Below are 144,179 nucleotides of genomic sequence, written 5' to 3' on the forward strand. Positions count from 1 at the left end.
ATTAATAATCACAGCACAGTTTCTCTGTCCCCTTGTCCAAACTTTGCATTGACTTATCTATGTATCTGTTGTCTCTATTTCATGATCCCAAGCATCACATCTACAAACAGCAACATCCATAACAGGATGGAAAGAACTGATCCTGTTCAAAAACTGACCCTTTTAGCCTCTCTAATGGGTGATAGGGTCCAACAATTGTGATCAACTGTTTGAAGAACAAGCAATAAAAGTTCTCAGAATAGTCAATATGGAAGCAGAGAAGGAAAGAAAAAACTAAATTACAGCTTAGACATCTGGCTTAGACCATTGGCCAGATGGTATTGGCATTCACTGAACTAAATGATGAAAGAGGAATGAATTTGGGGTAAACAGTTATTAGATCTCTTTGAATACATTTAAATTTCCAGCTGTGAAACGCAGGACTCAGTTTCATAGAGATTTAGCGCTCAAGGTTGAGAACTAAGCTAAAGTTATAAGTTCATCACAATATAAGTGAAATCAAAGAGTAGAATTAGTTGTACAGAGGCAATGAATAAAGTGACAGAAAAGAATCAAAGAGGAAATTTTGGAAGGAGAATCTCATTTGAGAGATTAAAATTTTGTGAAGGTAAGAAGGAAAGCAGGAGAGAATAATATTTTAAAGTGGAAAGAGAGATCCATGGCATTAAATGCTTCCTAGAGATCAAATGAGAGGAGGGAAAGTGCCCATCAATCTTAGAAACAAATGTGATGACCATTGCCAATGAAGAAAAATACCTAGGAAGGTAGTTGTGGAGGAATTTCTTAATTGTTATTTTGTTGTTCTGATGTTAGTTTTAAAAGGAAGACAATATTGATGTAGAAGAAAAGAGAATAAGATTGTGCTAAGAGCCATAGCCAAGTAGTAATGATGCATGGCATTTTTGGTTGAAAGGTGACACCGCAAGCCATTGAGATGATATGATTATGTTAAGATCTGCATTCAAATGGATATTAGACCCCTGCTGTCCACCTCGGCCTGCTATGGGACTCCTGGAGAGTTCCCATTGGTTGGGGAAGTGCAATAGGAGGGAATTCCAGAGGAGGGATTTCCGGTTGGTGTGTGTGTCTGGGAGAATGCCGCGTGTGTGGGTCGGCATATTTCCCTGGATCATAGAGGCCATTGGTGGGAGTTTCAAAAATAAAGTTTGTTCCTGTTTGAGTGGCTCGTGATTTTGTGCCCAGCCAGACTGCGGAAAGATTGGTCTATAATAGCTACACAATCCTAATTTACAATGGTCAGGAAGAAGTCATGCCTTGTGTCTTTGCAGAACCAATGCAGCCACCCACCAAGAGTATAGAATGGGGCTGGGGATGTGGCTCAAGCGGTAGCGCGCTCGCCTGGCATGTGTGCGGCCCGGGTTCGATCCTCAGCACCACATACAAACAAAGATGTTGTGTCCACCAAAAACTAAAAAACAAATATTAAAAAATTCTCTCTCTCTCTCTCTCTCTCTCTTAAAAAAAAAAAGAGTTTAGAATGGTCTGCAAAGCTCTCACTTTTTCTCCAACTGTAAAATATTAAAGGCCACTTCTCCAATTCTACCGGTTGTTTGTTAATTCTATGTTATTCTCTGAAGAATATATCTTCTTATCAAAGTTAAACATTTTTTGACACTGAATTTGCCCACTACTCATAAAAGTGGAGGAAAATATAATTTAAGGAATGCACAATCCAATGAAGAAAAAAAATTTATGTCCCAATGACCTGATACTGAGTCTCAGTTCATGTGCTGCTATTAAAGGGAAAAAAATCCTGAAATTTTCACCACTCTATTTTGTGTTTTTCTTTACAAATCCTTTAGCAAATGTAACAGATACTAAACTTTATATTGTACTAATGCTTCAGTTTAATATACTTTATACTCTTTTTTGTCAGTTACTGCTATTTTATAGATCATCCAGAATCCTGTTATCCATAAACATGGATAGAGAAAAAAAAAAAAAAACAAAACAGTTTCTAAGAAAATGCAGTACCAGATGCAGGGGCTATCCTCTGTCTCAGTCATGCCCTCTTGTGTCAATGTGCAGCATAGCAGCTCTCAATTTAAATTGAGATGCTCTGAACGCTGAGCACACTACACACCAGGCTCAATTCAAGGTGCTAAAGTCACAGCTGAAGATGAAACCTACATGATTCCTGTCTTTTGAAGATTGCTGAGAGCTTTTCCTTTTATTCTGAAAGTTTAAATGTCATTTCAAGACTTCTCTATATGAAGATTAAGCATTTCATTATATGGTACCAATAGGTTTTATCAGTTGAAAAAGAATTATTGTCAACAGTTTCTTTAGAATACAATCATAAATTATTGATTTAGTTTGCCTCCAGCTTCTCCTTAGCCTCTAGTGGTAAAAATTTTAGAATACACTGACTTATTTTTATAGCTATTATTTACAGAAATGTATCTACAGTACAACACATTATGATGTTTAATTCTAAAACTCTTATTTAATCTTAGTGTTAGCTGTCATTGAGAAGCCTCTGAGGCTATACTTTTATATTTTATGATCCAAGTAAAACTTTCTTTATTAAATTACAGGCAAGAGACAGTGCTTTCTTTATTCTGTTATTAAAATTGAAATTTCCTGAATCTTATTATACATTCTTTCCATCTGCAGTTTTATGATTGTTATCTAAAGAAATTTTCTGGAAGTCTCTGTGATGATATAAATTTCTTAAACTTTGCTATCTGGGTTTTGTGAGTTTCTAACAAAAGTTCTTGTTTTAATTTAAAAGAACAGTAACTTGATAGTGATGGCTACAAATAGGTAATTTATTACATGGTCCAGAATACACTTCCCCATAATAAATAAAAATATGATGATGTAAACCATAGTAGGCAGATTTTGCAGAATTAGATTTTAATGAAACACTTAATTTAATAATCATCTATTCTACTTTTGATTACATGAATTCTATTGCTTTCCTTTTAAAAGAGAAGTCATCACATCTTTGATTTTGGGAGATTGTTCCTTCATTTCTAAGTGTGAAAACAATCTTCCATCGTTTGTTTAATCAATTGTCCACTTCCTCTGATTCTTACTGTTTATAAGCTTTTATTCTACTTCAGTGTTTGCAGTGGGGGAGGTATATTAACCTGTTTCCACAGCTATAAATATTTACTTGAGGCTGGATAATATATAAAGAAAAGAGGCTTATTTATCTCAGTGTGAAAAACTGAAAGTCCAAGATTGGGTGGCCCCAATTGTTATGTCTCTGGTAAGGGCCTCAAGGCAAGAACACTCAAGGATCATTGGAAGGAGTAAACGTGCTGACTCTTTTGTATCAGCTTGCTCTTATAAGAACTGATGTATAAGATCTCAGCATTATTTTTTTCTAAAGGAAAGGCTTCCAATGACCTCTACACCTCACTCTAGATTCCACTCTTGAAGGTGGTTTCACCACCTCTTAATACAACCAGATTGAGGACTATGCTTCCAAGGTTTCCAACCCCTGGGAGACACATTCAAACTAAGTACAAATTATAGCAGGGGTTTGCTGGTTGAGGTTAATCCTATGAATAGTAACTTAGGTCCTTCCCCAATTTTGTCAAATGCCAAATGACCCCAAACAAACCTAACATTTAATTAAAAACAATGATTCTTCTACGTAAATGTATCTTCAAATCAAGTTTCCCAGTTTCTCCTTAAAACCAGATGGCTGACTTGAAACCCAACTTACATTAAAAGTCTAAATATCCCGATTTCTCCCCATTTGTCCTTATGGATTGTATATTTCTTTAAGAAATGAATGATATGAACATTTCCTGAAGGAAGGCTTTTGCCCTATCTACATATTTGAATCTCTGGTTAAAATTATGAGTAAAAGCTAAGCAAACTCTTAGATAGCCTGTATTGCCAGTCTTCACTGTATAGGCCTGTCATGAGCCATGGAACTGGATCTGCAAACATTGCTTCTCCAATGATATGAATGGTAAGGTATCTATCTGCTCAGGAGCTTAAAACCCATCTCAGCTGATACATCCAACATCTCTGAGAACGTTTTTCATCATGTTTGAGGATAGGGGTGTGGGAGCTACACATGATCATTCTTTCTCCAGTGCATTACAATAGATGTATACTAGTTAGCAATTGCTACAACAGTGATGCAAAATAAATTATCAGAAAGCTCAGTCACATTCGAAAGGGTGTGGATATGAGGAGAGGTGGAGTATATTTGAGGCCATTTTCACAATCAGTTTGCCACACAATGTCTAGTAATGATGTGTACAAAATCATTTCTTTTCTGAAACAAATCTGACCTTACTTTTGCTTGTATTGCATGCTCTAAAGAAAGAAAACTAAAACACAAATCCATGGACACACAAATATTCTGAGTGTCTCTTACCAATAGGCATGAGCTCACTCAGGCCAATTCATTTATCCACAGTTGCTGCAAAGATTTACACTTCTCATCTGAAGATTTACAAATATTTTGATATGATAGGACACAGAAAATGATCATATATGCACAGTATTTGTAGAGTGTATAAATACATATATATAGAGAGAGAAGTTTTGGGGTCATCTATGTCAGGCTATTCAAAAAATACATTTCTCCATATTTCAAAATTCAAATGAAATGAAATTTAAAATATTTTAAAAGCCATTAAATTGTAATTTATATGACTCTTTCAAATAACATTTTCTATTTATATTTCCTAAAATATTTGAACTTATTTCCTAAGATATTTGAACTAGGTTTGATTAATATAGATATTTAAAATTGGGTCTTATTTTTGAAATAGCTATAATCAATTCCTGATAATGACTGTTTAATGGGTACTCTGAAAAATTCATAATCATCTTTTTCAGAGAGAAAATAAATTACAACAGTGGGTAGAAAAAAAAGTATTGATTTTTCACCAATCATAGTGACATTCTTTTTTTTTTATTAGTTGCTCAAGACAATACAATGATCTTGACATATCATACATTTGATTCAAATAGGGTATGAATTCTCATTTTTCCACATGTATAGATTGCAGGATCACATTGGTTATACATCCATGGGTATACATACAGCAATCCTAGTGTCAGTTGTATTCTGCTTCACTCCCTATGCCCCCTCCCCACCCCTCCCATCCCATCACCTCTCTCTACCCATTCTACTGTGACACTTATCTCTCTCTCTCTCTCTCTTTTTCTTCCCTTCCCCCTCACACCATTGTATATGTATTTTGTGTAACCATGAGGGTCTCCTTAAAATTCAGCTGAGATGGGTTCATATTTACCCTTCTAAGACAACTAAAAAACTGGAAAAAATTTATGAAACATATTACCAAAAGAAGAAAGTTAAAAGGGAGAAGATTCTGGAAATCTGAAGGATAGTCCCCTGGAGCATTCAGCTGAGCTCTGATCATCAAAAGCATATGAGACTAATATAGAAATACCTGAAGGGGTTAGAGGGAACAGAGTCTGAGCATACATGGAATCTAACATATGGCCTCTTCCCACAAGCAGAATAGAAAACATCATAATTCATGAGGTGGAGTTTAGAGTATGGTAATATAAAATTTCTTGTTTCATTAGTGGGGAAAATTAACCCTGGAAAAAAATCCCTATGTGAAAAAGCATAAAAGCAGACCCAAAGGAACCAAACATGGCTAACTAATATTAATTTCATGGAACAAACTCAAAAATGTTTTTAGGGGCTGGACTTAGTAGTAAAGTGCTTGCCTAGCATGTATGAAGCCCTGGGTTTGATCCTCAGCACCACATAAAGATAAACAAATAAAATAAAGGTATCTATCTACAACTACACATAAATATCTCAAAAAATATTTTTAGGAAAACAATAATGTTCATTACCCAACATATAAAATTCATAATGTGAATATCAAATAAAAATTAACAGGCATGCAAATAAGTAGAATAATGAGGAGAAAATTGACTAGTTGGAAGAGAAGCAGAAATATTATAAATGATAAAATTAGTAGACAGGAACATTAAGACAGTTATTATTACTGTATTCCATATGATCATGAAGCTAACAGAGGCTGAGAATGTGGCTCAATGGTAGAGTGCTTGCCGAGCACATGTGAAGCCCTGAGTTCAATTCCTGGCACCACAAAAATAATAAAAATAAATAACTAAATAGAGAAGTAAAGAAGAAGAAACTAATGGAAAGAGACTGAAGATGCTAAGTAGAAAGAGAAATATAAAAACCTAAACTCAAATTTCTAGAAATGAAAACTATAATGTTTGAGATGGGAAATACCCTGTTATTGGATTAACAGCATATTAGACATGGCAGGATAAAACATTAGTGAACTTAATGTACAATACTAGAAACTAAAAAAATGAATGGAGGATAATATAAATGAGTGGAGAAAAATGAACAGAAAATCAGTGAATGGTGAAGGCATTCCTGCACCCGCTGTCCGACAGGGTCACAGTGTGGGGGATCCTGCAGCAGGGCCACACCATCTGGAAATCAAAACCATGGAGAATGTTAAGTGTTTTGTTCATGATATGGATAACGGGGCATACATCAATCAATAATAATAAAAAAAAAAGTACATATTGCCTGAGATTGCAGGAAAATTCCCAGAATGAGACTAAGGCTACAATTAAGACATGCCCTGAAGTGTGTTTCAATATCTCTCAAGATACAAACAATAGTGTTATTTCTCAAGCCTAAGTAACAAGAAATATTTATCTCACAATTTACACTAAGTTAACAATTTACACTAAGACCCCCGTTCTAAAGCCAAAACCTGTGCAACAGCCTAGTTACAGAAAAACAATTGCTGTGTCAACAGTACAAGGACCACTGTATGTAGCTTACTTAATTAAAGGAAGATTATGGTATCCCCCTTGAGGACAAGAGGCTAATAAAAATACATTCCCCCCACCAACAGACGGTCCTTTGTCTTACAGAGGAATTTATGATAAAAATGGGAAACACATAGTTAATATTAATGGCAAATAGGTTGAGGCAGAGAGCCTGCCCTTTAATTAAAGAATACAAAGACATAAGACTTGGTGTACTTTGACCAAGGATCAAAGAAACTCTGTAAGAAAGCAGCAAATCGGTCATATGAAAAAAAGGAAATTACCTTGGAGATTAAAAATAAAATAATGTAAAATTAACATAGATATATTTTAGAGGTACTTCAGAGTAGTAAGCTTTTAAGTAATAGGCTTTCACTATTTTAAGTGTGTCTTGCGGGAATTTTAGATTAGAAGTAAGAAAGCTTACCAATAATCACAGATATGCTTTAAAGTTAAAGTTTAATGAAATAATTATAGATATGCTTTAAAGTTAAAAGTCAATAATAGGTCAGAAGACATGTAGTCTAGTTGCGTAGCGTAGCATCTAGTGATTGAGGTAAACATGTGAAAGCTTAGTCATGATTGGCAAAGGTTACAGGAAAATATTTTAAACAATGTACTTAATGTCTTAGGTAATCAATATATGTCAGAAAAGATTGTAACTCTTGAAAATTATGTAAATCAAAGAAGTTTTGGGCTTTGAGGCTATCTATTAACCACCTGAAAAAACACCTGCAAAAAAGGTAGTTCAAACACAAAACTATACCAAGGTATGTCATAATTACTTAAGACTATTAATCAAAAAAAATTTTTTTAAACCAACCAAAAAGGGATTCAAATGCACATTTTTTACAGAGAAACAAAGGCAAGGATCATTATAGAAGATCTCTCTTCTGAATCAATAAAAGATGGAAAGCAGTGAAAAAAAATTTTAAATGCTGAAAGAAAAAAATTATGAGCTTAGAATTCTTTGCCTGAGAAACAATTTCAGCTTTTATGTGTAAAGCACGTGTTTCATTTTCATTTTTGAAACAGAATATTACCAGAAGATATACAATACTTGAAATCTTCAAGAAAATCCTTTAAGTAGAAAAAAAATGTAAAAAGAAAAACTGACTATACAAAAAGAAATAAAGATCATCAGAAATATTTACATGGGAAATGCAAATATTTTTTTCTTGTTTCTTTCAAAAATAATTGACCATGTAAAGAAAAAATATCATGAAATTAAAAGCACATATAAAAATAAAATTTGATAACAGCACAGAAGTGGAAATATAGGATTGTAAGGTATTTAGGATGCATTAGAAGTCATGTGATATCAGTGAAGGTAGATATAAGATAAATATATGTATTATAAATCCTATAACAACCAACAAAAATGACATGACAAAGATGGTAAGACCGACTTGTAAAATACATTCAATCTATGAGAAGGTAGAAAAAAAGGAAACATAAAGTCAAATAAAACCAAATAGTAAGATGATAGATTTAACTCAGCCATATAATAATCACATTTAATATAAATTATTTAAAAATTAGACTTATAAAAAGCAATAACCCTCTGCTATAGATTGAATATGGCTTGTACTTACCCAAACTCAGGTTGAGGATTAGTCTCTAATGAGAGGTGTTGGGACCTTCAGGAAGATTAATGTTTTTCTCATAGGTATGAGTTTTCTCTTATGGCACTGGATTGATCATAATAACAGAGGGCTGTTATAAAGCAAGCCTGATACCTCCTCTTATGTCTCTTTCCTACATGCGTTCCCTCTGTTCATGTCTGCTTCCCCATTTGGATTCATTGTCATGATGTGACCCAGCACAAGGCCCTCACCATGGAAATGACCAGGTGCTAGTATCATGCTCTTGTACTTACAGAACCCAAATTGTAAGCTAAATCAACCTCTTTCTCTTTTAAAACACCAATCCTCATGTATATTGTTATAGTGACAGAATATGGACCAAGACAATGATTATAAGCTGCTTACAAGAAATCAACTTTAATGCAAATACATTAATAGGATTAAAGTAAAATAACAAAAAAAAATACCATGTGAACAGTAGTTGAAAGAAAATTGGAATGGTGATATTAACATAAGATGAAGAAGATTTCAAAGGAAAAAATTATTACTTTGGATACAAACAAGATTCTTTCATAATGATAAAGTAGTCAACTCATAAACCAAAATATTTATATACCTAGTAATAAAGTTTAGAAGGTTTGGAAGACATAAAACAAACACTGATAATACAGCATGAATAAACAGACAATTTCATTTTACCTCTTTAAAATGCCAAGCCACTCATAAATTGATAGAACAAGTAGATATAAAGTCAGTAAGGATGCAGAAGACTTAAATATTGTAAAATCCAATACATATAAAATAAATAAAAAGATTGAATTAGACACCAAAAAACTTACACACAAAAAAGCCAAATAATAGTTCGCTGGCAAATTCTAAGAATAATTTACATAAATTCTTCTCAAGATTTGACTTAGAAGAGGAGAGCATTCTTCCTAATTCATTCTAAGAAGCCAGTATTACCCTGGTTCAAAGCTAAGCGAGATATTCCAAGAAAACTATAGATTAGTAACAATTAGAAGTATAGCTGCAAAAATCCCCAACAAAACGTTAGCAAACCAAATACAACTGCCTATGAAAAGGATTATACATTGCCAAATGGAATTTCTCCCAGGCATGTAATGTTGTTTCAAACTATGAAAATCAACATGAACACTATTTTATAGAATAAAACCAAATAGTTATCTAAAAAAAAAAGCCAAATAGTTATCTCCGTAGACATATTAAAAAATCCAATACCCTTTCATAACAAAAGCACTCAACAAACTTAGAAGAAGAATTCCTCAACCCAACAAAAAGTGCCCATAAGAATACAGTTAACAGTACACTTAATAGCAAAAGACTGAGAGATTTTCAGGACAAAATGAAGATGCCCATTCTTGTCACTTCTATCTTACATTTCTGTGGAAGAATATAATAAATAATAAATAAGCAAGAAAATGAAATAATAGTCATTCAGATTGGAAGGTAGTAAAATTGTTTCCATCTGAAGAAGCATAATAATTTATATGGAAAACACTAAAGAATTAATATGCATGAGTGCATGTGCACACAGGTATACACACATGATTAGCACTAATAAGTTAATTCAGCAAAGTTACAGGACATGAGATCTATATTTAAAAATCGGTTGTATTTTTTTACACTATGAAATAAAAACACAAATGTTAAGAGGGATCCAAGATGGCAGGCCAGAGGAAGGCAGCATTCTGTGTCACTTTGTGACCTGGGACTTAAGTAGTGAGAATACCGCTTCTCCGTGAGCGATATTCCTGCTCCCACACAGGTGAGATAAAGAGAAAGACCAGGCCCTCAGATCACATGAGTAAGTCCAAAAAGAGATCCTTGAGGTGTAGTCAGCCTTCGGGGATCAGAGGGTCCCATACTCCACTTCCAGGTGCCCTCCAACCAGGACCAACCCTCCCACCCTTGTTACCTTCACAATCCTGAGGACGGAGATACCAGCTAATAACAGACAACAGCACCTAACAACAGACAACACCACCTATTGGATGAGAAGGGAAGCAAGAAGGATACTGATCTCCAACCAAAACAATCCCTCTTTCTTCATTCAAGATTTTTTTCTTCTTCTCTCTATTCTCTCGCCCTTACATCCCCAACATATGTGAAACCAAGTACTATGCTTGAATTAGGATTTTGAGGACTGGGACATCTGAATTGTATTTTACAGTTGTGTTGTACATTCCTTTTTCTTTTTTTTCCATCATTTTTTACTATTTTAACTTTTTTTTATTTTTCTTGATATATGTGTGTGTTTGTTTTACGTAATCTATGGTCTTCCAACATACTTGTCTACCCCAAATTACTTCCTCTCTATTCTCCTGCTATTAACCTCTTCTTTAGATTTCTCTTTCACACTTCCTAAGATATAATAACTCTATATCTTCACCTCCTACCTCCTCAGCATATCATCCTACACCTCCCCCCTGTTTTTTTCTCCACCATCAGAAATTGTAAACCCTTTTACAAACCTAATGATTATATTGTAGATAATAAATGAATTCACATTTTGTACATTGTAAACAAACTGTAAATATCTTAATAGCAAATATTTGTTTTTAGGATGTATATTGTTTATATTGGGATCTGATAACATTCCCTTCACCTCAAAGGAGAGGTATTGGAACCCTACAGGGGCACTATAATGCCTCAAATCCACAGTGCCTGAAGGGAAGACACACAAGCAACATGAAAAGAGAAGGGAAGAAAGTGCCTCAAACCAATCAAGACACCACATTATTCAAATCCATGGACAGCACAGCAGACGGAATTACAGAGAAGGAGTTCAGGTTGTACATAATTAAAATGTTCTGTGAATTAAAGGATGATATAAGAGAGCAAATATGTGCAGCAAAAGATCATTTTGACAAAGATCTACATAAACAAATACAGGAAGCAAAAGATTATTTCAATAGGGAGATAGAGGTTCTAAGAAAAAAAACAAACAGAAATCCTTGAAATGAAAGAAGCAATAAACAAAATTAAAAGTTCAATTGAAAGCATCACCAACAGGTTAGAGCACTTGGAAGACAGGACCTCAAACAATGAAGACAAAATATATACTCTTAAAAGAATGTGGACAACACAGTGAAAATGGTAAAAAAAAAAAAAAAAAAAAAATGAGCAGAACATTTGAGAAATATGGGATAGCATAAAGTCCAAATTTAAGAGTTATTGGGATAGAGAAAGGTATAAAGTTCCAAACCAAAGGAATGAATGTTCTATTCAATGGAATAATATCAGAAAATTTTCCAAACATGAAGAATGAATTGGAAAACCAAATTCAAGAGGCTTACAGGATGCCAAATGTACAAAATCACAACAGATCCACACCAAGGCACATTACAATGGAAAGGCCTAACATACAGAATAAGGAGAGAATATTAAAAACCATGAATGAAAGAAATCAGATTACATATAGGGCAAAACCGATTATATTATGTGCAGGTTTTTTTCAACCCAGACCCTGAAAGCTAGAAGATCCTAGAACAACATATATCAAGCTCTAAAAAGATGCAAACCAAGAATCTTATATCCAGCAAAATTAAGCTTTAGATTTGATGATGAAATAAAAACCTTCCATGATAAACAAAAACTAAAAGAATTTACAACTCAAAAGCCTGCACTACAAAATATTCTCAGCAAAATATTCTATGAAGAGGAATTGAAAAACAACAATAAAAGTTAGCAAAGGGAGGTATTACACTAAAGAAAAAAACTAATAAAATGGGGAAACCAACTCAAGTTAAATATGAAAACTAAATAAAAATGGCTGGTAATACAAATCATGTCTCAATAATAACCCTGAATGTTAATGGCCTGAACTCACTAATAAAAAGACATAGACTGGCAGATTGTATTAAAAAAAAAAAAGACCAACAATATGCTGCCTCCAAGAGACTCATCTCATAGAAAAAGACATCCACAGACTAAAGGTGAAAGCTTGGTAAAAATCATACCACTCACATGCACTTCAGAAGCAAGCAAGGGTTTCCATCTCATATCAAAAAAGTAGACTTCAAGCCAAAGTTAATAAAAAGGGATAGAGAAGGATATTTCATACTGCTTAAGGGAAACATTCATCAACAAGACAATAACAATAATAAACTTATATGCCTCAAACAATGGAACATCCACATTCATCAAACACACTCTTTGTCAAGTTCAAGAGTCAAGTTGACCACAACACAATAATTCTGGGTGACTTTAACACATCTCTTTCACCACTGGATAGACCTGCCAATCAAAATCTGAACAAAGAAACTATAGAACTCAATAATGCAATCAATAACTTAGACTTAACTAACATATATAGAGTATTTCATCCTTCAATGAACAAATAAACTTTCTTCTCAGCAGCACATGGATTCTTTCTTTAGAATAGACCATATATTATGCCACAAAGCAACTCTTAGCAAATATAAAAAAGTACAGATACTACCCTGCATTCTATCAGATCATAATGGAATTAAATTAGAAATCAATGATAAAATAAAAAATAAAAGCTACTCCAACACCTGGAGTCTAAATTATATGCTACTAAATGAACAATGGATTGCAAAAGACATCAAGGAGGAGATTTAAAAATTCTAAGAGGTGAATGAGAACACAGATACAATGTATCAAAATCTCTAGGACACTATGAAGGCAAATTCAAAAGGAAAATTTGTTGCATGGAGTTCATTCCACAAAAGAAAAAAAAAGTCAACAAATGAATGATTTAACATTACATCTCAAAGCCCTAGAAAAAGAAAAACAAATCAACACCGAAAGCAGTAGAAGACAGAAAGTAATTAAAATCAGAGCTGAAATCAGTGAAATTGAAACAATTGAAAAAACTGACAAAACAAAAAGTTGGTTATTTGAAAAAATAAATGAAATAGATAAACACCTGGCTGTGCTAACAAAGAGAAAAAGAAAGAAAACTCAAATTACTACAGTACAATATGAAGAAGAAAATATCACAACAGACACATCTGAAATACAGAAGATAATTAGAAACTATTTTGAAAACTTGTCCTCCAATAAAATAGAAAATATTGAAGGCATTGACAAATTTCTAGAGTCATATGATTTGCCCAAATTGAATCAGGATGATATACACAATTTAAACAGATCAATTTCAAGTCATGAAATACAAGATGCCATCAGAAGCCTAAAAACCAAGAAAAGCCCAGGACAGGATGTATACACAGTCAAGTTCTATAAGACCTTTAACGAAGAACTAATACAAATATTCTTCAATTTATTTCAGGAAATAGAAAAAGAGGGAGAATTTCCAAACTCATTCTATGAGGCCAATATCACTCTGATTCCAAAATCAGGCAAAGACACATCAAAGAAAGAAAACTTCAGATCAATATCTCTAATGAACATAGATGCAAAAATTCTCAATAAAATTCTGACTAATCAAAAACATATCACAAAGATAGTGCAACATGATCAAGTGTGGTTCATCCCAGGGATGCAAGGTTGATTCAACATTTGGAAATCAATAAATGTAATTCATCACATCAATAGAATTAAAGATAAGAACCATATGATCATCTCAATAGATGCAGAAAAAGCATTCAACAAAATATAGCACTCCTTCATGTTCAAAACCCTAGAATAACTAGGAATAACAAGAACATATCTGATCATTGTAGAAGCTGTCAATGCCAAGCCCCAGGTCAACATCATTCTGAATAGAGAAAAATTGAAAGCATTCCTGCTGAGAGCCATAGCTAAGTAAGCATGACGCATGGCATGACCCAGGTCATTTGCAGTGACATTGCATGAAAGGTGACCTTGCTCAAGGACCAGGGCGGATCTGGGTTTAGGGCGGATCAGGGTTTAGGGCGCTCCTAGGGTTTAGGGCGGTTCCAGGTTTAAGGTGGGCCCTGCTGGGAATAGGGCGTATCCTGCTGCCTCAGGCGCCCAACCCGCTCCTTGAGTTCCCGTTGAGTTCTCGCGGGATTCACAGAGTATTTTGGGATGCAGAGCCCAGTGGAAGCAGGGATTTCCCCAGAACGTGCGCATAGGGTGCCGGTGACAGTTCGGGAATAAAGAGTTGCTGTTTGAATCTACAAGGTGTGAGTGGCTCGTGATTTTGTGCCCAGCCAGACTGCGGCACATTCCCTCTAAAAACTGGAACAAGACAGGGATGCCCTCTTTCACCACTTATATTTAATATAGTTCTTGAAACACTGGCCAAAGCAATTTAAACAGATGAAAGAAATTAAACAGCTATAGGTAGAAAAAAAAGAACTCAAATTAGCACTATTTGCTGACGATATGATTCTATACCTCGAAGACCCCAAAAATTCCACCAGAAAACTTGTAGAACTAGTAAATGAATTCAGCAAAGTATCAAGATATAAGATCAACACCCATAAATCAAAGGCATTCCTATATATCAGTGACAAATGCTCTGAAAAAGAAACTAGGAAAACTATCTCATTGACAATAGCCTCAAAAAAAAAAAAAAAAACTTGAGAATCAAGCTAACAAAAGAGGTAAAAGACCTCTACAATGAAAGCTGCAGAACACTAAAGAAAGAAATTAAAGAAGACCTTAGAAGATGGAAAGATCTCCCCTGTTCTTGGATAGGCAGAATTAATATTGTCAAACTGACAGTACTACTAAACACTGTTATACAGATTTATCTGTTATACATATTTAATGTAATTCCAATAAAAATCCCAATGACATTCCTCACAGAAATAAGCAAGAGACCCAGAATAGCTAAAGCAATCCTTAGCAGAAAGAGAGAAGCAGGCGGCATCGCTATACCAGAACTTAAACTATACTACAGAGCAATAGAACCAAAAACAGCATGATATTTGTACCAAAATAGACTGGTAGTCCAATGGTACAGAATAGAGAATACAGAGACTAACCCATATAATTATAGTTATCTTATATTAGACAAAGGTGCCAAAAAACATGCATTGGAGAAAAGATAGCCTCTTCGATAAATTGTGCTGGGAAAACTGGAAATCCATATGCAACAAAATGAAATTAAATCCCTATCTCTCACCATGCACAAAACTCAACTTAAAATAGATCAGGGAATTAAAATAGACCTAGAATTAAAGCAGAGACCCTGCATCTAATAGAAAAAAAAAGTAGGCTCAAATTTCATCATATTTGATTAGGCCCCTGTTTCCTTAATAAGATTCCTGTAGTGCAAGAATTAAAATCAAGAATTAATAAATTGGATGGATTAAAACTAAAAAACTTCTCAGCAAAAGAAACAATAAGTGAGGTGAATAGAGAGCATACAGCTTGGGAGCAAATTTTTATCACTTGCATATCAGATAGAGCACTAATCTCTAGAGTATATAAAAAAGTCCAAAATCTAAACACCAAAAAAACAAATAACTCAATCAATAAATGGGCCAAGGAACTGAACAGACACTTAACAGAAGGTGATATAGCATCAATCCACAAATATATGAAATAATGTTCAACATCTCTAGCAATTAGAGAAATGTAAATCAAAACTACTCTAACATTTCATCTCACTCCAGTCAGAATGGCAGCTATTAAGAATAAAAATGACGATAATTGTTGGCAAGGATGTGGGGGGGAAAGGCACACTCATGCTTTGTTGTGTGGGACTGCAAAAAGGTGCAGATAATATAGAAATCAGTATGGAGATTCCTTGAACAACTGGGAATGGAACCACCATTTGACCCAGCTATCCCACTCCTCTGTCTATACCCAAAGGACTTAAACACAGCATAATAGAGGGACACACCACACCAATGTTTATTGCAGCACAATTCACAATAGCTAAACTGGGAACCAACTGCCACAGTCTAGCTGGGCACAAAATAACTGAGCCACCACAAAAGCCTTGTAGATTCCAACAGCAACTCTTTATTTCCGAACTCTCACCGGCACTCTACATGCACGTTCTGGGAAAATAACACACACTCCACTGGGCTCTGCGTCCCAAATACCCTCTGAATCCCACAATAACTCAACAAGAACTCAAGGAGTGGGCGCCTGAGGCAGCAGGATACACCCTATTCCCAGCAGGATCCACCCTAAACCTGGATCCACCCTAATTGAGCAGGATCCACCCTAAACCCTGAGCTGCCCTAATCCCTGAGCAAGGTCACCTTTCATGCAATGTCACTGCAAATGACTTGGGTCCAAGGCAAGCCCATTTCCACAATGGAGAGTCCTCCCTCTAAGCAACATTGGGTAGGCTGACAAGGAAATTGCCATGCGTCATTCCTACTTGGCTATGGTTCTCAGCAACCAACCTAGATGTCCTTCAGTAGATGAATGGATAAAGAAAATGTGGTATATATACACAATGGAATATTACTCAGCAATGAAAGAGAATAAATCATGGCATTTGCAGGTAAATGGATGTTTGGAGTTGGAGAATGTAATGCTAAGTGAAGTTAGCCAATCCCCCAAACCAACTGCCCAATATTTTCTCTGATACAAGGAGGCTGATTCATAGTGGGGTTAGGAGGGGGAGCATGGGAGGATTAGAAAAACTCTAAATAGGGAAAAGGGGTGGGAGAAAAAGGGAGGGGCTATCAGGGTAGACAAGACAGTGGAATAAGATGAACGACATTACCCTAAATACATGTATGAAGACATGAATGGTGTGACTATACTTTATATACAATCAGAGATATGAAAAATTGTGCTTTATATGTGTAATATGAATTATAATGCATTCTGCTATCATAACAAACTAGAATAATTTTTTTTAAAAAATGCAAATGTGAAGTTAATGCAACAATTCCATTTGTAACAGCAAATGTGCATGACTTTTAAACTAAAAACTGCAAAACACTGCTAAAACATTAAAGAGAAGTAAGATAAAAGCCACCTGGTATTCTTGGTTTGGTAAACTTAGTAGAATTAAGACACCAATACTTTGTAAATTGATATGTATACTCAGTGCAATTACTACAGAATTCCAATGACTTTATTTTTTTCAGAAATTATGAACATTGATCCTAAAACTCATATGAAAATGCAAGTGAATTCAAAATAAGCAAATAATCTTTGGAAAGAAGAAAAGACATTGAAAATTCCTATTTCCAGATCGTAAGCCCTACTACAAAGCTAACATAATCAAGATGGTGTAGTATTGACATAAAGAAAGACATACAACTCAATGGAATAGAATTGAGAGTTTATGTGTTTATGGTCAACTGATTTTCAAGAAGAGTGTCAATACCATTTAATGAGGAACAATCATCTTTTTAATGCATGGTGCCATGACAACCAACATCCACATGTAAAAACAAGAGCTAGCTGGACCCCTACTATACTTTAAACAACTCAAAGTTCTAAATTTAAAGAGAAAAAGTTCTAAAAATTTTAGAATGGAACATAGGTGTAAATCTTCTTGTCCTCCTATTGGACAGTAATTTCTTAGACATCACAACAAAAAACAAAAAGTAGATAAATTGTACTTCACCAAATTAAAGAAAGTGGAAAGACAAACCACAGGTTGGGAGATAATGTGTATAAACTATATATCTGATAAAAGTCTATTACCAAAGATACATAAAGAACTCTTTCAACCCAACAATAAAAAAGATTAATTTAAAAATTGACAAAGGATTTGTATATATTCTCCAAAGAAGATGCAGAAACAGCAATAATCATAGAAAAATATATTTAATATCATCAGTCTTCAGGGAAATGCATACCAAAACCACCTCAGCCCTGTTCCCTGAGCCCCATTTTTATTTATTAATTAATTTATTTATTAATGCAGAAAACAACAATTTTGTTTTGGTTAATTTGTTTTTCTGTTTCTTTAGTCACTTCAGTTGCACATTCTGACAATTCTGAGCATCTCCCTTCAGTTAAGGTAAGAAGGCTCCTGCAAGTCTACGTGATCGGAGGCATCTTTCCCGGAGTTCTCTCTCTGACATCTACCACAGTGTATCTCACTTGTGTGTCCTTGGTCATCAGCATTTATTCCCACTGGTATCTGATGACCATGTTTTGTCTACTGGCCTTCATTAGCATAAGGCATACAGACTGAAACATCACTTTAGGCTCCTCCTCAGATAACTTCAAGTTCTTTGTCTGATAACTTCAAGTTCTTTGTCAGATAACTGCTGGTCCTATCTCATCTACCAAGGATATAAGGTATTACTGCTCTCTGATATTTCTCTCATGTCACCTATATAGCTGTCTATATTCTACTATTCCTATGCTGTTCTAATTCTGCCACTCTCCTGAATTACAGCCTGTTAAAGCTTTTCTAGCAAACTCTTGAAACTAAACCTTGGTTCAGGGAATATTTCTGTTAAACTTTCCATTTCTTGGGATTTTATCTGAAAGACAAGATATGGGTCTTTTTTTTATGGATGTTATCTCCACACATAAAGACCTGTCTTAAATAAAGACTCATGACTGAGACTACTTTGCATTATTTGGAGTTACTGAGTGATGAGGCAGTAATGATTTATATCTGCATTCCCATCATTCTTTTAGTTCCCAAATGGCAGGGCCTATACTTCTGTTTTACTCCTGATGGCATCTGGCATAATAGTCATTCAATATTTACCAAGCAAATATTTACTAATATTTACCTAAGTATTGGATAGACAAATGATGACTCAACTTACATGTCCCTGCCGTTGTCCAAAACAAATTTATTGCCTACTATTAAAGATTTTGCTTTTGACTGCAGTGACTTCTTGGAACATACAGCATGGCAGATGGGTTGCAAGAGATGAGAAACACAAGCCTAAGAAAAGAGTCTATGGGACATGATACAGTGTGATCAAGAAGAAATTAACCAGTCAGTACTTACAGCATAGGCAAATTTATTTTTCTAAATTAAAGAAGTAAAACAATGAAGAAAGAAAATATTTCAGAAATGTCTTTCTATGCATAAGTAATATTTCCCACTTTTTTTTTTCTTGTGTTTCTGGATATTGAACCCAAATAGGGCCTGCTCATGTTATGCAAGAGCTCTACACTGAGCTAAATCCCTAGCCCTTTTAAATACTTTTCTATTTGAGACAAGATCTTACTAAGTTGGCCAGGCTGGGCTATAACTTGTGATCCTCCTATCTCAACTCTGGAGGAGCTGGTATTACATGTATGCTATCATGCTGTGCCAAAGTGCTTTTATTACTTGCAGGTCTTTCTGACCAAAATAGATGCAAATAAATATTTGTTAGATGACAAATGATAGCACTGGGAAGATGTTAAAAGTTGCTATGGTAAATGAGCTCAAAGCTATAGTGAAAAGAAACCTTGTCCTGTAACAATAATGAAAAACTCGGGTATTTGAAGTCATATCGGTAGGAATGGAACATCCCACTCTGCTTGAGGACATAAGCAAAGATTGGTATATGACCCAGAGAAACAGCCTGGACTTATAACTTAAGATCATAAGTTAGAGGACATAACATTTCACATTTACCTTAATTTTGTAGTTTTTATAGGATCTTGAGTCTGTCATTCACAGACAGTAGTCAGTGTATTGTTTTTGACAGAACCATAAATGGTTTTTAGTGAGACATGGTGAGGACAAGAGATTTTTGTCCTTTTGAGTAATTGTTACTTGCTTAACAATAACTTTCTTCTCCTGTACAAAGATTAGTGACATCTACTCAAAGTTGATTTCTGTTTCCTTTATGCTTTGTTCAGAATCATTCAGCACAAGCCATATACACCACTCTAATATCCTCTGTTTCCTATTTTTTAAGACACTCCTGGGTTTCCCATGGTTTATGGTTTGCCTTTCTTGAAACTTAACTTTGATGAGCTTTTACGATACAAAAGACAGTGACAGTATGTTTGCAATGGCTTGGGGTGGCGAGATGAATTCATACTGCCCATTATTTTAAAAATTAATCTATGAGCATTATTGTCCTGCATGGGAAATATCATAAATATTATAAATTTAAGGAATCTAATGCAGTTCAATCTCTGAGAGGCAAGAGAAACAAAAGAAGAAAGAGAGGGAAAAAAATGAAACCAGTGTCTACAGAATACCCCAGGAACCCAAGACCGCCAGGTAGGAAGTGGTTAGTCCGCACTAAACTTGCTTTTCCAACCAGAAGCTTGGAGGCAGTGCGCATGCGCAGGACTCCGCTCCCTTAGCTGGGTCTCATCTGCATCCGGGTCCTCGGGCTTCGCCCTCCCAGTGCCGGCTGGGGTCGCTCGCGGGTTGCTGAGTGCTGCTGTTTCCCGCTGTTCCAGCCTCGGAAAAGCCAGAGAGTCCGCTGGTGAGTTGGGGGATCCGTCCTAGGAGGGAACTTGGGCGGGGACCTGGCTAGCGGTTAGCCTGTGGAGCTTTGTGCCTTGATAGACCAGGGCCGGGTTGGGGTCCCTGGAGGCTCGGGGCGGGGGACCTGTGGTTCCCCGGCCTAGACCCTTTCGAACCTGGCTGGTCGTCCTCTCCGGAATTGGGACACCAATTCCTTGTCCCCTTCTCTCGCGCGCCTTTCTCAGGACTCTTCTCCCGACATTTTTAGAAATTCGTAACAGCCATCTTCATTTGCATTCGCTGTAGTTTGCGGAATGACTGGGCCCAGCCAGTCACGCATTTGAGGTGGGCTGCGGACCTCACGGTCCGGAGAAGCCACAGGCTTCTCCGCTGCTTCTCCCAGCTCTTCAGGATCCTGCGCCTGCCGGTATGGCCAGGCCGCCCATGCTGCTTTTCTGGTCCAAGCTTCAGAAACCTTTTCAGATCAGGTACAGGGTGCAGTAGGGAGAAGCTTAGAACAGAGATGTCTAGATTCTTGTTCTGGCCATTCCACTAACTAGCAGTGTAACTTAAGTGTTATAGAAGTTCCCATCCAGCTCTCAAGTTCACAGGTTTGTGTTCAGCTGCCAGTTCCCTAACTGATGCACATCAGAAATGAATCAGCACCTGCTGGAAGGGTTGGTGCTGTATTGTTTTTTTTAAATGCCTTCTGGTCACAATGCTGGAGAATTCCATGAAGCCCAGCAGTTTGGATCTCTGAAGACTGGCAAAAAACGAAAAGGGCACATCTTAAAATTTTGAAGACTTTCTTTCCTCCGGGTGAGGTGATTTGTTTAGGACTTTTGGAGGTGAAGTCTATGCCCTGTAGAGAGTTACAAGTAAACAAACAAGCCAGGTGTGGTGGTCCACACCTGTAATCCCAGTGACTTGGGAAGCTGAAGCAGGAGGATTGCAAATTCAAGACCAGCGTGAGCAATGTAGACCCATCTCAAATTTAAAAAAAGGACTGTCAATGCGGTTTAGTGTTAAGATGCTCAAGGGTTCAGTCCCCAGTGCTCCCCCAAAACGGGAGGGGGGAGGGGGGGACAAACAAACACTTGCTTATACCTTGCTTTGAGAGACTTGCTTGAATCTTTTTGCAATTAAATATATTGTGTTCTTTTTTCAAATTTAACCCAATTCTAAGAATCACCTATGATATATCTGCAGCTTTCTTAGGCTCCCATTTCACATATGTTGAAATACTGCCTAGAAAGAGGGGCCTAAGTATCTGTATTTTTAACAAACATCTTAAGTGATTCTCAACCAATATGGCATATTTGGAGAACCAGTCTTTGAGTCACATACACCTCCACCTCTGTCTAAAACTATTTAATAGCTTTAAGAACTTTAGCAATAAATCTCTTAGAGTTGCAGTTTTCTTCATTTGAAAAGAAAGGATGATAATTTCAACCTCAGGAATTATTGTTTCTATGGCCTTTGTGTCTATTGAACCAAGCATAGTGCTTAGCATATAGTAGATTTTCATAACTTGGATAAGGTAAGAAAATAGTATGCCCAGGACGTAGAAGAAACTTGAAAAGATCTAATGTCCTTCCTGCTCCTTACAGCTTTTTTTTTTTCTTTTTATTAAAAGCTTGCAGACTATTCTTCTTAGAAGTAAATATATATCTTTGATGATCATATCAGCCAGCAATTATTTTTCCTTTTTTGGTGTGATTATAAAATTATTTTTGATATTAGGTTATTGATAAAAGGAAGATGAGTCCATTTGTTTGGCTGAATTTGACAGTATAAATGCTATTTACATCTTGTTATGCTAGAATTCTAGATTATGGTGGTCATAATTTTTATTGTTTTGTCAGAATTCTAACTATATTCATTGAAATAAGATCTTTTTTGACTTATTAATTTAAAACATTTGACTTAATACTCTGAAAAGTGTGTGGGTGCAGAACTCAGTAATGCTGAAGCCATGTCAAAAGGATTGGTGTTAATGAATGACCCATTTAAATATAAAACTAAGAATTAAAATCTAAGAATTAATATAGAATATTGTGTACATGTTATAAATCTTTGCTATATAAAAATCGCATTTCTGCATAAATCAAGAGATGTGAATTAGTGTTAAAAATGCTAAAATCCACATTTTCATGATAGATCAATCCATAACTCATTTCAGTATCCATATAATAATTTTTCTTTAATCTTTTAAAACCTAAAATTGGTTTTTGTGAAGCATCCCCCCCCAGTTCAGCAGTTTCTTTAGTTTACTTTGTTTTCTTCTGTTTATTTGCTTTTTATTAAAAGTAGCATGTCTAATATTATCTCATTCTTAAAAATTATTTATTTGCATTGGTATCTGCAATGATATATACCTAGCGATGAGAATTATTTCTGAGTAGTGAGTGGGATTTAAACATTGTTTAACAGAAAAGAGATTTGGTTATTCTGTTATGCCCTGAGTTTTAGCAAGTAACCTAAAATTTGCTTAGTAATGATTGTTACTATTAACTTGTAATCAACAAATGACTACTGCTTTGTTTCTCTTTAGGATTATTTTATATTGCTTTAGTAGGAGTATGTGTTATACCTATATACAGTGTATGTGGTGCTTTTTATATTAAGAATGCCTTAATTTGAATTCTGGCTTTGTTACAACCTATGTGAGTTCAAATCCTGGGAGTCCATTTTCTTATCTAAAACTGGGAATTTTATTTATTCTTTCCAAGATTATTATAAGCATTAATATGTTTATTTAAATGACCTGACCCATTGTTTAAAACCTAGAATTATTAATTACTGTTTTTAAAGCATAGATTATATTTTATTATGTGCATGTTCTTCTTAATAATTCCCTTTTTAAAATCATCAATATATTACACTTCTATTTGAGTGTCTGTAAAATACTTAAAGTGCTCTACAATGGATTTTTCTCAGGTTGGAACTTCTTGTGTTGGAAGCTGTGTATCACTATAATGAGGCTTGTGATTCTTGATAATTATGACTTGGCTAGTGAATGGGCAGCCAAATACATCTGTAATCGCATCATTCAGTTCAAACCTGGACAGGACAGATACTTTACACTGGGCTTACCAACAGGTAATAAACCACTTTTTAAAATTTTAGATACTCAGCTTATCTAAGATTGTGAAATTGTAAAGTTTCTCTTAGTAAAATATTTTTTCTATTCATTTCTTGCCATAACACTGATTGAACCTAATGGCTTTATGTCAGAAGTTTATATATAATCTAGTATTTTATATATATATATATATAATCTAGTATCTAGTATAGTCTATTATCTAGTCTAATCTAGTATCTAGTATATATATTATGTATAATCTAGTATTACATTTTATTACTATTTTTTAAAAATTCTGTTTTACCTACTGTTCGGAAATGCAGTAGGGAATTTCCTAACAAATTTTGATCATTATATTTTTGTGTTCATTTTTATAAGTTATTTGTTTTTAGGAGCATTATTTTCACTATTATTACAATTTCTTAATACCTTACCTTTCTTATTAATCACAGGAGGTACCTAAGTATGTATTGTTGCTTCTTAATTTTACATCACCTGTCATCATCTCTTATTAGCCTTTTATTATTTATTTTCCTTCAAATATAGAATGTTATAATTGAAAAATTATAAGACTGCTATTTCTTTATCACAGAATAAACAAAACATTAATTATAATTATTGAATTCAGTTTTCTGTTAAGTCTTGTCTTAAAAAATGACCAGGAAGTGTGCCATTTGATCTTATGGCTCTTCATTTGGTATTTTTAACCTTTGACTTTGCAAAGGGTGTTATACCTAGAGTCAGAACCACTTCTTGGTTATTTCAAGGCAGTTATTTTATATAACTACACTTGTTTCCTTATCTATAAGAAGGGTAGGAATAATAATAACTTAAAATGCTGTTTGGAGGCTCAACTAAGTTAGTATGCCCACAAGTCCCCTGCATACTGAATACTCTATAAATTCAAGGCTCTCTTAATGTTTTAATCAAATAGACAATTTTCTCCTGTTCCTCCTCCTATACATTCCAACTACATAAAAGTTAATCACACATGTTTTCTGCTTTGGTGATTTGCATGACTAATATTTCTCAAGTTGATTTTGTTTATTGTTTTGCTTTTTCCTTTTTGGTCTGGGGCAGTAGATCTTGGTGAGAACAGCAGAGGGGGATTTTTTTTTAAATTATGCACAACAGTACTGTACACTTACAGCAGCACCCTCAGTTCTGTAATGTGAGGTGGTCATTGAATGTGACTTCACAGTATCAGTTTGTCTACTGTTATCCTGGGTTACTTTAAGCCTAACTGTGCCCATCACATTGTCTTAATTATCATGCAGAAGTAAATACTTATTTGAATTTGGAAACAGAAAAACTTCAGAATTTTAAATGCTAGCAGTGCGAAACATGTTTTTATGTATATAGATCTACAACTTTAGCTTTAATTTTGGTAGTATAACTGCTTAGTAATGCTCCTACAAGGGGAGTATCTCTGGATAACTCTTATTGATGTTTTCCCCTATTCATTTTCATTGACTATTGACATGATAATTATGTTCTCCTTCCTGATGCTTTTAAAATTTGAACATAAATATATATGATTGCAGCTAACGTGCTATAGAATAATTATTCTCCCACCCAGCACAATTGCTGGGGAATAGCTCTTCAATATATATTTACTGAAGTGACATTAATGGGCTTGACATTTCAAGGTCTGCATGCAGAGAACTTGACCTGCCTCCCAACCTTATTCCCACCATTTCCAAACACTGAATTGACTGGGTGAATTGAACTGCCTGTAGTTTAAAGAATAGGCCTAAACTTGCTGACTTCTTTGCTTCATTTCCATTCATGTTGCTAGCATGGTATATAGTGGAACCCACGAGATTTGAAACTAGACAGATCTAGATTTGAATCTCTGACTTCACAGCCATTTGATATTTGGCAAATTCTTCTCTTTTTTACTCATTTCTTTCATCCTCAGAATGAGAAAGATAGTGTCAGTTTCCCAAGGTTGTGAGATTTACATAAGGTGATGTGTGAAAACAAAAGATAATGTCTTTGGGCCTCCTCCCCTGTCTCTGGTCTGTTTTCAGTCACAACTGTGCTGTTCCCTTTGTCAGAATTTCAGACTTTTTTAAAGAGTTAATTAAAATGCCATCTGTTTTTTTTTTTTTTTTAAATCATTTTCCCAACTAGCAACACTATAATCTTTTTGATTAGACTTCTTTTAGGTTATTTAAGATTTTCCTTGTGTCATGGTTATTTTGTTCTTAGTTATCCCTATATTACCAGTTCTTATCATACAGAAAAAAATCCTGGTAATCTTTATTTGATCTGAATTATAATGAGGACTTGCTAAATGTTACTAAATAACAATAGCAAACAAAATATTAAAATTCCCTTAACCATTTCCCTCTGTACCATATCTTTCATTCGTTTATCTAGATTAAAAAGTAGAAAATGAATGTGTTTTTTTGTCCTTATCATTGTGACAGTTTCTCACTTTTTTATTCATATATTCTTAAGGAACTCTTCTAATTCTCTTAACAATGAAAAAACAAGATTCATTAATCCTTCTAGAGAGGAAAAAGAGAAGCATATTTATCCATCTTTGAGATTTCGTGTCAATGAACAATAGTTCTTTGCAAAAGAATTATTATAAAGTTTAACCACATAATTTTTACATTATTAATTGCAGTTGAAAATAATATGCTTAGTTTTCAGAAAATCTATTACTTTTCTGGTTTTTTTTTAAACTTTGTGGTGTTTATTATTTATAGCCATTTCTATAACTGGCAGCTTTTTGTTTTTTGAGGTTTTTAAATTTATTTTTTAGTTTTAAGTGGACACAGTATCTTTATTTTATTTTTATGTGGTGCTGAAGATGGAACCCAGTGCCTCAGGCATGCTAGGAGAGGTCCCCCCGCCCCTTGCAGTTTTTTACACCCAAATTTCCTCTTTTTATTTGATTTTTGTTGTTGTTGTTCAGAGACTGTTAATTTCTTTTTTTTTTTTTTTTTAAAGAGAGAGTGAGAGAGGAGAGAGGGAGAGAGAGAGAGAGAGAGAGAGAGAATTTTTTTTTTTAATATTTATTTTTTAGTTCTCGGCGGACACAACATCTTTGTTGGTATGTGGTGCTGAGGATCGAACCCGGGCCGCACGCATGCCAGGCGAGCACGCTACCGCTTGAGCCACATCCCCAGCCCGAGACTGTTAATTTCTAACAAACTTTTACATGATACTTGGGTATATATTTTATATGTAGGTTTTGTATTTTCTTTCTGGTGATGGTTGTACTAGGAACCAATACTCCAATCAGAATTGGGAAGGTCAGATTAGTTGTTTTAGATTGCTGTCAATCTAACATGAAAAAAATAGAGCAAATTTAGAAAACAATGAAAGAGACCATTTGCAATTGGCTAAATCTATTTCTTCATTGTGTCATATCATGAATCACCAACAAACAAATCTCTTTCCAAATATCAATTAATTTTATAAAACATATAAAAGAATCACATTATAAAAACTAAAATCAGGGGCTGGGATTGTGGCTCAGTGATAGAGTGCTTGCCTAGCATGGGTGAGGCACTGGGTTTGATACTCAGCACCACATAAAAATCAAATAAAGTTATTGTGTCTATCTACAGCTAAAAAATAAATAGTTAAAAAAAAAAAGCTAAAATCAAGCACTCATTGCCAAGATTCCGTTTCCTAGAAGTTCTCTCTGTTTTAAATACTTAACACTTCTGATTCTCATTTACACATTTTAGTTGATATGTGCTAAAGATAACAGGAAATGAAAAACAGGAACTCGAGTTAAAAAGCTGTAGGGCTAAAGTTCCTCACTCTCAATTTCAAAATTCACTGTAGGGGCAGTACTTAAATTTAGCACTAGTTCTCTTTTTTGTTAAGTGGTCAACACTTATCCTATTTATGTATCAATTTATACTAGAACTTGAGTTTATTTTATTTCATTTTTCAAAAACTGGGATGTTTAGTTTTCTTTTAATTCAAATATGCTCTTTACAAGGTAGCTTGTAAAGAAGCTAATGTATATTTGTTAATTGGGTATGTATTTAGATTAATAATTCCCTAATAAATTAAAAATACAGAATACAGTTAAGAATTGAAGTAAGCATATAGAAATGTTTTTTAAGATGAATTTTCAAGTTATGTTAGAAAATGGAATCTTTATCTATTTTAGGGAGTACACCTTTAGGATGTTATAAAAAACTAATAGAATATCACAAGAGTGGAGACCTTTCTTTTAAATATGTGAAGACTTTTAACATGGATGAATATGTAGGTAAGCTCTTCTTGAATTACATATTATGTTTTTAATTAAATGAATATATTTTTAGAAAGTATATATATTTAATTTATGTCTTGAATATAATAGGAATATACCGCTTCATGTTGAGATTGGGAATTCACATAAAAATTTGTATTTTTTATGTGGATAACACAGTATAGTAGCAAGAATACAAGAGGAGAATACATGACTGGCCACTTACCAGTCATGCAACTTTGAGCCAATCCATTCACATTTTATGGTCTCTTTTTCTCTCTCTTTTTTCCCTTAAGGCACAGTTAAAACTAGTGATGTGAGGATAAATTAATGTATGTAAAAGTAATTAGTAAAATATATGTTTCAGATTAAAAACCATATGTAACTGTGAAGCTTTTTTTTTAAATAATGTATTGAGTGTTATCTTGCTTAACTGGGAAGATCTCTGATTCATAGAAATTCTGTTAAAATATAAATATAGGAATACACTTTTAACAGAAACATAAGTGATGGTCCCACAAATTATTATGATTCAATATACTTTTCATAGATACGGGAGGAATAGAGCAGTAACATGGCCAACATTTCAGTTGAACAGTTAATTTAACAAATTTAGTTAATTTAATAAATTTAATTTAGTAAATTAGCTTCACTGCTGAAAACTTCATGTGTTCAAGAAATGTATAGTGATTAAGTGCACATGGCCTACACTGCCTGTGTTTGTATTCCACCCCCTCTGTGAGCTACTACCCCTCTATTTTACTTGCTCATCTATAAAATGAGGATAATAATATTTCCATGGGTGTATTATAAATTTATTGTGTTACTACATACCTGGGGTATGTTATAATACTGGGCTATAACAAGCAGGCATTCCACATTAAAAATATTTTTAAATTAAATACAATGTGAAAAAGCTTTACTTCTGGAAATAGTTACTTTTGTTTATTAAATTCATTTAGGACTTCCAAGAAATCATCCTGAAAGCTACCATTCTTATATGTGGAATAACTTTTTTAAGCATATTGATATAGATCCTAACAATGCTCATATCCTTGATGGAAACGCTGCAGATTTACAAGCAGAATGTGATGCATTTGAAAAGAAAATAAAAGAAGCTGGAGGAATTGATCTCTTTGTTGGAGGTATGTAAACAATTTTGCCACTAATTATTTGTTTTTTAATTCTTGAATTAGTATTTTAAAATTTAAAAAAATCTTAACTTTGTATAATACTCAGAAATAGCCTGACTTCCATTTTTTAATTTTCATCAAACATAATCTTAAAATTCTAATAGTTAATGCTCAGAATTGCTTAAATTATATTTTGAGAGGTAGGTTCCAATCCCTGTTATAGTTTTCTAATTATCTCTTTAAGTTTGATAGTTTACCACATCATAAAAAATGAATGACCTGTTTACTTCCTAAATGATAGCTTTATCTTTAATATTTAATACTCCAATGCAGCCTATTTATCAAATTAGAGTTGAATCTAAAAGTTTGCATAAGAAATGGGTAGATTGTAGCAGGTCACTTAAATTGTTTCATCTCACTAAGAAAAATCAGATTACAATGATCTAAGTCTTTTTATTTATCATCAACCTTTAGATAGTATGAGTTAAACTATGTAATTATTTTAATAAATTCCAGTGTATGAATATTAAACTGACCAAATTTCACTTATAATTTATGTGTGTATATAAATATATATATATATTTATATGTGTGTGTGTATGTGTGTATGCATAATGTACTAAAAATAGGAATGTCTTCCTTTGTAATAACATGATTTTCTGTTATCAGTACAAAGCATCTGAGACATCTAGCCAGTTGCCATCTGAATAGTGTATCAACTAAGCTAAAGCCAAAATTATTTTCACTAGAGTTTTTAGTATTCAACTAAAATACTAATGCCTTAAATTAACATATATTACCTATCTGAATATGTATATTTTATAACTTACTTATTAGAAAAACACTCATAATTACATGAATTAGAAATATGTTAGTTTATGATTGCAATAATTGAGTATGTTTGATGTAGGGTTGCAAAATTGGGTTTTGCTGTGAGATATAAATTTACATCCTATTTTGGCCACTTGCTCTTTGCATGTCCATGGTAAGTTTATTGAAGTTCACTGTTTTATAAATAAGATTAATATTAACTGTTCCAAAATCTGTTAAAATTAATCACACCATAACATATTTGAAACAGTGCTTAATATATATTGATACTCTATAGTTATTTCTTCAGTCTTGTTCTTTTTTCTAAACTACAGCTGCTGACGTAGTTCTCTCTCCTGAGGAGGTTTTTATTAAATTAGTGACAGGTTACTGAATAAGATCAAAAAATCTTTGAGGAAATATATCATTTATTTTCTTGTGTAGATAGAATGTTTATTTATATGAGCAAGAATCCAAGTTAAACTATTTTGTTTTTCAAAATAGAAAGTTATATATGTTTTAAATAAAATTTCCTAGTATTACTTAAGCAAACCTTAAAGGAGTGCTTACATGTTCCAGTTTTATACATATGGATCATTTTGATATAATTACCATTTGCACCAGAGACAATAAATGTTTGAGAATGTTTAGGGAGTATACTAACCATCCACGCTTTAGATTATCTAAATTCCACACCAAACTGAAGTAGAATCACTGACCTAACCTGTTTATCTTACTTTTATTGAGAATTGTTTTCACTTATTTCTTTGGTCAAAGAAAGCAGTTATAGTTGTTAGAGGTTGTTAGTTGTTAGAGGTTGCTTATTAAACATGGAAAAAAAATGTCTTCATTGTGGAATTTTATTTTCCCTGTTAATTTATTGACCTTATATAAGAATCTAGTGCCAGGAAGTAGAGTTTAAAAATGTGATAAGATCTTCCTATTTTGTTCTTTGCCTTCTTTCCAGAAAGCATTCGTAGCTTAGTGTAATTTTAAAAACCGTAGCTCACTTATCCCAGATTTTGATAGAACACTTTTCATTCCCTATAGCTGTAAGTCATTTCTCATATGTTTTTTTAGATAAATGTTTTGGGAAGGTTTCCTCACTACAGCACCTCAGTTTTCCTTTCAAAGTAGATTGAGCATGAATTATAATTTTTTATAGTTATCACTGACTACTTAAAAAAATAGATTTTTTAAAACCAGTTTGTCTTAAGCTTTCTATAGTCATCTCCCCCACTCCAAAAAAGAAGAAAAAAGAGAAAGAGGGAAAAAAACAAAAAAACTTTTTCAGAGAGTTCCCTTGTCTCCTCCATTAACATCCTCACTATAGTCTGATAAGCCCAGGTCTGACATTGTCCATATACCATCTAAAGTCTATAATTACTCTGCATGAAAAGAGAAAGGTTAGCTTACTAAATTTTCTTCTTCTACTTGGGATAACCTGTTTATTAGATATGTATTCATGAAAGAATCTCATTTGATTCTTTTCCTTTGTTGATCTAGGTTTGTTATCATTGGACTTTTCAAGATGAGGCTTGATATCAGGGTCTTACCACTTACCCTTCTTTTGTTCCAGGGTTTGGTTAATAAAAACACTAAGAACTGTGCCAAATGGGATCAAAATATCAGCTTTATTAAAGGTAAAGTTGGACTAGAGATTGCAGGTTGGCTTGAAGCCAGAATGGGGTTTTCTCCTCCTCCCCTCTGAATTGGAAACAGAACTTAGAAGAGCTGAAGAATGTTAGTCTACTTTTACTTATTCCAGGGAATTAGAGCAGGAGTTTTCTTATCTTGGTAAAAAAGAGAAACGAGGAAGTACATCTTCTTAAAAGTTCTCATTCTTCCTCTAATGGCAAAAGTGTTCAAAGAGAGGGTAAAGTATAACATGACTTCTTAACGTACCCAAGTAACAAGATACACAAACGTGGCATTTTCTAAATAAAATATATTAACATAAGAAATATCTCAAAGTATTTTTTTTTAAGTGAAAACAGTAGGAAAAACTTCCAACCTTTTGTTTTTTGGTTATATGAGTGAATTATTTGGTTGTCAGTGATATGGACAGACTAATGGGACCAGAAGTGAATTAGTTGGAATGATTCTGAGGCAACTCAAAACCGAAGGAAGAGTTGAAACAATAAGTTTTTGGAAAAAATAAGTCTTTGGAAAAATAAGAATCAGAGAACTTAAGATCTCAAAAGTAAGAACTCATCAATCTTTTCTCTGTAGTGCTCTCATCCTGTGCCTCAATTCTAGATGTCTTCTGATTTTTTTTTTTTTTTTTTGTATTCCAGGTCAAGATTCTAATATGGAGAGCAGTTATAGATTTGTTTATCTTGGGGCAAGTGCTTATATCTAGACAATAATCTCTATCTAAAAGGGACATAGGAAATGATAATTGTTTAAGCCCTTGTGGTGAGGGAAGTAGAGCAACAAGTGGGAGGAACTACTGAGTCTGCCAAAAAATAAAAATCATCCATTCATTTATTCAGCCATTATCTATTTAGTACCTCCTATATGTAATATATTATTCTCCTGAATTTTACATACTACCCACAGAACTATAATAACACAGGAAAAACATATAATCCACACAGTGAGTTTTTGAGATGTTTCATATAGATGCTGATATCTCACTTTAGACCTAAAGACCAAAGAGTAATTAGCCAAATTATATACGCGTGTATATGTATATTTTATATGTACATATATAATATATGTAATCAGAGACCTCAGTTTTTGAGTTACCCATGTCCAGTAAACAAATGTGTCAAGGCTTTTCTGTTAACTATGCTCATAGCTTCAGCTTAGCTGCACACTTTTGTATGGCCCAAATCACCATTGAGAGCTCCAGTGTTGATCTTAGTACACTTAACCATTTTTTTTTTTCTTTTGAAGCTTTTATTCTCCTGGTTCCATCCTTTCCTCTTTACACATGTAAATATAGATGTAAATATAAATATTTGTGTATATGTATATCTAAGAAATAATTTTATTAGGAACCTAGAAATTTACAATTATAATTAAAACATATTTAGATGCAAATATTTACTTAATAGTTGAAAAAATATGCATATTTATCACATGTGTGTCCTCACATTAAAAAGGTATGTCCCCACATTAAAATTTCCTGGATTTTTTGTGCTTTGGTGGTCTATATTTGCTTAACAGCTTATTTATTTCTTCATCATTCTTTAAAACTAGGTTATTCTATGTCATATTTTACCTTGATTTGGGCTGGGAAATTCTCCCACTAAGACTGAGAATAGTTCTGTGTGATTTTTTTATTGTTGTTTTAATTATATTTTAGATAGATATGTGTGTGTGTGTGTGTGTGATATGTGTGTATGTGTACATTATAGTGTCAAATGTTATTGACATAGATTATAGTGAAAAATGTTTGAAAAAAAATGCTCTCCTAATAGTTTCCTTCCTTCCTTCCTTCCTTCCTTCCTTCCTTCCTTCCTTCCTTCCTTTCTTTCTTTCTTTCTTTCTTTCTTTTTTGATGCTTATATATTTTGGTGTGATTACAGTGCAGAATTAGTGATATTTTGGTTGCATTATATTTGCAATAAAAATATTATCTTGTCCAATGTATACATTGTTTTAATTGAGGAAACTGTACTACACAGAGTCTACTAGTTTATTGCCCCTTCTGGACTAAAGTGTGAGTATAAAGACCACTTGGTTAGCCAGGCGTGGTGGTGCACACCTGTAATCCCAGTGGCTTGGGAGGCTGAAGCAGGAGGATTGCAAGTTCAAAGCCAGCCTCAGCAACTTAGGCCCTAAGCAGCTCAGTGAGGTCCTGTTTCTAAATAAAATATAAAAAGGGCTGGGGACATGGTTCAGTAATTAAGCACCCTGGGTTCAATCCCCAGTTTAAAAAAAAACCACTGTGTTAGGAATCAGAAGACTTGAATTTGAGTTTGTATTTACCAAATTATGATCTTAAATGAGTCTCTTATTTACCTTAAGCATCAACGATTTCTGTCTTAATAAAAAGTGAAGGACTTGAAGGAAATAGTTATGCCTAATCTTGCCATCTCATAAGATTGTTACACATATGTTGTGATGATGTATGTGAAAATACTGTTATGAATTGTTATTAAGGTAGTACTTAATTTTACTGCTGTTATTAGAATCATACCAGATCAATGTTATGCTTATAGAAAAAAATGGAAATATTTTGTTGAATGAAATGCAGAAACACATTTTAATACAGTATTAGAAATTCAGCTATAAATTATGACAAGGTAAGTGTGTTATGAATTTTTGCTCATAAAACCATGTTAAACCTTGAGACAATTTAAATGAGAGAAAAATAATAATTTTTTTTTTTTTTTGGTATGTGTGTATTTCTTTTTAAAGGAATTGGTCCAGATGGTCATATCGCTTTCAATGAGCCAGGATCCAGTTTAGTGTCAAGGACAAGATTAAAGACTCTAGCAATGGATACCATTTTGGCAAATGCTAAATATTTTGATGGAGATTTGTCAAAAGTGCCAACTATGGCCCTCACTGTTGGTGTGGGGACAGTGATGGATGCTAGAGAAGTAAGAGTTCTATGTTCTTTATATATTATTTTGATGTTTATGTATTTTGGAGTAATTGTCATGCAGAATGATTGATATTTGGTCACATTCTCTTTTTAGTGGTTTTTTTTTTTTTAGTGTTCAGCTTTTTTGTCAGTCTCATAGTTAGATTTAGAAATCAACTAACTTTATCTTTTGGAGCTATAAAGAATTAGCAGCACCTTTTTTTGAGGTACTGCTTCACTTGATTATTCCTGCTTCACAGTTGGAGGTCCTAAAATCTTTTTTTTTTTTTTTTTTTGTTTATTGGTTGTTCACAACATTACAAAGCTCTTGACATATGGAGGTCCTAAAATCTTAAGCAATCACATGGTTTGTTTTTAATTGAAATAAACAGTATTGTGAAAGGATGCTGGGACAGATGCAGTGGTAGCCCACTGTATAAAGTGGAGCTCTCAGGATGATTTAGTATACATAGAGGATAGACCAGTTAGTTTCTAGCTGAAAAGGAACCCTTCGAATCCTAGATCTATTCTAAATTTAATGCACATGCTCTGAAAAGTAGACCCTGTCAAATTTTTAAGTTTTTAAAATTCATTTGTCATTACCTTTCTTTAGATAACAGGAAAAAATTATATTCAGTTTATGATTATTAGTGGTTAAATTATGTGGAAGCCTAGAAATCAGTTATTTTCTGGTAGCCAGACTGGATAGCTCAAAGTGGACAAAGTATTATTAAAAAGTCTATTTTAATTATACTTAGACTTGAACATATAAATAGAATTATCATTGAAATATGGGTATTTCTCATCTAAATATCATAAGTATTTGAAAAATGTCTTTTAGTGAATGAAAATTTATAGAAAAAACATTTTAGAACGATTTTATTTCTGAAAAATGAAACAAAGTTTTCTAACATTTAACATCTTAAGATATGTTTTAACCCAATTCTTATGTTAATTTTTAGAATGAACAGAATATTCAAATACTGATTTTTCCCCCTACTTTGAATCAAATTTTCCAACAAAATTATGATGTCATTCACCTAACAGCATTTTTTTCTAAGTATTACTGGAAATTATCATTATAAAACTATTCCAGGACTATGTCATTTTGCTTAGGACCTATCTTAGTTCTTTGATGTTTTTCATAGCATTCTTTTGAAGCAAGTTTTTTTATTTATTGATTTTTTTCTATCTTTAATTTTAATGGTTTAATTTATTCATATTCTCTTTTCCTTTTTCTTTGGTGTCATTTTCTTTAATAGCACATACACTTAGCTACTGTTAAGTGGAAAGATTTAAATATAGAACTAAATTCAAGTAGTGAATTCATTGATATATATATTCACATCATGGCAGCTCAGATAATGAGGATCTTCTGAACACACCTTGGAAGTTATTTCATATTTCATCAAGATTTTAGAAATTTCAACTAGATTAGGAACCTCATAGGCTAATAGCCTCAATTATCAAACTCTTTCCTTGCTTTGGGGTCTTCACAATGACACTATATCTAGAATGCTCTTTTCCATTCCTTGCATGGCCAACACTGCACCATTTAATTTTCATGTTTTTCTCTTTATCATCATACTCATAGGCAAAATTATTTTCTCTTATTTTGTCATACCACTCTGATATTTTCCTTTAGGTAGCACTTGTCATAATTTGTAATTATTTTAGTATATTTACTGATTTAATATCTGTTTTTTCACTAATTTATACTCTGCATGAATTTATGAGGCATGTATATGTACTCCCTCATACTGTCTGTCACATAATAGGTATTAAGCAACTGCTGGGAATAGTTTGAATGAAATACTTAGGTTCACAATCCATTTTGGACAAAGTTGGTCCTATTCACTACAGATTGTTTATCTACCTGAACCACTAAAAATGATTTTTGTTGACTTTTGGCTATTTTTCAAAGCCAATTTACTTGGAAAGGAAATTTGGGTCAGGTGCGGTGACTCAAGTTTGTAATCTCAGCAGCTTGAGAGGCTTAGGCAGGGGAATCTCGAGTCCATCTCAGCAACTTAAGGAGGCCCTAAGCAACTCAGTGAGATCCTGTCTCTAATAAAATACAAAAAGGGGGTTGGGGATATAGCTCAGTGGTTAAGTGCCCCTGGATTCAATTACAAGTACCAAAAAATTTTAAAAAATGATTAAAATTTGTTTTTACTAAATTATATTTAAAAATTAATGCCATATATTATGAAGATAATCCCCCCAAAAGACACAAGTACTTTTAGCTATTGTAACATCTTTAGAATTATTTTATTAATTGTAATTATTTGCATAGTTATTCTTACGAATTAAAGCAAAGCCAATAAAACTTAAAATCAGCTTTTCACTTCCTTACCAAAAGTCACACAGATTATCAGTGATTTCCTAATTACTGAAACTACTATTTTCTCTGCAAGTCCCATCCTAAATCATGCTTGTGTCCAGTCTTCACCTATCCTATTCACTGTATTACTTCCTGGATAAGTTTATCAAAAACATTGTTCAGTTTATTATTTATCTGTGTAATTGTGAGTCTCTATTATTCCATCACAGGATCAAATCTAGCCTCTTTGTTTAGCATAAAAGTCTTTGACTTCAGTGTCCAGTGTCCAGCTATTTCCTTTCATTTCCTTGTGCTCCATCCTTACCAAACTTTTAGCTTTTTATTGACTACTCCTTAACTGTCTGAAAGGATCCTGTATATAGAGATTTTCTATTTATTCTTAAACTTGATTTTCTAGAGGAGCTACTCTAAAACTTTCCTCAACTCCCCCAGAGAGTGTTACTTCATGTCACCATTATGCTTTATTACATTTTATGTATTGTACATATTGTATATATTTTATATATTGAGTATAATAGTCTCTTTCTGTATCTCATCTTCTGGCATCCTTGCCATCTTCAGACTGTATGGTGGGTAAGAATTTAGAAATGAAAATCTGAAAATCATGTATTTTCTGCTTCCTGTTTCTTCCTAGGTAAATCTTTAATCCTTAATTTCCTCACATATTAAAAATTGCATTTTTGATTTAAATATCTACTAGGAATGGATACAGTGGGTTAAAAATAGTTTTATAAGCTATAAATATCTACTTGTTGATGGAATGATTGCTTAAATGTGAACTATCACCCAAATCTGCTCGTCTCATAACCTTTTAAAATAGTGTTATTGCAATACATTTATTATTTAAGTAGCATGAGGCTATATCATTGCAATATCTGCCTGATCATTGATTCTCAAACGTCAGTTCATGCATAAGAATCACCAGTGTTTTTTCTCAGTAACCTGTATTATTACAGAGTTCCTTCCGTAATATATGCATCAGTCTTTAAAGAACACATTGGCTATTAATGCCCAGCAAGAATAACTAATTTACAGATTCATTAGTTAATGTTTTATTTATCTTATTATATCAAACATAGTTAATTACTGTTTTAAAAGATGAATGTTTTAAGAGATGAATGCTTTATAGCTACATTAAATTCTTTTGTTGAGCTTGTATACCTATACATAAGAACAAGATTTATCAATTAAAAAAATTAGTGGAAATCCATACATATCTTAATATATTCATGGACTTGGGTTTAATCAAGATATATCTTCACAGTGAAAACTGAATAGTAAATTGTGATAAAAAAGAAATGTTGTAATATCCTGATCTATTAGTGTTTCATTTCCTCCTAGTTATAAAATATGCACATTTATGTGTATAAAATGTGTATGATGTTATACATATTTTAGAACTGCAAATATCTAATGTTTTTAATTATAAGGCAAATTATGTAAGGATTCATAACATTGATATATTCATGTGTATATTCTAAGTTTTAAAATCAGATTGACTTGCTCCTAAAAAATGATAAAGGGAAGATTCATTTTGACATACATATACACTTACAGTTACATATGTTCTTTGAATTATTTCATAGGCAGTTAGGAATTTAGGAGCATGAACTTGGTTTTTTTCTAAATTTTAAGTTTCAGGCATATGTGCCTAAAAGGCAACTCCTGTGTTTAAGTGGATCCCTAATTCTCTTTAAGTTCAGTTTTTGTTTGAAACAACTTTGGATAATCATACATGGTCAATGAAATGATCTTAAACACTTTAAATATCTGTTGTTTTAGAGTCTTTCTGCTTTTCTGTAATAGTATCTAGAGTAGAACAATTTGGTGTATCATTCCAAATTATGTAAATTTTTTGAAGACCCATAATTCTTCTTTTGCAAGACATACCCTTTTTCTTGCTCCTCCCAGGTATCTTTTACACATCAGTATCCACCATGATAATAATATGCACTTACATGTCAGAGTTGCCTACTCATCAGGAACAAAATTAAACTATTAATTAACAAGTTATATTCATCACTTTTTAGGTGATGATCCTCATAACAGGTGCACACAAGGCATTTGCCCTGTACAAAGCAATAGAAGAAGGAGTCAATCACATGTGGACTGTTTCAGCTTTCCAGCAGCATCCCCGAACTATTTTTGTATGTGATGAAGATGCTACTTTAGAGTTAAGAGTTAAAACTGTGAAATACTTTAAAGGTGAGCATTGAATATAAAAAGCAATGTTTGAGATGTTCTGTTATAGATGACAGAATTTAATGTGACTGGGTTTAATTCTACACTGTGGCCTGTTGAAAACTGGAATTGTGCTGATACAATGGCCAGTTTTTTCAATGGATAAAAATTCTCACCTCAGCTAATAGTGGCTTTCAGAGTAGGTTCTGTGTGTGTGTGTGTGTGTGTGTGTGTGTGTGTGTGTGTGTGTGTGAGAGAGAGAGAGAGAGAGAGAGAGAGAAATGTCTTTACTTGTATTTTCAGTAAACCCAACTCTTGAAATCCCAAATTTCAGAAAATATTTTACTTTTATACTGAATTTACCATATTAAATAACCCTACAGGAAGTCTATCTTTGTCTTTTCTGGGTTTGTTTTTATATTTACAAGTTCCATCTTAACCCTCTACCTAGAACCTAATTCATGGTTAAGATGGGTCTCCCACTATCTCATTTAATCTTAATAATTTCAAACAAATATATTCCTGTAGATTAAAGTTATAATGGCACTGAATTTGAAAGAGTATGGAATAAACTCTGCAGATAGAGTTTGATTTCCCACAATCCTGTGTGATGATTTTCCTTTTGCTTTTTTCTGTAGTCTAGTTCAGTAAGTCTTACTGTGTATAAAAAAACCTGCATATACTTGACATAATGGATAGTTTAGGAGATTTTTCAAGTGACAATTTGACTATGTTAAATGGAGACTCCATTCCCTAAGAATGAACTCCACATATAAACCCAAACATAAACAAGCTATATAAATGGTATTTCTTTATAAAGTATCTATATTTATGTAGTCAATATTGAAAATCAATTGGTTTTAAATGTTAGCACAGAGTGTATAGTACATATGCTACTTCTGTTACATCAATAAATATATATTTTTAATCTTTTACTGTAGTTACTGTGTTCAATAGGTATTAAAAAATGTATAGAACACATCACAGCTATATTTCATGAATATCATTGTTTAATACAGGTGTAAGAAAGTTATCATATTTTATTGCTTCTATGACACATTTATCTTTCTGAAATTAGAATGTTTCTTAAAATTGGTGTCTTATCATAGTATACCTGATAGCATTTTGTTTTAGTGGTATATCAAATAATTATGTCTTATAGTATACAGAATCTCATATTCAGAAATATAGTATTAATAATATTTAAAATTATAATTGATTTAAAGGAGATCAGTAACTTGCAATTCATATAAAATGTCTGAATATGGCAAAAATATTGAGGTTGGATACAAATGATTGAAATTTACAAAACACTGAAAATCTCATGTTTAAAACAAATTTAGAAAATGCTGTGTGTATAGTTTTGTTTTGTATTTGCACTTATGTTTTGTGAGCATTTTCCTATTTTACAAAATAACTCTTTAAAAACATTTTTAATGGATAGTTAAGTGGATAAATCATGATTTACTTAAATATTTCCTTATTATTTAATACTTCATCTTTTCTATCTCTTGTCATTTAAATTACTTGTTTTTACCAAGCCACAAATATATCCAATTAAACAACAACAACAACAACAAAATGTTGGCTTCTTTGTAATTTGGCAGAGAGCATCTCATTGATAAACTGTGAGTAGACAAGAGTTCTTGAATGGAGTTTTATCCCTATATCTCCAAACCGTCCTCCAGATTTCATTGCACATATTAGATTTCTTGAAGTTAATACAGAAATCCACATTTCTACATATGCCAGTTTCAGTGTCCATTTTCTAGTACCAGTAATCCCCAAATAGACCCTGTTGGTACCAGTCTGTCTGATTTTATCACAACTTGATATTTATCAGACTATTTTTACATTTTAGTAAATATTTAGTTTAATAATAGCCAGTACTTGTATGACCAGGCATTATTCTAAATGTATCATATTCATTGATTTATTTAATTCTTATGGTAGTGCTATAAAGTGAACTTTCATATACTGCCATTTTCAAATGATTTAGTAGGCTTAACAGAGATATTAAGTTATTTACCTGAAGTCATATAGCTTATAGTGGGCAGAGCTGGGTAACTGAAATCAGATACCTAGAATTGGGCTTTTGTCCACTCTGTTACACTACCTCCCAGAAGAGGAATAAACTGTGAATATAGTATCATCTAAATCAAATATATATTTGTGTGCTTTTCCCCACACTATAATCATTGCTTCCAGGAAAAATATAAGCATAAGTTAGATAATTTAAACTAGAGGAGAAGGAGGTATTTATGTATGTTTAGTTGTTTTAGTGTTATATAAATTCCAAGTTCTTCTGAAACATGTTCAAGTGTAAACTGTTCATGAGAGGATATTTGCATTACCTGAAGAGTACCTTGTACTTTCTACTTTGGAGCTATATATATTTCTAAAGAGGTTTCAGAATATCGGTGTGTGTCAAAAAAGTAGAATTTAGATCTTATTCTGGGCCATATATAAGCCTTACTTTGCAGTTAAGTATTTTGATTTAGAGTAGAGTTAATTAAATACTCAAGAGTGTGCACATATTTCAAATGTAGTTTTATGTATTTGGCATGTTCTCACTGAGTTACTATTATATCCCATCAAAAAACTGGAGGATACTATTCTGGGTGTTGTTGCCTATAGTTCTTCAAATTCCATTTACAATACTACCTTTTCTTCTGTCTTCACTAAAAAATGTTAACAGAGTTCTAATTATTTAGTAAAGGTTCTAATTATTTAGTTCCTGAAAAAGATCTAGGTTAACTAAATTCCAAACAGTAACAAGTATTACTGAATGGAAGCTTATTTCATATCTACCTTTTGAAAGATACAGGTTAATCACAAGAAAAGTTTAATACTTGGGCATTTTATTCATATAAAGCTTTTTGGTATTTTGTTTTAATTAGAACTTATTTATCTTTGAGTTAGTGTATTTTATAACATTATTCATGGTGATGCATTTTTTTTTTTCTGTTGTGTCCCTTTTAGGGGCCACCCCTATAGCCTGACAGAGGTAAAATTTACTTTGTAAATAAATTGATATTTAGATACTATGACATATAACATTATGACATACAAAATGTCATTTAAATACAAATTATTAATAATTTTGTATCAAGAATTTACTTATTTCTGTTTACAACTTAAGTGCCAGTTATTTCTTTTTATGGAATTTCTTAATGTAGAAATTTGTCAGTTTTTACCTTATTTCATAGTAAATTATTAAAGATTAGCTAGAAAGCAATTAATAGAATTTTGAAATTAATTTCTAGTTTGAAAACAGCCTTATGTATAAAAGCTATTTTCAGTGTGTAGTTAAAAAAAAAACTTTATAAAGTAGTTGGGTTTTTAATGTTTATCTTGATGTTTTAAATTGTGTTTTAAAGCCACAATGTATTCTACCCATCATCAAAGTTGTTAGCAAATATAGAAAATTATACTGTACAGGATGATCCTCTACAAAATGATTCATCTTCTAAATTACATAACTGAAATTATTCTTCCCTGTCTTACTGAAATTGGACCTTTGAAGTGCTGATTAAGCCTTTAAGTAGGCTGTTGAGAAGTTAACTTTCTTTTACTTTCAGTAGCAGTAGAAAATGGGATATTTCCTCCTTTCAGAATCTCCTTTGAAGACTTCTCCTAGGTTTTTTTTTTTTTTTTTTTTCCCTACAGGAACTCCTCTCAGGGTTCTTTGCTTATACCCTAGAAGTGGGTCTCCCTCACAATTTATATTTTAGGGTGCTTTGTTCAGCCTCCCTGACAAGAACATTTCCTTACTTACCCTATCTCCTCAAACTAAAAATCCCATTTTCTTTGGAAACCAAGTTCCAAGTGCTTTTCCCCAGCCTCTGTGTTTACAGTGACCTAGAAAATTTAAATGATTTCTCTGATTTCCAAAGTATAAAATAATCAGTTAACTGATTCTGTCAAAGACAATCTTCTTAGAACTATTTCTTTTCAAAGAAATATAGTACTTATGCCTTTAGACATTAATAACTAAAAGATGCTACTTCTCAAGAAGCTTTAATATGTTAAGAACGATTCGCAAGTATATTACAAAATGAAATTTAAACTCTGCTTAAATTTAGAATCTCAGTTTCTACAGTAACTTAGCGTTTAATATAGGCATCTTCTGTACTGGTTTAGGAAACCTTTCTCAATATGTAATGGCTAATATGTAATCAACCCTTTTCATAAACACATATATTTATGGAGTAGAAAACAATTTGCCAGATGAATGCATATGGTAATATGTTGAAGGACTAAAGCTATCCTACTGTAATAGTTCTCAGCTCCTCTCTGGAGTCTAGTAAAAGAACTACCAGAAGATCAAAGTCAATAAAAACTTTTAAATGTAATTAGAATGTATGAATAAACAAATTGTATTCAAATTTGGTATCCTGACATAGAAATGCTCTGAAGAATTGTTCCTACTTCTGGCTACTTCCAAAGTACCTGTATACATTCTAGATCTACATTGTTTCATCGATATTATAAATTGATATTTGCTAGGTAGTTTAACATTTTGAAACATTTTTTAGTTTTTCAATAAACTTGATTTTTGTATCAAATGGGAACAAAAATACTTATATCTTTTGCTTGCTAAAGTAAATGAGAGTTCAAAATTAACTAAAACGCTTGCTAAAGTAAATGAGAGTTCAAAATTAACTAAAACAAAACTAGAATTGTGCTTTTTTTCTTTAAGGTTTAATGCATGTGCACAATAAACTTGTGGACCCACTACACAGTATGAAAGAAGGAAATTGAAGGAGATTGAAGCAAAATTCTGCTTGAAAGAAAACTTTATTAGATGAATTATCAGCTATGCAATGATAAAATTGGAAATTTTGAAGATTGTAATTTTTAAAATCTAATATGTTATACATTCCATATTTAAAATGCCTCTTTTACACTAGGATTTAGGAAATGTAGTCTTTTAAAATTGGTTGGCTATTTTATTATACAGTACAGTAGCTACATAGCCACCTGTAAAACAGCATAGAAATGAAATATCTGCCTGTTTAATTTTAGAATGATTAAGTTTTTTAAAAGATTCTGAACATCAGGTACCATTTGGGACATGATTAGTGAAATGGATTTTTATTTAATTACAAGAAGACACTCCAAGTTTTCATCAACAACTGTCATGGAAAACCTTTACTTTTGGAATGCTCTTTTTCTGTGCATTACACACATGCTTTTCTGCATGTGGTTGCCTTAGTCATTTTCCTGCGGTAGCGCCTGTGGACAAAGTCCTGCTATATATTGTTGGCAAAGAACACTTGAAGAGATGACAGTGCCTAAATGTTTAGTTTACAACCTTTTGGAAAGTGGTTAAGTGCATGCTTTTGCTTACCTTCTTATACAGCACTTTTTTACAGATATACTTATTTTTATTTAATGACTTGGGTTCATGCCCTTAATAATAGCATCTTGAAAATTATGAGCTTTATACCTAGGTACACACTTAAGGAAATTCTTTTGAAGAATATTTTCTGATTATTGTTAAACTTCACAAATGATTAGCTTTATTCCTTATTAAAAATGTCTAAAATTATAATGTGAAATATATATAAAAGGAATTGCTGTAAACTATTTTAGAGTGACATAACTTTGCATAAGTGCAAATTAAATATATTTTCTATTTTTACTTCAAATAAAACTTATAATAAATAATTTATCTAAATTTTATTTCCAGAAGTGAAATAAATACTTGCATTTGGGAGATTCCAGCAACTAACAGTATCTGTGAGCCTACATTTCCTTTTGTTTTGTTTCCATCATACAATTACAGATAGACAATACCTTTACCTGTAGTTTCTCAGTATTCCATTGGAAGTTAAAGACAAAACGCTCCCTGTCCTGTTGATGTTTCACATTTTATAAGCCCATGTTATAGAAGCCTTATTTATGTCTGCTTGTCTCTGCGATTGAAATGTAGTTACACTCCTTAAAATATTTAGCAAATAAACTGAAAATGAAATAAAAATAAAACTGTTAGTGTAAAATAATGCTGCCTTATTTTAATTATAGATCATGTTTTTAAAAGCTTTATAAATATTTAACTATCCAGTAAATCAGTAGTATCTTATACTAATAGTTCTGGTAATAAGAATTGTTTACTTTGAACTACCCTAACTACTTTAGGTCATATGATGCCATAATGACAAGGCCAACATTGTCTGTTTTTGTGTACCATTCACAGGTATTTCTATGCTTTAAAGGTCTAAAAGAATTTTTTCATTACAGCCACCGTTAGGAGGCTAATTTAGGTATGTGTCCTCTAACTGTTCAGCAAATTGCTCTCTGGCCACTGTAATTTCCTAACTCAGATGTGATTCTCTTAAGAATTTAAAGCCTTTTGAACACATTTCACAAGAAAAATTTTAGTAGTCTTTGAAGAAACCATTGTCTGAATCCCAGCTATGTCAAAAACTGACTGTGCACAATACCCTCTCCTTTACAGACTGAATAAAAGAGAACTCAGTACAGTGGCTGACACACAACAAACTTAATAAGTGGTGCCATTTTAATACTCATTGTAGAAATCTTACTTATGTTAGGTCACTTTCCAAAATTTTTTTGAAGAGTGACTGACTACAGAATAAAATTTGACCATATAAAACAAGCACAAATATTAAATGGTAGACACATAGTGCATATTATGTGCCAGGTACAACTTGTGACTCCTTTGCAACAATGAAAGAATAGAACATTTTGTTCTGAAACCATATTAATTGCTTCTTCATTTCAAATATTCTGCCATTTTAAGTCCCACTATCTTAATTTATAATTATCTCAAATGTAACAATATAAAATTCATCACTGATAGTCTTATTCTGAAAAGACATTTTCCTCATTCAAGTAGAAGACAAAAACCAATGGCTAAATCATTTTATTTCCTATGATACATTCTGCATGCTGTCAGTGATTATTAATGAATGAATGTGGAACTAAAGAACTTTGAATTAATATAGCTGTTTATTGGCTCTGTGATCTTAGGTATGAAAATTAAATAATTGTTAAGCTGTAATTCATAACAGCTGCTAATACCAAACACTTATCATAGTGCATGAATGAATTCTGAATGTCAGAAATAAGAGACTGCCTCTGCTTTAATTTTAATTTAGATGTAGATTATAAACCATCTCATTACAAACCAACATGTCATAAACTGTATGAACATCAAAAGATAAAGCAAATGCCTAGACACTATGTTATTTGACTTTAATAAGTGATTCATATGTAGTAAATCATACATATCAGATAAACTGATCCAGCTAAATTTTGACACTTAAGGTGGATTTTGGAAATTCTTTCACTTAAACTACATGGAATATTAATATGGGACCTTGCAGTGAGAGAAAAACATGCATGAAAACATAACAGTTAAAATTCACTATGCTTTACCACATTGTGCACTCTTCTGAGTATTTAAAATATATTATCTCATTTAACCTGTACAGCCTGTGGAGGTATGCTCCACTTATGACCTCACCTTTACTAAATGACCTAACCTTTACTAAACAAACTTGAAAACCCTGAAACTAATAAGGAAACTTATTTATTTTCATTTTATTGTTGTAAGTTACTATAAAGAAAAAAATACACAGGTTTTAATTTGTTGAAGTTCTTTACACAGTTTATAATTTATTGAAGTTCTTTATGTTTTCCATGAGTTATTTATTAGTTTGTGTTTTTAAAACTTTTATAAAAGCATCTTTAGGAACTTCAATGTTGCCAATTTTCCTCATCCGTTTTTTTCCTTCGGCTTGTCTCTTCAAAAGTTTCATCTTTCGGGTGATATCACCACCATACTGAAAAATATTTTGAAAAATTGTAAGTCCAAAAAACTTCACAAAATAATAATCCTATAGTTACACAGAGATCACAATAGAATCATAACATTCTTATGAAATTACTGTCCATGAGGAAGACATACACAAAGTTACCTCTCTAATCTTGCTGGCAGACACTCATTAAACTATCTTTTCAAACAATGATAAAAGGTTTAGTTATTTTGGATGGATATGAAGATTCCCCACAGAAACAGTACTACAGTTATTTATGGCATGTTAGAATTATCAGTCTTATTACCAATTCAACTCAAGGCTTGTAATTTTAAATTATATAGATATAATCCAATATAGAAAGTCTTACTCACATAGACAACAATGTGCCAGAAACTATACTGAGCATTTAGAAAGAATCATTTAGTTCTCATAATAATTGAGTTAATCACTGAGATACAGAAAACTTTGGCAAAACAAGAGAGGTGGATCTCAATTCTCAATCTTACCACTGTAAAAGCCATGGTCTTCAGAATCTTTCATCATATATTAGACCATAAAAAAATTATCAAATCTACCCTTAGAGAGTGTGTGTGTGTGTATACATATATATGGAAAGTCTTATGAATAAGAGGAAAAATGTTTCTGAATGTAATCAAACTAATTACTATGATCAATCTAAAATTTACCTCTTTAAAAAGGAAACCTGAAGATTAAAGGACATTTATAAAAACCAACATGAAAACCAATATATTTTTACCCCTTTTGACTTAAAACCCACAAAATAGAAATACTACAAAATAGAATATACACTAGATACATACACATTTTGCCAAAACATTTTTCCTGTAGGGTTTCACACTGTAAAAGAGAAAATTATGTTTAAGTACACATTTCCACTATACTTTTAAAAAGTACTTTTAAACAATTTCTCCTTAATAAAATATTTTAATGATAATGCTATTATGTATATAAAACTACTGTAAGCAAATAAATAGTAGCCCAAGTGCCTTGTATTTTCATTCAGTTAGCATAAAACAGCAAATAAATTCAACATGATTATCAACCAGTATTTTATTAAGAAAAAAGGCCAAGCTGTGGTAGTTAGGCTTGATTACTCAAACTTCAGCCTAATGTGACCTTAATGTAAGAGTTATATTACTTATGGCTCAACCTAGTAATACTGCTACTACTTAAAACAATTAAAGTGGATTATTATTAGTATTGAATGTGGGTGGAATAGTTAGGAAGATAAACTAGGAAGACATTACAAGATTTAGGCTTTTATGCTGGGGTTGTGGCTCAGTGGTACAGAGCTTTTATAAAACCTATCCTAATTTGAATTTATCTATATCACAGATTAATAATCTATTACTGTAGTATATGAGAAATTTCCAGGTTACTCTAATTTTTAAAAATAGTCCTCCTGCAAAGAATTTTTTTTATTTAGTTTTCATATAGTATCAGAATACCCACAATGATTGAAAAAAGGTATTAAAATCTCTATATAACTGAAAAAAAACCCCCAAAACTCCCTTTTACAGATATTCATTAAGATACAGACCTCTATTATTCAAGAATTTAAAAAAAAGCGATTATGCAAATTACTACAGATCACATTAAACATTCAAATATTTAGGATAGGTAAATAATTACATATTTTTCTGTTTCAGAGACAAAGCATACACTGTTGGGAAAACCATATGTGCTGGCAGAACCTTAACACAATCATTGAATGATCATTTACTATTTTCCTGATGTTCTGTGATTATCAACTATATTCTGCCTAGTCTGTTTTCATGAAACACAAAAATAACTGAAGCAAAACAGTTTTACAAAATGAAATTCATTCCAATAATAGACATAAAATTTATCTCAAATCTATATATAGATGTTGGCTTTGGTTAAGCTAGAATTAAATAGCAATTTACAACTTTTCATAACTACAGAGGTATTTCTGATTCCCCAGAAGTAATTAGGATCATTAAAAAAAGGGAAGTGTACTATAAGACTTCCTGCAGTTAGGAATATTTCCTATCAGCTGATTCAGTTCTGACTTATTACTATCTTGTGGAAAAGACTAGTTTGCTACAGAAATGAAGGCATCTCTCATCTAGTATAACCCACATATGAGGTTCCTAACCTACAGTCCAAAGCCTAATATGATATTCACATTCCTTTCTGATTTAGAACCTCCCTACTTCTCGGGAAGTGGTATTACATGCTTCAGGTAAAAGATACTTATTTTATCTTTTAGTTTCAGTTTCTATTAAGTATAAACTACCTGAATTGGTTGAGTCTATCTAGATAAAACCTTTAAGGAAATTCCTCTCCAAGGAAATACAATATAGTCATTCAATGGAAATAAATGGAAATTTTTTCAAACTCATATCCGTAAAAAACATTCCTGATAAAGTTATGTAAGTAATTCAAAGTAAAAGTCACCACTTAAACCACTGGAACTGGAGTCAGCTATCATACTATTTCTACAAGTAGGAATAAAACTTAGGCCAATAGCAAGTTAAAATTTCCAATATTCTTCAGTTTTCTAGGTATATCAATTCTAAAACCAGCCTGGGAACAGAAATGAATTTCAACTCACCTTTCTCTTGCAACAATTTTACTTCCAATAGCAGCTTGAATTGCTATCTCAAACAACTGCCTGGGAAGAGTATCCTTTAGACGTTCACATATGGTTTTGCCAACAGTGTGTGCTTTGTCTCTGAAACAGAAAAATATATAACTATTTACATATCCTAAATAAGAATGTTTAATGTATCTATAGGCATTTGTATAATCAATTTAACAGTGCTTTTTTTAAGAGGAGGTTCAAGTGGAACTTATTTATCATAAACATCTCTCTCTGAATCATGAATAACTTTTTAAAATAAAATTAATTTTAGAAAATTTAGAAACACATTAGAAAATAAAAAACATCCTTGATGCCCCTTCTCTCTTCCACAGAAAACCAGTTACCATTTTTAAGATATATCCTTCTGATATTTATTGTAGTTAGATCATAGTGTACATTTTACCTTCCTCATTTTCTGTCACTAAATACTAATTTACAATATAATTTAATGAGTTGAAATATGGTTATGGGTTTGCCATAATTTAACCAGTGTGCCAGTTCATAATTTCATTTTTCAGTTATCATTAAAAATTTTTTAAATGTAGCTGTTGGAATAAAAATGAGTGATTAATAACTAAAGAAAAATGCATCAAAAGTGATTATTTTCACATTTTATGATTAGTTTCTACTCAACTTACTTGTGTACGATAGTTACTAGTTCCTCTACAATATTTCCATTCAGTAGAATATCCATTTTTACAAGTTCTGCAGTCTGATAGCCTGCATCTTCATAATCAAAGCTAACAAGAAAAAAAAGTCCAAATGACATATATCCCAGGAGATTAATTTTTCTTATTTCTTTCATTACTCACTCCCCTATAACAAAATCTAGCTTGCCAGCAAAATATTACAAATATTACATATACAGTGAGTTTAAATGTCCACAATAAGGAATAAACTTTATGAAATAAGGGATGAAAAACAACAGGTGTATGTCAGAAGGTGAAGGAAAAGAAAATGGTTAAACTAGATTAGAACAATAGATCACTAAAGACAAAAGTCATTTCCTCCCCAATGTTCCCAACAGCTGGTGGGCTCTGTTCAGTACCATATATTAATGGGTCATTCTCAAGATGTATTAGTTGAGTTTCTGTTTAGTTTTCTATTACCAATGACAATCCTGTTTAAATAAGTGCTGTTGCATTGACAAACAGCCATTAATACATGAAACTTTTGGATTTCCTATATGATTACAGGAAACACATCTGGAACTCCAAAAAGACACTGTGCTTGGGATTTAAGTTTGAGAGAAAATAGCTGTTTGGTTTGGCATTACATCCTCATTATGACCATGCTGTAGTAGATTTTTTTTTTTTTTAATTTTTTCAAAGAACCAGCTTTTAGTTTTGTCAATTTTTTCAATTGTTTCTTTTGTTTCAATTTCATTAATTTCAGCTCTGATTTTGATTATTTCTTGCCTTCTACTTCTTTTGCTGTTGTTTTGCTCCTCTTTTTCTAAGATTTTGAGATGAAGTATGAGATCATTTATTTGTTGGTTTTTTCTTTTTTTGAGGAATGAACTCCAAGCAATGAATTTTCCTCTTAGGACTGCTTTCAATGTGTCCCATAGATTCCGATATGTTGTGTCCGTGTTTTCATTTAACTCTAGGAATTTTTTAATTTCCTCCTTGATGTCTTCAATAACCCATATGTCACTCAGCAACCTGTTGTTCATTCTCCAAGTGATGCTTGATTTTTCCTTTCTTCTTTTATCATTGATTTTCAGTTTCATTCCATTATGATCAGATAAGATGCATGGTATTATCTCTACCCCTTTATATTGTCTAAGAGTTGCCCTGTGACATAATATATGGTCTATTTTTGAGAAGGTTCCATGTGCTGCTGAAAAAAAAGTGTAACTACTTGATGTTGGGTGGTAAAGTCTATATATGTCAATTAAGTCTAGGTTATTAATTGTGTTGTTGAGTTCTATAGTTTCCTTGTTTAACTTTTGTTTGGAAGATCTGTCCAGTGGTGAGAGAGGTGTGTTGAAGTCTCCCATGATGATTGTATGGTGGTCTATCAGACTCTTGAACTTGAGAAGAGTTTGCTTGATGAACACCGCTGCACCATTATTTGGGGCATATATATTTATGATTGTTATGTCTTGTTGGTTTATGGTTCCCTTGAGCAGTATGAAGTGTCCTTCTTTATCCCTTTTGATTAGCTTTGGCTTGAAATCTATTTTATTAGATATGAGTATGGACACGCCTGCTTGTTTCCGCTGTCCATATGAGTGGTATGATTTTTCCCAACCTTTCACCTTCAGTCTATGGATATCTTTTTCTATCAGATGCGTCTCCTGTAGACAGCATATTGTTGGATCTTGTTTTGTGATCCATTCTACTAGCCTGTGTCTCTTAATTGGTGAGTTTAAGCCATTGACATTTAGGGTTATTATTGAGATATGGTTTGTACTTCTATCCATATTTGTTTGTTGATGTTACTAAACCTGATTTGTTATCCTCTTTGACTACTTTCCCCCCTTTACTGTCCTACCTCCCATTGTTGGTTTTCAATGTTATTTTCCATTTCCTCTTCCTGCAATGTTTTGCCAAGGATTTTTTGAAGAGATGGTTTTCTAGCTGCGAATTCTTTTAACTTTTGTTTATTGTGGAAGGTTTTAATTTCATCTTCTAACCTGAAGCTTAATTTTGCCGGATACACGATTCTTGGTTGGAACCCATTTTCTTTCAGTGTTTGAAATATGTTATTCCAGGATCTTCTAGCTTTCAGAGTCTGTGTTGAGAGATCAGCTGTTATCCTGATTGGTTTACCCCTAAATGTAATCTGCTTCCTTTCCCTTGTAGCTTTTAAAATTCTTTCCTTATTCTGTATGTTGGACATCTTCACTATAATGTGTCTAGGTGTGGATCTCTTATGGTTTTGTACATTTGGCGTCCTGTAGGCTTCTAGGATTTGGGATTCTGTCTCATTCTTCAAGTCTGGGAAATTTTCTTGTATTATTTCATTGAATAGGCTGTGTATTCCTCTGGTTTGGAGCTCTGTGCCTTCCTGTATCCCAATGACTCTTAAATTTGGTCTTTTGATATTGTCCCATATTTCTTGGATGTTCTGTTCATGGTTTCTTAGCAGACTTGCTGAGCTGTCTATGTTCTTTTCCAGTTGAAATACTTTGTCTTCATTGTCTGATGTTCTCTCTTCTAAGTGATCTACTCTGCTGGTAGTATTCTCAATTGAGTTTTTAAGTTGGTTTATTTTTTCCTGCAATTCTAGTATTTCTATTTGTTTGTTTTTTATTTCCTCTATCTCCCTGTGAAATTGATCTTTTACTTCCTGGATTTGTTTGTCAATGTGATCTTTCATTATCTGATTTTGCTGTCTCATGTCTTCCTTGAGACTCCAGATCATCTGAAGCATGTATATCCTGATCTCTCTATCTGACATTCCATCTGTTGCACCTATTACCTCTTCTAAAGTTGAGTTGACCTGCATTGCCTGTGGTCCTTTCTTTCCTTGTCTTTTCATACTGCTGGCGTTTCTTTCTGCTTGGTGAAACTGTTGTGTTTTGAAATTTTCCCTCTATTTATTTATATTGCTCTTGTATAGTTGAATAATCACCCTTGCAGGGCATGTAGTGGCTGTGATCCTCCTCCAATTGGTGTGATCCGTCTACCACGCTGGGAGGCCCTAGGTTTGCTCTGCTGGTCGGTCAAAGGTCCGCCTACCCAGCAGGCACGAGGGGCACCTCTATCACTCCGCAGGTTGCTGGGCCTAACCTCCCGATGGGTCAAAGGTTCGCCTAGCTTGCAGGGGGCTGCTCCCGGAGCGAGAGCTAGGCCTCCCGGGGAGCCCGGATGGTGGAGGCCGACTGCCGGTTCAGGCGGGGTGGGCCAAGCCGCACTGGGTGCCGGCGGCTTGCAAACGCGGCTGGTATCAGCAGGACTTAACTCCTGCACCCGCTGCGAGGGCACCTTTATCGCCGAGTAGCTGCGGTCGCGTGGTTGGGACCCGGGCGGGTGGGGCCGCTTCTCCCAGGGCGAGAGCTGGGCCTCCCGGGGGAGCCCGGATAGCGGAGGACTGCCGGTTCAGGCGGGGCGGGCCAAGCCGCTCCGGGATCCCGCGGGTTGCAAAGGTGGCTGGCGTCTGCAGGACTTAACTTCTGCACCCGCTGCCGGTTCGGGCGGGGCGGGCCAATCCGCTCAGGGATCCCGCTGGTTGCAAAGGCAGTTGGCGTCCGCAGGACTTAACTTCTGCACCCGCCGCCGGTTCGGGCGGGGCGGGCCAAGCCGCTCAGGGTTCCCGCGAGTTGCAAAGGTGGCTGGCGTCTGCAGGACTTAACTTCTGCACCCGCCACGTGGGCACCTTTATTGTCGAGTAGCTGTGGCTGCCTGGTTAGGAACCGGGCGGGTGGGGCCGCTTTTCCCTGGGCGAGAGCTAGGCCTCCCGGGGGAGCCCGTATGGTGGAGGACTGCCGGTTCGGGCGGGGCGGGCCAAGCCGCTCAGGGTTCCCGCGGGTTGCAAAGGTGGCTGGCGTCTGCAGGATTTAACTTCTGCACCCGCCACGTGGGCACCTTTATTGCCGAGTAGCTGTGGCTGCCTGGTTAGGAACCGGGCGGGTGGGGCCACTTTTCCCAGGGTGAGAGCTAGGCCTCCCGGGGGAGCCCGTATGGTGGAGGACTGCCGGTTCAGGCGGGGCGGGCCAAGCCGCTCAGGGATCCCGCGGGTTGCAAAGGCGGTTGGCGTCTGCAGGACTTAACTTCTGCACCCGCCGCCGGTTCGGGCGGGGCGGGCCAAGCCGCTCAGGGTTCCCGCGAGTTGCAAAGGTGGCTGGCGTCTGCAGGACTTAACTTCTGCACCCGCCACGTGGGCACCTTTATTGTCGAGTAGCAGTGGCTGCCTGGTTAGGAACCGGGCGGGTGGGGCCGCTTTTCCCTGGGCGAGAGCTAGGCCTCCCGGGGGAGCCCGTATGGTGGAGGACTGCCGGTTCGGGCGGGGCTGGCCAAGCCGCTCAGGGATCCCGCGGGTTGCAAAGGCGGTTGGCGTCTGCAGGACTTAACTTCTGCACCCGCCGCCGGTTCGGGCGGGGCGGGCCAAGCCGCTCAGGGTTCCCGCGAGTTGCAAAGGTGGCTGGCGTCTGCAGGACTTAACTTCTGCACCCGCCACGTGGGCACCTTTATTGTCGAGTAGCTGTGGCTGCCTGGTTAGGAACCGGGCGGGTGGGGCCGCTTTTCCCTGGGCGAGAGCTAGGCCTCCCGGGGGAGCCCGTATGGTGGAGGACTGCCGGTTCGGGCGGGGCGGGCCAAGCCGCTCAGGGTTCCCGCGGGTTGCAAAGGTGGCTGGCGTCTGCAGGATTTAACTTCTGCACCCGCCACGTGGGCACCTTTATTGCCGAGTAGCTGTGGCTGCCTGGTTAGGAACCGGGCGGGTGGGGCCACTTTTCCCAGGGTGAGAGCTAGGCCTCCCGGGGGAGCCCGTATGGTGGAGGACTGCCGGTTCCGGCGGGGCGGGCCAAGCCGCTCAGGGATCCCGCGGGTTGCAAAGGCGGTTGGCGTCTGCAGGACTTAACTTCTGCACCCGCCGCCGGTTCGGGCGGGGCGGGCCAAGCCGCTCAGGGTTCCCGCGGGTTGCAAAGGTGGCTGGCGTCTGCAGGATTTAACTTCTGCACCCGCCACGTGGGCACCTTTATTGCCGAGTAGCTGTGGCTGCCTGGTTAGGAACCGGGCGGGTGGGGCCACTTTTCCCAGGGTGAGAGCTAGGCCTCCCGGGGGAGCCCGTATGGTGGAGGACTGCCGGTTCAGGCGGGGCGGGCCAAGCCGCTCAGGGATCCCGCGGGTTGCAAAGGCGGTTGGCGTCTGCAGGACTTAACTTCTGCACCCGCCGCCGGTTCGGGCGGGGCGGGCCAAGCCGCTCAGGGTTCCCGCGAGTTGCAAAGGTGGCTGGCGTCTGCAGGACTTAACTTCTGCACCCGCCACGTGGGCACCTTTATTGTCGAGTAGCAGTGGCTGCCTGGTTAGGAACCGGGCGGGTGGGGCCGCTTTTCCCTGGGCGAGAGCTAGGCCTCCCGGGGGAGCCCGTATGGTGGAGGACTGCCGGTTCGGGCGGGGCTGGCCAAGCCGCTCAGGGATCCCGCGGGTTGCAAAGGCGGTTGGCGTCTGCAGGACTTAACTTCTGCACCCGCCGCCGGTTCGGGCGGGGCGGGCCAAGCCGCTCAGGGTTCCCGCGAGTTGCAAAGGTGGCTGGCGTCTGCAGGACTTAACTTCTGCACCCGCCACGTGGGCACCTTTATTGTCGAGTAGCTGTGGCTGCCTGGTTAGGAACCGGGCGGGTGGGGCCGCTTTTCCCTGGGCGAGAGCTAGGCCTCCCGGGGGAGCCCGTATGGTGGAGGACTGCCGGTTCGGGCGGGGCGGGCCAAGCCGCTCAGGGTTCCCGCGGGTTGCAAAGGTGGCTGGCGTCTGCAGGATTTAACTTCTGCACCCGCCACGTGGGCACCTTTATTGCCGAGTAGCTGTGGCTGCCTGGTTAGGAACCGGGCGGGTGGGGCCACTTTTCCCAGGGTGAGAGCTAGGCCTCCCGGGGGAGCCCGTATGGTGGAGGACTGCCGGTTCAGGCGGGGCGGGCCAAGCCGCTCAGGGATCCCGCGGGTTGCAAAGGCGGTTGGCGTCTGCAGGACTTAACTTCTGCACCCGCCGCCGGTTCGGGCGGGGCGGGCCAAGCCGCTCAGGGTTCCCGCGGGTTGCAAAGGTGGCTGGCGTCTGCAGGATTTAACTTCTGCACCCGCCACGTGGGCACCTTTATTGCCGAGTAGCTGTGGCTGCCTGGTTAGGAACCGGGCGGGTGGGGCCGCTTTTCCCAGGGCGAGAGCTAGGCCTCCCGGGGAGCCCGTATGGTGGAGGACTGCTGGTTCGGGCGGGGCGGGCCAAGCCGCCCAGGGATCCCGCGGGTTGCAAAGGTGGTTGGCGTCTGCAGGACTTAACTTCTGCACCCGCCGGTTCGGGCGGGGCGGGCTAAGCCGCTCAGGGTTCCCAAGGGTTGCAATGGCGGCTGGCGTCTGCAGGACTTAACTTCTGCACCCGCCACGTGGGCACCTTTATTGCCGAGTAGCTGTGGCTGCCTGGTTAGGAACCGGGCGGGTGGGGCCGCTTCTCCCAGGGCGAGAGCTAGGCCTCCAGGGGGAGCCGCCTGCCGGAGCGGCTGATGGTTGAGGGACTAGACCTCTGTGCCCGCGTGGCCTTCCAAGATCCACTTCTCTGGGGCAACCTGTCACTTCGAGTAAACCTACCAGTTCACGGCAGCTCTCCTCTTAAGGAAGTTATGCTAGAAGTTCCTCCGTAGCTAGGCTGCAGCTGTTTCGATGAGTCTTTCATATCCCGTTAAAGTGGAGACGTTGGAGTCGCTGCTTCCTCGCCGGCTGCCATGTTGGATCCTGTAGTAGATTTTTGACACTCAACATGAAACTAATTTTTCCTGATCTCAATCCATGGGAGGTTGATGGCTTTATAGAAGGCTACGAACTATAAGGAATTTCTGTTAAGTGTGGAAATGACATTCATCTTGAACATGAGAATCACCTTAATGTTAGAAGTTTGAGTATTTTAGTTTTATGTAGCTCAAAATTTGAAATGTATTTTAAGTTTCCAAGCTAAAAGATTTTTTAATACAGAAAGTATTACCCAAAGGCAAACTATAGTTGATAGACTTTTGTTTAAAATGTTTAAAAACAAATATATCTTCTAATAATCCTTTTAACTGTAGTAATTTTTGAACCTGCCACTTTAATTCATTTTATTTTAAATTTTATTACCACTTACATGCTTAAAGTCTTGTCTAAAAGACATACAAGAAAAATAAAATGGATGACAAATCAGAAAAACTAAGTTCTCTATATAATCAAACATTAAGACTTCTTTAGTAAAAAGAGTTATTCTATATGCTGACCCTCTTCACCTGAAAAAAAAAAAGTTAAATTTCCAGGTTATTACAGAAGTTGAAACACTGGAATTTTTCTTTCAGTGTTAATTTTAAAATTCATATCTTGTGTGTTTTTTATAGATCTGAATGTTTATTTTCCCACTCTGTTTCTCTATTTTGTTTCATATTTCCTTTAAATTCTACTATACACTATCCTGTAATGTAAGACCTTAAGGATACTGACATAATACAGACTTAATTGCCCCAACAAAAAAAGAATGCCAGAATACTACATACCCAGTTCCTTATTTATTATTTAATATTAACTTTCAACTCTTACTTTGTCTGGCTGTGTTCCTATACATACAGTTTTTTATGATGTAAAACATTTACTCCTAGGAAAACCAAGTTATTTATTCAAAAACACAGATGAACCCCTAGCATTTTAAATAGAATGAATATGTACTTCTGTTTTTCATGTGTAAATAGATGTGCCTGGGATTACGCAACATACAAATACATTTCAAAAGTATAGCTGAAGTCACAGTAGCTTTTTAACATGTACAATTCTTAAAAAAGACAGAAGGAATATAATTCTTTTCATAAAGAAGGTGCTAAGTTGTTTTTTTTCTATTAAAAGTAGAGTTACAATTTGATCAAAAGAATTTTTTTGTCATAAGCAAATTATAAGTATTCTCTTAACACCACCTCAGTGTTAGAACTACAAGATTCCAAGCCTTTCCAATCTTAGACTTCTATTTTCAACTATATTCAAGAGTTGAAATTACTAAGTGGGTGGCATATTCTTGTCAGTATTTCAAAAAGTTAACAAACATTTGAGATTGCCATATATTTTTACCTAGCATATCCAGAAGACAGGGATTTCAAAGAGTCATAAAAATCTACCACAATTTCATTCAAAGGGAAAAGATATTTAAGCATAACTCTACTTTGATCAATAAACATCATATTTTGCTGAACTGCTCTTCGAGCCTAAAAAAAAAAAAGAAAAAATGTATTTAAGTAAAACCTAGACAAATACTGGTCTTAAACTGGTGCATACAGATATCAACTACCAAGTTACAAATCCTAATAATAAAGAATGGAAAAAAATGAAGAAATAATTCTCTAATGGCCTAGTAAAAATTTAGCAGCATCATTTTTTAATACAAGAACCTTTTTGTATTTCAATTACATTATGCTTGCTAGCAAAGCTTTTAATCCTTTGTGTTTATCTAACAGTTTTATCTTTTTTAAATTACACATTATTACATTGAGCAATAAATCACATGTAACTACAAAAGGCAAAGTCCTAATTTTATTTCTTTTCTTTTTCTTTTTTTTTTTTTTACAAATTGGGTCCAGAGAAATTAAGCAACAGATCATAATTACAATGTAGTTTGTGGTACAGAAATAAAATTCAGGTCTTCTAGTCACCATTTGACATACTTTACACTCTGTGTCAATATTCCAAATACTGTGTGTTAATATTCCAAATATGTAGATTTGATGAATTTCATTATACCCCATTTGTGGAGTAGGTATTATTACAATAAAAAAGGCAAGAACTATAAAACAAAATGGGGAATACTTCTAATCTAGGGTCCCTGAAGTTTTATAATTATCTTTCAAATGATATTCAAATCCTCTTTCAAATGATATTGAAGTCCTTAAAGGGCTAAAAGGAATCATACTTTTAGCCAGTTCAGAATGCATATTAAATTTATTTCCTTTGGGCTAAAAATATCAATAAATTACGAGATGATCAAAAACACTGATTGTTTTTCTTACTTGAAAATAGAATTTAAAAGCATATGCATCTTTATACTTGTATAGATATAGACAGAGCTATATATATGAAAATCTCATTAAACTCAATTTTCTCAACAGAAATCTTTTAAAGCCTAGGTTGGGAACTACTGTTTCAGAGGATTAAATTCTACTTTTGTATTAAATAGTTTTTCATTTCTACCTGACAAAGCATCATTATTTTTCCAGTGTATTCATCTGGTGTGATAATGGTACCCAAAACAATTGGCTCCAAATATTCTGTTACTTTTGGCTTATCAGGAAATTGTGCAGGGTTGATGATTGTGATTTCTTTTTGTCTGTATTCCTAAAATTTAGAAAAATCAACAAGAAAAAATACTAATGTAATATTTACCTCATTTCTTTAAAAAGCAAACCTTTTACCTTATAGCATACTCTAGAATTTATTTTATCAAACTTTTTGCCACTAATAAGAACATATAAGAATTCCTAAAGCTTAGAATATTATCTTAACATGCTTTTTCTTTAATTAATATCCACAATATATGAGAGCACCATATACTATAAGACAGCCATATCAATGTTTATAGTAGCTCAATTCACAACAGGCAAGCTATGGAACTAACCTAGGTGCCCTTCAACAGATGAATGGGTAAAGAAAATGTAGTATATATACACAATGCAGTATTACCCAGCCATGAAGAAGAATGAAATTATGGCATTGGCTGGTAAATGGATGGAACCAGAGTATATCATGCTAAATTAAATAAGTCAGACCCAAAAAATCAAAGGTTGAATGTTTTTGCTGATATGAGGAAGCTAGTCCAAAATAAGGTGGTTAAAAGGGGTTGGGGGAGAAAGGAAGAAAGTGGGGGAATTCTATCAAAATAGAAGAAAGATTAGTAGACTAGATGAAGGGGACTGAGTGGGAGGGAGGGACAACAAAATGAGAGAAGAACAGTGGAATGAATCTGACCCAACTTTCATTCATATATAAATATAAGCACAGTGAATTCTCAACATCAAGTACATCCACAAGACATAACTAAAAAAAGAAAACAAAAAACACTGTGTGTAAATATCAGAAAGATCAGTAAAGGGAAGGGAACAATGGGAGGGTGGAGGGGAAGAAAAGGGGAAATGGGGAAATACTGGAGGAATTAGGCTGAATTACATTTCATGCTTTAATTGTGTCAAAACGAATCCTAATATTATATATAACTAAAGAGAATTAAGAAGAACAAAATTCAAAACCCCTCCAGTAATAATCATTTACCATTACTAAAACAATTGTTAATAAATATTTCAGTTATTGACTTACTACACTTTACATTTCATAGGCTATTAAAAAGTACATGTGTCAATTTGACCCTTTTAAGGTATTAGTTTACTAAGTTAATGTTGTTGGAAAATATAGATTCCAAAGTTAATGGTTACTTAAAATTAATAAATTGCTGTTTGGATGGAAAATAACATGTCTCCATCATTAACTTGAAATTTAAAGTTTCCATGCCCACAAGAATGAATGCTTTACTTTTTAATAAAATAAATTACTTATGACCAAAATTATATTTTTCATCTTTGTCCTATATTTAGAACAGTATTTTCATTATTTATTCTAATTTTTACTATCAGTAATAGACTAGCTTTGATAATATAGAGACCAAATAAAGAAAAAAAAATGCATAAATTATTACACTAATCAATCAATAGTTTATTAGTAGCTACTCAGCTGCTACTTACTAAGAATTTCCTCTTACATTCTTCATACACAATTTAGTTTTCCCTTTTATGCTGATGTGAAACAATATGAAACATTCTAGTACCTTTATTAATTTTGCTGATGAAAGAACAGCTTTATATGGAACAGTAGGTGTTGTCAAAATAACAGCAGCATTATATTCTTGCTCTAGTCTTTGGTTGAAAACTTCCATATGCAAAAGTCCAAGAAATCCCAACCTTGAGGACAAAAAAGCCATACTTTAAATTGTTTATATCCTGGGGGCTCTATTAGCTTTGATGAACATGTTACTTCAGGGGAGGGGTGGACCAAGAGTCCACACAACTCACATCATAATTAAATGCTAATATAACTTATTAAATAAGATTCAAATCCTCCATTGCAAATCTAAAATTTTCATAAAACTTATTCATAAAACATGAATCCACAGTGTAAAATAGGCTGACATAAGGTTTAACTTTACTATATTAATATAAACTTATCTTTAGAAATATTTCAAGAGCAATACACCATCTAAACTACGCTTTCCTACAAAAATGCAACTCTACTACATGAATGAATCTTACCTCCAGCCAGCACCCAGAGCAAGGCTGCTATCCCGATGCACTGTCACACTGGAGTCATTTAAAGTCAATTTTTCTATAGCACTCTTCAAGTTATTATATTCAGATTGGTCTACTGGGTACATTCCTGGTGACACAAGAAGTTTTAATTATCACAAGATAAGCTGCCTATAAACCAAACAATATGTGGTATTCTCCAGTCCAAAAGTAACCAATTGGCTTTTACATTTCTTTAGTGTATTCTATTGACGAAAATACTGGTTTACTCAAAATTTATCAATATTAAGTTAAACTGGTTGCAAAATTCATTAGCTTTAAGGAATACAAAAATGGATTCACATTCCAGTGTTTTTATGCTTTTACAGAAGTATGAGGGAAGAAAAACAAGAAGGAACCATGGAAATTTAGGCCTACAGGAAAAAAAAAATTGAGTTTATTTAAGTGTAAGATGTTCTACAATTGAACGGAACATTTACTATATAGTTACATCTCTATTACTAGAGAAGAAATAAGAGTGGAAATGAAAACTACATAGAACTTTTAATTCTATATGGTCCATTCTCTATTAAATCCAAAGACAAATTTTTTTTTTTTTTTAGGAATTTACTAACAAATACTATGGGAGTGTACTGATTCATCAAATTCTCTTTTGTCTCACAACTGTGAATACCACACCTTGCAAGTTACCAATATCCAAATGGCTGGCTGCTTAAATGTGGGGATAACCCAAGTTCATAATTCCCAATGAGATAGTCTATAGGGAGAAAACTGATCTTTGATCTGGTCTTTTCTAAAATATCTTAATACCACATAATAGTAAACGGTTCTGAAGTTATATTCTTAAAGTCACACTGTATTCTGTATCACGTTTACACTGGTACAACATTAAAGAAAACCCAGTTAAGTAAGAGGAGAATATTCAGTAAATATACTGATAATCAGAAATAAAAACATCCTAATTAGAAAAAAACATTTCAGATATAAAAATGAACTCCCTAGAGAAATGAAAATAATATCCTATAAACCAGCTTTTTTCATATGCATTTATTTTCTTAAGGAGTCCTAAATGAACTTTCAGAAAAACTTCATCTCATATATGAAATTAACAACTTATGTGTCAATAGCATGCACACATAAAAAATGAAACGACAAGAATATCCTGACATTAACAGTCATTTAGAATAACCAGAATCTGTCTTTATCCTCTGTGATTTTTCTTTCACTAAAGGGTCAGACTTTTAGTTGAAAAATTTTTGGCCCTTGACCTTTGAATTTGTGAGCTCCTCACCTGCAAATACCATTGGTTTCGCTGATTTAAACCCAGGCAAGGGCTCCACTGGATGATTATGTAAATACAATGTATCTCCTATTTGCGCTTCAGTGACATCTTTCATCCCAGCAATCAGATAGCCCACCTGTCCTGCATATCTAAATAAAATTATTATATGCAAACATACTGCTTTAACATCTCAATTGCATACTACAGTTGTACAGCTTTCCCAAGAAACTATCACATACTTTCCAAACAAAACTTGAGCAAACCACAAATAAGTGCTACATATCAATTTTAAACCTCTGGGGCTTATCTGCAAAAGACCAAAAAACCAAAACACCATGTCTCAGCCATTACCACAAAAACCCCTGCAGAAGCCTAAAACTTCTTCCTAAGTCTGCACAACTTTTACAAATTAAACAACAGCTTCTAAATTATAAACACAGGATAACTGGTTTCACTGTACACAAGCATGATATATTAATCATCTATTTTATTAATTAATAAAAATGTTACAAATGTTCTTTAATAAACAAAAAAGTGAATTTTAAGCAGAAAAATGTGAACTTTCAACAAATCTGACAACTATCTGATATCTGTGTTGTAGGAAAAGAGCATTCTAAGATGTCAAGAGTTTTACCTTAGTTTAGAAAAGAAATCCCTATGTAAACTAATTTATATGTAGAATGAAATATGAGAACCTTAAGTGAAGATGCAATAATATATTTGGCACAATAGAAGCTGATTTTAGAATTATTTAAGTAAAATGAAAATACACAGAATTTCTGACTCAAGGTAATTAGTAATGTACTGCTTTTCTAAGCATACAATATTGAACCTTCAAATGTGGTCTATGCAAACATCTGGCACAATACCCTAACTTTTTACAGATGAAGAAACAGTACCCAAGAAACCTCAAACTATGTACCTAAAGTCATGTCTCATCAGTATCTAACATAGAGCAGGCACCCTAGTTGTAACTCAGGTCTGTTTTTCTAAAGCACACTACCTTTGTAATCCCACTCCCCAAGGATTTTAGTTAATCAAGGTTTTATTGTGAATTTCACACTAAAGAAAAGAATGCAAAGTTCTATACTATCTTTATGTTAGAAAATCTAGTTGTAATGAACTTACATGTCTAAAAAATTTTTCTCAACATGGATATGGGTGGGAAAAACTAACTCTTTTTTAATTATTCCACTGAACATATCAATGTAGGACCCAATCTACTATATCATTAAATCAGTTGTGACTAGTCAAGAATAAACATCTATTGATTATATTTTATATCCATAAATGTTCCTACCATTCTTCATACATGAGACCCTTCTGCAGCATTCACTGTATAGTTGCATTAAATAATCAGGTACTTTTTTAAGATACAAAGTGGAGATCATTGTAAGCTCACCAAGGTGAGAAAGGGGCAGAAATATAAATATATACAAACATTTTAGCTACTGTTACAGATTACTTACAATTTATGAGTTGACTTCTCATTAGGATTCAAAACTCCGACTTCATTAACTTCATATGTCTTTTGATTATGTGCAGACACAATTTTATCTCCTTTGGAAACCACACCATCAAATAATGCTACATTGGCTATCACACCCCTATACTGGTCGAAGGTAGAGTCAAATACCAAAGCTCGCAGGGGATTTTTGCGATGCACTTTAGGGCTATTAAATACAAGTAAAAATATATATACCAAATTAAAATCTTAATAAAAACACCTATTTTCAACTTGGGTATTATGTTTAATGTACTCTTGTTCTTGAGAAAGGGTTGATACCTAACAGCCAAAATAAAAGAATCTTTCTGTAAAATATGTATGTGAGATTGAATTCAACTTTGAATAAATTGCAATATTTATTTGTTAATATATTTGTTCATTATAAAGCAAAAAAGAATTGTCAATGAAATTCTTTCATGGTTGTTAAGAAGAGATCCCCACCACCCCTGTTCTCTTCCTTTTACTCTACTGTATATGCTTAAGTATATTACTAAAAACAAAGGTTTATTCTTATTCGCTACAAGTATATTTGCATATCCATGATTTAAAAAAAAAATCAAACTGATGGTCTTTGAACTATTACATATTAAGTGAACAGTATAAAATCAGCAAAAAATACTTACGGGGGTATTCTTTCAATAACTGCTTGAAGAACACTTTCAACATTTGTTCCAAGTTTAGCAGAAATCTAAAAATATACAGGAAAAAAAGAAAAAGCATTTAAAATTAAGGATATATTTTTCTATTCTGATGACTTAAGCTTTATATTCAGAAGAATTCTAATAATTATCAATTAGTTTCAATATAGCAAAAGGAAACTCACATTTGTATGCTGACAAATACCTTTTTTCATTACAGTTAGGAGGTTCCATGGTTCCAGGATTGAATTATAAGAGCATTTTTAGCATGCTGTTGAGAAAGTAATGGACTAAGAACTGAAAAAGTCCAAGAGTAACAATCATGATAGGCACGGTGGCTCACATCTTATAATCCCAGTAGCTAGGAAGGCTGATGCAAAAGGATTGTGAGTCCAAAGCCAACCTCAGCAAAAGGAAGGCACTAAGCAACTTAGTCAGACCCTGTCTCTAAATTAAATACAAAATTGCACAGGGTATGTGGCTCAGTAGTGGAGTGCTCCTGAATTTAATCCCCAATATTCAAGAAAAACAGAGTAACAATCATATGTCTGCATGAAATGTAGGACTTTCACTAATACCTATTTTCTTGAAATTCAGCTTTCATATCTGAAATATGAAATGATTATTCATATTCAGCCTAAATCTCAAGAATGATCAGTATATGTGGATGGCATGCAACTATAAAGCCCATTACTCTTTTATTGTTCTCACACTGAAAAAACAATGTAAGACTTAAACCATAAGACTATGAGTTACCTTTGTCATCATCAGTGTAAGAACTTTCTCTGATATATTGATTTCCAAACCCATTTCCTGAACACTACCTCTTCCCCTTCAAACTCATTCTACTGACATTTCATTGCAGTTATTAATGAAATGCACTGCAATATGACTTTTTGTATGCCATTTTACCCCTTTGGAAATACTGTCTTTGCAGAGAAGTTAGCACTACTGATATTTTGGGCAAGAAATTCTTTATTTTGGAGGCTATCCTATGCATTTAGGATACATGCCAGTTATACCCCACCCCCAAAATAAATAAGATATAAGTAAAACATTGCTACTTTATTCCGTTGTATGCATTTGTCTATTGTGTATAGGATAAAAATAATATCACTAGAAATTTGCTCTTTCAAAAACCAAATAAGAGGAAAATATTATATTGCTGCAATGACATACTTTTCTACCATGCAGCATAGCTATGGTTGTGGCTACTTAATAAGCAAACTATCCTTTGAAAGGTAAGTAAAAATTCAAAGATATGAAATTAGTTGGAACCTGGTCTGCAAAGACAGTATTTCCAAAGAGGTAAAATGGCATACAAGAAGTCATACTGCAACAAAAGGCCTGTTTTTGTCCTGATAACACTGGCTAACTACAACGTATGATCTAAGGAACATGATAAAAATCTTTGAGCCTTGGTTCCTTTAAACACAGAAATGAGTCCTGTTTGTCCTAATAATATAAAATGGGTTCCTTGTGAGAATCAAATGAAATAACAAAGACATTGTACAATGTCAGATGCTCAAATACCATAAAATTCACTTAAGTCATTTACCTGAGATTTTTAAAAGTAAAATCCATCTTCAAAAAATGATATTTTACCTTAATACATTCATCACTTGGAATATCAAATACTTTTTCAATTTGTTTTTCAACCATATCAGGATCAGCATTCTTCAGATCTATCTTAAAAATAAAATCCACCACATTAGCATAATAAAAACAAAATATATTATATATTAACAGTATTTGGAGATAGCTAAAGGCTTACTGCTAACCTGTTTTTATTTCAAAAAATTAAAATAATTTACATGTAGATAATATAATTTTAACAAGTATGACTACAAAATATACAAGTCAGGCAGCACAACATGCAAAGAAATAGTTCAGTGCAGAAGAGTTCAGTAATCACATCAATTAGCACCATGTGAATGGATTTTCAAAATAAAATATAAAGTGTGATAAAAAGCTGTCTTACCTATAGGCAGACTTACTTCTATTAAACTCTAATATCAAGGAATATAATGCAATGAAATATGAAACTGAGATTTATATAGAGAGCTCAGTTTATCACTGAACTGTTTCATGGGCTATACTGTTTTCTCATAATCATAAGCCTCTTTGCTTTTCCTATGTGCAGTCTGTATAATATATTTTTGTCTGTATAATATATTTTGTCATACCATTTCTACAGAAATGGCCTTCTCACACTACATGCAATTTAGAGGAACTCCATTCTCAGCTTTGTGCAAAGGCCTAGGAGTTTGACTTGTAATTCTATCCCATGCAACTCAAAGAGGTCAATCCCACCAATACATGGAATAAGTGGCTAGATAGCCCTCATATAAAATCCTGCCCCTGACATTTAAACAGTAAATAAACTTTTCAAAAGTAAAATAATAAATAGCTTTGTTGTCTTATTATAATTACCTTGTTTATAACTGGAATTACTGTTAATTGTGCTTCAAAGGCAAGAAAGAAATTTGCTACAGTTTGGGCTTGAATACCCTGGAAATATAAAGACATGAGAGTCTGAGATGACCATTCTACCATCACAAAATTTATATTCAAAACCATATGGTATTCAAACCATCATCCTCATCAAAATAGATTTTCCATCACCCAAATAATAAACAAAATGCCAAATATCTGCCTGCTATAAGTTTGGGCCCTGAATTCCCCAAAAGCCCATGTATTAAAGGTATTATCTCTAGGGTTGCATTATTAGGAGATGGGGCCTACAGGAGACCCTTAGGTCATTGGCACATGCCCTTTAAGATAACTGTAGGATAGTAACCCCTTCCTCCTCTTTTTGCTTCCAGGCTGACAAGGTGGGTGGTTTTGCTTTGCAACATACCATTACCATGATATGCTGCACTGTCAGTGGCTCAAAGTAATGGGTCAATCAGTGACGGACGGGAGCCTCCAAAACAGCCAAAATAAACCTCTATATAAGCTAATTATCTCAGGCATTTCAATATAATGACAAGTAGCTGACCAATACTGCCCTTCCTACTTTGCTCTCTAGCTTATGTGTTTGGGGTTAAAATAAAGATCACTCATGGTAAGGGAATAGTTTAAACAAAATAGACATTCTACAAAGATTAACACAGGGAGCCTCAAGCAGAGATTTTTACACAGCAAATTTGATAACCCACACTTCCATACACCTGGCTCATTCCCTGTGATAATTTCTTTCAGTTCAAGAAACATTAATTGGAGGTCCTTCATGTGCCAAGAATTGTGCCAGGTATTAGAGACACAGAGATGAAAAATGGATCCTCAAGGACTTCAAAACCTACTACAGAATACAATCATGTGATGCAGTTTATAAAGCCTAGTACTATGTAAGTAAGGTGGAGATTTACTGTTCTTGGCAGAATCAAGTCACACAATACAACAACAATAAAACCTGAATTTTTAATTCAGACTTTGTGAAAAACTGAGATACATGAAAAGCTTAAACTTTAGTATATTTCTTATATAGGTACTTCACGAATTTTATACCACACACAAAAAAATTGGCAACATTCTAAACTATTGCCTTAACCCTAAGACACTCTAACACTTTCTAAATTATTGCCTTAAAAATCACCTAAAAACTAAAGATTTTTAAACTCTACTAAAAACTGACATAGACTGCGAAAGTTGGTGGAGGAGGTTTTCATAGGATGTACTGATAATAGGACAACCTTCATGCTGCAACAAAAAATACAATCTTTTGAATACTTCAATCTCAGCTTTAAAAACTTAACAAATTATTCAATCCTACAGAATGCCTTCCTTAATGTAATAAAACTTCAAGTTAACAGCATCAAAGCATATGATTTTGAAAAACACAATCTATTTCTTTATTCAAACAGAAAAATTCTGTTTCCATAATACATTTTAAGGAAAACATCTTGAAACAACCAAATAGACATATCATTATATAAAATGAAAAATCCTACCTCATTTGCATCAACGACCAGTAAAACACCCTGGCAAGCAGAAAGTGACCTGGATACTTCATAACTAAAATCAACATGGCCCTAAAAAACAAAAATATCCATACCTTTAAATGTTAGCTACAGTTATTCCAGGAAGGGGCATTATGGCAAATCTACTGACACTGATAAAAAGTTGTTAAAACACAGGTTTACTTTTTTTTCTTTATTTAAGTGTACTTTTGAAAGAGGTTACACTAAAAAAAAAACATTGAGGAAAAAAAGATATTTAAAATTCAGTTCAAAAAAATTAAACAATGTTTGTGTTATTAATAAAAGGTTTTTCATAATACATGCAAAGTTATTAATATACTTACTGGTGTATCAATGAGATTTAAAAGGTACTGCTTTCCTTGAAAACTGTAAAAGAGAGATGCTGTCTGTGCTTTAACAGTGATTCCTCTTTCTCGTTCCACTTGCAATTTATCAAGAACTTGCTTATTATTCTTTGTTTTATCAATTGTTCCTACAAACAGAAACATTTAATTGGTATTTCTCTGGACTTTAAAAGAAAATACTACACACAAAATTAAAAATAAAATTTAACATGGTAAAAGTGGATTCCCAATAACTCACTGCAGTTGATTAAGCATATGATATAAAATGAAAATACCTGTTAGTTCTAGAAGCCTGTCAGCTAGTGTACTTTTGCCATGATCCACATGTGCAATGATACTAAAATTTCTAATATCTTCAACAAGAAATTTAGACATGTCAGGTTTTTCCTAGAATGGGGAAAGAAATCACATGTAGGAGTATGAAATTTTCCTTATATGAAACAAATATACTAATTCAAAACATTTTCTTGCTCTTCAATTTTAATTCTAGTATTTATAGTGTTTACATATAATTATTCTGACTACAGATATATATGACTGAGCTCATAACACAACATATCACAAGAAGACTCATCAAACACAACATTTTCATAGTCAAAGACGATCAGTCAGGTAAATAAAAATCCCTTAATGCTTCCATCACTTCTGGGGCCAATGAGGAACTGAATTTATTTCCATGAATGCAGAATACAAGACATCTGGAACTTCTCAACAGTCTTGAGTATGCAGATTATCTAGTAGAAGTTCTTAAGGCAAAGGAGCTCAGAAAAGCTGAAAGAAAAAATTCTCTGCTCCTAGCACACATGAAATCATAAATCAGGTTTATTTAAAAATCTGTGTTCCTAATAAAGCCTGTAACATTTTAATTTAGATAGTTTTGTTACTTTGAAAATTTCCTGGAGAAAATTTTTTTTTTTTTAAATTGCGAGAACAAAAACCAGGGCTTATCATTACATTTTTAAATGTTTAAAAATTAAACTCCTGCTTTCTAATACACACATTTTGAACGCTTTACTTCAGCACATCAGAAACTGCTAAAAATTGGCATTCAAGTAAAATATTCATTTTGTGCACTCTATTTTTCCAGTCAATATTTCATAATCAACAAACAGCACGAAATTATAAAATTCACCTTAATGTTTTTGTATTTATAAATGCCGCAATCCAAGGGAGACAAAAGTATACTTAATTGCGTAAAAATATAAAACTAAATCTGATAGTTCCACAGTAGATGTTTCCCTCATTCGAGTTTTAAGAACTTTTAATTGTAATACACACACACACATACCCCACAGGGATCTTAGAATAGGCCAAAGTTGACTAATCACACAGACCTTACTTTCTACTAACTCATAACTTGTATTCAATCTTTCACTTTTCTGCCTAGTCTTTTCACAGCTATCATATAGTGCAGTTTCTACAGTTACTGAAATCCCACTTTCTCTAACTACAACAGTCAAAACTGCAGGTTGTTTGACTGAAATAAAATGAAATAATAAAAGGAAGCTAAGACATAGTCAATACTTCTCTTCGTCTTGCATTTTCAGCTCTTTGTACTGCATTACACAACCCCCGCAAATAGCCACTGGACCTTTAATTGGTATATCATTGAACAAAAGAAGAAGCAGAGCCAAATGTCTCAAATGCAAAAAAAAAAAAAAAAAAAAATTAGCAGGTTCCTTGGAGGATTTTAGAATTAAACTGAGAAAGTTAAATGACTGGCTCAAGGTCACACTGGCAGCAGTGGAAAGGCGTGCAGCCTGCAGGCGCTCCACGCTCTCCCGCCTCCCTTGCAGGAATTGGAATATGGGCTCACAGCCAGTTCCAGGAATCCCAGTACGTTTCCAAGATCACATGTGGGGGCCGGGGCGCTGGGGGCCCTCTCCAATATTTTAAAAGGTCTCACCGGAGACTTAGAGGCCGTCACCTTGAGCTCTGCGGAGCTGTAGAGGCTGTCTGTGGTCCAGGAATTCGTAGCAGCCCTAAGGGTCGGGACTGACGGGTCCCTGGACAGCCCGGGTCGCGCGGCCCCGGTGGCCCGCGGTTTAAGCACCAGTCCCCGCCACCAGCTCCGGCCCGCTAGGGCCCACATGCCCTAGGAGGAGGCCTCAAGAGAGAGCCCTGGGAGGCTACGGCGCCATAGCTAGAGGCTTCGTTTATTCCAAGTCGCCGCCTCTAGGGCGGATGGCCAGGCCAGGACCCCGGCTGCCGAAACACAAGGAACCACCGTACTACCCCACACACCAAGTGCCCATCGCTCCTGCGGGTGCGCGGACACAGCACTTCTAGTGCACGCCCGCACGCCTCGCGACGTCCTGACGTCAGTGCGTCTCTGCGCTGAGAAGGGAAGAGGTCACGTGAGTGAAAGCCAATCCTCTTTTTGATACTGGGGCGCCGGGGCACTGTAGTAGACTTTGCCTTTAGGTGTGCAGTAAGCCCAATGCCGGTTGTCTCTCTTCTTCCCCACGACGGCCCCCGGCCCCGTGGAGTCTGACCTTTTAGGTCCCCGAGCCGCCTCGAGAATTCCAGATGGACGATCACTCTAGAGCTCGCGGGTGGGAAGTGGTGGAGCTGCTGAGGCGCCGGCAAGCCCGAGTCCCGAGCCTGACGTGCGGGTCTCTTCAGCCCTCCCTAGGGGTTTAGGTCGTGGGACCTAAAGATGCGAATTTGGGGAACTTGCTTCCTACCTAATGGCAGAATGATAATGAGAATTTTAAAATCTGGAAGTCGAACTGTATTCCCTGAGTAGTCGTTTATTGCACTACTATTCTGAGAGGAAACAGGCTGATTGCAATGGTGAATCTAGGAAAGTTTTGGCAAGCAGTGAAAGTGGGGAAAGATCCCACTGTCTCCGTTATCTTCAAGTTGCCACTTCATCAGTTGTTTACCTTACACGGAGCACAGGGCTTTGGAGAAGGCAGAATGGGGGACAAAGAGCTGTTAAGACCTGCAGGATATCATGACTGTCTCCCAGTATTTCTCTTGGGTTTTTCTGTAAGTATCCAGAGTTTGGTGCAAATAAGAAAGATAACAGGCGTGTTCACCATTGTGATTCACCATTCACCATTCACTTGAAAACTCACCATTGTTATTGAAATCTTCAATATTGTTTACAAAACTCCCCCCTCCCCTTCATTTGAGGGAAATCAAGGCTTTTAGGATCAAAATGTTCTTACAGCCTGTTTTTTCACGAAACTATTATGAGCTAAAAGTGGTTCTTGGGCTGGGGTTGTGGCTCAGTGGCAGAGCACTTGCCTTGCACATGTGACGCACTGGGTTAACTTCTCAGCACCACATAAAAACAAATAAGCAAAATAAAGATATTGCGTCCATCCATAACTTAAAAAAAAAAAGAGTGATTCTGGACACAGGACTAATTCTGTTGATAGAAATAACTATCTTGAAATGCATCGAGCATAATATTTTGTCAATGCTGCCCTGACTTTAATGATTTGAGTATTATCATGTCAAAAACGAAGCTTGACACCAGTTAATGTGATAAGCACAGGTTTTTAAATAGTAACATACTACTGCAATGGGAAACACAGTCCAGAGTGAACAAAATGCACTCTGGACAGAGATGACTGCACATTTTAAAGGGATCTGAGGTACAACTGGACTTGAGCAGAGTCAATGGCGTGGAAAGTAATAAAAGATTGTGAGGGAGGTCCATGGAAAACCCATCTGGGTTTGTTAACTGGTGGTAATATTTTAAAATTCTAATCTAATGCTTGCCACTTGCCCCTTTTTAATCAAAAGGATCAAACCCTGAGTTGAATCTCATTTTTTCTTTCTCTGTATGATCCAGTGTCTTTTTTTCTGCGGGGGTTGGGGGTAGTACTATGAGAACTTAACCTATGAGATACATTCCCAGCCCTATTTTGTATTTTGTTTAGAGACAAGGTCTCACTGAATTGCTTAATGCCTCTCTTTTGCTGAGGCTGGCTTTTAACTCCTGATCCTCCTGCCTGGGCCTCCTAAACCAGAGTGCCTGGCTGATTCAGTGTTTTTAACCCCATATCTGTTTCTCACCTACATTTACTTGGTATTTCCATAAGTATTACTCTCACAACACTGCAGTATCTTACAAGGCTGACATGTCCAGCCTACAACAGAAAAATAGATTCATTAGAAAAATACTGAGCACCACCATGTCAAATAATGTACTGGTTGAGGAAACTCAGAGAAATTTAGCAAATTGTTTGAAAATGTGTAATGGATGCTGTGGTTTTGATATGGTTTAATGTGTCCTCGAAAGATTCATTTTCCGGAAGCTTTGTTCTCAATAAAACAGTATTGAAATGGGATCTTTAATATGAGTTGATTAGACCATGGGGCATCACCTTCAGAATGGATTAATGTAGTTATCCCAAGACTGGGTTAGTTGCCATGAATACAGATTATTGTAAAAGAGCAAATCTGGCTCCTACTTACTTACACCTGACCTTTCTTAAATGCACTCCTGCCGTGTGATGCTAGCCACAAAGTCCTGACTAAAAGCCCTTGTCAGCACCTCCTCTTATACCTCAAGAACTGTGAGTTAAGTAAACCTCTTTTAACTAGAAAGTACTCAGCCTCAGGTATTTCATTATCGCAACACAAAATGGACTAATACAATAGATAAATGGGAAAATCTACATTTGAATCCAGATTGTTAGAAATCAAGCTCATCTCTCTGAAATATTTTTAACAGCACACATTTATTTTTCTGGGAATCTTCTGTGCATTGAAGGATAAGTAGTTGCCCATCCCCAGGGAAATAACTGGAGCCTAATTGTGTAGAGGGGTTGACAAGAGCACCATCACATTTTCTCTATTCCTAGCCCTATTTTAGAGGGCTTACAGAGCCCTCTAGTGTAGGCATCTTATTATTTCCATTGCACAGATAACTAAGAAAAATGTGTCCCAGGCATTTTAAATAACTGCATAATCACACAGTGATAAAGCAGGACTGTGAACCCAAGCAGTTTGGCTTTAGAACCTACATCCTAGACCATTCCATTAGTCTCCATTCTGTTGAGCAAGGAAACAAATGGGTACAATCAGAAGACATTGACTAAGAGTTGACAGAGAATCATGGTCAAAATTGAGCCCTGTGATATTTTGAGGCAAGGATTTCTGAAGAACTCATTTAATCTTTCTTTTTTTAATACTGTGGGTTGAACTAAAGGGCTCTCAACCACTGTGCCACATTTCCAGCCCTATCTTTTGTATTCAATTTAGAGACAGGATTTCACTGAATTGCTTAGTGCCTCGCTTTTGGTGAGGCTTTGAATTCATGATCCCCCTGCCTTAGCCTCCCAAGCCTCTGGAATTATAGGCATGTGCCATCATGCCTGGCTTCATTTAATTTTAAAAATCATAAATCATGGCCCATTTCACCCACATAATTGATGTATATTAGGGAGATTCCATTCTTATATAATTAATGCAAAACTTTTTTATTTATGTTTTTATACAATAATGAAGTATATATTAGGTTTTGCTGGGGCTGTCATAACAAAATACCACAAACTGAGTGGCTCAAATAACAAGTATATTTTCTCATGGTTCCAGAGGCTGGAAATACATGGTGAAGGTGTCTGCACAGTTGGTGTCTTCTGAAACCTCTTTTCTTGGCTTGTAGCTCTCCACTTTTATGCTGTGTCCTCACATGGTCTTTCCTCTATATGTTTCTGTGCCCTAACTTCCTCTTCTTATGAGGACACCAGTCATATTTGATTGGGGACAATGCCAATGCCCACATTTTAACTTAACTACCTCTTCAAAGACTGCCATCGCCAAACAGTCATATTCTGAGGTACTACAGGCTCAGGCTTCAACATATGCACCTTAGCACTGGAAACACAATTTAGCCCACAACAAAGGGAATGATAAATTAAAACATATAGATGACAATTTTATAACTACTAATTTCTGTTTCAAGATTATTGGTATTGTGGAGCATCTCTAGCTCTAGCAATACCATTGAGTTTTTACAATAACATCACTATAGTTGTTAAAAGCATGTAACAATCTCAAGGCATATTCGTGCAGTGTTAAAGGATCGCTGGTGCTTCTATTACACACATAAAATGGTGCCATCATTTGTCTACAGTGTAAACTACAACTTAGAATTCATTTTTTTTAAAGCTGGTTTTTAAATTTTCTGTTGTTTTTCTTTTTTTTAACTTTGAAAATATATTGGGATTTTCCAACTGTTTTATATCACAAATAGAAAGTATTTGGTGAAGAGGAGGAGAAAATAACTTGAGTTTTATATGGAAAACAGAGTCATTCTATGAAGAACCTTAGAATTACAACATCATCCTGTGCAGAAGCCATTTGGGGAAGCTTTCTTTGACATTGTATAAAATTTATTTAATAAGAAAATGAAGCGATGAAAAAGAGAAAAAAAAAGGATTTTCTATTTTAATAATCTAGGTGAGACACAGCAAAATTCTGGATAAATCAATGACTTAAAAAATGAGAAGTGGAAATTAATAGACATTTTGAAGACAAATAACAAGGTTGATTTGATATGGAAAGAGGGAGGAGTCCAGGAAAACTGAATTTTTCTTTTAGCATTGATAGATTGGATAATAGCATTGCTATTTAACAGAATGTAAAATTTAAATATTCACATTAATATCCAGTAAGGGGAAAAGTGCAGGGCTACAGTTTGGGAAGCCATCTGTAAAAAGAGAACAAAAACTGTGATGTTGGGTGACTTTTTGAAGTCAGAGCATAGAAAATTAAATTTTTGATAGGAGAGAAAGTCAACATACTCCATAGTATCCTTTTGTGAAATGGAAGTAACAGGCCTCAAGGGAACATAATAGATTATATGGGTGTACATTTACATTCTTCAAAAATTTCCTCTAAGCATCTATACTTGGGTTCTCCAGAGAAATATAATCAACAGCCACTTTATTATTCAAGCCATTTTATACACCATTGCTAGAGTAAAGTTCCTAAAGCAGAAGCGTAAATGTATTATATTTCTTGATTACACTGGGTTCTCATACATTCAGGACTCTTATATAAGATATAGATACATATATATATATATATATATATATATATATATATATATATATCCATATAGACAGATATTGAAAATGAAAATTTTAAGTAAGTGGCTCACACAGTAGTAGAGCCAGCAAATACAAGGTTTATAGCCCAGGCTGATAGGCTGAAAATTCAGATAAGAGTTGATGTTGTATCTTAAATCCAAAATCTGCAGGGAAATTCAGGCAGGATGTCTATTTTGTGATGCTGAGGCAGAATTCCTTTTTAATCTCTTTCACAGGACTTACAGTAATCAAGGAGAAGAAACCAGGCTGCACCTCCAATAATTTGCTTACAGATATTTTCAGCTGAATACCCAAGTTCAATGCACTCAATAGAACACAATTCAACTAAATTTTCTGCCACTTAATAGCACTGATTTGATGATCTTTTCTCCAGTTTCTAATTACATGCTCCTCACTTTGGCCTGACATCACCAGAAGCATCTTTACATTTTTGCAACAATTCTCTTCCTGACAATGTATATTATCTAAGATGACAGAAACTTTCTCTATACCTCTCCTCTTTCTGAACCCTCCTGCAACAGACTCCTTTGACATCTAATTTTCTACCAACAATCTCTAGGAAAATCTAAACATTTTCTTTTCTGTAACTAAAAACACTTATAGTCTCTCCCTATAACCTAATTCTAAAGAAACTTCCACATTTTCAGATATTTGTTATTTCCTTCCTGTTCTGGAGGCTGGAAGTCTATAGTTAAGGTTTCAGCAATGTTAGTTCTTTCTGAGAATGGGCAGAGAGAGTTTGTTCCATTCCTCTCCACTATCTGTTGGTGATTTGCTGGAAATCTTTGGCATTCCTTGGCTTGTAGCTGCATCACTCCAATCTCTGCCTTCATTGCATGGTATGTTTCCAGTGTCACTTACCACCATCTTTTCCTCTCTGCATGTCTGTGTCCAAAATTTCTCTGTTCATAATATTGGGTTAGGACTAATCATAATGGCCTCATTTTAACTTGGTTATCTCTGTAAAAGTCCTATATACACATAAGTCACATTCTGGAGTACTGGGGATTATGACTTTATCATTTCATTTGGAACAGACATAATTCATTGCATAAAATTAATGAAGAACTGACCTCCAGCCCAGCTAATGTCAACAACCTTCTCTATAAATATTGATAGTGGTTAATAACCTGAATGGACCTCATCTTTCTGAAATTGAAAAATGAATCAAACCAAGAATTTGCATTGAAATCTATAGTGATTTGTGAACTTATCTTAAAATTAATCTTAGTCCAAAGAATTTTTAATAGGAACCACTTTTAAAGTATTTATGTTCAAGTGAAAATATTACAAACCCACAAATATCAATAAAAACTTGTGGTACATCTTTTTCAGATGACCACAGAAATATACCTTGCCCAACATGCTCTCTGCATAACCTGACCACACATCCACCATATTAGTTTTCTGTTGTTATGGAACTGTCATGGATATAGTACCTAATATACTACAAATTAGTAGGGAAAAGTCCAGCATGGCTCAGCTGGGTTCTCTGCATAGTATTCCATAAGGCTGAATTCCAGGATATGGACCTTTTTAAATCTACTTCCAGGTTCATTTGGGTTGCTGGCTGCTATAGTTTGAATATGATTTTTTGTCCTCCAAGGGTCCATTGTGATTAAAGGCTTGTTCCCTGTGGTGGTGCTATTGGGAGGAGGTACAACCTTTGGTAGGTACAGACTCATGGACCTTCAGGTCTTCAGGAGGTTGTCCTTGAAAGGGATAGGGACTCGGAATCATGTCTCTTTCTTTTTTTCCTGGCTTGAGATATAATGACCTGCTTGCTCCTGTACACACTCCCACCATTGTTATCTACTGTATTGTGATGTACCATCGCCATAAGATGAGCTGATGCAGGTGTCATGCACTTGAACCTCCCAACCCACGAACTAAATAAACCTTTTCTCTTTACAAAGTTTATTGCCTTGGGTATTTTGTTGTAGTGGGAAAAAAAAACTAACTAAAACCCTGGCAGAATTCCATTCCATTGGAAACAGTGATTCCCATTTCCTTGTTGGCTATCTGTTGGGAGGAGCTCTCATGTCCTAAAGGCTATCCATATTCCTTGATACATAGTCCTCTCCATCTTCAAGCCAATTATGGAACATCAAATGTCCTTTGTGCTTTGTATCTCTGACTTCTTCCTCTGTCTCTAACCAGAGAAAACTCTGCTTTTAAAAAACTTGCATATTAGGTTAAAGTCAATTGACTAGTGATGTTAATTTTATCCTCTTTGCTAAGATGATACACATTAACTGTAAGTGACCAAGTCTTCAGATGATTCCCATCATCAGCCTGTGAGCTACCATGGATTTTTCCAAGCTTGGGCAAGTTAAATAACTTACCCACATTCATACATATAGCTTATAGCAAAATGGCATTTAAACACTGTCTTGCAAATTTCAGAATTAATTCATTGAACAGTTATTTAAACCTCTAATTTGGGTTTTAAAGGATGAGTCTCATGTTCAGTCTGAACATGAAATGGGGGATGGTATTCCACATGGAAGTTTCTATGTAAGCAAATGCACAACATGTGCAGGGCCCAGCAGACTCTTCTAGATTACAAGAAGTTTAGCAAGAAATGAAGTTGGAAAACGAATTAGGAGATGGCCATGTGAATAGGAGCTTGGATTTCATGTTGCTAGTAACTGTACCCACTGCAAGGTTAAAGAGATTTTAAGCAGGAAGCAGCGGAGTAAATTTATGTTTCATGTAGATCATTTTAAAAGCTGCCTGGTGACAAGAAATAAACTAGTTCCAAGAGATAACAATGACAGCCTACACAGGGACAGTGATAGTGCAGCAAAAGAACTGAATTTAATTAGAAGGTAAAATTAAACTGCCTTTAAAAGGATATGGAGTGTCAAAGAGGCAGTTACCAAACATACAAAGGCATAGGAAAATAAAAAAGAGGCTCTCCTAGTTCACATGTTAAATGTAACAACTGGCCTCTGATTTCTATTCATGACATCGATCAGCTATGTCTAAAAAAGTAAGTAGTACTAGAAGATAAGAGGCAGAATTGTGTTTTGTTTTCTACTTTTGAGACTCCTGTGGCAGTTAGGTGAAGATTAATTCAACCACTTTCTAGCTTGATGAGATATTATTCCAAAACCAAAATCTAGAATACATCATGCTAAGAGAAATAAGCCTTATTTAGAAAGTCAATAGTCATATATTTTCTGTTATATGTGTAAGCTAGAGATAAAACAGAAAAAGGAGAGATCTCATGAAAATAGAAGGGAGACCAGTAAAATAGAGGGTGGAGATTAGGGAAAGGGAGAAGAGGAGAGAAAGAGCAGGTACAAGGAATGAAATAGTACAAATCATGCTGTGTGGAGGTAAGAATACATCATTCTGAAGTTACTGTAATATTAAATTGCAATTCATCAGTAAAAATATTTTAAAAGACCAAAGCTGATTATTCACATATTCTTCAGTGACTCTCATGATTCTTAGATTTAGCAATGATTGAAAGTTCTGTTGGCATTCTTTCCTTTGATGTTTGGGGTGTGCAAAACCTATTTGATGCTCCAGTTCAATGAAATGCTTTCCATTCACCATATTACACACTGGTGACTAAGCTAGTCTTTTCATGAATCAGATAACTTACATAAACCCACACCAATGCCAGACAATGGATGGTCATATATTTGGAAACAAATGTCTTCACTAATAAACCTGCAAAGATCTATTTTCTTCAGAAAGCTATGTCAGGGAACATGTATATTTCACTAAAGATTAGTACTTCATTGGAACTTTTAATGGATTTTTGCTATAAAGATATATTTAATTTTATATGGATTTTAATACATGTTTGATTCTGGCCAAATCCTTAGCTAGAATGGCACCCAAAGTGGCAAGAATGGAATTCCCATAAAGAGAGTACCCCCAAACTATTCCCAGATAGGGGCCAGTCGAGATTCCAAAGAAAGAAACACTATACTCCAGGATGATCACTTGAAAGCATTTATTAGAAAACTTATTGCAGAGTGAAGCATATCCTTGGTTGGACATTGAGAAGGGATGCTTTGACTAGGTGTTCTCAAGGAGAGGTATTTTTATTTGGAGTTTATAAGAGGGATTAAGGATTTAGCTCAGGACTGGAGCTATTTTGCTGTGTTTTGGACAATAACCTAACTGGCCTTTATCAATGCCTGGGAATGTTCAGGGATTGGGTTTAAGCCTGCTGGAGAAAGCATGTAGCTGGCTGGTGACAGAGTGATCAACACACTCTGTTTCTCAGTAAGGACAAGAGCAAAAGCAAGGGGACCTTGGGGAACACTACAATGTGTGATTTTTATCCGATAATCCCTTGGCTCTGTCTAACTATATTTTAGTGTATTCCTATATTGATGTACTTAAAAATAAATGCTGTAAAGAGAATGGGAGAGGGGAGGGAGGATGGAAGGGAAAAGGGGGAGGGACAGAAGGAGGAATCATGAACTGAAATCAATTTCCATGCATATATGATTTTCTTGGGATGAACCCAACTACTATGCATGACCATAAACTTAAAAAAAATGAATGTTTTAACCAATTGAAATGTTGTGTTTTTAGTTTTTTTTTTTTTTTTTTTCAAATTCTGGGAGAAAGTATCAGTTCTCACAGCCAATGAAAACAAGCATTCTGAGATGAGGATTTAGATCTACTACTGGTACTAAGGAATAAGTCATTCTGATCCAAACCACATGGCTCTTAGACAATGTCAGCAATGTTCTCCAAAGGAAACACAGTGCTGGCAGGAAATGATAAGGCAAGTTGGATGTTGAGTAGTAACAAATATCCATTACTAGGATTAAAGGACTCATAAGTAGTCTTGGAGAATACATTTTAAGTGCTCAAATGCCAAGGAATATGAATCTTTATTTCTTGAGGGAATTACTTTTCTTGTGGCTTCATTTGTCTTATTAAAAAATTATTTTAAGGGCTGGGAGCATAACTCAGTGATATAGTGCTTGCCTAGCAAGTGTGAGGTACTGTGTTCACTCCCCAGCACTGAAATAAACAAAAACAAACAAAAAAGTTCCCCTAAATCTCTTTAGCATATACTTCTTACAGGTTTTACTTTTTTGCTTCTCTGACATGTCTTTCTTTTTATGTGAATCATTATTTATATAATGCTGTTTAATTTTTCTTCTTCTAATTCCTCTAATTTATATCATTAGTTTTAGACTTATTCAACACCTCACATTAGTATTAATTTACTTGAAAGTGAGTTACCCCTGGGAGCATCATTTCCCTTAGGCTTATTTTTCCTTGGCAGTTATAAAACTTATTTATTTTTTAATCCCATGAAGGGAATTGTCACATCTGAATAAATAATATCAGAAATAAACATTTATAAATCGTACTAAGAATGTGAGGAAAATAAATGTCAAAAAAAAAAAACCCTGGAGGCTTTATGCAAAAGAAACACTGTAGCTTGCCTTCCATTTCACCATGTAATACAATGTTTTTGCAGAAATGTTGGCAGCACATGAACAGCTTTGCTTCACAAGTAAGTCTCCCATCAAAAGCTTCTGCCAGGGCCTGGATTGTGGTAAAGAGCTTGCCTATCATGTGTGAGGCATTGGTTTTGATCCCCAGAACCACATAAAAATAAACAAATAAAATAAAGGAAGGTATTATGTTCGCCTACAACTAAAAAATATATGGTTAAAAAAATAAAAAAGCTTCTGCCAGGGTCACAAGAATATAACACTTTTTCCCAGATGCAGTTGTGCTCACCTGTAATTCCAGAGTTGGTGTTCACCTGTAATCCCAGCAACTCTGAAGCCTGAGCATTATGGTTTCAATGTATGGTATTCCCAAAAAAGCTCATGTGTGAGACAATGCAAGAAAGCTGAGAGGTTAAATGATTGGGTTGTGACAGCTCCAAACTAATCAGTACATAAATCCCTTGTTAGGGATTACCTGGGTTGTAACTATAGGCAGGTAGGGTGTGGCTAATAGAACTAGGTCAACAGGAACATTTCTTTGGCTACGTATTTTTCCCTGAAGAGTGGAGATCGCTCTCTCTGCTTCCTGATGCCATGTCCTGCCCAGTTTTACTCCACCACGATCTTCCACCATGATGTTCAGCTTCATCTTGGCCCAGAGCAATGGAGCCAGCTGTCTATGGACTGAGACCTCTGGAACTGAACTCCAAATAAACTTTTCCTCCTATAATTGTCCTGGTCAGGTTGTTTTGGTCCCGGCGAGAGAGGGGAGGGGAAGCTGAATAAAACTCTGAGGGAAGATGATCACAGATACTGGGCCAGCTTTGACAACTTAACAAGATCTTGTCACAAAATAAAATAGGATAGGACTGCGGATGTAACTCAGAGGTAGAATGCTTCTGGTAAAATACTTCTGCTTTGATTCCCAACTCCATGTCCTTACAGTAGGGTTGATAGTTGCTCTTCTATTTAGCAAAAGATGTTATCTCAGGAATTTTCTTCCTTTCATAAGAATGGGCTGTTGTTGGCCATGATGGAAAAATCATTTTTCTACTACAAATGCATCATCCTTTTCAAGAATTTTACCCTAGATTCTGATAACAGATTGACTCTTAGTCATTGGTTTTTCAGATTTTTGGTGTATTTGTCTCTTTCTAAACCCTCGTAGGTTATTTTTCTGGAAATTGTGAGAAAACATTCTAGCTTTGTAGATTTTAAAGCAGATTTTTTTTAATTAAAGAAAATTAAATTATATTTAAAATTTTTGTTTCTCTGAAAATTTTTGTTTCTCTGTACACTTCTTCCCAGGGAGTGAAAATATAAAGACTACAAAGCAGAGAGTTTTCCTTGAAAGAGCACCCTTATATCAAGACACTTGAAATTAAAACTCTAAGCTAAGTAGTTGTGTTTCTCATACTTAAAGGAAATAGAGCTGTTGTTTTATCAAATAGAATATGAAATAGAGTCAATCTGTTATCAAAATCTAGAAGAAAATTATTGATAAGGATGATGCATTTGCAGTAGGAAAAATGTTTTTTCCATCATGGCCAACAACAGCCCATGAATACTAACAATAATATTGAAATATGTACTCTATCTTACTGTTTTCCTCAATCTGCCATAACCACTTTCACTCACTGATAAGAATAAAATTCAAATCGGACTTGAAATACCTTGAAAAAATTGTAATAATGATAAAACCCCAAAGATTTATGAAGTAACAATATTGTAATATTGAAACAAAAAGATATAACAGAGCATTGAGAAAGATTTTTTGCCCTTAATTACTAAAGAAAATATAGCCAAGCCATTTGTTCATCTTTACTGAGTGGTACCTAATGGATTTAGTCAATATCATAAATAATATCTAGGTAATAAAGGGCTTTCTTAACCTTTTATATTTCTAGAGAGAGGAGAGAAAAGGAAAATGTGTTTCTGAGTAAAACTTGGTGATCTTTATACAGGTGAGAATTTTGTTATTCATATTCAGTCTTTTTGGTCATCCAGAAATCCAAAATAATTGCTTAAATAAATAAAATAATCAATTGATGACACTATGAATATATATATATATATATATATATATATATTATATATATATATATATATATATATTATATATATAAATTTCATCTAAACTCTGTCTTTCATCAAATGTTTTAGTCAACTTTTTTGCTACTATTACCAAAAGACCTAATAAGAACAATTTTAGAGGAGGAATAATTTATTTGGGGGCTCACAGTTTGAGAGGTCTTAGTCCATAGATGGCCAACTCCACTCCTTGAAGCTAGAGGCAAGAGCATCATGGTGGAAGTGTATGGCAGAGGAAAGCTTCAGGGGACATGGCACCAGGAAGCAAAGAGAGACACTCTGCTGACCAGATAGGAAATATATGCTTCAAACCCATGTCCCCATTGACCCACTTCATCAAGACACACCCTACCTGCTTTCAGTTACACTTAGTTAATCCTTATCAGGGGATTGACACATTGATCAGGTTAATGCTCTCATAACCCATCATTTCATCTCTAAACTTTCTTGCATCATCTCACAGATGAGCTTTTGGGGGACACCTAAATCATAACACCTGTGACAATCTGATGACCCATTCTACAAGGTTATTATAAAATTATTTTGTGTAGTAAAGTAAGTGTTGGACTCAGCCTGCTAATTGACTCTTTTACCCACTAGCTGATGGCCTTGTGCAAGTTATTTAATCTCTATTTCTCTTTCTGTAAATGAGATGACAATACCTCTGAAGGGTATTACAAAAACTATAATGACCGAAATCTAAAGTTTATACAACAATGCCTAAGTGGTCATAGTTATTAGTTATAGATGTGGTATAATCAATATTAAAATACATATCTTTAAATGCCAGTCTGTTTGGTTTGTAACCAAGCATCAAGAATAGAGTCTGGTGCTCAGTGGTAGGTTAAGGTGTGTGACCCACTGTTACTTGACTGGTGACCTAGAAAAAGCAGCTCTGTTTAAAGAAATTCAAATTCCAAATGCCTTTAAACAATGTAGAAAAAAAAATTTACTCTGACATTCTGTCTTTGGTTTCTGCTGAGAATTCCTAAATGTCAAATTATCTTCCCTTGAACAGAAAATTTCAGTCACTGGAATTTGGATACATGAGAAGTTCCAAGTTTAAAAAGGAGAATTAGCATAAAAAGACCACCGGAGTACTTGACCTCCACCTATGAGGTTCGTATCAAGTACAAAAAAAAAAAAAAAAAAAAAAAAATAGATCCAGATGGAATTGAGAGAATTAGCCAGGTTACCTGAGTCAGAACCAGAAACCTCTTTTGATAGTGACTCGGTGATATAGAGAGCTAGTTCAGGCAGCTACCTGCTATAGGGAAGAGTTGAAAAGCTTCCAGTGCTTAGAGATGTCTTGAAAATGGGATAGAACATGCCTTGCATGGAAAACACTAAATCATATTAGTGTATTTTTCTTGACCTCTGATGAAGAGTAAGAATCAGGAAAAAAATAGACCATTGTAGTCCTTCTGAATGTTGTTCACATAAATTGAACATTTTAGGTATAGATAAAATTGAAGTCCTCCCCCATTTTTATTTTGGTTTTTGCTGCATATTATTAGGAACTTTTATCTAGGTTGAATATCACAGACTTAGAAGAAGCATTGAGTCTGTTGGTTTCCACAGCTTGCCTCAAAGAAACAACTTCACCCCACACTAGGAAACTGAATCTACTTTTCCACATTATCAAATTTATGTCTGTATGCTGTTCATAGTGTTTGTAAACCCTAAAAAGTGTTATATGATACTGGATATTGGCAGGATTTTTTTTTTTTTTTGGCTGCAGCATCTGTTCAGAGTGTCAGAGTACAAATTTAGAAACTATATATAGCCAGTTCGTCATCTTTTCACCAACTGATTTGCTTTAAATTTATCAAGTAAAGTTACATTTGTTGGAGGATCTTTCCACATAAAATACAGACACCAGATACAAAATAGAGGTATGTGCCTGATATTACTGATCCTTTTAAAAGACTTGGCATTTAAATAAAATATGAAGCTGGGTTATGTAAGATCTCCAATACCACTAGTTAGTATATTACATAAAGATTTGCATGCTGTAAAAATTCAGTATTTTCTCAAATGAAATTACTTTCCATGCTTCATAACAACATGTTTTTATGACTGATATGGTTATAACACAAGAAATTGTAAGTTATTTATATTGTAAGTAGTTAAAAGATTTATTTCTAAGTCCTGATTTTAGTTCATATAATCCATACCTACTTTTATACACATTCTTAATGAAAATTCTTGATTTATTAAATCAATGTATAAATTGCTGCATCTAATTTTGGAAAACCTTTCTGTATTTTTACTGAACTGAAAAATTTGATATATTTAACAATTGCTACTTGAATTTGTTTTTTTTTTTATTAATGAAGCTCTTAAAGTCAATGCTGCTTATGCAATTTCATTTTAAATTTATTATAGGTAGTATTCCATAAATGATTATAATTATATGAATAACTGCTTTTGACTTGTACATTTACTTATTTAAAACAAGAAGTTTATTAAATAAAAATAAAGATTAATATGTTGAGTTGAAGAATCATATCTGTTCAACTAAAAAGTCTCTAGTCTCTAATTTTTATTTAGAGTTACTATTACTTTCTAACAGCTTCTTTTTCCACAATCTCTTTCTCCTCTTCATTTTTTCTTCTATCTGGTAATTCTGTCCTTGAGATCTAAGTCAAAGTCATGCATTTCTCTTCACTCCAAGAAGTGAGTAGAAACAATGTACAGAGAATGTAGGAAAAAAAAATCTATTCCATTACTACTATTGTGCCTTTCTCCCTCTGATTCAGTGAGAAGCCCACGTACAACATCTAAGAACTAGGAAATAGGTTTGTAGAGTTTTGTTTTTACTCTGGAGAAAAGAGAGGCTGTTGGCAAACTGTAAGTCTCTAGGAAAATCAAACTCAGTCTCAATATTATTTTCAGCTATTTACTTTCTGACTTTGGTGTGTGTGTGTGTATTTTAAGTGAAAAACTGACACTGCTTAAGAGAACACTTTTCAGATGTGTACCAAGTTTTAAGCTTTTTCTCTTAAACTACTAAAAATAGGATATTTGGGGAAGAAGTTAGTTCTTTTAGGCCAACAAAAGTCAATTTAGTCAAAAGTCACAACTTGAAGATATTAAAACTCCAGAAAAAGTAGTTAAAAGTAACACATTTTGTAAATGACTTTCTAGCATTTAGTTCCATAATTCTTTTCACAATACTTAATTTCCTCTTCCAAAGAATACCTTTTGATAGGAATTTGGCCATAATTTTATATCGTCATATAAGTGTCTCAAAAACTTATGGATTCATGAACTTTAAAAAACTGCTCTTATTTTTTAGGATGTCAAACCTGGGACAATTTGACACTGACTTTTACCAATCTAATTATACCATTGATAATCAGGAGCAAAGTTATAATGATTCTAATGCCTATGGAAATCTTTATGGATCAAGAGAGTAAGTATTTTATATTAAGTCAATATACACCCATTTTGAGAATTGTTCATATGATAACAAGGGATTTCAAGTAGAATTTCTTTGGGAGAAGACAAGCTTCTCCTTACCATATCTCAGTAAAGTACCCACATTGAAATAACAGGAAAGGGCAGAGAAATTAATCCAATTTTCTGTGAATGCCCCTTTCACTTGGAATCCATGCCAAGTTAATATCTTCTCTATTTTTTTCAACTAGCACTTAAGAGGGCACCTGAATGCAAGCACTAGGCAAGTGCTTATTCCTTTTACCTGATCTTTTTCAAGACACTGCTTGCAAAACAGATTTCATCTAACTTAATAAATTTTTAAGTGTTTTACTTTGTGTCTGAAATTAAGACCATTACAAACCAAAGATAAGGGTTTACAATGGAATCCACCGTCTTCCCTCACAAAATTTGAGATTTTATTTTTGGGAATTGGGTAATTAAATATGCATTTGTAATATACAGATAGTAGAAAAATGCTATAATGGAATCATCATGAATGTATTTCACAATGTATTCATTATTTGAGATAAAATTTGAACTTGAACTAAAAATAAAACAATTATTAAGAATTAAGTATTTGCCTTTACTCATGCAAAATAATGTATATACAGTGAAGAGCATCTGGTTCAAGTTCTGGCTTTACCATTGGTTGTTCTCATGACATTGGGAAGACTTCTCTGTCTTTATCTGAGACATAAGGACATTACTCACAACAACTTGATGGAATTGGAATAAAAATGATTATGATGATATGTAGGAAAGTGTACATTTAAAAACACAATTTAATTGTTATATAAGTATAGTTTTAAAAAGTAATTAATAAGCCTTAAGTCACTTAAACTTACTGTTTATTTGGTCATATTGTTCTTTTCCAATGATGTTTTATGGGTCTGTTAGTGAACTAGGAGAAGAGTCAGATACTTCAACTTTCATAATAACTAAATTTACCAGGCACTTTCTCTGTTAGGAACAATTATAAGCTTTATAAATTAATTCACTGTATCTTCAAATAACCTTATAAGATAGGTAACTACTAATATTCTCATTTTACATATGAGAAACTGGACACACAGAGAAATTAAGAAACTTTCTCAAGGTTACTAATAAGAAATGGGGTTAGGATGTAAATCCAGTGTTGTTTGATGAGGCCCACAATGATGGTTAACATATGATTTGTTGTATAATGAAGATATATTAGCATAAAATTGTGCTGTTAATAATAATGGTGAGAGAGTACTAATAAACTGGACCACTATAGGCAAACTAGGATATGTGGTGTCCATGCCAGTCCAGAAAATCTAGGCTAAATAACCTCACAACCAAGATTCTTAAAGGCTTTTTAAAACAAGCAATAAAAATTTCCTTGAAATCTCCAAATGGAAAGACGAAAAGACAGAATAAATATAAGAAGCACTGGGAAGCTCTTCTGTTCAACTCTGCTTGGGGAAATTTGAACACTGTTTTCATTGACTGATCCATCCTACCCACATAGGCAAATGGATGCTACTTTCACAAGCTTCTTCCTAGCCACACTTGCTGAACCGTGCTCTAAGGATAGGGAAATGTATTGGGATATATTTACAACTGTAAAAGTGAAGTACCTGGAATTTTATCTCATTCAGATCCCTGTTCTATGTTGTCTGGCATTAGTCAGGTGACCTTTTATGTCTTACACTTTGGAAAGTAAAGTAACATCATAAATGTACTTGCAGCAAAGAGAGTAGTATTAACTACCATCTACATTTTCAGACTGAAAAAATTAAGTACAACAAAAGACAAAGTTTTATCCTTAAGCAAGAACTTATGGATCACAGCTTTTTCCATCCACCCCATCTGACCCAATTTTCTTTCCTCATTTGATTTTTCATATCAACATTTCCCAGAAGTCAAGATGATAAAGAGATGGAAATTAATGTAACCAAATGAGGGCAGCTCATGATTGTGTTGATTGGGGTAATGGCCTAGCCTGTTTCAGATGCTGTTATGGTTTGGATGAAAGTTTGTAACACAAAGTTTCTAATGCAGAAATGTTCAGAAGTGAAATGATTAGACTACTCTCAGTGACCTAGTTAGTCCATCCTAGTGGTCTGGGTGATAACTGCAGGCAGGTCAAGTATGGAGGTTGGTCACTAGGGGTATGCCCTGGAAGGGTTCATCTTCCCTGCTGTCCCATTCTTTCTCTCTGCTTCTAGCAACCATGAAGTAAGTGGCATTCCTCCACTGCCTCACTTGGGTCTAGAACATGGAGTAGGCACACCATGGATTAAACCCCTGAAACCAGTTGAACATCACAATGGAAGTAGAAACTTTTAATTTGGGAAAAACATAACCTCTAATAAAGTATGTAGCTAATGATTATGTGAAAAGGCACAGAAAAGTGACACTACACAACAAACATATCTCTAAACACAAAAATTATAACTGAGCTTTCTTATGATGATTTTTAAAATATTTGCATTAGAGGATACATTTTAAGTCATACTGAGTCCGAAACAGGTAAAAATATTTCCCGATTGTGACCACCTAAATACGTTAGTGTAAAGTAAAGATAAGATTTTCAAAGCTAATTGAAGTTTTATATGAGTATGAGTGGTGAAAGGGGGGATATTGAAAAAATGATGATTGTTTTATAGCTCAGAGACAGAATTCCTGGTATGGGTATAGTGGAGATTCTTCTGATAGGAAAACACAGGATGGGTGGGATATTGTGGAAGTTATTTCAGGTGTTCTAGGGAAACCAAAATGTGTAAAAGCTGAAGGTAACTAGTGTATAAGGGCCACAAACTCAGCTCTCTGCTAATGTTAATTTCATTGAGGAAGGGACCCCAATCACAGATGCACACTATTCCTGGGTGCAAGGAAGTTATTTAAACTGCCTCCAAAAGTCTCAGGAAGCAAAGAGCTTGTAAATGTTTAATTAATGCTTATTACTCACTTTTGGGTTTTTTTTAAACTTTTATTTATTTATTTATTTGTTTGTTTGTGATTTGTTATAATATGTTCATACATGTACACAATAAAACAGTATAATTTGACCAGTTTCATTCCCCAGTACCTCCCCTTTCCCTCCACTCTCTCCCCTGATCCCCTTCTTCTATTCTATTTTTTTAATTTATTCTAATTAGTTATACTTTACTCATTTCTCATGTACTCAACACTATTCTAAGTCCTGTACTTATTTTTGCTAATTTAGTTCACAACAATGCTGTGACTTCTGTTCTATATTCATCTTACAGATGAAAAAAAAAAACTGAGGTATAGAATGTAAAGTGGTTTCCTGAGATTATAAAATGGCAATTCGGTCACAAGGATTTTCAACTCCATAGGTTGGGTTTGCTAAGCCACACGTCTTGGTTCAGGAAAAATCCTATGACTGGAAGATGGTTAAAGGCAGAGATGTTAACTCCACAGCCTTAGAAGTAAAATAATGGAAATATGACTAAGAATATTGCTGATTGTTCTAAAGGAGCTTTATAGTCACCTTCTAGTTGTTTCAAGTGGCATTTACAGAAAGAGGAGATGTTTACTAACAAAGATAATGTTTAAATCCTTCAATCCATAGTCCAGTTCTTTTGGTCTAACTCAGTAGAAATTTATTTCATCTAGAATAATTTGATGACTTAGAAATCATCACAGTTTCACTATCTGCCTTTTTATAGTGCTAATAAAAATGCTGTATAATTGAAAACAAAATGATTTTTGGTACACTCTACAAAATCATCACTGCTATGTGGGGTACAGATATGATGTATCTTTAAGGTCTTAAGTGAGTGTAGTAATCTGATATTATTTCTAATAGGTTAATCATTCAGTGTTATTGGTAATAACACTGAATGATGTTATAGGTGATACAAAATTTCCAGTCCTATTCTGTTTTTTTTTTTGTGTGTGTGTGTGAAAAGATATAGAAAGCTTAACATATATCACTAAGAATATAAAAGATCTTGCTGATGTAGCCATTTTGAATTGGCACAACCTAGTAAAACGGATAATACCAGAAAACATGGGACTAAGTAGATTCATAGTATGTGGTTAAAATCATAATTCCTCATAACACTTTCAGGAAAAATGCCTGAAAGATAATTGGGTTATTTATAGAGTGTTTGGGGGTAAAACTATGAACTGTTGATGTGATTCTTGTGGTATCACTTCAGTTTTGTTCATTAAGATGTAATGGTAAATATTATAGTCAATGTTTACAATGTTGAAGTTATAAAACAAAAAAGAGAATTTTAATTTTTACAGTCATGGAATGTGAATGTGATAATTTTTCTAAATAAATCATTTTGACTTTTCCTCAAAATGGAAAAAATTTTAAATGCTCACTATCTTAAATATGTGGTGGAGAAATTTTAATACTATGCCCCATTATAATAAGGATGAGAGAGACCAAGCTGCTGTTGGAGAAGGATGAGGGAGCAAAGCAGGAGAGAGGAAAGAGGAGGGGACAGGATTTGGCTGGTGATGGGCATATATGTATTTTCTAATGTGTAAAAATATGTTTTTCCCTTTTGTGGGAGACACTGGGTTAAAATAGCTACCCATGTTGAGTCCCTCCATTTATAGAGCTTGTTTTACAGGTAGTAACTGTGGAAGTTATACTTCCTCTAACCTAGTTGGCAATGCCTGAGCATGATTCATGGTGAAGCCAGGCAAGTATGTCAATGAGAATCTTATTTAGATACCTCATTGGGTCATCTTTCTTTGCCCTTTTTATTTTTCTAGAAAGGCATACATTAAAAAAGATACACTAGGGCAATTTTACTGATCAATTTGTCATTTGTTTTACTGGTACTTTTGATAGTTTACCTACTCTATTAGAGGGGTGGGGGGATTACTAAATGAAAACTATAGTAATCAGCCTATACTGTGGGAAGTTCAAAAGGTTCCTTGCCCTTAATGAGCTACAGTTGAGTTCATGAATTATTAAATGTATGTCTCTCCATCTCTATGGCTTTATTTGCTAAAATAGTTATTTTATTGATCAAGTTTATACACATAAAAGATTAAGTGTGTTACTCTTATACTTTATATTAAGATTAATGTCAGAAGGAAATATTCAAAAGCCATTCTGTAAATATTTTAGCATGAGCAGATCACAGTGGGTCACAAATTTCAAATTTTTGGACCTTATCTTTAGCATAGGCAAAAGGCCTTAGGTGAAAAAACTTAAACGTGTTAATGGGAAATATTTTATACTTCATCCCCTGGTAAAAGCTATACACCTATACAAAATTCACCAATAACTTTACCACTCTTTCTTTTCCTTTCTTCCTTTCTCTAGTTCTAGTAAGACATTATTTACAAAGATCAATATTTTCCCACTTCCTCACAAGCTGTAAAAATAAATAAATAAATAAAACAAAACCATGTTCAGAAAGGAATTGAAATATGATGTCCTGGCAAAACTAAATTACTCATTTCAAAAAAGAAACTAAAGCAAGCTGTAGGATACATTCATTGATTAGTAATATTTTTCTGGGAATGGCCAGAACTGGACAGCGCATTCCATTATGGATAGTAGGTAGTTCATGTATTTATTATTCCTTTGAATTTGACTATGCTACTAAAATTGTGGTTCTCACTTGTTATTTCTACAGATTTGTAAGGGCTTCACAGTTGGTGATTGCATCCTCTTGGGAACAAAGCACCATCTAGAAAGCTTCCACGAAGTGCATTCAGCACCTGCAAAGCTTTGGCATGACACTGGGAGAGTCATTTTGTATCCATAAGCCTCTATTTCCTTTCCTATGAGATGGGATTACAAATACAGTTTTAACCATACAAAGTTTTAGTTCAGAAAATATAAGGGGCAGTGCCCAGCACATTGTACATGCTCAATTAAAATTGGTAGGTATAGCTCATTCTTCTACAAGTCTTTTTAAGGCCAGTTAATTATTTTGTGGGATTTTAAAAATTAAAGTTAAATTTGAAGTAGGCTACTTTACTTATAAGTAAATATTCATAAAAGGAAAATTTATATGTCCTCTCTTGATTTGTCATGATATCCTTTCATTACATGTATAAATATCAGTATTTTCCCTTTTTCAGACAGCAAGCCAGTAAGCAGCCTCAGCCTGACCCTCTTGTTCCTCCAGAGATGCTCATGCCGTCAGGTTATGCAGGACAATTTTTTCAGCCAGCATCCAACTTGGATTATTATTCACAATCTCCTTACATTGACAGTTTTGATGAAGAGCCTCCTTTGCTAGAAGATAAGTTAAGGAAGTGTTATTAATGTGTGCACAGCTCGAAGAATAATAGCAATAATCAGCCCTTAATGTGTGCTGTCAGCATGCTGCGCACAGTGTTTATGTATAATTGTTTCAGCATAACAAGAGCCTGCCAAACCAATACATGGAAATCATTGAAAATCTGTTGCATGTTTGTGTAGAGAAATTTGGTAGTAGATTTTCGCTATTATTATGATATGGCTATAGTTATTAATGTTTATTCACTCTTTCTTAAATTTTGACCCTCTCAGCAAAGACAGCTTTTGACAAAAGTACTAATACCAAAGCAACCACCCTTCCTGCCCCAATTAATGAAGCACTTTATATTTTATTTTCTGCTATTTTCCTGGGAGCAAAGGGAATAGTTTTTAAATTAATATTTGTTGTTGACAAGCCTGCTTCTCCCCCCTGACTTACATGAACCCTCTCATCTCAGCTTGGTATGACCAGGCAGAGAAAAAAATGTGATTCTAGAAAATGATGCTGCTTTTGAAAAGGAAACCCTGAACACTTGAAACTGAGGTCCCTGGGGCGGGGGGTTCAGAGGTGTATCTATCCATTGATTTTTGTTTTCAGTACATTCAGCCATGCTAAAATGTCAGTATGATACTAGAAACATGGGTATTAAAAAGTGAAAACTCAAGTGGATTTAAATTTGAGACCTAAGAAGATATACTTATGATTAGTTACTCCAAGTCCTTTGCATATACTAATTCTTTATATGAGCCATCTTCTTTTTCTGCCTAGAAACTGTAAAACAAAATGAATGATTTAAACCATTCAAAAAGATACCAGAAATTGTATAATACATCCACTGGTTCTTTAGAAGCCACTTAAGTTTCAGGGTAGTTATGTTTTTACCAGTTCATTGTATTTTGTCTCTGTAATTAATAAACACCTAGTTTAATGAGAGTGACTGATAGTGTTTAAGTTATTATTAACTAAAACCTTTATGTTGACTCCACCAACATCTTTGCTTTAAAAAAAAAAACTATCAGTTGTCTAATTGTATCCAGTATATTTGGAAACATGAATGAAAATATAAAAATCACTCCAAATTGAAACTCCAAGACATGATTACCATTTACAATTTGGTGTATTTCTGTCCAGTCTGTGTGCTGTTTTCCTATGCATGGTGTATATATTTTATATGTAGGTATATACACACTTAAAAATGAAATATTATTTTCATTGTATGTATATGAATTTGAGTATTTAAAGGTGAAAGTTGTATCATTCCATGGGTATGTAGTTTTGTATTCTTTTCATTTACATTTCATCATGAGTATTTCCATAATGAATTCTTAAAAGTCATTAAATATTATTTGAAAACATGATTTATAATGGTTTCCTAATATTCTGGCATAAAAGTACAATGTTTTATACCTTAAAAGTTGTTCCTTATAAAAAGTAATGCTTTGGTGAGCATCGTGCTGAAAATCCTTTGACCTGTACAGAGCCTTATCCTTGAAATGTATTCATAACTTGAAATGATTAGGTCAACCAAATCTCAGAAATTGGATTTTCCATTAGACCAGTGCAGGAGAATCTGTGATATAACTCTTTTGATTTGATAGGAAGAAAGGAAAAAGGAAGACTTTGCATTTCTTAGTTCCTAAAAATTTTGACATTTTAAAAACAAGTTTATTGACCATTTTCACTTCTTCCTATTTTATTTTTATTTTAGTCATATTTACTAGAAATTTTTAATTTTTTCTTTCTTTAAGAGATATTTATATAGTAAAGATATTACTTTCTGGAATATATATTTCAAACATTTCTTCCTAACTTGTGTTTGCCATCTGATTTGGTCATGGATCATTGGGAAACAGAAATTTTAATGTTTATATTTTAAAATCAAGAATACTTTTGTTGGAAACTTTTCTTTCCAATTGCTGTGTTGCTTAGACTCTATTTCTCTAGTTCCAGAAAATGTTCATACTCACTTATAGATTTTTCAAATTTAGGATTATTCCTTTGCTTAGTATTTAGATTTTTGATTTGACAATTGTTTTAGTGTAACATGTGAAGGATTTTACATTAGTTTTCTCTTTAATGGTTAACCAATTCTCTCCCACAAAATTTATTGAAAATATTTTTTTTCAGTTATCTGAAATGTTTCTATTGTTAGACTTTATTTTTATATATTCTCTACTAATGTCTTTTTTAACTTTGAATAGTAAGTATGTTAGATTCCCCTTCCCATACATTTCTGAATGAATTTTTACATTTCTTTGTTATCATCCCTACCATATACATAATAGAGAAGGGAGCACATGACATAATTCTATTTTTTGAATTTATGAACTATCTAGAGTTTTGGCCCAGAATGTTCTTCAAACTGGATAGCTGTGAAAGTTGCAAGTTTCATCTGTCCAAAGACATGGAATAGCCCTAAGCAGGCTTTCTAGGATGAGGTGATAAATGACATGTGTTAGTTTTGATTGAGCACATACCAAAATATCCTATAAAATTATGAAGCTATAATAATGAACATTCCATGCATAAAAGCATGTTAATTTGAAAATGTGTTTGTTTACTCCTCCAGTGCTTACTTACTCCTCAAGGTAATCTAAGACACTCATTTGGTTTATGTAAGAATGATGATTTTTGCTTTTTGATAATGGACAGTCAATATGTTAACAAAGGCATTTTCAAGAATAATAGTCAATTTAAGACTGTCAGACTAAAAAAATACCGATATTGGTATTTGTAGTACAGCCTGATATTTATATATAAAGGGTAGTGCTACAATTTGCATAGAAAATATTTTATTTTTATAGAATATGTTATATATTTTACTACCACTAGATGACAGCAAAACAACAAACTTTGCATTCAAATTTCACAGTGGTTTTTATCTTTTATCTTTTATTTTGTATACAAAGGTGTTGTATTAGGGTTTCTACAATTAACACATACTTATCTAATTCCCAAACCTTGTAAAAAAAATTGTGAGCTAAATTTTATATGGATATAATTCAGTAAACAAAATATTTTTCTTACAAAAATATTTAGTAGATTCTGCATTCATTCACTATTTCAGAATCAATATTGAAATATGTGTGGAATTTAATTATGCCATCAAGTAAATGGTAGAAATCAGTAATGATATTGCATAAATCATTTTCCCTCTCAGTTTCTTCAGAAATAACTATGCTTTTCAAGGAAAAAAGCAATTGGAATCAAAGGCTACTTTATTATGGCAAATATTGAAAATGCAGTTAGCATGACTGTCAAAACAAAAAATAAAATTTGAAAATTTCATAAGACTCAGATGAAGTTAAATGACATCATTTCTCAATTTTTAAAGTCTTCTGCTATTTTTAAAAGTTACATTAGAATTCTAACCTTATTTTAAGCTTGGTGGATTTGTATATTTTTCCAAATTGTCTATTTATTAAGAAATATATAAATGCATTGGAAAATAAAGGGAAAAACTTGGAAGTTTAAATGTAAATGAGTTGCTCACTATTAATTTAACTAGTCAAATAAAATTTTTTTTGGATGGCAAAGTGTCTAGCAGTGCATGAAACAAGAAAAAGAGTGTCTTTCCTACCCCAGTTCAGATCAGTATCTAGCTGACTCTTGTTAATATTACTGCATTGTTAAAACATGCCCCTCATCATAGAAACATTCACAGTCTCTCTTGTATGCTGTGTACTTAATGTCAGGTTTGCAAGGTATTTAGGTGCTACTTGCCACTATTAATAAAAAACAAAAACAAAGCTGAGGGCTGGGGATGTAGCTCAGTGGTAAGTCATGAATCTAAGCCCAAAACAGAAACAGCTGAGCTATATACTCAGTATCTAACCAAGATTGCCAAATCCTAGTAAGGAAGGTTGGATGCCACATACTAATGAATTTAGAAAGCTAGCCCTTTACAAGGGAGAGTTGGACTACTTAAAAAAAAAAATATATATATATATATATAAAGATTAGATGCACATTCATCCAAAAACACCTATACAGTTAAATGCATGTGCTCTTCAGATTGTTGAATATGCAAAACTGATTTTCTTTCTTTGGATAATCTGCTTAGTCTCTCAAAACCTTATCCATCTGATACATAAAATGGGACTAAAACAGCGGTGCTAACATGTTAATAAGACCAATGCATGTAAATCTTGGAAAGGATCAAACACTTAATAAATGGTAGTTTGTTTCAGGTGAAATGCACATATTTACCCTGGATTCTTTCTAGGATATATCTCACCTTTATTGAAATTTTAAAATGATGAAAGGAAGCCACATAATTTTCTTTGAATGTTCTGTTTTTCTTCCTAAGATACTTCCTAGTTTATAAGACTAGTGAGAAAATAAACTGATATAGTATCAAAATTTATTTCTATATTCAGTAGATTTCAAATGAATAGATTTTTTTCCAAAAATTATATAGAAGGAGAGGAATATAGTAGTCAAAATTCCTTGGAAAACAGACTATGGAGAAAAGAATTAGAAATTTCTAAATGAGTCTGGACTCATGGACATTGACCCCACTGATTTTGAATATTTTATTCTAACACTATCACTCACAAAGGGGAAAGATTAACTTGTCTTAAGAAGTTAATCTTTAACTATATTGACCTTACCTCAGAGTGCATTGATTTTATAGAAATAAAAACATACTGATTATTTTTCTTCCTGGAAAGACCTCTACCCTTTTTTCCTTTGTGAAGTTTCATCCATTTGGCATTAAATTGTTTCTCATTAGCCAAAGTGGAATAAAAATCCCAGACCTAGATTGAGTCTCTATGAAGTTCTGCTATTTGAAAAAATGATGCCATGGTTGATAACACAAAATTTCAGGAATGTTAGCAATTGTATACAGGGAAAGGAAATATTTACAGATGCATTAGATTTTTGGTCTGTTAGCTAGAGTTTTAATTTTTACTATATAAGTCTATTTCCCAATTTTAACTGTATTTTAATCTTATCTTCATTGCATAAATAAGGAAAATGTTTCCTAGATGGAATTTTTTTTCTCTAACATATTCCTTTAGCTCATACTTGGGCAACAAAAACTCTTTTCATTTTGTTTTTAAAGATTATTATATATAACTTTAAAATATGAAGATACAACAATAAGATTAAAAGGCTGAGTAAACTAATCAAATGTGTTAATTTTAGTTAAATAACGTAACTTGTTTTACCCTCTATATTTACATATATAAATGTATATGTATGTGTGTGTATGTATGTGTATGAATGTATGTATGTATGTATATGTGTGTGTATATGTATATGTATGTGTGTGTATATGTATATGTATATATATATATATATATATATATATATATATATATATATATATTTTTTTTTTTTTCTTTTTGCAGAACTTGGAATCAATTTTGATCATATATGGCAAAAAACCTTGACGGTGTTAAACCCAATGAAGCCAGCAGATGGCAGCATTATGAATGAAACTGATCTCACAGGACCTATCCTTTTTTGTATAGCCCTGGGAGCCACCCTGCTTCTGGTACTGTGCAACCATAAACACCAGATTTTAATGCTTATCCTTGCCAGTATGTGTTCTGAAAAAGATCTTTGTTAATTAAAAAAAGAAATAAAGTATGTTGCTTTATGTAGTAAAAATTGTTTAGTTTTTGACTTTTTAAAGTGAGAGGCATATTCAATTAATCAACCATAGTGACAAAAAGAAGCTGTTGTAGTGTATGAAAACAGACAAAAATATAAACTTAAAATTTAGAAAAATAGAACTACCAAATCAAATTTTCTTGTTACTAAGAAAAGACTGTCAATCAGGAATCATTTGAAGGAAAACATGGATTTGAGAAATAAAAGTCCTAAAGTTTAGTTCTTGTTTCCTATTAGATTTATATTGTCCCACTGGACAAATCATTTACCTTTGGTCATTATTTTCTTTGCTGTAGTATATCCTAAGAATATTTCTAACATCCTGTGAGATGTGAGACAGGTCTCCTTGTTTTTGATTAGGCTACTATGAATACATTAAGGTGCAATGATAAGGTATGATTTGTTCAATCAACCTAACTCTTTTCACTATAATTTTAGTTTTCTAACTTCTATGAAAGCATTTTTCTCCCTGACTTTACCATGTGTCTTGTGCATATTATTTATATTTGGAAGTAATGATATTAAAGGTTATTGAAAAGGTTAAGAAAAACCTAAGTTTGGAAGGTCCAGATCATGTTTATTAAAGTGTTTCATTAATAAAAGGAAGAACAAAATAGAGATGAGAAAAAAAGCTATCATTTTATATCAAGGAGGGAATGACAATACATTAAAAATATAAGATGATTAAGCCTGTCTGAAAATTACAGTTTCATTAAAGCACAAACTGGCAGGGAAAATGTTATAGGAAATTAAAGATTCTAGGAAGAGCCCTTAAAATAGAGATTCATTCTTCTTATTACTATCCACTTCCTATAAAAAACTAATTTTCCCTAAATGTAGCTACAATTCTCAAAAATATTCTAGGATGTATTTGTAACTAAACAAATTTTAACTTTCATATATAAATTTTATAATACCAATCAAAATACTGATAGCAATCTGGGTCTTTATATGGTATTATTGCCAATAACCATCACATCATATTTATCCACTACAATAGTATAATGATAATAATACAATGATATAGTGCTGAGAACACAAAAGTATGGTGATGATAATACAACAGGATACTGATAACATCTTATTTTTTTCTTTTTGCTACAGCTAATACAAATATTCTGTATCAATCATACACTAACAACTAGAGTTTTCATTTTGTCTTCAGTCTTTGTCACAGTAATTTGATAATCTTGGAATAAGCTGCTAATCATGGCAATGCCAATTAATCAAATAGTCAGAAACAATCAATTTAATATATTAACTCATCTTTCTTTTCCAATCCATTTCTAATATAACAGCTGTTTATTTTTCTGTAGAAAATATTACTTTTATCATCCCTTAAAGGATAGCATTAATCTTATTAAGATATCTCTTGATGTATAATGTTGATTTGAGTTATTTAAATATCCTCTCTTATGTTTTAAATACAAACAATATAGTCAAAAGAAACCTTATTGGGAATTGAGAAAATTCAGTCTGCCCATAACTGCTACTAGTTATGATCTTGAACTTTTGTTTCATATTTCTATGCCTTCATTTCTTCATTTTCTTCAAGACAAAAGGAATTTGAGTGACTCTTAAGTTGCCCTTTAGTTCTGAAATTATGGAAATACATATATATTTCATATATGTTTGTATATTTATATATATATAAATGTATAATATACATGTATATTTCATATACATGTATATGAAATAATGTTTGAATCATTTAATGAAACTTTACCATTTGGAGTTTTCTATTAGATGCAGTACTTTACAATTGATTCTGATATATACAGAGCAAAAAAGATATTCCAAAATCTCCCCCTGGATATTAATTGAAGTAAGATTTAACTCAGAATCCATTTGATACTAGGTTAACTGTGCCCTAGATATCTATAATTAAGGAATCATTTTATGGGCTGGTATAACTATTGTACAGTAAAAGCGAAGCTAACTTGGTATCAATACCCAAATCTCTTCACTATCTCTGAGATGTAAGATTCATAATAACATACTCATCATTTTTATGATTTCTGCTGACATAAGGCACAATTGTTTTAGTGGGATTTCTTCAGGTTGAAGGAAGCAAACGACAGGAAATAACTTCAAGCTTTGAACATAAATTTAGCTTTATTTGTTCTTTCTCCTTTCTGTTAATTAGCTTCCCATTAATGTGACTGAATACCTGATATATTCATCTTATAAGGAGAAAAGGATTATTTTGCCTCACTGTTTCCAAGGTGCCAGTCCATGATCATTTGGCCTTCTTGTCTTTGAGCCTGTGGCAAGACAAAACATCATGGAGGATGAATTTTGATGGACAAGGCTGCTCACTTCATGGCACTTCATGGCAGCCAGGAAACAAAAGAGATAGACAGGAAAGGACCAGGGTCCCAATATTCCCTTCTAGGACACAACCAGAGTAACCTAACTTCCTTCCATGCTCATCCATGGTGCCATACATTGCTCCTCAAGCCTTTAACACCTGGGCCTTATCTGTACGCCTAACACCAAGAAAATGAGTGGCTTAAAATTACTTGTTCATTTATCCTTTCTGATGGAACTGTGAGTGTGGTCTAGAAATGCAACATGCATGGGCAATATAAAAATAGTATAATAATTAGAAGAACATTAAATATTTTGAATCATGATGTTGTAATGAGGGTAATTTTACAGGCAGGGTTGATGGGGAAGTATTTTGAAGTTAGAAAATAGTATCTGTGCTTTCTGTTCTGAATATAAACCTGTGTTGGAATTTGAAACAGAATTTTAAAATGGCAGTATTACTAATATGCTTTGTAGAGATCTACAAGACTAAGTTGGAATTTTTATCACTTTATTTCGTTATTCAGATACTCAACAAATATGGGGAGAAAATATAGTCTGTTTTGTGAACTCTTCTCTTTATAGACAACCTATGGTAAATGTGTCTGTATATTACACTGCCATATATATATATGCCTAGCAGTTTTTAATATTTCTGTTGTCTTTTTTGCTTGTCTTACTCCAAGTATACTCATGATATTTGTTTTCAGAATCAGAATTTATACTACAGGCAGTATTTTTTCTGGAATTCCCATTCTCCTGATGATGGTACTACAAAGATACAGAACAGCTTAAACTGACTCTCAGATCCTCTCTGCTCTGTTGTCATTCTGGTTTTCTCTCCATGTTGGTTGAGCATTTATCCTTTTTTCTTCGCTTTGTTTCAGGCAGGAAAAGTTCAATTTGGTTACGTGTATGGCATGAGTGCCATTGGCTGCCTTGGGATTCATGCCTTACTGAACTTGATGAGCTCTGCAGGGGTGTCATATGGCTGTGTGGCCAGTGTGCTAGGTTACTGCCTGCTCCCCATGGTCATCCTGTCCAGCTGTGCCATCTTCTTTTCATTACAGTAAGTGTCTGTGTGCACTGATGGACCCCACATGCACAATCATCATTAAGGCTTGCCAGACCAGTGCAAAAGTTAAGCTCTTTCTGATCATTTTGGCAATGGAATTGGGGAAACCATGTCTATTAAAAGCTACACATGGATTCAGAAAATTAAATTGGTTTTGGCTCAGGTGTTATTCCTATTTCCATGATTTAAAAAATAAATCAAGCCAAGCGATTTTTAAAGCTGGCACTTTCTAAGTTGCCACATTCTTCAGTGTGAACTATTGTCATGGGTAATATAACAACTACAGAAAATTCACTTATTTGATTTTGGAAGAGTAAATGCCTGCTGAACATTGACAAATTGCTTCAGCTCCCAGGCACTCCGCCTTCTAGGCTGGAAGCAACTGTTCTTTCTCAGCTGGTCTCCTTGCAATGCAGAATTCCCAGGAACCCTGATGAGGATATTAATTCTGGAGAACTTTATAGCATATATTCTCATTCAATACATTTTTAAAGTTTTCTTCCTTCACTTACACAGTTGATATTTGCAATTCAAAACTATGAATAAGGATACCATAGATACAAGCTTCTGTAGGGCACTTTCCAGTGTATCTGCCTATCACTACCACTTTGGTGAGAGAAAGCAAGTGATATCATAATTCTTGTCACCTGCCATGTTCCAAACCCACTTGGAAATAAATATTTGCCTTTAGTGTTCGTTCATTCTTTTATATCCAAAGGAGAGACAAGTCTTAGGTTATTAATGGCATTGGATAGGACATTAAAAATTTACCAGTGCAAGCATGAACAACTTACAAAAGGCTTTAATATTTTTGTGTTCATAGTTATAATTATTTTCATAATAAACAATTGTTGTCATAACATTGTTGAGAATGCCTTAGCAGTACTCTTTTTGTTTAACATGGTCTCATTCTTAAAGTAATGTTCATTTAAAGCAATATTAATTTAGAGCAAACCCCTAGTTTATCATTGATCACTCAACATTTAAAAAAGAAGAAAAAACAGGAGATGGATACCTTGAATGCATTCATATAATGTGATTTGTGTTTATTGAGTCTTATCCATGAAAAAAAGTCCACATTTTGCATATTGTGATCTTTAGCAAGTTGTTCCATTTACTGGGTTGCTTAGTACATAGGCTGGACATGATAGTACAGAGTTTGGTTCTACTGCTACTTTGTCAGACACTTTGTAAAAGAATAGTATTTTGACCACCATTTAAAAATTCAAAGTTTTTAACATTATTTTCAGCAAAGTAGAGACTTAGGGCATTTTGGGGAGCTGCTTTAGACAGGAGCTACCTATACACCGTTAAGTCCTGAGTAAAGAGGTACTGAACTGGTATTGTACCCATTGCAATGCAATTGGACCTTACCTCTGCTGGGATAAGAGAGGTGTAGCTCCAGGAGTGGGCATCACCTGATGGGGTTGGATTACACCCACTAGTTTGTTGTAACCCTACCCCTTGTCTCACTTGAATGGCTTCTGCCAAATAAAACCTGGGTTTGGGGCATGCTCTTTCTATTTCTTGCCTGCCTTGCCCTCCTTGTGGAAGCTGTGGCTGAGCAGATGTCACTAACCCCAAAAAGGTACTTTCTATGTCTATGTCTTTATTTAGTCAGTCAAAATTCACTTGGAGTGACCCTGATTGATTTAGTCTCATGTCTCCTCAGGACATTTTAAATGGTTCAGAGTATTAGGAGGAAAATAAAGAACTAAAACTCTTGGATTTGGTAAATCACCCAAAGTTTGCACTTTTTGTTTTCATTCTGAAAGTATAAAGGATGATGTGTCTGAGAAATGTCTGAGAAAATCAACTTATTAAAAGGAAAGACTTATTTTGGCTCATGGTTTTAGTTGAAGGTTGCTTGGGTCCCTTCCTTTTGGGTTATGGAAAGTCAGAACATCATGGTAAGGAGCACATGGTAGAACAAAGCTGCTTACCTCCTCACAGCTGAGAAGCAGAAAGAGAGAGAGAAAGGGGCTCCCAATATTCCCATTAAAGCCATGGCCCCAGTGACCTAATTTCCCCCACTAGGCCTCACCTTCTAAAGGTTCCAAGGCCTCCCATAGTAGCACAGGCTGGTGACCAAACCTTTAGTATTGAGCCTGGAGGGGACAGTTGGGATCCAAATCCTAACAGATGGTTTAGAAATATTTTAAATTATATTAAATGGGAATAAACTATCTGACCTCTAAGACCATTAAGTTAAAATTGCCTTTTTAGGCATATCACTATATCATTAAAATTATTATATATAATTTTAAATTTTCCATCATGGAAACATACACATTATATCACTCCAGCAATTATTTCTAATTGGTTTTAATTAAACCAATTAATATAGTATTTGGTGCCATTAATATTTTTGTTTTATTAATAATCTAAGGTATTATAAGCTGCACTGTGCAATTTTTTACCTGTTTTACTTTTGTTCAATTATTAAACGTTAGTATTTCTGTCATTCTCACAAATAATAAACAAAATAAAATTCTAAACTTGAAAATATTCAAGTTTAGAATCAAATCAGGATCAAATGAGGTTGTGTAGTTTGATGGTGGAAAGAACGATGCACTAGGAGTTAAAAGATCTTTGCCTAGCACCCACTTTGCCAGGTAACTATTGTCAAGTTACTTCATTGCTTTAAAGCTAGACACTAAATCCTGAAATTGTTCCTATCTCTTATGTCTTATTTTCCTAAATAATTGTTTCTGTCTTTTTGTATTATTATTATTTGGGGTGAAGGGGACCCATGGATGCTTTGCAACTGATCTACATCCCCAGATCTTTTTAATTTTTATTTTGAGGCAGGGTTTTACTAAGTTGTTTAGGGCCTCACTAAGTTGCTGGCCTCAAACTTGTGATCCTCCTGCTTCACGAATCCATTCTATTTTACATATGAGGAAAGAAATTTACTCTCTACCACCTTTACTTCCCTTTTTATTCTCTAGCTGGCTACACTAAACTATTTTATTTGTCCGTTTGTTCTGAAAGTACAGATTGACTCCACAGTTACTTTTTGAAAATACCAATTTTACGAATTCTTTCCAGTATGGATGGATTAAAAATTCTAAAAAGTCCTCATGTTAACCTATAAACTATGTACTTGGTGAGGCACTGGGAGGTCCCACAGATATGTGCTTTCCTATTCCATGGGTTCTCTATTTGAGCTGTGTCAGGGTTTTTTATCTCTGACAAAAACCTGGGAGGTGGACCTGGGAGGAGTAGGTTACCCTGCTAGATTTGATCTCTATTTTATCTCTATTTACCTTTCCTCTCTGATCCAGTCATCTCACTTCTAATGTAAGGCAACTGTGTCCATTTCTGAAGAAAATATGGGAAAGGAAATCTATAGCTATAAGACAAGGCTCTACTTGAAGGGCTTAAGAGAATTTCAGGGGGTTGGATGGAATATGACAGTGTATGACTGCAGGCAATTTCTTCCTCCTCCTCTTCCTCCTCCTCCTCCTCCTCCTCCTCCTCCTCTTCTTCTTCTTCTTCTTCCTAATTCTAGTCTTACTGAAACATAAACATTTCTAACTGACTGAGGCTTTTAGGTGCAATATGGTCCATCACCCTCACTTAAAGTAATTTTGGATATGATAACAAGGACATTTCAGAGGCAGCTCTCTGATCCAGACATCTCACTTCTAATGTAAGGCAATTGTGTCCTTTGTCTTTGTTCCAGGGGCACCTTTGGAACCCTGTCAGCCCTGATCATCATTGGCTGGTGTAGTCTCTCAGCCTCTAAGATCTTCATTTCGGCCTTGGACATGGAAGGACAGCAGCTTCTCATTGCCTATCCTTGTGCCTTACTTTATGGACTTTTCGCCCTCCTCACAGTCTTCTGAAGAATGTACGAGATGGCTTTGCAAGACTCTTTTTTTTTTTTTTTTTTTTTTGCTGTTTGGGTTATTCTGGAAGTGTATTAGCATTTCAGTTGGGTGATATGATTTCTGTTTTATTACTGTTGAGGGAATAATAAGCAGAGAGGCAAAACAGCACTTAAGGGTGGTGCTCTAATGGCCTTTTTGGTTTGAATGATGTTTTGCTTTCCAGTTTGGTGCATTAAAACATTGTAAAATATTTTAAAATAAAAAAAAAAGATATAATTGCTGAACTGATGGACACTAGTTTTCTAAATAATTTCTGAGAAATTATAAGTAAATGAAATCATATGCTTACTGTTTAGAAGAAATCTATAGTAAAGTCTTCTGAGAAGTGTTCATGATTGCTCAAGCTGTGCATATGTGGCTGAATATTGTGTAGTTAGTTTGGCACCTTGGGAGAGTTCAGAGGTAGGTTATCCAGGGTTTTATTTAGCAGAATGAAAAAACCTTCGATCTTTTAGTTCACTTACTTCAACAACTGTTCCCTGGTTCTGCTTAGATAATGTGTCAACTTTCTACTTTTTTAGTCCCTCGCTTCCTTCTTACTTGGTTTAGATGCCATGGTCTTTGATTTAATTTCTCCCTTGCCTGGATCCTCAGTAAGCTTGCTGTTTTTCTCCCTAAATACATGAACGTTACTAGAGGCAATCCAATTTCTTTCATGATAATTATATTATCATATCTGAAATGGCTCCTCAGTACTCTCCTTGAAACTACTACATTTTCATAGTAAATCTGTTTTCATGCTAAGATGACTAAATCACATCAGTTCTTTACTGCTCACATCTTCAACAATTATTCCTCATTTCTCACTGTGGGTTGTTTATCTTTTTGTTTAAAAATAAAAGAAAAGAAACAGAAGGAAAGTATTTCATCTTCCCACCACCCTCTGTATCTACCTACATGCATTGTGACCCTCTGGTCACTCTCTTCTTCTCTTCACAATCAACCCCTGCACTTGTATAACCAGTGTTTTCTCTTGACCTATCATTCATATCAGCACATAAAAATGTTTCAATATCTCCTTCCTTAAAATTTAAACTTCCAGATGTAGCACATTTCTCTATTCCTTTTTGTCACAAAAATCCTTGAAAGATTTATCTGTTGCCTCCGCCTCTATTTTATCACCTGCTATTCTTTCTTTCTCCAAGTCTAGTTAAGAGTTCATTACCTTATCCATCAAGAACATACTTTATATACAGAGTTATGAAAAATTGTGCTGTATATGAGTAATAATGAGTGTAATGCATTCCACCATTGTCATGTATTTAAAAAATAAATTAATTTGGGGCTGAGGATGTGGCTCAAGAGGTAGAGTGCTCGCCTGGCATGCACTGGGTTCGATCCTCAGCACCACATAAAAATAGAATAAAGATGTTGTGTCCACTGAAAACTAATAAATATTAAAAAAATTCTCTCTCTCCCTCAAAAAAAAATTAATTTAAAAAAATCACCTTTGTCAAATCAGGTCAGAGGAGATTTCTCTAAATTCAATGGTCAATTCTCAGTCTCATTTAATTTCAGCTCTTGGGGTCTCTATTGGATCCCTCTTCACCAGTCTCTCCCAGTGTCTTTGCTGAGGCCTTTCCTTCTTCTGTTGACTTCTGAAGTGCCATGTTCTCTGTTGATTTTTTTTTTTCTGTTACTTTACTGTTGGCTCCTTTTCAGTTTCCTTGACTTTCCTTTCTCCCATTTTTAACCTCAAATCTCTTCTCTAATATTCATTTGTTATCTGAGTTCATTTTAATTGCATAGCTTTAAAATCTAATGACTCCAAAATTTCCATCTCCATCCAACACTCTCTTCTAAGCTCTTGAATACATATCCAATTTATACTTAATACTTCCATTTGAGTTTTAATATAATAAGCTAAAAAATGTGAGATCTGGAATCAAACCCTTGATTTCTAACTATTCAACCTGTTCTCCTCAAATTTCCTCATCTTTTTCTTTGAGAACCAGAAATCTACCAGTGGCTCCATCTACAAGCTAGTAGTCAGTCTGTTACTCTGATTTTCATGTCAACATCCAGTCCATCAAGTATTTTGACTCTTTAATCAAATACTTCTCAAGCATAAAATATGTTGCATGAGCTCCTTCATGGTCAACATTACTCTAAGCCACTCTCTTTTGTTGGCTAAGGAAAGAAATCTCCTAACTAATTTCCTGCTTCCAGGCTTTCTCACCAGGAAGTTTTTCCTACATCTCAGTATGTGTGCTCCTATGAAAATGTAAATTCAATTATGTCATCCCAAGTCCAAGATCCTTTTACAGCTTTAATTTATATTTAAAATAAAACTCAACCTGCTTTGTATAGCTCTACTTGTATTCAAAGAGTGGTCCCCAGAACAATAGCATTAGCATTCCCTGGAAGGCTGGTAGAAATTCAGAATCCCAGTCCCAGTCCCAGGCCTCATGAATTAGAGTCTGCATTTTTACAAGACCTCACATGATATATATGCACATGAATGTTTCCTTAGCTAGCATTTGAAAAACACTTGTGTTGCTTGCATGCTGTGACCATGATTATCTTCTTAAAATTCCCTCCTTCCATTCCTTCCCCTTCTCACCAGTTTTATTGTTTCTCAAATGACAAAATGTATCCACCTTAGTATACAGTCTACCTGCAACATCCTTCATCCAGATCTTTCACATCATTCAGGTCTCTGTTCATATTATCACCTCCTCATGGAGACCTTCACTGCTTGTTCATTTTGCAGCAGTACATCCACCCACCTTTGCTTAATCTCCCCTATTACCTTATATCTTAGGGTAATTATTTATTACTGAAATTACATTATCCAAACTTACTTTATTTTCTCTTTCTTTATCTCCCTCTGTCCCTCTGGAAGATAAACAATCTGAAGCCAATAACTCCATGTCTATACAAAATTTATGACAAAGAACGGGAGATTAATCTTTGTTTAGGGTGTGAATGAATGAGCAAATTAATAAATGAATAAGACTGTGATTGAATATTAGTCATTATGGTGAACAAGACACCTGAAACTCTGGTCCTTTGAGAATGGGGGAAAAACAGATAACAAAACAATAGAGAAACAAGGTAATTACAAAAGTGTGAAAAGCAGCTAAGGTATGAATATGTGAAAAAGAGGTCAGAATTGCAGTACATGTTAGATTTCTATAGGTTAACAACCCATTATTGGATCAGTTAATTAAAAATTATGGCATCTGGGACTGGGGTTGTAACTCAGTGGTAGGTCACTTGCCTTGCATGCATGAGGCACTGGGTTCAAATATCAGCACCACATAAATATCAATAAATAAAGATATTGTGTCCACCTATAACTAAAAAAATATTTTTTAAAAATTATAGCATCTATATAAAAAGTCATGAGAAGAAAATACTAAATATTGCTGGGGCTGGGGCTCAGTGGTAGAGTGTCTGCCTTGCATGTGTGAGGCACTGGGTTTGACCCTCAGCACTATATAAAAATAAATAAAGATATTGTGTCCATCTATAACTAAAAAAAGTTTTTAAAAAAAGAAAATACTTAGTATTTCCATAAAAGTAACAAAAATAAAAGTAACAAAATAACAATTCCTCATGACAGAATTGTTAAATACCTAAGAATTTATATTAATATGTATATTAATAAACAGAAATATAGATGGTCTATATGATAATTATAAAAAGTTAGAGGTATATTTTAGGTAAACTTGACTATAGAGACATATATATTATATCCCTAAATGATAAAACTGGAATTCATAAAGACTCCCTCCCCATATAAATGTGTCTATTTAATACAATTAAAACCAAAAAAGTATTTTCTTAGTAGTTAAAAAGTTGATTCTAAGGTTAATCTGGAAACAAAGCAAATATGTAACTGGGAAAAATTGGAAATTATCTAAAAACATATTCCAATTGAAAGTGAGTTAGCTAAACTATCGTTCATCTCTGGGATTGGCTGCTAGGTGACTATGAGACTATTTTGGAAGAAATCTTGCATCAGGAGATGCAGGTACTAAGTTTTCACAGTTTGGCTATTTTCTGAAGACCTACTATGGGTTTGTCTAAATACTTCACATGTATTAGCTCACAGTTTTATGCAGTGCGTTATCATTTTCTCCATTTAACAAGTAGGGCTACTAAGTTACAGAGAAGATAATCATTATTCAGTGAATGCCTAGAATTTGATCAGCAAAGCTTGATCCCAGAGCCTATAATACTGCTTGCTACCAGCTAGGAATGTGTCTACTGTTTAATCTACTCAAATTTATTCCTTCTTCTTGACCTTGGCCAATGCTATACAGGGTCAAAAGGCTTTAACTTCTAGGGGAAAATAAAACAATAATAAAATAGAAGAAAAATGTAGATTGTCATACAGAATTAAAATGGTACCTGAATGACTCTTGGGCCTACTGCTGAGCTCTAGTTTAAATAAATGAGGCAGATTCAGATCTAGTTAGCATTTGAATAGAAAAATTTTACAAAATATAGTTCTTTTCTACCATTCTAAAATATATGAACATTATATAGATTTGTGTAGATTGGAGGTATTTCCCTTATTAATTTTTTTAAAAAATTATGAAATTTATTTGTGGTGAGAAGAATGGGTTTTATAGGACAAATGATAAAGTGAATGGAAACTCATGGAGCACATAAATAGAAATATCTTTTTGTTTTAATAGACCCCAGCAAAGATGGTCTCTCTTTTCCTCAAATGCTTTCAATCTCTTTTATCTGAGAATGTAACATTTTTTCACTTTTCTGTCTTTACTGGTTGGATAAAAGTTACACATTATGTGTGAAGGATAAATGGCACATTTGGAGTCAAGAGATGGCCTTTATTTCGACGGGAATGATTGGGGACATGTGCTGAAAATAAAAGTCCTGAATTACTCAGACTCAAGCGCCCCAGTTCACAACAGTTTAACTAGGGCAATGGCCTTTGTAACATTTGATGACAGATGCTTTTCTAACCTGCTCTGCCTCCAAGTGAGGAATGCCAACTGTAAAGCCACACACTGATAACATCCTGCTCCTCTTTTGTTTAAAGCACTAGGGGGTTCTACTTTGTTTTTGTGCCACAATCAGAGGTTTATATCTTTTTAATACTGTTTTCATCGCTGAATGGAAGTCTGAAATTGGTTTTTCAAAGTTTCAAAACCAACTAGGCTTTCACAGGAATCTCCATGATGGTGACAATATTTAAAAACAGAGAAAGATTGAGGGCAGGGGGATTGATTGATTTTGTTTTATGAAGGTAGAATTCATGGACTTTTTCACTGTTGATGAGCGAGGCAACCTGGTTTAAATTTTATGAAAAAAGACTTTGACAAAGATGGAAGGAAGGAAGGATCCAAGGAAGGATGGAAAAAAGGAAGAAAGGGAGCCAATCAATCCTAGGTTCTAATCTGGCTCTGCATATGAAATATAAATAACTTGGTGACTTTGAGACTATTACATAGTTTCTGAATCTCATTTTCTTCACATGGAAAATGGAGTGAATGATGTAGAGTTTGCAAGGTCCTTAGGAGACTAAATAAGATGCTGCATATAAATTACCTTGCCTACTGCCCTAACATATAGTAATTACTCAGTAAATGGAAACTTGCCACAGCTGTAATAGATCCTCTGGGATGAGATTTCAGGAGAAGAGTTTTGCTGTTCCATAATATCATGAATAAAATTATAGCTAAAAGGTGATGACTAATTGATACACATATTTAATGGAAAACAATTATTTTGGCATGGTGGCGCAACTAATGGGTAGGATAAGGTCAAGGTTGGCTAAACTTTTTTTAAGCATTACTAGAAATAATAATGCAATTTTATAAATTTGAAAAAAAAAGTCCTTTGCCAAAGTTTCATTATTTGGCTCCCAAGCTTCTGACTATCTTTCCTATGCTGAAAGCATTTCATATATCCTAAACCTCTTTCTGGTCACTAGCAGCCCACAAATTAGGATCAGCCAATTGATTCTTTTGTTCAGCACCTGGAATCCTGATAAAGGGGTACACAGGCAAAAGGGTTGTTAGAAATATTTGTGGAAGAAGAAGGCCAAATTTTATCTGTGGTAGTAGCTATGCACGTATGGTGAAGTTTATATCTCACAAACAATTTATATCTGGCAAGATCTGCACTATGTTTTTTTCTAGTCTCTTATGAATTATGTCCTTTTTTCAAACACATTATATCCCGTCACATTAAAGTTGATCCTATGATCTATCACTTATTGTTCTTGTAAATTACATTTCTTTTTACTTGACTAGAGTCAACTTCTGTGGTTTGCTTATAAGAGCTCCTATGCTATAGGTAAACATAAACATTTAGTAATCTTGGTATCAGCAAGTCTTTGGATTTCACATTAAGTTATCATAATAGAGAGAGTTAAAATAAGTATCATGCTTCACATTGTCTGAAAAAATGTTCCATGGTATATGATGTAGCACTCACATGTAGAACATTTATCACCTAAACTGTCACTGCAGAAGTATTTTTATTACACAAAACCACACATACACAAAAACACACAAAATAGCACTTGAAACTGCCTGTAATTTAGGGAGATTTGTTTTGGGGGGGGGGTAATTAAAGTGTAATTCTGGAGACAGATTAAGAACCTGGGTTTTACCTGTCCCTGCAACAAATCTAAGATAATTTGAAAATGGTATTTAACTGTCTGTACCAAAAGAGAAGCCATGGTAGAAAAAAAGTAGTGTGTAAGGAAGAGCATTTTAAATATTTCACAGAAGTTGAATACAGGGTAGATTAAGAGTGGCAAAGAATACCATTCAAAGCCAGAATACTTGGAGGGTCCTTCCATTGACCAGGTCCCACTGAAATCACAGAAAGCCAGGTGTGGTGCCTCACATCTGTAATCCCAGGAACTCAGGAAGGTGAAGGAGAAAAATCACAATTTTGAGGCCAGTGTCAATAACTTAATGAGACCCTGTCTCAAAAGGAAAACCAAAGAGCTGAGGATGTAGCTCAATGGTAAAGTGCTCCTGGGTCCAATCCTCAGTACCACAATAAATAAATAAATAAATAAATAAATAAATAAATAAATAAATAAATAAATAAATAAACAACAACAATAATAAAAAGTAAAGGCATTCAAATCTGTCTTGCCTTTCAAAATGTGCAAGCTGAGGGATTTTTTATTTAATAAAAAAGTGTGTACCTTATAGATAAATAGCCATTTCAAACTTTCCTTGGAGGGGTCATTTACTAAACAGGGGCTAGAGAAGGCAGTATAATAAGTACAAGTAAGGTTGCTCTTGTGTCAAAAGTGTATTAAATAAAATTTTGTAGAATTCTTTCAGATTTCTGGGGTCTGCTTAGAATGTGATTATTTGTAAAGACACCATAATCCTATATAGTATTTCCATATTCAATATTCTTTTGCCCAGGGAGTTTGCTGGAACAAATTCCAAAAACATATACAATAAGAAAGGGTATTTTATTCCCAGTGCTATTTTGTAAACAATAATTACAAAAGTATTTATTTCATATCTATTTGTATATGACCCTAGGCTGGTGTCTCTGCAACAAATCATAGTCTGGTGCAAAGCTTTTCATACCTACAATCTATACCTATTTATCTGCCCTAGGGTCATGGCTGCTATTAGAAAACATTGCTTAATTAAAACAATAAATCAGAAATGTAAATAACTACTCCCTGACGAATGATACACATTAATACCAACTTGATCTCATTAGAAATCCACTTCCAGCAAGATTTCCCAAGTTAAATTAAATTCCCTTTAGCATAAACTCTTTTCAATAAACCTCCCATTATTTATAAACATAGATAAAGTAGACCATTTAGAAAGGCCATTAGTATTTGCTTAAACATTGTATTTTCACAGATTATTATTTTAAAATAATGATAAATTCTATTTACTAATCCTTCTTTTCAATCATATAGCTTGAACTCATCTTGAAAAAAATATTTCTCTTAACTGGGAGTAGAATGAAATCATCCAGAATATTTACAAATGCTTATCAGAAACATCCTGAATCCTGCACACAACTGCATAGTACATCAGAACTAGCATTCATTTGGTTGTGAAATTTTTCTAAGTGAATTAGTCAGTTTTTTGTTGCTCAAATCAAAATATTTTAGTTTTAGTCAGCTTTTCCAGCACCATGACCAAAAGACCTGAGAAGAGCAATTTAGAGGAAGAAAAGTTTATTTTAGTTCATGGTTTAAGAGGTTTAGTCCATAGTCAGCTGACTTAGATGAGGCAGAACATCATGGCAAAATAAGTGGTAGAAAGAAGCAGCTCAGGACCAGGCAACAAGGAAGCAGACTGCCCTGCTCATGAGGGACAAAACTTACATACCCTCAGAGACCTACCTCCTCTAACTACCTTACCTGCCTACAGTAACCACCTATTTAAACTGCATCGGTGGATTGATCCACAATTAAGTTACAGCACTCATAATCTAACCATTTCACCTCTGAACATCAGCTCAGCTCATGGCAGCCAGGAAGCAGAAAGCAAGTGAATAAGGAGCCAGGGACAATATATAATCCCAAAGGACACATCCCCAGTAATTTTCCTCTAGCCACACCCTACCTGTCTACAGTTACCATCCAGTAATCCAAAGTATTATTCCATCAAATGCACTAAGCCACTTATTAGTTTATAGCTTTCATAATCTGATTACTCACTTCTGAATATTCCTACACTGAATATCATATAGTCAACACATGAACTTTTCAGGGCATACCTCATAGCTAAACCATAATGCTAAGTGGCCCAGTGCTGTAGATACCAGCCTCCACCTCAACTCTTGGTATGGCTGTATTTCCATTTCACATTCTGAGTTGTGAGAGTTAGGACTTCAATATATGAATTTGGGGGCAATGGAAGTATGCAATCTAGCCCATCATATTGTTCATGGTCTAGAAAATGATGTATGTTAGACACTCAGTGAAAGAAGACTGATGTCAAATTTAATGCTTATTAATGTCAAAATTATTACATAAGTATTAAAATATCACCTGTTTATCCAAGTCATTTCCAATCTCTTCCTCAATCTGATAAGAAATTTTTTATCTTCAAATCCCTATGACCAATCTCCTCTTGACTCTGATGGTCACTGCCACCAGTTCCTTCCCTCTATATACATAAGTGTACATACTCCCTTCTTGAACCTTGAATGCTTGTGACTGGTTTGACCAATAGTATAATGGAGATGACGCTGTGCCCATGCTGAACCTAAACTTTAAGAGAGCTAACTATTTTGGTTTCATGGCTTTTGAAGCTTTGAGCCATTATACAGGAAGTTCAAGCTACTCTGCTGGAATTAGATGCTACAGAGAGGAGAACTGAGATCTATAAATAGTGAAGGAGACAAAGATATCTTTTTAGAATGATTCTACTTGGTGCATTATAATTATACATAATAGCAGGATTCATTGTGACATGAGGTTACATGCACATAATATAATTTGGTCAATTTCACTTTCTATTACCTTTCTTTTTCCTCTCCTTCCTCTATTCTACTGGTCTCCCTCCTAATTTCATGAGATCCCCCTCTTTTATTCTTTTGTTCTCTCTAGTTTTCACAAATGAGAAAAAACATAATGATCCCTGAGTTTCTGAGTTGGGCCTATTTTACTTAACATATGCTCTCAAGTTTCACCCATTTTCTGGAAAATAATAGAATTTTTTCTTCTTTATGGTGAATAAAATTTGTGTGTGTGTGTGTGTGTGTGTGTGTGTGTGTGTGTATCATATTTTCTTTAGTTATCTGTTGATGGATACCTAGGCTGGTTCCATAACTTGACTATTATGAATCATGCTGCAGTAAACATGGGTGTGCATAATTTGGTTTTGGATACATACTGAGGTGTGGTATAGCTGGGTTATATGGCTCCATTTGTAAAACTAAGCTGCCTCAAACAAATAGCATCTACCTAGAGAGCATGTGGATGAAAATTCTGACTAGAAGAGCTTTATCTCTTGACCCCTCTCCATCAACACCATAACTACGTCTGTTCTCATTAGGGATCACTGAATCTCCTGCCTCCTCCATTTTACCATCTTGGAGATAGAGTAACATAACTTTAGGGAATAACTTTGCACTAGCTCAGAATATACAATAGGCAGGAAAGGCTGTCTTGTCGTCTGTCCTTAGCTAACTCTGTCCAAAGGGAATTCTAAGCTTCTAAACAATTTTTTAAAATTAACATATATTTTAGAAGAGAGTTTTGCTTTTAACATAAAACCAATTTCACATAATTTGAAATCTGTTCACTGAAGCAAGCATCCACAAAAATGTATTCTTGAACCTGAAATGCCTGAAAAGGTGTCAACATTTCTAGCATGATTTTAATGAGAAAAAAAAATAAATAAAAGCAGACTTCTATGTATGGCCAGTCATTAATCACTGTAATGATAGCTAGGAAATAAATTAGCTGATATCATCACTCCTTTGCCTTCAGAAGCTTAAGTAATCATAAAGGGACCATTAAAATTTGGTTATATCTGAACACAAATTTTTAAAGAGTGATGATAATAAAAAATGTTTAAAATAAAATTTTCTTGTTATTGTTAAAAATGGAGGATTCTGAGAAGTTTAGGTTGGCAGGCTGCACTTCTCAACTCTTCATGTCACATCTGGTGTTTGCCTCAGATCATGGCATTTTATCCTTGTTCTTGCCACTCTGTTCCAGGGTACCCCTCTGAATCCACTGAGAACACAGGACCCTTATTGTATCCTGTTCTTTCCTCATGTATGAACCATCCCAAGGGACTGCCTATCCATGTAAGTGTGTCCTGTACACCATCCTCAAGTTCTTTGGTGACTGGAGCAGCTTTTGATTGCCCTCCATTTGGCATCCAGAGTGTAGCTGTGGCCACGGCTACACTCTGGATGCTGCTGTTTTTAAAAAAATTGTTCCATCTTAAAAGAAAACTCTCACTAGGATTCTTTGTTCCTCAGTTTCTTCCTTTTCTTTCACTACTCTTCTTCCATCCTGGGACATCTCCCCAGGCCAGATATCGTGATGTCTGTACTGTCCACAGCACAGTTGTGGTAGGGCAGAGGAAAAGGTTGTCATGAGACCACAGAAGACATCTGGAGATGGAATGTGGGGCTTAAGGTTTGTTGAAAAACGCTTTCAAGGAAGGTCAAGTGGCAAGTGAATGGGCAAGTAGCACCTCAGTTTCCTCCAGTGCTCTGCTAGAAATTAATAATTTCATTCCTCACATTGGTGATCTAGTGGTGGCCTGTTGGATAAAAACTTATCCTCTCCACAGTGCTCTGCTCTGTAGCAGTTACCATTGGGAACGGAGCTTTCTACCTTATATAAAAGGTGACAGAAGCAGTGACATTATTAGCTTAGTTTGATTTGTCCCATTGTATGACTAGTATTCCAAGGAACTTGGTGTATACCTAAGAAAGCAACTTTCTACGTATCTTAGTGTCCATGAGAAAAAGCTGATGTCCTTCAAGATAATGTTTTTCGGGACATTCTGCCCTGACAAGCTCTTTTTTTTTTTTTTTTAAGAGAGAGAGAGAGAGAGAGAGAGAGAGAGAATTTTTAATACTTATTTTTTAGTTCTCGGCAGACACAACATCTTTGTTGGTACGTGGTGCTGAGGATTGAACCCAGGCCACACGCATGCCAGGCGGGAGCGCTACTGCTTGAGCCACATCCCCAGCCCCTGACAAGCTCTTATTGTTCCCTTAACTTGGCTGTGTTCTTGGGAATGGAGGAAGGTATTTCAAGAACCTCACGTTTTTCCTCCCAGAATGACACAGTGTCTCAGACTCCCAACTTCCTAAGCCCTTTGCCTTCAGCCAACTTGCTTTGTGAAGTGGCATATAACCTTCGATGCACACAGATTCCTGGTTTTCTTATTTCTTACTGGGTCTGATGGGAAACTGCTGGAAAGTGAGAGAATCACATTATTATACAGAAGAGTTTGGTTTCAAATTAATTAACTCAAAATAGCAAATAGATTCTCTAAGCAATTAAGTTTTTATACAACTGAAACATTAATTATAGACCTTATAAGCAAGCAAACAACAAACAAAAATCATGGTGAAAAAAGGCTCGTATATAATTATTCAGAATGGCTACTAACATTTTGGTGTTCTTCTTTCCACTTATTTCTATGTATACAACAGCAAGAATGTGCATCTTCCGGGCTGGGACTATGGTTCAGTGGTAGAGTGCTTGGATTCAGTCCTCAGCACCATATAAAAATAAATAAATTAGTGTCCATCTACAACTAAAAAAAAATATTTAAGGGCTGGGGTTGTGACTTAGGGTACAGCACTCTCCTTGCACGTGTGAGGCCCTGGATCCTCAGCACCACATAAAAATAAATAAGTAAAATAAAAGTATTGTGGCCAATTACAACTAAAAAATAAATATTTAAAAAAATTAGTTTAACAAAGAATAAAAAGAAAGCGCATGTTCTTTTATGAAATGCCCCTTAATATTGTAAAATGCACTTTGTATCACAGGATTTATTTTCCACATCTAATTTATATTTTTCTCCTTTTTCAGACAAGTCCAATTTATTTTTAACTTTCCCTTACTGGTGGATATCTAGATTGTTGTGGACCATCAACTGTAACTCTTTATTTAGAATTAAGAAATTAAAGAAAATAACAGTGTAAGGTTCTTGATGTGCTTTGACCATCTATGAGAAGAGAGAAAGATAAATTCCAGTAGAAATAACTGGTTTTTGCTGTACTTGACATACTGATTAGCTTATATAAAAGTTATACTGACAGCATTTACAAGTGACCAAAAATGTTTTCTTTAAGTGACCAAAAATGGTGTGTTTGATCTGATTACTAATAGGATTAAACTTTTAATTTTATAAGTTTCTTAGCATCTATTATTTTGTAAATTATTTGTTCACATTTTTAAAGTCATCTGAACTTTCAATTCTGCATTGTCCCAACTCTGCTTCCAACATTTTAGACTATATATAGTCTATTTGGCAAATATATTCCCTCTTCCCCATGCCTGTACTCTGTCTTATGTGTTGTGCTTGTTAATGTATTGACACAACTTAGAATCTTTCCCCCTTTTTGTATGATATATATGATATATGAAATAAAAGCTAGAACCCTGGGAATTATATTTACCAAAGTTCCACCAACAGATTTCCAGGTTAGATACTAAATAAGTCTTTCATGCAAGATGTGGCAAGCTGAAAAGTGGAAGAGACCAGACTCTCCTGAGTAGTGGTGGTCAATCTTTGTGGCTTTGGCAAAAGGCAAATGTGAGGTTTTTCTACCTTTTGGGTATTCTACTTGTCATTAAATTGCCCCCCTGCACCAGACTTATGGCACAGCTGGTGAACTGTAGTTTTCTGGAAGGAACTATAGTCAGGCTCCCTGGGACCAGTCATGCTCCTATGTGTATCAGTGCCCTTCTTATCTGGCCCAGGAAGACCTCAGCACTTCCCAGGCAGCTTCTAAGGAGCTATTCTCAGCTTTGACTCAGTACCTTTCCATTCCTACTTCTTTCGTCAGTCCCTCCTTCTAGATCCCAGATTCATAAACAGGCCAGAGCCATTTGTGTGGGACTCATAGGCAGAGGCATGATTGTTGCCATCTGCATTGCACCCATCTGACAAGTTCCCAGTGCCAAGTTCAAAGGGAAAACTGGAACACTGAGGAGACAGCTCTTGTCCCTTGTTCGTGTTATTATAGTCAGTGAAGAAAGCCCTGACTGCTATTTCCAGTTTGGTTTGTTCTAATTGACCATCTAGATATGGGATTGCTTGACCAATTCCCCTGGGTTCTAAGGTCCTGTGTTAGGTCCCTTAAGGAGATGGTGGTCAGCAAATGTGGTGACTCAGGTTCTGTAACAAGGAGTCTGGACTTAACATTGTTGGCCATCAGGATTTATTGAGGGTTTCATACGGAGAATTTGTTAAGAATAACAAAAAAATTTTTCCTTAAGCAATTTTAAGAAACTCATCACACTCAAGACGTTCCTGAAACATTGTGCTGAAAAACCTATGAATTTTTGGAGGCTCCTTGGTGACCCTGTGAAGTTAAGAAGCAGGGCTAGGGGAATATGGAATATGAGAGACAAGATATGACTACAGCCTAGAGCTGACGACCTTGCCTTCACATTCTTTGGTAACCAAATAAATTAAATTTAACAAATTAAAATAGCAATGCTATACTGTTTTCATTTCTAAAATTAGCAAAAGTAAAAGTGAATGTTAATACTTAGGAGGGTGTGGTGAGGTGGGCACTCAGTTGCAATAATGTAAATCACCATAAACTCTCTGGAAATCAATTTAACAATATGTGTCAAGAGCCTTAAAATGCGCATCCCTTTTGACCCAGTAATTCCACTCCTGTGAATCACAAATGCAGACAGTAATTATCATCACCAACTGGAAAACAAAATGTCAACAGTTTATGTTGCTGTGCAGGATAAATGAAATAATGCTTGAAAATATATATAGCATTGCCAGGACATAAATTATTTCAACAAATGTTAGGAAACATTCTTCTTTTACATCTTGTGTAAAAATGCTAATGTATTAAATAAGCAAGAGAGCAAACCACAGTATGTGTTCACTGCTCACTATTTGCCAGGCTCTGCTAATCACTGGACATATAATAGTGAATGCTGAGGGCTTGGTTATAGTCCTTATGATATTTGGTCCAGTACTGAAACCAGACTTTAAGGAAATAAATAAATCTTCTAAAATACACACACACTCATCACACTTAATATCAGTGTGTTATCATACATGCACTCACATAATGAAGGAGATGGACATAATATTGTGAGAGAAAGAAAGAAGAGATCAAATTTAGAGAGGCTGGGCAGTACCAGTACTTACTAATCAAGCAAGATTTTTTTTAAGCAGTTTCCTGATAATTACTGAACTGTGTCCTTCCAGACTCGTATGATGAAGCCCTAACACTCAATGTAACTATATTTGGAGACAGGGCCTTTAACAAGATCATTAAGGGTAAATGAGGTCAAAAGGGTTGATAGAATCCCATTCCAATATGACTGGTATCCTCATAAGAAGAGGAAAAAATCAAAATGTGCCATCTCTCTCTCTGCAGGTTCACAAAGGGTAATGAGCGAACATGTGAGATAGCAAGCAGGAGCAGTCTAAAACTGACCTCACCAGAAACCAATCTTGCTGGTCTTGATCTTGGAGATCCTGCCTCCAGAACTCTGAGAAAATGAATTTCTGTTGTTGAAACCCTTCAATGTGTACAATTTTATGACAGTCTTAGCAGACAAATACAGACTTGAAGGATGGGTGGAGATGCTTATGTGCAAAAGAGCATTTTCTGGGAGAGGGAACAACACACAGAAAGTCCCAGAGGCTGACAAGAGCTTGGTGTGCTTGAACAACTGGTTCTGATGGACCTGAATTCCAGCTGTTAGGTATATGATGTGATTGAGATAGGGAGAAGAGTCCAATGTTCTAATGCTAACCACATCTGAGGCTCTAGTAACCACAAAGTTCAACCTTTGCATGTTACAGATGTCAAAAAACACAGAGATGCAAGGATAGTATTGGAGATTAAAAGGCAAACCCCACCCTAGCTGATGTCAGGCACATTTAAGAATGCAGGTCTCTACCCCAGGTACATGTATGACTGCATGTATGGTGCAGCTCTACGTCATATACTACCAGAGAAATAAAAAGCTGTGTTCATTTGTGTACAATGATCCAAAATGCATTCATGTATAACTAATTAGAGCAAATAAAAAATTTAAAAAATTTTAAAAAGAACCCAGATCTCCCTATCCCTTACAAATGCCTTAAAACAACCCCATTAAACCCCAAATTCTAGTCTCATAATTGGGCTATGTTATCAACAACGGCTTCACAGTGTCTGAATAATTCTAAGGAAAACACAAACTGCAAGCTACCAGCATTAACTGTCATTTCTCTTGTTCATTGTACTTGCTGTTGTATTCTTAGAAGTACTGACCAAGTACTGTTTGAAATTCAAGTTCTGCAGGCTATATTCTGATCAGTTATGTATTATGTGTTTCACATTGCACTGTAACCTTCAATAGTTTTCACTTTCATAATTGTAGTAATGATAATAACAATGTGTATTTATTGATAATTTATGTCCAATAGGTGGCTAAGTGTTTTATAAAACATTTCACTTATGAGGTGGGTATTTTTATTACCAATAGATGAAGAAATTAAAGGAATATGTAGACAGTTTGCCCCAGTTTGCCCAGCTTAAAAAAAAATGAATTTGCTGGTAAATGTTTAACAACCTCTAAAAGCAGAAGGGAACTCTGATAATATATACTGAATATTGTGTCATATCAAAATTCATACACTGGAGTTCTAGCCCTTAGTGTGGTGACATTAGGACATGAATCCTTGGAAAATGATAGGGTAACGAGGGCAGAGTCTCCATCAATGGGAATAGTATCTTACAAAAGAAAATAGAGAGCTCCCTTACCCCTCCTGCTGTGTGAGGACTCAGAGAGATGGCCATCTATTAATATGGAAGCAGGCTCTCACAGGACACAAATCTGCTGGTCCCTTGATCTGGTCTTCCTAGCCTTCAGAACTGTGAGAAATGCCTTCCTGTTCTTTATAAGCCACCCATTCTATGGTGCTTTGTTACAGCAGCCTGAACAGATTTAAGACCTCTGATCTGTAGCATTTGAATATTTCTGTGGGGTTAATATAACTGCTGTGGTTGATTTCAAACTGCAAAGGGTTGTCACTGAAGAGAAACTTAGGGACAGAAGCATCATGTAGCACTCCATTCCATTGTGACCATCAGTTCTCCCAAGTCTTGGTGACAATGATCAATCATACCATTATACAAATGTGACTCTAGAGTTCATACATCTAAGAACTGTGCTATATTTTCTCTCTTTGCCACTAAGCATGAAAACTGGCACAGTTGGCACAACTTGTCAGGGGTGTCCTCCCATATTCATCCTTCTCATAGGAAGGTCCACTTTCCAAGTTCTCATCTCTTCTACATTCACAAAAGATGCTAGTATCTGTGAGTGTGCCTGGGTTGGGATTACATTGGTTCCTACTGCATGCAGTTAGCCTTTGGACCAAGACTTCAGACTACTGAATGTTGGGGCTTGCGAATATTTACATCTAGTATTAAACCTTTCTTAAAATCTCACAAAATGTTAGCCTGAGCTCTGCTGTGAGGTCATAAAAATAGACTCTTTCATGCTTGGAGTACAGCGACATTCAGTGTCGCTTCCAAGTGGGTGGTGACAATAAGAGTGGCTAGAGGCAGATCTTGTGCCCTCAGAACAGCTGGAAGCCTTCAGTTAAAGCCTTGATGCTGGAGACCTGTGGTTGTATGAATAGATACAAACAGGAAAGGGACCATTTTCATTAGAGACTCCCTAGACTGTCTGGGGAGGAATCCTTGAAAGGTCAGTTTGAAGTCCCTCATACTTCTGATAAACTTTAGGGCCTTTGTTATTTGGAACAAATAAGGGTGCCATGATTTAATAGTTGTCTTAGTCTTGACTAGGAACTAATGTTTATATTTGGCTAAGTTTATATTTGACTAAGATCCTTGAAGGCAGATCCTTTTTCTTCTTCTTCTTCTTACCACAACTATTTTAGTACATTGTATCTGGATTGTATTGGCAAAGTCTCCTTCCTTAACCAAATTTTAGTGAGGCTGTCTGATCTACCTTTTTGGAGAGGCACCAACCTTTCCCCAGTTTTAGCAAGAATCTTCCTAATTCAGTTGATCAAACTTCCACCCTCCATATTTAAATACACATGATATCAAATTTCTCACCTTCCTCCAACCTCTAGATGACATCTGCTTGCTGTTTTGCCTTCAGCAAGAATCCAGTCTGCTGCAGGACCTAACCTTGAACCCACATGCAGGAATGCTTATCTTGCTCATTGTGCAACAGGGAAGTCCTAACACAGAACGTTATGTTTTGGACAAAGTGCTGTCAGGACACTGGCAGGTGCAATTTCATAGCTCCTTTGACAAGAAGTTATCCCCCTGTTGGTGCGGGATCAGGCTATGTGGTAGTTTCTGGACTCTTGGTGTCTTGACTGATATGTATCACCTCTGGCCTATCCTGACTGTTATATGTAAATTTGCACGTACCCACTATCAAAGCTTCCAAGTTCTCGTCTCTTTTATAGTCACAAAAGATGCTAGTAGCTGTGAGAGTGCTTGGGTTGGGATTACACTGGTTCCTACTGCATGCACTCAGCCTTTGAGTCAAGGCTTCAGAGTATTGAATGTATGCAATAAAGCAGATGCTGTTCTCTGAAACAGTCTCTGAAGGGGTTTCTCTGCACCCTCAAGCTCCCTACAGTGGATGTTAGAGGGAAAAGCCTCTCCGCACAAGTCTAGACAGTTTAGCAAATTCCTTCTTACCCTGTTTCCTTTCCAAAATTTTCTATCTACTGCCCCTCCCCACCTTGATTCTTGGCTGTAAATCCTTACTTGTTCTTGCATTAGGAATTGAGGCAAGTTCTTTGCTGAGTTTTCTTATCCCACATTGCACTAGTACCTGAGTAAAATCTGCTTTTACTACTTTAACTATTGTCCAGCTCTATTTTTTTCTTTAACAGTGTTAAATAATTATTTATTGAATGGAATTGAATAACATTATGGTTCACAGCAATAAAAAACACTGTAAATACACATTATTCTGTTCTATTCCATTCCATTCCATTTCATCCCATTCCATTCTTCTCTATTCTGTGTGTGTTTGTGTGTGTGTGGTGCTAGGGATCAAATCCAGGGCCTCTTCCATGCTAGGCACATGCTCTACCACTGAGCAACACTCCAGCCTATAAGCATTACTTTAAATTTCCTAATATTCCAAGATGTCTTCCTTCCTCAAAAAATGATCTGCAAATAATGGTATTCCCCAGCTTTTCAGGCTGCATTGATACTTTCTGAATCACATATGCTGTTTAGTGTCTTGTGAATAACACACTCATGCAGAAGCTCTGCCTGTATCCCTGAGTTTGCAAATTGAATGTTGGTGGAATATTCTGAAGCTTGAATGAGAACTGAAGTGTCTTCATTGATCAGTACACCTTTTAGAGAGTGCATTTCCTGTGTCCTGCTGACCCTGTTGGCAAGATCTCTGTGTGAATTATGAAGAGTACTTACACAAAAAGCTGCTTCTTTAATTGGTGAGCTTCATTTCAATGGTGCCAAGGTCTCTTTTTGGCTGTAACAAATGTTGGATTTGACTCAGTCAAATTTAATATTTCACTGGGGATTATACAAAATGATGCCTCTCCCAGTTTGGGGTCAATATCAATGATGCCTCTATCAAGAAGATTCTCCTGTCTTCAGGAAGCTATTGATATTATATAGTGCTATTAAGTATACTTTCAAGAGTCTACATATTCATAAAAGTTTTAGTCTTAGATGAAACAGATAGATAGCAGTGAATCCCAATCTCAGCATATATGTGAAACTAATAGCTACAAATTTTAAAATGTCTCTGCTCAGTGCTTTATTCTGTTTTAAGATGGACTGTGAGACTCTGAGCTTACAAATATTAGGGAATAGGCCAATTGATATTAAACTCTTCAATGTGTCCCAAAGCTTTTATTTAAAGCACAGATTTTGCTCAAATTCCATAAAGGAGATAATTTTCAGTTTTATCATGTTCTATAGTCTAGCTTACTTGTTAATGGAATCTTGTTTTCTTGATAAAACCATGATTTTATTATCTTGAAGACATTTAGGGGTATTGTGGGGATTTAAAATACTCCTTATAGAAAGTGCAAAGTGGAGATCAATGCATACATTTTTATAAAGAATTTCTCATAATTTTAAGGAAATTGCATTTGCATGAATTAGCAGTTGAACCTGACAAAAACATGTTTACTTTCAGAGGAAGAAGGTGGGGATCAACTTACCCCATATATGTCAACAGTCAACCTCAATAACAAGTAATTTTTAAATCAAACAAAACTACACCAAGCATTCAGTCTGGAATGCTTGAGAAACATAAATGATAAATGTTCCTAAAGTGGTACTGACAAGGAAGACACTGAAATACTTATCTGCTTTTTATGAAGAGAATGCCCTGAGTTATGCAGGATTAATTTTCTGTTTCCTTGATTTAGTCAAGTAAACACTTCCTTAAAATGAGCACTTTTAACTGTCTTCTGGTTTAATTCATAGATGTGAGCTCAATTTCTTAGAATACTAAGGAAACAGAGAATGTTCATATATGTATATGTGTATATTTATATTTATACAGGCTTCATCTTTTCCAAAGTCATATCCTGAGGAATTGACAAAATCATTATAAAGTATCAGGACGTGAAAACTGCATAATGTGGTATGAATGGCCATAGACAATTGCAGAGAGCCATTGCCAAGTAGGAATGACGCATGGCAATTTCTTTGTTAGCCTACTCCATGTTGCCTAGAGGAAGGACTCTCCATTGTGTTAATGGGCTTGCCTTTGGACCAGGTCATTTGCAGTGACATTGCATGTATGCTTGAGTAAGGTGACCTTGCTCAAGGACCAGGGCGGATCCAGGTTTAGGGTGTATCCTGCTGGGATTAGGGAGTATCCTGCTCCTTGGGTTTAGGGCGGTTCCAGGTTTAAGGTGTACCCTGCTGGGATTAGGGAGTATCCTGCTGCCTCGGGATTCAGAGAGTGTTTGGGATAGAGAGCCTGATGGAGTACGTGGATTTTGCCCAGAACGTGTGGATTTCCCCAGAACGTGTGTAGAGTGCCGGTGTGAGTTCGGGAATAAAGAATTGCTGTTTGAATCTACAAGGCTGTGAGTGGCTCGTGATTTTGTGCCCAGCCAGACTGCGGCAGACAATTTGTGTAGATAAAACATAAAAATATATTAAATAATATATTTTAAAACTGCTTAATAAAATATGTGTATGCTGTAAAAATTTCGGAATGTCAGCAACTGGAGGGCCATTGATATAGTAGAAACAAATTACTTAGTGTTTATGTTATTTGAAAAACTTTTTTGAAATATGGTTGTTATTTTAAAATAATGATATTGTCCATTGAAAATATAAATATGCAAATCTTATATCTTAATTTCAAAGTGTATATGTTGCCAATTCCAGAGGAAATAGAACAGGAGGGAATAAGAAGACACTGAGCCCAGCTACATATGCTATAAATATATAGTCTAATGTGTTTGAGGGCTTAAAAGAAAGAAATGGCTCCTCCCCATAAAAGACACACAATCTGGGGCTGAGGTAATACCTCAGTGGTAGAGCACTTGCTAGCACGTGTGAGGCACAGGGTTCGATTCTCAGCACTGTATATATAAATAAATAAATATTCACTGACAACTAAAAAATATTTTTGAAACAAGACATACAATCTACATATCAGATTCTTGCAAATAAATATAAAATAAAATTATGTATCGGTTTACATGAAATAAACAGTATATAATGACCTTCCTGTTGCTATTCTTATGTAAAAATGACCATCAAGGCCAAGTAAACATGATGATCTTCCTAAAGTGATATTTCCAAGGGTAATATGTTAGCTTATTCATTGATGTTGATGAATTGCATAGAATTCTGGAGATGTTGTAGTTAGGATCTTTTAGTTGAAACATAGACTCACTCTAGGTGTCTTAATAATGAAAAATGTATGGCAAGGAAACACTTAGGGCAATTAGAGAGGCCAATATCAAATAGGAGTCCAAGAATGGAAACCACTGTGCAGCTGGCCAGCATACAAATGGAGCTTGGTCCAAGGCAGCACTGACAGTCTCCACAGCAGAAGTTCATGAATTGTCAGGAGCTTGACAGGGGTACTCTGTTCTTTATGTTGTTGACTTCCATGCTCTTTTCACGTATCTTCTGACTGCTTCCTCTAAACATCAGCATTCTATGGCCTTTGTGACCCCAACTCTATACTCCCCTCGGCTCCACCTAAATCTCATGTCTTCTTCTATTTCTCCCATAAACTCTAAATTTCAGGATTAATTGCTTAAAATTTCTTTTTCATTTGACAGAATGTTTGAGATATATAAAACTTACAAGACCAAATGATATTTCTAGTCTGGTTGGGCAGATCTTTCCCATCAAACTAATTCAATGAACATTAACTGGCCTATGAATTGGTTGATTTTAGGCTATCTGCTCCTAATTCATATAACTTGGGCAAAACTCATTCATTTTGTCTTCCCCTTATAAGAATTTGGAGATATGATAAATGTTACGATTGACCAATGACTGACTGAATGACCTATAGTCAATAAATTCATTAAAGGATTGAATGGCCTACTAAACTTCTAGAATTTAAGCCAGTAGATTTAATATATGTTTTAACATTCTACAATATTTCCAAATAGTCTCCAAATGGATGGATATAACCTCCCACTACCAGATATAATAGAGCTTATTTTCCTACACTCCTACAAATTTTAATAAGATTCAATACAGAGCTAACTATAAAGAAGATTACCTTATTTTCTAATACTATACTAATTTGTATTTATTTGATTATTAAATTAAATACACTTCTATGCCAGGTTTATGAAACATGTGAGTGAATTTTTCTCAGGTGTTTGGTTTGTCTTTTCTATTAGGATGCTTATTTTCCTCATTGATTTTTAAATATCCTAAAATATTGGAGTCAAGCTGGCTTTTGGATTTTGTCAGTTTGTCATTTGCTTTTTAATTTTGGTCAGTGTTTTTTGACATACTTTAGTTTTAAATTTTTATTTGTCTAGTTCATCCCTCTCTTTTTCCTGGTTTTGCTTTTGCTAAGAAAAACAAAGTTCTCTTCCTTTTTAAAATTATGAGAGCAAAGTACTTTGAACTGTGCTTATAGACTACCTCTAGCAGAATCACTTAAATTTGCTTATTGAATCTCTAGAATACCAGTGCTCTAGTCCAAACTTATTGTAATAGATTGTAAATGAGACTGAAAGAACATATATTTTTAAATCAAGAAAAAGAGTTGATCCGTTTGTATATTACAATTTGACACAGTTGATGTATTTTCTAGTGACTGTAGATTGCTTTAAAATAATTGTAAGAGGATATTATGTTTTATAAAAGTGCTGCAAAATAAATGCATATAAAATAAATGTGAAAGTGATCTTCCAATACTTTTTTGGGAATATGAAGATTATTATTAACTAGTTTGCTTTGAATATTCAGGATATATTCTATCACACTGAAATTTTTACTTTATCTTACAAATTTGGATTATTTAATCATATAAACAGTCATAGTATACTTATATAGCTATTATTTAATAGACACACCTAATAAAAAAAGCCTGAACCATGAGTTCTTTGCACAATTTAAAAATACCTCCAGCAATTTTACAGATTATACATCAAGCAATGTTCTAAAACTAATTATCAGGATATTTAGATATACTTCATTGTATAAATCTCTTAATGTAGGTTTCTTTACATTATTTAAAAATTCCAAAGGAAATACTGCAAATTATTCATTATAACATGCTCTGAACATAGTACTAAGGCTATTCATATTTTATTTTCTGTCATGCCCAGTTCTTTGTATATTGTTATAAGGCACACGTTACTTTTAAAATTCTAGACTTGTGCAGTTTGATCTTGTTCACAAAATTTTCAAAAGACATTGAATGTCCTCAGAAGTGGCAGCTTTACCTTAATGCAAACGTTTATGTTAATATTGAATGGCAGTTTGTCTTATATCATAGCTTCCCATATATTATTAAACCTGACTTTGAAGATGAGCAGGCTGTCCAGTTCCATTGTTTAACCAGAAAGTAACTTACAATCATTAGGTGCAGAGCAATGGATTATTTCTTTACATTTAAATGTAGAATTTTGTTAAAAGCATTTAGTACTATTTTAATTGGATTCTGTGGTACTGAATTCCAATGATGTATTAACATAATAAAATACTTTCTCCTAAAATTGTATCTTGATACCAACCTCTAGTTATGTTAGAATACATGGTATTTTGGTTTTGTGGCCTTTCTGACAATTTACAGATTGCGGAATTTATATAAAAGATAAATAGGATTATTGCTTTGTACTCAATATCTATTTACATGACTCATTCCTTGGGCTCTTCTGTGTTAGTGCTTGCCCACTAAGTAAAATCTCATCCAGCTCCATGAGCTTTAGGTTCAGCTGTATGCCAGTGACTCCTAAATATTCCAGGTAATTCAGGCCTGAGTAGTAAGTGCTATATTCCCCTTGAGTCTAGCAAAGGACCCCAGTGTAACTCCTCTCTGGGAGCATTGCTGAAGAGGCAAACATTTCCAAGGGGGTTTCTAGATGGAAGCAACATTGGAGCTCCTTGGAATTTTTTTTCCCTTTTGTGGGAACAACTAACTGAGAATAAAGCCAACATGGTGACAAGCACTGCTAAGAGGTGGGTTAAGATGGATTTTTAATTAATTCACTTGAGCATGTGAGTCCAAACAAGCTTACTCCTGGCCTTTTCAGTAACCTTTTTACTCACATAGGCCAAAATTTACCTTTACTTGCTTAAGCCACTTTTAATTGGGTTTCAATTCCTTGCAAATAAACCAGTGACATTGAAAATGCTTACGTAACAATATAAAAATCCACATACATTAAGAATTTTTAGTATTATCTCAGATATTAAAATGTGCAAATAGAAAAAAATTTAAATGAAAACAGAATGTAATTTTCTTTGTCACGTAGAATAACCATTTTATTTAGTGACTTTTTTTGATCTTCAGATTTTCTATAATAAACAACTATATTTATAATAGTAAAAGAGTTCTGAATCTAATTTTATTGAATAACTAAAATTTTATTTTATGAATTTTGTGTTTTCTTAATATACTTTGTGCTTAAACATGACTTTGCTTGAGAACTCAATCCATTGGATTTATTTTTACCAGATGCACAATTCTGAATTCATTTCAAATGACAAACATAAAACTGTCTAGTAGCTTTTATCCCATACTCACAAAGATATATATTTTCTATTCTAATTGTGGATTTTTAAAAAACATTCTGTACATCTAAAAACCTAAATTTCCTTTTCCTGTAGTTGCTTATAGGTTTTTTTTCTTTTTTTTTTTTATTGCTTGTTTTGGGATATTCTTGTGCATATACCTTTTGATTTCCATTTGCCTTTTAGAATGTAACAGCATGAATATACTGTTACTTAAAGTGCATTGGAAGCAATAACTTGTGGATATCAAAATGAATAGTTGTGATGGAAGTGGACAGTAATTGCTACTTTAAGTGCTACTCCTACTATCTATGTAAAAAAAAAATCAAGTTTTTAAGCCTTTGTGTTTTGAAAAAGATTGGAGAAGTCACAATCATGATGTGTATTGGTTCCTATCTTAGCTGCCACCTACAATTTATCCACTCTTACCTTAAAATATAATCCAATATTGCATAAACTTTCAATAGATAGAAATAGAAATAGATAGAAACAGTATGATTCATTTTAAGTGGTGTTTTTACACTATGTAATATTGGAAATTTCCATGTATGAGTGGTTAATACATAAAAGTATATGGAGCATTAATAAGAACGAGGCATTTGGATGTTATAATGCTATATAACAACTTATTGTAGTACCGGGAGAAGAATTTTATTTAGCTTAGAAGTTACTTCTAAGCAATAAAGTACCAGAACTTACTGTTCCTATCAACCTGAGTTATTTTTTCTCCTAAAGATCAGAAAGCTCTTCAGTTAGGTAAGGAAAGAAACTATCTCTGAGTATTCTCAGGTAGCTGTTTATTAGTATTTGGAATGATTGCAATTGGAAAAGAATTGTACCCATGAAAATTTTGCAAACTACAAATCTATATTAGAGTTATAGAAAAACAGTTGCAAAAGTTTCTGCATTAAAGTTAGCTTGGATCAGTTCCCTGAGATCTGTATAGAAACTCTTTTGCTCTTATAAAAAGAAGTAATTAGCCTGACATGAACCAATTTTGGAATAGAACAAGGTTAGTGGGTGGTTTAAGAAAAAAAGGGGGTAAAAATAGCACTAGCAGATCTGGACCAGACCTAGGACAGAAAGATCCCCTTGAGGATTCCTAGCCAAATCTCAGTGTATCTTAGAAAGTGAAGTGGCTGATCATTTATACTAGAACCATAACTAGTCTTAATTATTCTTATATTACTTGTTTTTATTGTCTTAAGACCACATGGTTCATTTCATTGCATATGTTCAATCTTGTCTCTCTTTTCCCAATTAATAAAGCTTCAGGGATTGTTAAACTAACCAGGAAGAATTTAAACGCATTCAATTTCATAGAAAAATATATTTAAGATCCTAGTAATGTCTGGCATAGTACTCAAGGATAAAGGTGATTTTGACATACATTTTCTCTCGCCTGCAGGCACCAAAGTAGTATAATGCAATAAGTTAACGTTCTTTAAAAGGACATTATGAAGCCTAATTAAAAAACAGGGAGTCAGTGTACATAGATAAATCAGGCCAGATTTAAGAAAACAGACCAAACTGGTTTGGGTCCAAAGATTGGAAACCTAAATGTTTCCAAATGATTGAATCTTTTGAATTAATTTATTTGTTCTAATTTGTTATACATGACAGAAGAATGCATTTGGATTCATAGTTAATGTTCCCAAAGCCTGGCCTATACTACCCATCCTAAGGAATTGTTAATGAAGCCACTCTGAGCAGACTGGGATCTGCTAATTAATTCACCCTGGGCCTCCTTCCTGCCCTGATCACTCTTCCCTGGTCCCTCCAACCCACCTGTTTCCCACCTTTTGGTGGTCCCACAGAGCATCTCATGGACCTAGTCATTTACATAGGAAGGGGAGAGATAAGGGGAAGAGATCAGGAGAACAAAGAAAGCCTAGAACATATAAAAAGGCAGAACACCCTCACTTCTTGGGATAGCAGGATACCAGCTATGGCCCCTTCTCCCTCCTGAGAGAAGTTTATGGTACCCCCTTTTAAATAAACCCTGCTTTATATGTTTGTCCCACTGTGCTTCTCTAATGCTATACAAAACATGTGAGGAAGCAGAACTCATCACCAGTAATTGGTGGTATTGATTACATTTCTTATATATTGGAAGCCTGGACTCAGACTGATATAGATGGTTTGTAATGGTTTTGTTATATAGTCACCTAAAGTTTGAGATTTATGATTAATAAGTTTTTCTAAACTTCCTTGAGGTATCTATGTGTATTGTTTTTGTAGTTGTATATTTTTAAGCTATGTTTCAAATATCTTAGCCCTCTTTATTATAATGCCTAGATATCTTTTTAAACAAAAATGCATGTGTATATTTTTAAATTCTATTTTTTCTCTCTATATAAGTAAATCTATTGGTTGCACTTTTTTTTTTATTTTAAAGAGAGGTACAATTGCAAAAGAAAGATTAGGAACTGAACCAACAAACCAATTGCTGAATAATTATAAGTGTTCTTCTACTTTGAATATCACTGTGATTTTAAAAATTTCAAAATATACTCTTGATATCATATGATGTCTTTTCAAAAGTAAGTAGAACTTACTCCTTGCAGTAGTCATGGTAGAGAGAAATGAGATAGAAACTGGGTCAAATTCTATAATCTGGGTACTTTTGTAATGTTAGTGAGCCAGATATGTCAAAAATTATTACATACTTCTGAGTTTGCCCAAAGCAACAAATCTCTGAATCCCAGTTTGTATTTTGCCAGGCTCTGTGTTCTCCGTTTCTTTACTCTCTTCTTGTAGCTAGTTCATAGGGGATATGACCTTAGCTGTTTTAGAATTTCACAGCTTTCTGTGGATCTCTTTACAGATAAAGTAATTTTCTCTGGGTAACTTTGTGGAAGATGAAATTCTCTATGGTAGCTAAACATCAGGTTTTACCAGAGTGATGGCCATTGCTTTTATTTCCATACATTTTTTCCTAATACCTTAGGTTCTATTTTATGAACTATTGTAATTTAATTACTTTGATAATGTAAAGAATAGCGTTACCCTAGATTAGATAGAGAGAAGTGATGGAAGGGGCAGGGAGGGGTTGGGGAGATAGGAAGGATAGTAGAATGAAACAGACATTATTATTACTGTGTGTATATATGTGACTGCATGACCAATGTGATTCTGCAACCTATATACTCAGAAAAATGAGATATTATATCCCATCTGATTCAAATGTATGATATGTCAAGCTCATTGTACTGTCATGTGTAACTAATTAAAACAAACAAACAAAAAAGAATCTCCTTTCGTTAGCTTTTGGTCTCTGATTCTTGTAATGCTTTAGCAGTACATTGAGCTTAATTAAATATACATAATTTTTTTTCTCTTATACACTATCTCTTGTACACTATCTCTGTCTCCAGTGAGAAAGATTTATGCTAAGTGATACTGTAGAAAAGTGTCTGAATCCATTTTTCCCTCTTTTCTAACTATCTGCAAATTTACAGACAAAAATCAGTTCATGTATCCTTATAATTTTTCATCTTTCAGTTTAGATTTTCTCTCTTTTTAAGTTTAAATCCTCTTAACACTAACTCCATTGATTCATTTATCTTTGCAGGGTAGCCAAAAACTGAGTGTTTTATTTCTTTATGTAATGGATTGAGAAGTTTTCAGTGACTGTAGGCTAATTTTATTAACAGCATTGTCTAAATAATGATAATTCTTCCATTGCCTCTTCTGTGGATGTCCTGTCTGTGCATAAAGGGAGAAAGTAACTGCATTTATTTCAAAAAGAGTAAGGCTGTTTTGAATATTTTATTGCAGCATTCTTCTTTCAGAGTTTTATATGCTTACTTTATTCTAGAATTACTTAAATTTGTATTTTGCAAAACCTAAAGATCTTGTCAAAGAATTTCTGAATTAGAGTATTAAAATGAAATTACTCAATGTGTATTACATTTATTTCCCTTTATTTGAGAGAAAATTCAGACTAGGACTGAATGAAAAAAAAATTTCTATTGGTAGGGACTGGAAATTTTTTCTAATAGCAACTTTTTGATTATATTTATTGACAAAGAAGTGGATCTGAATACAGCTTTGATTGGTAAGAATTTAAGAAGGGAAAAGGGATGGGGCAAGAGACCAGGGGAGGGATGGAGACTTAAGGAGAGTCCAAGAGGGTGCTGGATGGGATTCTTCCTGGGCCACATCAAGAATAGTGGTCCCATAGATAGGAATGGTGGCTACACAAAAAATGGAGAAATCTGTAGCCCGAGGGAAGAACCAGTGAGGGATAATATTCTGCTAAAAGTTGCTCCAGTCAAGTGCTGAGGAACTAGAGGGGGCCAACTCCAAATAGCAAGCACTGGAGTGCCACACACGGAAGTGCTCTTGATCATGTTATTGAATTTTATAGTTGCTGCTGTGCTTTAATACTTCATCCAGTCTTTTTCAGGAATAATATCAACACCCCATTGGAATTATCTAAAAACCCAAGTTTGGGATATACACTTCAGGCATTTCAGTTGTCTTACTTGTTTACCAGTACATCCCTATTGTAAGCTTAGTGCATTGGATAGAGTAAATATTTAAAAACACTTGTTAAATAAATGAATGAGAGACACTTTGGACATATTTATAGGTGGGAGAAGGAGGAAAATCTACTAATTATATATTGGGATTATAATGTGAAATGCAGAAATCTCCAAGCTGAGCAGGCAGGTAAGGGGCCCATCCCAGGAGTAATTTACCTTGGGCTCTTTCTTCTCTCACCACACAAGCTCTTTCTCCCAGTCCAGGATGGCATGGTGTTATTCATCTTCAAACCTGGACCATCCCTGCATGACTTTCTGGCTTACACCACTCTCCCCTACTGTCCTTTTAATTAAAACTTGCAAAATACCATTACTTAAAAGCTCTACAAACTAATTTATACTACCATACAGTAAGTTTAATATACTATTTTGCCTAGATGTATGAAGAATTAGGTTCTAGTAAAAAAGATCAATCTTAGCAGACAAATTTGAGGACTCTGAGGAAAATACATGAGCAGGAAGTATATTCCAGAATCCTTAAATTATGTTAATTTAAAATTTTTAAATGACATGGAGTATCTTCTACTTATCTATTGCTTCTATAGTATGGCTTATTAGTGTTTACAATATGGAAGTAGGCATAAAAAGTCAACATCCTTTTATTCGGAAATACTTGTATCATTTGGGGAACATTGTTAAAGACCTAGCTATCTCTCTTTGTCTTCCTGTTTATTTAATATGTCCACATAATTTATTTATATATGTTAAGGAAATGATAAGTTGTACATGTATTTCTATATCATAAGTCTATACAGAAGCATTGCACAATGGGTGTTCTTTGAACCTCTAGTTGTTCCATGGGTGGGTTAGAATTTACAGAAGAAAAATAAATGGAATTAATTTGTCAGCATACATATTACAAGTTGGAATTCTAAGACTGATTATGATTTTCACAGAAATCTCTTTATGTTCTTAATAGAAATTAATGTTCTCAAGGTTTATGCATGTACTGAAGGATTGTGTTGGTCACTTGACAAGCTTACATTAAATTAACAGGGTGTTATACATAATAAAATTGTTTTCATGGGCTATACATATTAATGTTCATATTTATTAAGTTTGCAAGCCTCAGTGTTTCTGTTGTATTGAAATAAATCAGTGGGTCAAAAATGACTTGTTGGTGGGCAAAAGAAGTGATAAAATAGGAACAACAAAACTATAATTTAAGACAATATAATAATTCTAAGTCCATCAGTTAAGGGTATTATTGTTTTGCAAAGCAACTTGGTCAATGTCTTTATTGTTGTAAGGAGTGCCCTTGAGCAAGGAGAATGGGAGGACTCAGAGGGACCATTTGGAAAGTACGGTATTGAAGATTGAGATCTGCAGGTGCTTCAGTTTCTAGTGATATAAAGATCTGGTGAAGTGAAGAGAAGGGTCCCTGTACATGAGGAACATGTTGACATCATTGAGAATAATGACAGAATTTGTATGAAGCACAGTATTCTGAGGCAAGATATGAATTTCAATTGCTTCGAATAGTTCTTCAAGAACAATGTTAAATAATATTGAAAGTTAGGTAAATACATTTTCTTTCCTCACTTTGATAGACGTGCCCCCAGAGACATCTTTAAACATGCTGTGAGGCTTGAAATATACCTTTCAAAATCTTTTAAGAAAATATCTTATTTCTACTTTTTAAAAAGTCAGATGTAGATATTGAGTTATTATCTATGACTTTTAGCATCTAGTTGTAAGATCATATTTTTTTCTCTTTTGAACTTTTCATATTCATTAATATTCAGATATATTCATTCAACACCATTTCCTATCTTCCTAGTTTTATTTTCTTCATTCCCTCAAAATCACTGTATCAATGATTTTCCTTTTTATTCTAATTTACAAATTCAATTTTTCCCCTTGGATATTTTCTTTTACTTCCTTATTTTATTCTCTGATGAGATATAAGTAGATTCCACATTATATATAGGTTTTTTGAGTAATGTCAATTTTCATTAAAATATTGCCTTAAAAATGATCTAAGTGATAGTTAGACAGGAGAAAGAAGTTATGGTGTTCTATTACACAGTGGATTAACCACAGATAACAATAATGTATTGCTAACTTTGAAAAACTAGAAGAAAGGATTTTGAATGCTCATCATAAAGAAATAAGTTTTTGAGAAAATAGGTTTATTCTGATCTGAATGTTATACAACAAATAGATATTGAAAACATTATATGATACCCTAAAAATACATACAATTTTTTTATCTGTTAAAAATATTTTTTTAAATTTTACATTAAATTTTGAAATATTATTTATTCTTTTACAAAAGGAAAACAATGCACAGTAGCCATATTTTAAATGTAAAAAAGCTAGTTATTAAAAATATTTTGAGGATACAGCACTATCACTTATATAATATGAAGGCACTTAGGGCATGGGCATTCACACACACACACACACACACACACACACACACACACATACACACAGTTTTCCTTGGGGCTAGGGTTGTAGCTCAGTGGTAGAGTATACGCTTAGCATGCATGCATTCAATCAATCTTTAATAAAAATTAAAAAGTTTTCCTCTTGTTATATCATATAAACCTATTGTTAAATATAGCCTTACATGTAAAAATTTTTGAATTATTATGTTTTTGAAGTTTTTTATTAATCATGCTTTCCGCATTAGTTTAAAGGAAGGCCTATTATAATATAAGAACATAGAATAAGTATCCATGGGCAGGAGTCTTCATCTTGCTTGTTCCCAGTAATCAAAGCTGGGTAAAAGTATTCCAGATTTTGTTCTAACTAAAGGAAAAATCATAATTTAAAATTCTACAATCTTATGCTAACTTATAAATTACACTTTTATCTTTATTCCCTCTTATTCATTTATGAAAATTTCAAAGGCTCTATTTTTTCTCATTAGTAGAATGTTAGTGACAGCCCATAGAAATTCAATGTTCAATATTCTTTTTATAGTCATTTTCTAAATATTTAGAAATTAATATCTTCTATTTTTTGCCTTTGTATTATTTTAAGAAGATATTTAAACAATTTTTTGACACATTAATTTTTCATGTTTATATGGTGCAATGTAATGTTCTGTAACATGTATACATTGTGTAATGATCAAATAATAGTAATTGATCCAAAGATCAAATAATGTAATATATTTATCATCATAAATGTTTCTTTTCAAAATTGTAAACACATTCAAAACCCCCTCTTCTAGCTATTTGAAATATATCCAGCGTTGATGTTTTCTATAGTCATCTTACTTCTAAGAAATGAGTACCAGAACTTAACCTTCCTATCAACTTGGGTGTCCAGCAGTGGATGAATGGATAAAGAAAATTATATATATACATATACATTTATATATATATATATATATATATATATATATATATATATATATAAAATATGAAATATAATTCAGCCATAAAAATGAAATCATGTCATTCAAGACACTTATGAGCCTAGAGGTCATATTAAGTGGAGGTAAGCCAGTCACAGAAAGAGAAATATTGCATGATCTCACCCATATGAGGAATAAGTTAATCTTCAGAAGTTGAAAATGGAGTAGTGGTTACCAGAGGCTCAGAAGAACAGAGAGAGGGGAGTTGGAGAGAGATTGGTTAACAGATGAAATATTACAGTAAGACATTTTTCTTAACATTTTTAAGTGGTTGCATTTTGTTTTTTATATCTTTATATGCAGATTAATTGCACTGTCATCAGAATGTACTTTTTCCTTCCACTTTGGGGATTTACTTGACATTTTCTTTGTAGCCTAATGCAGGGTCATGTTTGAAAAATTTTATAAGCATATTTAAAAGTATATTCTTTATGCAGCATAAACTTTTCTCTTTTTAGAGCCATTCAAATAATCTATTATTCAGACTTCTATGATCTCTTGGGTTATTCCGCTTAGTTGTTTTTAACAAAGACTGAAAAACGCATCTCAAATTATTCTACTAGTAGCCTGTTTTTCTGTTTCTCCTTTTATTTCCAGCAGATTTTATTCAAATGTTTCAACTGCAGAGTAATTTTACCTACTTTAAATACTAGATTTTCCTTGCTTTTGCATAAAAATAGGTGTATTTTTACCATAAAACCATTAAAAATCCCAAGAGAAACACTGAGCCTTACTTATCTTTCCTTCTCCATTGGCATCTTATTTAGAAAACAATAGACAAGAGAAGTTTAAATGCTTGGGAAATCGCAGTTCAGGAAGTTAGTTCTGTGAAATGGAAAACACTGCCCCCTAGAGGTAGGCTGAGGAGGAGCCCTGGCACTAAGCCTATTTGCTAGGTACTACAGGTAATAACTAGTCTTCAGGGTACAAACATCTTCATCTATCTCTCTTGTTTAGCAATCTCCTTTTAAAATAGTGTATACAAAAAGTTTTATTTCATGAAAATAAGTATTCTTTGTAGATTTGTAGTTAACCTTACTGTACATAAATTTATAACAAAACTTTTCAGTCTTCAAAGAGTAAGAAACTTTGGCCTCTGAAATAGCCTATTTGAGGAAATGTAACATCAGGATCTATTATTTGTGCAGTCTGTTTTTACCTATGGCATAAATTGTTCATTTGGAAATTATTTAAAACCATGCATACATTTCTATCATAATCATTGTTTAATATTCACTGACTCTGTGCCAGGATCTGTTAAAAAATTTCAATATCCTAAGCATATTAAACAGAGGAAACAGCAGCACTCAGCTAAATTTTAACTGCTACTCCCCTTTCTTTGGAAACTTACCAAGGCTTTAAGAAGTGTCATAATTAGTCTTCAGCAATATATCTGTACAGTTTAACTAAAACCTATGTATTTTACTTATTTATGAGGTATAACCAAAGATCTAGGTTCTCTTTGGTCTTAATGCTAAAATTTTAAAAACAAGATCAATATAATATTTACTAAATATTTTGGACATAAAATCTTGCAAAAGCATTCTCATACATCTTTTCCATGCTATGGGCAAGACTAACATGTCAGTAACAGGTACTTGGTGGTTTAACAAACACATTTACACATAACAAGCACTCTGGAGGTGGGAAGGTCATATTTGTGCAGTATCTTCTTCATGATGCTGTTAGTGTTCTGGATCCTTTTGTCTTCCTGGTGTGCCTGCTTAGTAGGAGGTCTTTTTATCATGTTTTCATATAATCACAAAAAGGCTGAAGCATCACAGCATGCTACTTGCTTTGCAAACAAAGAGGAAAATAAACAGAAGTAGGAAGATCTGGTACCCAGAAAAGGGTAAAGCTTTCTGAAAAGCCTCAGATTATATCTCATGTCTGAATCGTGAAGCATGTGCAATCCTAGCTATACTTTGCAGGAGGGAGAGGAGGGTTCCTGTGCACATTCCCATTGTGAACAATACCAAGTTTTCTTAAGATGAAGAAAGAGAGATTTGGTAATCATCAGCAGTTTTTCATAAGGACCTTTCTTCTCATATGAGATAGAGCACTGCTGAACATTAGGCACATGTTTTTATCTATGCCCTATTAGAAACAGGCAAAGCTGCTGTGAGCCCATAGAATACCTTCAGGAGAATCCAGCAAAGATGGGTATCCTGAGTGAATGCAGCCGTATATTAGGACACATAACTTGGGAAATGGAGCTTGCTTAGATTTCAGCTCCCACTTATCTCTTTTACAAGATATCTTTGTGCAGAAATCAACCTGCACAGCTGTATGTTGAAACCCTAGGGACAAGACAGAAGTAAAAAGAAGGAGATCAATTGTGATTGCTTTTGGCCTCATTGACATAGATCCAGTTTGTTCTCACTGCTCTGCCCTGTTCTCTTAGAAGATTTGGTGAGCATGCCCAACCATTAAAAATGTTAGCAGTGACTGTGAAACACATGTAAGAGGTATTTAGAGTTCTAAATGAAATTTTCTTGTGCCTAGTAAATTTTTAATAGCTGATGAAAAGAAGGGAGGGTATGTAAGCAAAACCTGAAGTTATCAAAAGGGTTGTCAATGAGTAGGCTATTAAACAGACATAAGAAATACTTCCTATACAAGTATGCAAGAGACACATCCAGAGAAGACAGCATCCTTCTGTTCAACTAGAAGTATGTTCCATAGTCAACACTGCTGATCAGGCAAACACTGAGGCCATCATCATCCATCCTCCTCTGTCCTACTGTCAGATCTGGGTCACTTTTTCTCTCAGTGTAGAATAATTTAACAATCCAAAAGGGGGAACACATGATATCTCTCAGCTATGATTGTATTTACTCCATCTCCCTCTGTTTGATCTTGATAAAGATTCTGTCACTACCATTCTAAATGTGATGGTGTTCACAGAACATAAGATATGATCTGTCTTTAAATGGAATGCTTGCCAATCATCCTTAACCGCTTTCTCTTCAGGTACTTTGTCTTTTTGGCAGGGTTATCAAGAATGAGCTCAGCTCTTTCTTTGCAGGTGTCAGATCTTATATTACCTCATTACTCCTTACCCTGCCCTGCATTCAGCTATGCACATTTTGCTCTCTAATTTTTAAAAGAGAAATTCAACAAACAAAATGTATTCTGAGTAAGGAAATACCCTTCGTGATGATGGAACTTTATTATCAAAAAATCACAGAAGGCACTTTAAAAAGTCATCTGGCTCAGTTCTTATCCGGCATTGCTCATTTGTCAAATGGTCTGATAGTCAATGTTCTTGTTAATATTTTTAGTTCATCCAAATCCTTATTGACAATCATTTTATGTTAATCATTCTTTTGGATGATGTTTTCCATATGTCCTTTCACTCATTTATTAGTCATTCATTAGTCAAGAGCATATTCAGCATTTATTTATTTACTTGCTTATTTTTGCAGTGCTGGGGATCAAAACCAGGGCCTTATGCATACTTACAAATACTCCACAACTGAACTATACCCAGAGCCCCCTCAACATTTATTTTGTCCTATGCTATTTTCAAGGTACTGGTGTATGATCAAGGAATAACAAGTCACTTTGATGACTGTGGAAAAATTCCAGAAAGTTTGGTATCTTTTACTATGGCTGATTATGGAGCAGTTTACAGAAATAGGAATGGCAACATAAAAGAAGTCTGAACAAAAATGGAGCTTAACTGTTTGTATACTTAGTTCTAACTTCAGGTTAGGTTTTAAATTTTATGAACCATTGAGGTGGGAATGAGCCAAAGCTTTGTGAAGTATATGGATAGCAAATTAGGATATGTAGGGGCCATTCCTTTCATTTATGAAACTATAATCATAAACTTGATCCATGGTTGTACCATGGCAGTTCCACACTCTCCTTATCAGCCATCCATATGTGTCTGCTTCCAAAGGGGTTAAATATGCTATTCTGGCATATTGATTGTCTAAGTCAAAAACACTTGGACTAAGGAGGTACAAAAGAATTACTTTGACCTTTGGGCTTCTTCTTAAAAGCAGAAGATAAAAATTGTGATGTGAAAAACTTTTTCCCTATACTTGAAGAAAAGGCAACAGCTTTACCTTCAAGGATAGGAAGTTGAAACTGAGTTAATACTATAGAGATTTCATTATATTTAGTTTTAAAGCCTCCCCACATTTGCTTCATCTGACCATTTTTTGATGCAATCCAGTACTGCATACCTCAGACATATGGAGAATTTGGTTCAATACCACTGTAGCAAAGCCCATATCATGATAAATGAAGCTACAAAAATATTTTTGTTTCCCAGAATATAAATGCTACATTTACTTTTTATGCTTTAGAAACGCAGTATGGAGATTCCTCAGAAAACTTGGAATGGAACCACCATTTGACTCAGCTATCCCACACCTCAGTTTATACTCAAAGGACTTAAAATCAGCATACTACAGTGATGCAGCCACATCAATGTTTATAGCAGCTCAATTCGCAATAGCCAAACTATGAAACCAACCTAGATGCCTTTCAACATATGAATGGAAAGAAAATGTGGTATATATATATACAATGGAATATTACTCAGCCTTAAAGAAGAATGAAATTATGTCATTTGCAGGTAAATAGGTGGAGCTGGAGAATATTTTGCTAAGTGAAATAAGCCAATCCTAAAAAAAACAAAGGCCAAATGTTTTCTCTGATATATGGATGCTAATTCACAATAAGGTAGTGGGGGGGGTAGGGAAGAACAAAGATACTTTGGATTAGACAGAGGGAATGAAGAAAGGGGAAAGGCAGGGGGGTAGGAAGGATAATAGAATGAATCAGACATTATTACCCTATGTACATATATGATTATATGACCAGTGTATTTCTACAACATGTACATCCAAAAGGAGTGATACTCCATTTATGTATGATGTGTCAAGATGCATTCTATTGTCATATATAACTAATTAGAACAAAAAATAGCTAAGATAAAAAACCCTGCTACATTTATATCCTACTGTAGTCTATTGATGATGCAATAGCTTTATGTTTTTAAAGCAGTGTCTACACTATAATTAAAATAATTCATTGTTAAAAATGCTAATACTCAATGGAGACTTCATAAGTCACACTTTTTCCTGCTGCAGGATCTCCTGTCAGTATTGGTGGCTGCTCACTGATCAGAGTGGTGTTTGCTGAAGGTTGAGGTGACTCTTG

General features: G+C 34.6%; 3 protein-coding genes across 10 annotated transcripts; 2 read left to right on the plus strand and 1 right to left on the minus strand.

Annotated features, from left to right (window-relative positions):
* The first annotated feature begins 20,523 nt into the window (after positions 1-20,523).
* Positions 20,524-67,986, plus strand: Gnpda2 (glucosamine-6-phosphate deaminase 2). Of its 3 annotated transcripts, none has more exons than XM_026387107.2 (7): positions 20,524-20,620; positions 23,542-23,703; positions 27,831-27,932; positions 28,877-29,059; positions 34,229-34,413; positions 38,772-38,946; positions 43,625-44,609. In XM_026387107.2, the coding sequence occupies exons 2-7, from the start codon at positions 23,580-23,582 to the stop codon at positions 43,684-43,686; spliced, it is 831 nt and encodes a 276-aa protein (XP_026242892.1). In that variant the 5' UTR covers positions 20,524-20,620; positions 23,542-23,579; the 3' UTR covers positions 43,687-44,609. The 3 variants fall into 3 exon arrangements, with proteins under 3 accessions (XP_026242892.1, XP_077659223.1, XP_026242884.1); XM_077803097.1 differs by lacking the exon at positions 43,625-44,609 and adding an exon at positions 67,916-67,986 and having other exon boundaries at positions 20,550-20,620; XM_026387099.2 differs by lacking the exon at positions 43,625-44,609 and adding an exon at positions 44,618-44,887 and having other exon boundaries at positions 20,550-20,620.
* Guf1 (GTP binding elongation factor GUF1) lies at positions 46,517-71,344 on the minus strand. Of its 4 annotated transcripts, none has more exons than XM_026385919.2 (17): positions 70,966-71,344; positions 69,314-69,425; positions 69,018-69,166; positions 68,665-68,745; positions 67,145-67,222; positions 66,317-66,400; positions 64,697-64,761; positions 64,036-64,239; positions 62,576-62,715; positions 61,291-61,414; positions 60,810-60,942; positions 59,186-59,329; positions 58,073-58,206; positions 49,980-50,081; positions 49,312-49,431; positions 47,534-47,570; positions 46,517-46,736 (listed from the first exon to the last, which is right to left on the minus strand). In XM_026385919.2, the coding sequence occupies exons 1-17, from the start codon at positions 71,128-71,130 to the stop codon at positions 46,599-46,601; spliced, it is 2,010 nt and encodes a 669-aa protein (XP_026241704.1). In that variant the 5' UTR covers positions 71,131-71,344; the 3' UTR covers positions 46,517-46,598. The 4 variants fall into 4 exon arrangements, with proteins under 4 accessions (XP_026241704.1, XP_026241713.1, XP_026241699.1 ...); XM_026385914.2 differs by having other exon boundaries at positions 46,518-46,736; positions 70,945-71,344; XM_026385928.2 differs by lacking the exons at positions 62,576-62,715; positions 64,036-64,239 and having other exon boundaries at positions 66,270-66,400; positions 70,945-71,344.
* A 14,093-nt stretch (positions 71,345-85,437) lies between these two features.
* On the plus strand, positions 85,438-106,433 carry Yipf7 (Yip1 domain family member 7). 3 transcript variants are annotated; one of them, XM_077803162.1, is made up of 7 exons: positions 85,438-85,544; positions 86,412-86,502; positions 86,951-87,067; positions 93,145-93,306; positions 98,661-98,808; positions 102,125-102,306; positions 106,001-106,433. In XM_077803162.1, the coding sequence occupies exons 3-7, from the start codon at positions 86,952-86,954 to the stop codon at positions 106,161-106,163; spliced, it is 771 nt and encodes a 256-aa protein (XP_077659288.1). In that variant the 5' UTR covers positions 85,438-85,544; positions 86,412-86,502; position 86,951; the 3' UTR covers positions 106,164-106,433. The 3 variants fall into 3 exon arrangements, with proteins under 3 accessions (XP_077659288.1, XP_077659289.1, XP_077659287.1); XM_077803163.1 differs by having other exon boundaries at positions 86,412-86,450; XM_077803161.1 differs by lacking the exon at positions 86,412-86,502.
* The last annotated feature ends 37,746 nt before the right edge of the window (positions 106,434-144,179 follow it).

The sequence above is a fragment of the Urocitellus parryii genome, chromosome 10, assembly GCF_045843805.1.
Source record: "Urocitellus parryii isolate mUroPar1 chromosome 10, mUroPar1.hap1, whole genome shotgun sequence".
Lineage (NCBI taxonomy): Eukaryota > Metazoa > Chordata > Mammalia > Rodentia > Sciuridae > Urocitellus > Urocitellus parryii.

What these genes read in the sequence shown, in the direction of transcription:
- Guf1 (XM_026385914.2), bottom strand. Translation starts at nt 71,130, where the DNA reads ATGTGGGCCCTAGCGGGCCGGAGCTGGTGGCGGGGACTGGTGCTTAAA. An exon ending in CATCAGCAAAATTAATAAAG is followed by an intron (nt 59,330 to 60,809) that starts GTACTAGAATGT and finishes TCTAAATTTTAG; the next exon opens with GAATACAGACAAAAAGAAAT. An exon ending in CTGTCTTCTGGATATGCTAG is followed by an intron (nt 50,082 to 58,072) that starts GTAAAAATATAT and finishes TTTTCTTGTTAG; the next exon opens with CTTTGATTATGAAGATGCAG.
- Yipf7 (XM_077803162.1), top strand. Translation starts at nt 86,952, where the DNA reads ATGTCAAACCTGGGACAATTTGACACTGACTTTTACCAATCTAATTAT. An exon ending in GAAGAGCCTCCTTTGCTAGA is followed by an intron (nt 93,307 to 98,660) that starts AGATAAGTTAAG and finishes TTTTCTTTTTGC; the next exon opens with AGAACTTGGAATCAATTTTG. An exon ending in GCCATCTTCTTTTCATTACA is followed by an intron (nt 102,307 to 106,000) that starts GTAAGTGTCTGT and finishes TCTTTGTTCCAG; the next exon opens with GGGCACCTTTGGAACCCTGT.
- Gnpda2 (XM_026387107.2), top strand. Translation starts at nt 23,580, where the DNA reads ATGAGGCTTGTGATTCTTGATAATTATGACTTGGCTAGTGAATGGGCA. An exon ending in TAACATGGATGAATATGTAG is followed by an intron (nt 27,933 to 28,876) that starts GTAAGCTCTTCT and finishes AAATTCATTTAG; the next exon opens with GACTTCCAAGAAATCATCCT. An exon ending in CAGTGATGGATGCTAGAGAA is followed by an intron (nt 34,414 to 38,771) that starts GTAAGAGTTCTA and finishes ATCACTTTTTAG; the next exon opens with GTGATGATCCTCATAACAGG.